The 118,523-nt window shown below is 36.0% G+C and overlaps 6 protein-coding genes and 1 long non-coding RNA gene across 11 annotated transcripts; 4 read left to right on the plus strand and 3 right to left on the minus strand.

Annotated features, from left to right (window-relative positions):
- Positions 1-2,744: 2,744 nt before the first annotated feature.
- On the minus strand, positions 2,745-4,515 carry LOC112775936 (UPF0481 protein At3g47200-like). The gene is made up of 2 exons (XM_025819849.1): positions 4,110-4,515; positions 2,745-3,847 (listed from the first exon to the last, which is right to left on the minus strand). Exons 1-2 carry the CDS (start codon positions 4,513-4,515, stop codon positions 2,745-2,747), a joined length of 1,509 nt encoding a protein of 502 aa, XP_025675634.1.
- A 9,600-nt stretch (positions 4,516-14,115) lies between these two features.
- LOC140181887 (uncharacterized) lies at positions 14,116-18,194 on the plus strand. The gene is made up of 5 exons (XM_072227536.1): positions 14,116-14,778; positions 14,822-16,357; positions 16,523-17,073; positions 17,174-17,384; positions 17,526-18,194. Exons 1-5 carry the CDS (start codon positions 14,116-14,118, stop codon positions 18,192-18,194), a joined length of 3,630 nt encoding a protein of 1,209 aa, XP_072083637.1.
- A 45-nt stretch (positions 18,195-18,239) lies between these two features.
- LOC140181888 (uncharacterized) lies at positions 18,240-19,007 on the plus strand. The gene has a single exon (XM_072227538.1). The coding sequence runs from the start codon at positions 18,240-18,242 to the stop codon at positions 19,005-19,007; it is 768 nt and encodes a 255-aa protein (XP_072083639.1).
- Positions 19,008-48,237: 29,230 nt separating this feature from the next.
- LOC112776307 (uncharacterized) lies at positions 48,238-60,668 on the minus strand. Of its 5 annotated transcripts, XM_025820412.3 has the most exons (11): positions 60,245-60,644; positions 60,077-60,159; positions 59,142-59,224; positions 55,510-55,585; positions 51,313-51,513; positions 50,967-51,211; positions 49,498-49,710; positions 49,334-49,426; positions 49,143-49,244; positions 48,730-49,053; positions 48,238-48,541 (listed from the first exon to the last, which is right to left on the minus strand). In XM_025820412.3, the coding sequence occupies exons 5-11, from the start codon at positions 51,509-51,511 to the stop codon at positions 48,494-48,496; spliced, it is 1,224 nt and encodes a 407-aa protein (XP_025676197.1). In that variant the 5' UTR covers positions 51,512-51,513; positions 55,510-55,585; positions 59,142-59,224; positions 60,077-60,159; positions 60,245-60,644; the 3' UTR covers positions 48,238-48,493. The 5 variants fall into 5 exon arrangements, with proteins under 5 accessions (XP_025676197.1, XP_072083155.1, XP_025676198.1 ...); XM_072227054.1 differs by lacking the exon at positions 60,077-60,159 and having other exon boundaries at positions 60,245-60,668; XM_025820410.3 differs by lacking the exons at positions 48,238-48,541; positions 48,730-49,053; positions 49,143-49,244; ... (1 more) ...; positions 49,498-49,710; positions 50,967-51,211 and adding exons at positions 51,710-52,367; positions 52,455-52,560; positions 52,641-52,955; positions 53,025-55,409 and having other exon boundaries at positions 51,378-51,513; positions 60,245-60,606.
- Positions 60,669-77,216: 16,548 nt separating this feature from the next.
- LOC112775945 (UPF0481 protein At3g47200) lies at positions 77,217-78,632 on the minus strand. Its single transcript, XM_025819867.1, has one exon. It carries the CDS (start codon positions 78,630-78,632, stop codon positions 77,217-77,219), a length of 1,416 nt encoding a protein of 471 aa, XP_025675652.1.
- Positions 78,633-80,315: 1,683 nt separating this feature from the next.
- LOC114926003 (uncharacterized) lies at positions 80,316-83,526 on the plus strand. Its single transcript, XR_003816078.2, has 2 exons — positions 80,316-81,403; positions 83,039-83,526. It is a non-coding gene; the product is annotated as an uncharacterized lncRNA (long non-coding RNA).
- A 959-nt stretch (positions 83,527-84,485) lies between these two features.
- On the plus strand, positions 84,486-113,829 carry LOC112776964 (putative disease resistance protein At4g19050). Its single transcript, XM_029295868.2, has 8 exons — positions 84,486-84,748; positions 84,873-85,033; positions 89,140-89,287; positions 102,746-105,660; positions 105,762-106,013; positions 106,096-106,815; positions 110,719-111,555; positions 113,426-113,829. Exons 4-8 carry the CDS (start codon positions 102,778-102,780, stop codon positions 113,510-113,512), a joined length of 4,779 nt encoding a protein of 1,592 aa, XP_029151701.1. The 5' UTR covers positions 84,486-84,748; positions 84,873-85,033; positions 89,140-89,287; positions 102,746-102,777; the 3' UTR covers positions 113,513-113,829.
- The last annotated feature ends 4,694 nt before the right edge of the window (positions 113,830-118,523 follow it).

The raw sequence follows: 118,523 nt of genomic DNA on the forward strand, positions 1-118,523 counted from the left end.
TAAATAAGTATTTCTAGAGTTAAAAATCCAAACACAAAATAACTTATTTATAAGTTACTTTTAGCAGAGTCATTTATTGTTTAAGTCATTTATTGTTAGAGATTTTTACGCATAGATAATTTAGATCATCGTAATGTTGATAATATGAATTATATATAAGTTAATTAATTTAGGTTAGTCGTGTGGTCCATTCATTCGTCCGCTTAAATAAGTGTTAGGAGTTTAAATCGCACCTTTCAAGAAACTTGATAGTTTATCATCCTGAAATAAGCAGGAAAATTATATTCCAGCAGATGCATAACACCATAAAATTCAAATACAAATTATTGTTCGCATACTCATGTTAGTGATGGTTTATTCATAATCATACGCACAAAAGTAAAAAATCAAAAATCAAAAGATCTTCCACAACATTTTTTCCCTCATGTAAGGATGAAAAGTAAGGTTATTTTAGTTATGGAAAAGTATATGGAACAAAGAGGTTATCAGCCAAAAACTAAATAAAATTATATTAATTTATATTAATAATTAATTTTAAATTTTTTAAATTCAAAATTTAAAAAATTTAAAATTAATTAAGTAAATCTAATTAAAATCTATAAAAACTTTTGTCTTTCCACCTTCAACTTCGTCACCGACGAAACCTTTAATAAAATTGTGAAAGAATAGAAAAATAAAAGAATTGTGAAAGAAAAAGATGAAGAAATTTTATTGATTGTTGATTGAATGAATTGTAAACTATGAAGGTAAAATTAAGTATATATAGAGTATTGGCCTATGAAAGATAAAAGTAGATAAAGATAAGATATAGATAAAGATAAAGATAACTATAAGATAAGATAAAGACTAAATTATCATTTAATTTGTGTATTCTGTTGGACTGAATTTGTGAACCGTGAGACGTCTTTATTGTTGTCATGGGCTAAGGTGGAAGAGTGGTTTAATACGCCCCCGCAAGCTGGTGGATGGAAGATGTCAATAATCCACAGCTTGGATAAGTTCCGATAAAATTGTTGAGAAAAGCGCGTCTGACATGGTGACGCGGAGGAAGATGCGTGCGGCGGAGCTTGAGCTGCCGACGTCAAAAATATTAAAGGAGATGCTGCACTTGAGCAACGATCTTCAAAAATGCGTGCGGCGGAACTTGAGCTGCCGACGGCAAAAATATAAAAGGAGACGCTGCACTTGAGCAGCGATATTCAAAAAATGAAAAAAAAAATAAAAAATAAAAAAATAAAAAATAAAAAAATAAGCGTGTAAAACGCAATAAGATTGATCTTTAGAGGGCGCGTATGGCGCAATAAGAGTGGTCTTCAAATGGCGCGTAGAGCGCGATAAAAAAAAAAAGGCGCGTGGAGCGCAATAAGAGTGCAGATGGAACTGCTAGAACAGATGCAGATTGAACTGCTGAAACAGAATACTGACGAAACTCCTGGAAGAAGTTGCAGATGAAATGCTAGAAGAAGGCGCAGACGGAATTACTGGTAAAGAACCGGGATAATCAAAATTGTGGTAGAATTTTCACTTGGATGCATGTAACTAAATCTATGATTGTTTATTGTGGGAGGAAGTTGAAAAAGAAGCATGGTGATTTCTCACCGAAAAGATGATAACTTATATATCCTCCTCAAGGAGGATACCATGACTCTGATACCATAATAAAATTGTGAAAGAATATAAAAATAAAAGAATTGTGAAAGAAAAAGATGAAGAAATTTTATTGATTGTTGATTGAATGAATTGTAAACTATGAAGGTAAAATTAAGTATATATAGAGTATTGGCCTATGAAAGATAAAAGTAGATAAAGATAAGATATAGATAAAGATAAAGATAACTATAAGATAAGATAAAGACTAAATTATCATTTAATTTGTGTATTCTGTTGGGCTGAATTTGTGGACCGTGAGACGTCTTTATTGTTGTCATGGGCTAAGGTGGAAGAGTGGTTTAATAACCTTTTCCTCTTCCCTCCTCAACCACGCGCCTCTGCAAGTTCCAGCGCGTCGATGACGCGCTCCACGTCATCGAATATATGGCACGTACCAACGCAGGAGGCTGCCGCCCCAGTGCAACCACCTTCTACCCCGTCCTGAACATCCTAACGCGCCAGAAAGTCATAGACCACGCGCAACGCGTGGTGGATTTCATGTCCACGCTTGGCATTAATGGCCTCGAGAAGATCGTTCTCAGGGAAGTTCGTGGCTTCTCCGCAGAGATCATCATTCATTCTCACCAATCCAATCTATTCTCACATGCATTGTGTGTGTTTTTCTTAATATAATACAATATGGATCTTGATGATGATGCAAGTATATTTGTACCGAGGTTAGGTTACATCTTGGAAGAATGAATTTGGAGAAAAATTGCTATTTGTCAATATTAATTATAAAAAAACATTCATTTAATATGAAAAAAAAAACATCCTAATACTTAACAAAAGAAATATCCAATTATATTTTAACAAAAATAATTAAATATTTATAAAATTTTAAAAAAAATATAAAATTTTTAAAGAAATAGAGACATTCACATTTGTAATACAAAAAAATTTGAAAGATATATAAAAGAACATTTAGTATGAAAAAAAAAACATTCTAATACTTAGTAGAAGAAACATCCATATATATTAACTCGTAGAGATTTTGAATTCACTCAAAGATATTTGACTGGTTTTTGGCTAATACCCTTTTTGGTTCTTGGCATTTCGTTAGTTATTGATTTATTTCCCCTTAATAAGTGATGTTATGAAGCTTTAGGATGGAGAGCAAACCATGTCTGGATAAAAGTGAGAATAAGGCCAAGTGTGGCAGCTAACAAGGCAATGATAGTCCATGGCGAACGAAAGTATGTGTTATAGGCCTCTCCGATCCAAGTGAGCATCCTGATCTTGGCTTGTTTGGACTCAAAATGCGAATGGATTTGGTCTCTGATGGAAGCAAACCATGGTGTCTCAGGCACCATAATAATGTCCATGTTATTAAAGAGATCAGCCACTTCCTTGTCATTGGCAAGTTGGTTGATAACTATGCCAGCCAATCTCAGCTCCCTCACATCCTCCGGGTGATCAATGAGAGAGCTCAAGAGCACCAAAAAGGAGCTGATTTCGAAGTCGTTTTGGAAATCAGGACACATCTCATAGGCCACTAGGTTGAGGAAGACATGAGCCGTTGAACCATCTGTAGTGAGCTTAGGAAGTTCTAGTATCCCATTGCAGAAGCACGGGTAGAAAGAATTGGAGTCGCCAGAATGCTTTTTCACATGAATCCCAGCTGCCTTGAGCTCCCGAATTGTCCCAATCCTATACTTCCTGAGGTGCAGCATTTGGTACAGTCCTTGCACCAGCTGAACGTTGTTGGAGGCTCTCTTATCCTGGTTATATTCCTTGACCTTTTCCAGAAGCCGTTCGTCTAAGAGCGCTCGCCGGAGACAGTCTAAAAGATGGATGGGGTCGTCATCATCATCATCATTGTCTTGTTGACCATCTCCCTCCCCCTGGACAATTATCTTGACAGTATGTTTTTGTTTTCTAAGCCTGAGAATCCTGTCAACACCATAAACTCGGAGGAATTTCTGGAGGCATCTCTCCAGCCTCTGCTTGTCTTCGCCATCACACAACAGCCTTAGCACTTGGAACGGAATTTGGTTGTCTAAGATAACCACATCCTGGTGCACCCTTATAAGCTTTCCCATGCTAATCTTGAGTTTCTCATCTGACAAATATGGATCTGTATTGTCCAACAAATGAAGTACTGAACATCCATCCACTACCAGCATCCATGCCAGATATGTGAGCTCTAACATTTGGAATATTTGAAAGTTGGGAGATAAGAACAATAGAACAGAAACTGCAATAAGAAAGTTAGAGAATAGAATAGCGCAACTCTTTCCTTTAGCCTTAATTCGCCCCCACCAATTTACTATGGTGTGCAGAATGAGTTACTAACAAATTTCTTATAAGATACAATGAAGAACACTTGACTTATTTCTGCAATCACACAGTCAAGCCTTATACCAAATGATAGTTTATAGAATGATATTTTCTATTCTTTCTTTTAAACAGTCACAACTCCATGAAGAGATGTAACTTTTCAAACATAACATACTCACCTCTGGCGCCCGGTATGTCTTCCTTTACAATATCTAAGAACTCAGCCAATTGGTTCAGCAGTTCCGGAATACATTCACGAATTCTCCAGTATAAAGCCTTGGCACTTTGATTAGTCTCCTTGAGATACATTGCTGCCCATGCTTCCTTATACCTCTCTCCTTGAAGCAGTTGTTGTTTTCGGAGATGATGAATTGGACCAATTGAAATGATCTCTGGCTCATAATATCTTTTAAACTCATCCCTTTCGGCCATGTACTGCGGAATTCTTTGTATTTTAGGCCTTGAAGCATTGCTTGCTTTTTCAGTTAATTGCTTCCATGATTCTTCTAGTCTCTCACATTGTTCCTCTAACCACCTACAGGATGTGCCAGCACCTTCTCTTGACAATCCACATGAAGTATGCATTTGTTCTTACTATGAGACTTGCTGAGTAAGCAAGCAAAGGAGTAACAAAGATTAGTGTAAAGTGTACTTGCTCTGTTTATGTAGAGGAAAGTAGTATGAATGATTTAGCCATATCAAAGAAGACGGCGCCGACGAAGACATCTTAAAGGAGGCTGCAGGCCTAAGAAAAGAACATGAATCATTCTTTGAGTGTGTTTTGGTATGAATTTGTTTAGTGTCTTTTGAAAAACTCTTGTGGTGATTAGAACTGATTCTACTTTCTATGATTAATTCTTCATTGAACTTTAGACAACTTGGTTTCTCCGAAATTACTTGGTTATATCAGAACTGAGATTATGGCTTAGTTTCTTGTTGAATGATAATCTCTTCTCCTAGTGTGCTGCAAGGAAAGGATTATATATGCAGACATTGTTTTCTAATGCTTTCACTGAATTGAAAAACCACTATCATATATATATCAAACAAGAATCATGCATATTATTTATTCCTTGTACTAGTATAGTTTTTTATACAATCAATAATTGGTTTGAGGATCTTAAATTGTACTCTCAGCAAGTTGTGTTAAGAGAGACATGTAGTATTGTTCTGAACTCTGAAAGAAAAAGTATAAGCTCTATTTCAGTGATTTTTTATTAGGTGAAATATATGTTAAAAATGGAAATTTAAATACACAAATCCTTTTTATCTTATAATTACGATTTACAAATGCTAATTCTATGCATTTTCACCTTCTCCATTTTTCCCCCTAGTTTAGTTAGATAGTAATGTTTGCCCAATGAGCATAATTTCTGTCACATTTGATTTTATAGGATTGATTTTCATCAAAATTAGTTTAATATGACCATGATTTATATTTGGAAACTTTTATGTCAAAAGTAAGCATAGTGAAATAAACATTGTTTAGACCATGTTAATGAGTTCGAAAGCCGATTAATGTCACGGCCCAAAATGAACCATGATCGGCGTTCAGGAAAATAATCCCAAGCAAGCCTAACCGACTCCAATATAAGTTGAATAAGAAAATTACAAATATTTTAAATAAATTTATAATGTCTAAAATGAATAATTACATATTTTTAACAAACAAAAAATAAAATAAATATGGGTGGATCCTGCCTGTGACATATGGAGCAGATGACGTCTAAGAACTCAACAACGAATAGATACCCATTGCAGATCATTACACTTGAATAGAAAGGCTCACATAATCAAATATTTATTCCTGAAAAATATTTTTAGAAAAACGGAGTGAGTTTTGCAACCCAGTAACTAGACAGTACATCTATAATTCACATGAGACCATATAAACATAATTTTAGTTAGAAGATAATAATTTATATAAATAAGTGAATCAATAAGGGAGTTCTCATACAGAAAGTAAAGCAAAAGTCCACACATGGGCAGCTCCACCTCTATGGGTAGCCCTTTCCTCTAGTGTGTCCGTACGGAATAACAGATCCAACGTGTGGTCTACACGTTAGGCTAGCAACGCCCCTGCTAGCTGAGGTCTGAGCCAGATGCATCTAGGTTAACGTCATAACCGCCGTTAACTACGGTTTTCTAATACGAGCCTCCCAAACCAATTCAAAACATATAGTTTCAAATACAATAAATCTCTAATCTTTCAAATATATAAAGTATCGAATCAAATAAAATCAAATCAGATAATATTTTCAATCATACCTTTTCAATCATAAAAAATTTCAAACATGTTTCACAATCTTTAAAGTAAGTGAATACCAATAAACACTTCAATGCTTCAAAAACATATATTTAAGTAAAAATCAAACATTTTGGAATAATGCAAAACTTCATAAAAATATATATGGTCTCATGTATAGTTCCGAAAGTATAAACTTCATAAAAATAAATTATTAAATTCAAATAAATCTATTATTCTAATCAATTTGAAATCCTTCAAGGCAAATATCGTGAGTATAATTCAAAGATCATAATAGATATATGTTAAAATAATTATAGATGCCCAATCAAACAATTATAAATGTAAAGCCTACTCACAAATTGGTCCCAAGGGACCGAAGAAACCAAACCAGAGTGCCAAGAGAAAAGGTGAGGAAGGTTGAAGTAGAATGGAATGAAAGAGCACGAAATTTGGATCGAGGTAGTAGCAACAACTTCGATTTCTCACTGCAGCAACCTCAACAACAGCCCTAGTATCAATAACATAGAACAACCACAGTAACAATGGCAGCAAATCTAATAGCCTACGGTGGTTTAAAACTAAGCAAAGACAAAAAGGGACAATAAACATGATAGGATAGAGTCAATAATAGAGATTTATGGCAAGACAAGGCAGAACAAGTTTAGTCTTACCAAAGGAAATAAGAGGATGGAGCATCAGCAGCTCCGGTGACCCCCCACCGGCAAGGACAGAACAGGCAGAAGCAAAGCTGAGCTAGGGCAAACTTGCAGAGTTTCCAACAGCGGCTTCCGACGACGTCAGCGCGATCCCGGTGACCAGAGGCGCGGTGGCGCAGCTTGCGACAACGGCGGAGGCGTACCAGCTCTCCCTCCTTGCGAGACTCTCCTATTCCTAGCCATTGTGTTTCTCTCTCCTCTGCGAGCTCCTCTCTCTCTCTTCGAAGCCCCATACCTGCAGCCACGACGGTAACAACGAATCTCCCCTTCCAGCGGCAGCGACGGTCTCCAGGGGCGATGGCGAGGACGGCGTGACAACACCTCCTCTCTCGCGCCTCTTCCTTTCTTCTTCCCCCATTCCCTGTTTCGAACTCCTTCTCCATCTCCCTACCTGATCCGCGGCAACGACGGCGACATCCAGCCTCACCGGTGTCACCTCCTTCTCCCCCTCTTCTTCCTTTCTTCTCCCTCTCTGTTTTCTCTCGCTATTTTTCTTTCTTTCATTCTCAGTAGGGGGTGTGTGTGTGTGTGTGTGTTAGGAGAAGGTTAGGGTTTAGAAAAAAGGGTAAAGGGTAGTTTAGGTATTTTGACGAAATTAGAGGGTATATGTGAAATGTTTCAAAAAAACTTGAGATGTTACATTCTACCCCCTTAAAAAAAATTTTGCCCTCGAAAATTAATACAGTATGAAAAATGTTACATGGTTTTAGCCTTTTTACCAAACATGAGAAAGAAGTATAATCGGGTGCAAAAATTACAACATAGGTGTGTGTTAAAATGATGCGGTTGACATTTACACACTCTTGTTCTCTTGATAAGTCAAACATACATGGCACTTTTCACTTTGTCCATCACTCCCAAAGTACATCCGAAAGTCAAACATCAAGACTAACTTTTCAACTTGTACCAAAATCTCCTTAACTTCCTCCTCGAAATACTCTTACTTCATAATCTTCTTGACGTCGCCATGTCCTAAAACTAACGTATTGCTCGCTGTATCTAGAGATTACATGTTAACCAATAGAATCTCGAGTTTACTCAAAAGAATACAAAACTTAGGAAGAGAAGAACAAGCATCTCCGATGATGTTCGCAAGAATTCAAAAGGATGTGTAAGATCGCAATTAAACATGGATGTTCAGAAACAACGAAGTGTGCTAAAAAGAGAGTCAAATCGCGTCTTAACAATGAAATCTGAATAAAAAAATTTCGATAGAAACAATAAAAGAAAGATAGAGTATTAGGTCGAAACAAATTCAAGTTGAATAGAAGGAGTGCATAGCTCACAAGAGATGACCACTAAAGTCGATGGCAATGTTCATAAAGGTTTAAGAGAATGATTAAGAATACAATCAGGTAGGATATCGATCTACAACAGATACAACTAAGAGAGAATCATCTCACAATCTCGAAGAAAAGATATGAGACGAACATTTCAAAAGAATTGATAAAAGCATAAATACTATCACGTCAAACAAATTCAAGTTGAAACAAAAAGACGAAAGGTTTATGAATTGAAGATTAATAGGGGTCATATGCAAACCATCAAGCAAGGATATGCATAAGCAAAAAGACAAAATCAACAACAGAGAAAGCAAAGCAAAACACAAATTAAAAATATAACAACATATTCTAGAATAGGCAACTTAACCGTCATAAAAAATCGAAAACAGTAACTATCCCAAAAATCAGTATGCTTCTTTTTCCTTCTTTTTTTAGAAACCTTCAACTAAGTACCTTTGAGATTATTATCATGACTTTGGACATTAAATAATTACGTCAATACAAATTTGATATCTCCTAACTCAAAATAGTAAATAGATTATGTAAAACATGACAAGAAATGCAATTGATCTCCTTGTTGTCCCTTAAGACAAATTTTACATATACATTTAGGTATTTAACTCATTATGGTCACTGTTGGTAAAATACAATAATGTGATTTCCTATAATTATGCAATTAGACTTCGTATGAAGTTACAAATAAATTCACATACAAAATAATGATAATAATAAAACTAAAATTTAAAGTATTGGCAATTAACACACCAAAATCAGTTACAATAACTTTTTTTTTGCTTTTGATATAACCCAAGCACATAGCAAAAGAATTTCAGAAAATTAGTATGGATCATATTTCATGTAAAGATAAAACACCAAAAAGAGAATTCGCCTTCATAAATAGTTCACTGAACTAAAGACAAACTCAAATATATATATATATATATATATATATATATATATATATATTGAATCTAAATATAAAAAAAATATATCTCCGAAATTCTTGTGGTATTTTGAAAAAATATATCATAAAAAAAAGAACCCTTTTTTTATACAGTGTCTTTGACAAATTTACAACCCGAAAGTGAGGCTAAGAAACACAAAAATAATCACTACATACAAATCAAGAAACTCAGAAGTCCAATCAATCACAAAAGAAATTGACTTACTTGTTACTTAGAAAATTCCAATGATCTCTATTAATATTAGTCATATAATCACATTTTAAGTTCAATCATAGTAGGAATTCACTCATCACTCTTCTCTTCATATACATTGTCTTGCATCCCCATATATACAAATTGTAGGCTTGTAGCTTTTTAAAGAACATTTAGCTCATGCTGAATTTTTATTATCTTGTTATCGGAATATAAGAAAAATCAGTCAAAATTGCAAAATTAACATTAAGAATACCGTAATAAAATTGAGGTAAAAGTATCACTTAGATTATGAAAATCAAGGTACAAAACCTGGCAAGACAAACTGGGAAGAATGTAATTTCAATGTATTAGAAAGTATAGCAGATTTATTGGCGACTCTCTATTTTAAGTCAAAAGTTAGTGTCTTCTCTGTGCCAAAAAAAAATCACAAGAATAGCATTTAAGTATATACACAAAATACAAAAACCAAAAAGCAACTATATCACATGAATGGCATGAGACATGATAAGTGTGGTCCGTGTCAATATTTTTGTTGTAAGAATTAATAAGAAGAAAAGAAAAAAAGTTTTTTTTTAACACTAATTAATTCATGGCGATAAAAAAAACTGTAAATAGTAGCATTATCCCATGCACCCCATTAACATAACACTTAATAGTAGAACCCCCAACATATGCAACAATTCAAGGTTCAAACCAAAACATGGTTAACTTGCACAAGGTAAAGTAACTTCAAGCAATATATTTTTTTTGGATCATAAATTTGGAACAAGGAAACAGCTGAAAATCAGTAAACGAATCAGAAACTTGTGAGTAAAGAGTCTTCAATGAAAATCCAAACAAGCAAAGCATTGTAGAAGCACAAGGGTAAAACTTGCATTGATTAAAACAAAGGTCTATAAAGGAAGGAAGCTTGAACATTCAAAGCACTTTCCCATAAAATAAATAATGTTACAGTATTCAAAAATTAAACAAATACAATGCATAAAAAGAGAGAACTAACTAACAAGTATAAGTTCAAAACTTCTGAAAGGTATTCAAAACAATGCTCAACTCAGGTGTTGAAAAACAACAAAGAATCTTAGATTTCAGAACATGATTGAAAAATAAATGAAAGAGGAAAGGAAGACCTTCTTCAAAATTCAATACAATATTCAATACACAAAAGACTAAACTAGTTTGAGTTATTTTTCACAGCAAGGTAAGAGTATTAATCCAAAGCAGCATCAACTAGTAGGAAAATGAAAAAGGAGAAGAAAAAGAAAGCACGGGTTTTGAAGAAGTGATTACTACACAGAAATTTCAATGCACAAAATTTATGTCCCATAATTTGCATACTATTTTGAGTTTTCTTACCATGAAAAATATGAAGCGTTGTCAGTACAGAGCAGAAGCAAAATGAGTTAAAGTTGAAATCCAAAATTTTAGAATTAAAGGAATTCTAAGATTGAAAAGGGAAGAACTTGAAGGTTCCCAGAAGAAATAGTGCCCTTGAAAGAAAATCCACGTTCAACAAACAAAACCATAGCAGAACAAATTATCAAACAAAAAGCTCAATCAAACTTTCAGATCGGAAAAGGTCTTCAAATCAGCTAACACATCATAAAAAAAAATTGCCACACCTAAACAGAGAAAATTATAATTCCAATCTAGCAAATAAGAATAACACTACATGCATATATTTGTCACGTAGTTCTTCTACCTGAACAATCGAATAACAGTTTTTTTAAATTTATTGATTCGAAAGAAAGAATCACGAGTGGTTCAAAATTATGTTAACTTCAAAGATCATCAACATAAGAAGAACAAACTTGTTTTATCGAAATCCAGAACAAAGCATTTCAATCAGCAGCTAAGTAAATCCACAATCCACAAATCTAAATACAATTCTATAACAAGAATAAGATAATAATTCACAGCAAAAACATATCGAATCTTCTAGATAATGGATGAAATCTTGAAATTAGAAACCATAGAAAACAACATGAATATGAAGAAGATTAAAGCAAATATTCACAAAAACGAGGAAGATTAGAACTAGCTACAAGGCAGGAATCGTGAACCAAAATCGAAACTAAAGTCATTGCAAAAGCAAGTTCAAGAAAAGCTACCAAATAATAACTCAAGGTTGGGTACAAAGAAGAGGAAAGAGGTGTCAAGAATCGACAGATGACTCATGATGACAAGAACCAAAAGACAAGAATGACAAAAAGAGAAGGATGACATTTCTATAGGCCTCTGATAGTGCCACAATTTGTACAAATAGGCGCGCTTCTATTTATACAATTGGAATTCTACCATAGGACACTTGCTCTATATTACACAGATTAAACCTAAGCTCTGATACCACTTTGTCACGGCCCAAAATGAACCATGATCGGCGCTCAGGAAAATAATCCCCAAGCAAGCCTAACCTACTCCAATATAAGTTGAATAAGAAAATTACAAATATTTTAAATAAATTTATAATGTCTAAAATGAATAATTACATATTTTTAACAAACAAAAATAAAATAAATATGGGTGGATCCTGCCTATGACATATGGAGCAGTGACGTCTAAGAACTCAACAACGAATAGATACCCATTGCAGATCATTACTCTTGAATAGAAAGGCTCACATAATCAAATATTTATTCCTGAAAAATATTTTTAGAAAAACGGAGTGAGTTTTACAACCCAGAGACTAGACAGTACATCTATAATTCACATGAGACTATATAAACATAATTTTAGTTAGAAGATAAGAATTTATATAAATAAGTGAATCAATAAGGGAGTTCTCATACAGAAAGCAAAGCAAAAGTCCACACATGGGCGGTTCCACCTCTATGGGTAGTCCTTTCCTCTAGTGTGTCCGTACGGAATAACAGATCCAACGTGTGGCCTACACGTTAGGCTAGCAACGCCCCTGCTAGCTGAGGTCTGAGCCAGATGCATCTAGGTTAATGTCATAACCGCCGTTAACTACGGTTTTCTAATACGAGCCTCCCAAACCAATTCAAAACATATAGTTTCAAATACAATAAATCTATAATCTTTCAAATATATAAAGTATCGAATCAAATCAAATCAAATAAGATAATATTTTCAATCATACCTTTTCAATCATAAGAAATTTCAAACATGTTTCACAATCTTTAAAGTAAGTGAATACCAATAAACACTTCAATGCTTCAAAAACATATATTCAAGTAAAAATCAAACATTTTGGAATAATGCAAAACTTCATAAAAATATATATGGTCTCATGTATAGTTCCGAAAGTATAAACTTCATAAAAACGAATTATTAAATTCTAATAAATCTATTATTCTAATCAATTTGAAATCCTTCAAGGCAAATATCATGAGTATAATTCAAAGATCATAATAGATATATGTTAAAATAATTATAGATGCCCAATCAAACAATTATAAATGTAAAGCCTACTCACAAATTGGTCCCAAGGGACCGAAGAAACCAAACCAGAGTGCTAAGATAAAAGGTGAGGAAGGTTGAAGTAGAATGGAATGAAAGAGCACGAAATTTGGACCAAGGTAGTAGCAACAATTTCGATTTCTCACTGCAGCAACCTCAACAACAGCCCTAGTATCAATAACATAGAACAACCACAGTAACAATGGTAGCAAATCTAATAGCCTACGGTGGTTTAAAACTAAGCAAAGACAAAATGGGAAAGCAAACATGATAGGACAGAGTCAATAATAGAGATTTATGGCAAGACAAGGCAGAACAAATTTAGTCTTACCAAAGGAAATAAGAGGATGGAGCATCAGCAGCTCCGGTGACCCCCCACTGGCAAAGACAGAACAGGCAGAAGCAAAGCTGAGCTAGGGCAAACTTGCAGAGTTTCCAACAGCGACTTCCGACGACGTCAGCGCGATCCCGGTGACCAAAAGATGCATATAGCTATCATCAAGATGCAGATAGCTATCCCGGTGAACATATTATATAACCTTTCTTAAAAACAAAAGATGAATAGAATATAAAGAATATTAATGTAATTTGTAAAAAAAATGGATTATCAAGTGAAAATAGAATAAAAAGAAGGGGATTATATAAAATTAAGTATCTTTATTTTTTGTGAATTAATGATATGAGAAATCTGTAAAGCATATATTTAGAAAGAGTAACACGCCAGAATGAGTAGCTACACGCGCTCCCATGTGAAGGGTTTAAATAAAGAGAGAGCGGCATTTGTGGAAATGCAGCATCAAGCAGCTGCTGAGGCAGTTTAGCCCAAAATTGATTATCAGGATTGACGTGTACCACAAAGCTTGGCTAAGACTGTAACCAACCATATAATTTGGATACGTCCCAAAAGCACGGAAAGCCAAATCAGATTCAGATAGACGTTACCAACGTCTCCTCTGTTATCAACAAACAGGAGAGAATCTCGGAACAAACTAAAACGTTACACACCACCCGTCTATATAAGCGGACGAACTCAACTCAGAAAACCAGGTTACAAAACACTGTCACTTTCACTTATTTATCTCATATTTGAATACCTTCTCTAACTTGAGCGTCGGAGTACTTTTTGCAGGTGCTCCCGCCGCTGTGTTCTGCAAACGCCGAGATTAATCTCGAGCTTGCTCCTGAGGCGACCTATAACTCTTCCACGAAGCAAACAGCCTCACCCGGAGACGCATACCTCGGCCTGAGCTGAACAGAACATTTGGCGCCCACTGTGGCGCCCGAAGCATTATTTTAACCCCACTATTTCTCTACATCACACTTTGTATTTCTTTTCACGCAGGGTCACCCAACCTTCGAGCATGGCCGACAACGGAATTCACCAACCCACCCAGGCCGAACTCATCGCCCAGATGGCCGAGCTTCAGGCGGAAGTCAAAAGACTTGCCGAACTGTCCGCTAAGAATAATGCCAGCAAACGTGAAGAAAACAACTCTAAAGGAAAAAGCAACACAGACCTACTAAGTGCAGACCCACCAAAGGAGAAACTGACCTTGGACAACCCGTTCTCCGAAGAGATCACTAATTATCAGATGCCAAAACATTTCACACTGCCTTCCTCACTCGAGCCATATAAGGGGATTGGTGACCCCCAAGCTCATATTAAGAAATTTCAATCTATGATGTTCTTTAATGGCCCTAATAACGAACCTGTTCTTTGCAGAGCTTTCCCCACTTATGTCGACGGTGCGGCTTTACTTTGGTTCTCAAAGTTACCTGCAGGATCAATCTCCTCTTTCGAGGAACTGGCGAAATCCTTCATAGACTACTTCGCTGCAGCACGGATATATGTGCATGGATCAGACTACCTCGGGACTATTCGCCAAGGTCCCCATGAAAGCTTGAAAGACTATCTGACCAGATTCGCAGAAGCAACAATGGAAATACCTGACCTGGATCCCGCCGTCCACTTGCACGCCCTAAAAGCCGGACTCCGACCTGGAAAATTTAGAGAAACCATCGCGGTAACCAAGCCGAAGACGCTGGAGGAATTCCGAAAAAGGGCAGCTGGACAAATGGAGATTGAAGAGCTCCGTGAAGCCGAAAAGACAGAAAAAAAAGCAACCAAGAAGAGAGGATGACAGAACCACAAGGTCGGCGAGTGTTAAAGACCCCAGAAAGCCCTTCAGGCTGACCCCAAAGTTCGACAACTACACCAAATTCAACACAAGAAGTGAGAAGATCATCAAAGAAATCCTCAACGCCAAGATCATAAAACCACCAACAAAGGCAGGAAGCTACCAAGATCAACGCTTTGTCGATAAGAGCAAACACTGCGCTTTCCATCAGAAATATGGACATACAACCGACGAGTGCGTAATAGCTAAAGATCTGCTAGAAAGATTGGCTCGACAAGGCCTCCTCGACAAGTACATTGAAAGGAGAAAGCACAAAAGAGATAACAAGGATCGAGAAGAGCGTCGTCAAGCTCCAGGGAACAAGGAAGACAACAACTGGCCAAACAACAACCCTCCCAAAAGCATTATAAAATGTATATCCGGGGGATTCGCCGGAGGAGGTGAGACAAATTCGGCGCGAAAACGAAGCTACCGTGCAATGTTAGCAATTGAAGGAACAACACCACAAAAGTCCAACGACACACCCGACCTCAGCATCACCTTCAGCCAGGGGGATATATGCTCGGCAACACCAAACTTGGACGACCCAGTGGTAATTTCCATCCAAACCGGCGAGCTACTGGTAAGAAAAGTCCTCATGGACCCAGGTAGCAGTGCCGATGTCCTTTTTTATTCTACTTTCTTAAAAATGAAATTATCTGAAAAACTCATGCAACCCTCATCTAGAGAACTGGTAGGGTTCTCTGGAGAAAGGGTCCCAATCAAAGGATACATATGGTTAAAAACAATAATGGGGGAGGGCTCACTATCACGGACCGTCGACATGCAATATTTAGTGGTTGACTGCCCAAGCCCTTATAATATTATTCTCGGAAGGCCTGCCCTGAACATGTTCAGGGCGATAGTATCCACTTATCATCTATGTGTTAAGTTTCAGGCACAGGACGGCAGAATAGCCACAATCCACTCCGACCGCCAACAAGCTCGGCAATGCTATAACGCAAGCCTGAAAAGATCGGCAGAAAGACTAGACTTTAACCAAGAAGTCAAAGCAATTCACAGCGTGAATGAAGTGTTATCCCTAGCAGAACTAGATCCCAGGGAAGACACCCAAGAAAGACCTCAGCCAGCGGATGAACTCGCGAAGGTCCAGCTAACATCAAAGCCGGGACAGGTCACATACATCGACCAGGTGCTACAGGGACAACAGAAGACCGAACTCATAAGAGTACTACAAGCGAACGCTGATCTCTTCGCCTGGACTCCAGCAGACATGCCAGGGATAGACCCTAGCATTATCTGCCACAAACTCGCCACTGATAGATCCATCCGACCAATAGCTCAGAAAAAGAGGAATCTTGGAAGAGAAAAATCAGAGGCGGCCTTAGAAGAAACCAGAAAACTCCTCAGCGCAAACTTTATTAAGGAAATCCGATTCACAACATGGTTATCTAACGTGGTAATGGTAAGAAAAAACTCAGGTAAATGGCGCATGTGCGTCGACTTTACAGATCTGAACAAAGCATGTCCCAAGGATGCATACCCTTTACCAAACATTGACAAACTTGTAAACAACGCATTAGGTTTCAAAAGTTTGAGCTTCATGGATGCATACTCTGGCTACAACCAGATCCTTATGCATCCAGATGATCAAAACAAAACAGCATTTATAACTGAGCATGGAAATTTTTGTTATAGAGTAATGCCATTTGGTCTAAAGAATGCAGGTGCAACCTACCAACGACTGATGGACAAAGTATTCCATCACCAAATAGGTCGGAATATTGAGATCTATGTGGATGATATGGTCGCCAAGACTACTCAGGAAAAGTCGCACTGCGACGACCTCAAAGAGATATTCCAACAGATCCGAGCACATAACATGAGGCTAAACCCAGAGAAATGCGCCTTTGGAGTTCAAAGAGGCAAGTTTCTCGGATTTATGCTGACATCAAGAGGAATTGAAGCAAACCCCGAGAAATGTGAGGCGGTACTTAACATGGCAAGCCCAAGAACAATAAAAGAAGTACAACAACTGGCGGAAAAAATAGCAGCATTATCTCGGTTCCTACCAGCAGTATCAAGCCGATCATACCATTTCTTCCAAACAATATCAAAGAATAAAAAATTCAACTGGATAGAAGAATGCGAGAAAGCATTCGCCGACCTCAAGACCATTCTGTCCTCACCACCAGTGCTACAAAGACCAGAAGTCGGTAAACCTTTATGTTTATATTTGTCTGTCTCTGTTCTATAAGCTCGGCCTTAGTCATTGAAACAGGGAAAACACAACAACCAGTATACTTCGTCAGCAGAGTCATGCAATCAATAGAACAAAGGTACCCGAGAATAGAACAGCTAGCCCTAGCACTAATAACAACGGCAAGAAGACTCAGGCACTACTTCCAAAGCCACACGATAATAGTACGGACCAACCAACCATTAAGGCAAATATTGACAAAACCGGAATTGGCTGGGCGTCTGACCAAATGGTCTATCGAGCTCTCAGAGTTCGACATCCAATATCAACCAAGAACAGCCCTGAAAGCACAAATCCTCGCAGATTTCATCTCAGAATTGACACCGGACGAGCTTAATAAAAATTGGAAATTACATGTTGATTAAGCGTCCAGCCGAGAAGAAGTGGAGTGGGAATAATTTTGAAAGACGGAGACAAGGTGGTAACCGAGCAATCCCTCCAGTTTAACTTCTCCGCAAGCAACAATCAGGCCGAATATGAGGCACTCATAGCAGGACTCAAACTCGCCCTAAGCTTCCAAGTACAGAGCTTAACAACATATTGTGACTCCCTCCTAGTGGTGCCGCAAATCCGAGGAGAATTCCAGGTAAAAGATCCCTTGCTCGAGCGGTATTGGCTCGTAGCAAAGGATCTCATCTCAAAATTTAGCACATTCATTATCCTACATGTACATAGAGAAAAAAACATCAGAGCAGACATATTATCCAAACTTGCATCCACTAGGGCAGATACACAAACATCAGCATTATCACAACTCACACTCACAAAACCTAGCATTGAACTATTATCTATAGCAAGTATTAACCACCTCCGAGACTGGAGAACACCTTTTCTTGAATACATCAACGCAGGTATCATACTCAAAGACGAGCCCAACCCACAACACTTCAGACGAAGGGCAAGTCTCTACACAAATGTTGCAGGAGAGCTATACAGGCGTGGACTCTCACAACCATTACTAAAATGCCTAAACAAAGATGAGGCAAAAGAGGTGATGGATGAAGTTCATGAAGGCGTATGTAGAAATCACATCGGGGGATGAGCGCTAGTAGCCAAAATTGTCCGAACAGGATATTATTGGCCAACCATGAAAGTGGATTGCATAACAAAGGTCAAGACATGTGACAAATGCCAGAAGCATGCCGCCATCACCACTAAGTCTGCTGAGGTATTACACAGCATAGAGGTAAGCTGGCCTTTTTACAGATGGGGGCTCGATATACTCGGTCCGTTTCTAATAGCGCCAGGCCAGGTAAAATTCCTCCTAGTGTCAATAGATTACTTCTTGAAATGGATAAAGGCACAGCCACTAGCAAAAATAACAGCTGAAAAGGCAATAAAGAAAAAGCTCGATGACGCGAAAGGAGAATGGGCAGAGCTAATCCCAGAAATATTATGGAGCTATAACACAACAATACAGAACACCACGGGCAAAACACCTTTTAAATTAGTATACGGATCAGAAGCCCTAATCCTTGTAGAAGTCGGAGTGCCCACCCTAAGAACCGAACTATATGACGAACAGCATAACATAAACATAAGGAACGCCGAGCTCGATCTCGTTGAGGAGGAAAGGGACATTGCAACAATTAAACAAAGAGCAAGGAAACAATTGGCAGAAAGGAAACATAACAAAAGAGTCGTCTCCCGAGCATTCACTGAGGGCGACCTAGTCCTCAGACGCACAGAGGAAGCCAGACGACCCCCCTCGCACGGCAAGCTCGCCGCAAACTGGGAGGGACCGTTCAGGGTAACAAAAGTACTCGGAATGGGAGCCTATCAACTCCAAACGCTACAAGGCAACCCGTTATCGGGAAATTGGAATGTTTCCTCATTAAAAATGTATAGACCATGACTTGTACAAACAGCGGATGAAGGTACTATTTTTTCCCCTTAGAGCTTTTTTCCCGAAAAGAGGGTTTTTGCCTAAGAAGGGTTTTAATGAGGCCGAACGCCAAACATGTTCATAAAAAAGCAATCGATTTTTTCAAATAAATCCAAAGTTTTAACAAAGACAAACAAGTAATAAGGCAAACACTGCCAACATCAATATTGTCAATTCAGCCTAACTACGGAAAATTCAAATGTTGTACGAAGAAAACAAACAAAAAAGACAGTCATATTGACCACAGCTCGGTTAAACAAAACACTAGACAAAACAAATAGGGAATAAACAACCCTATCCAAACCAAACATAAAACAAATCAAGAAGGAGCATTTTCATCATGCTCCTCGGCAGTACCATCCACGATCATCTTTTCATCAATCACGATCTTAGTCACATCCAGACGGTCACAATCGAAGTCAGGAGCCAAGCAAGAAATCTGGCTAACAGCCCGATCAAAGCCAGAGGAGAACATTTCCATTCCCAACTCTTCCAGTTCGAGAACCCTTGCAGTTAACTTCCCTTTTGAGACATCACTTTCCTTAATTTCAGCCTGCAGCAACCGAACTTGATCCCTTAAGCGAGCCACATCCTCCTCGGATTCCTTCGCTCTGGCCACAGCACTGACCACTACATCATCTTTTTCCTTTAAGGATTTCTCCAACTCAGCAATCCTCGCCTTGTAAGATTTCTCTAGCTCAGAAACCTTATGCACCGTCTCTTGCTGCTCAGCGCCGATAAGCTCGGTAGTGCGACCAACACACATCAACCGAGAAGCAACAATCTGTTAAGACAACACCATATAACTTCATAAGAAACATGAAAAGAGATCACAATAGAAAGGGAAGGATAAAACCGACCTGAACAAATTTTCCCAAGCCCTCCATACCAATGTGACGAGTCATCAACATGTCCCCTGGATATTGAGAAACCCTATCCGAAAGCTCGGCGATAGGAAATTGGTCGCTCCACAAGGAATGAGGATTTGTCCCAGGCACAAACCCATGAAGTCTCTTTTGACGGTCAAACACCGACCTGACGCTACCCGCGACATCAGAATCACCCTCAGAAATGACCTCCAGAGATTGATCCGTCTCATCCCTTTTTCTCTTAAAAGACGATGCAGGTTGAGCGGTGGACTGCGCGGCATCACCACCTCCTTCCTTCAAAAACCCAGAGCCACCAACACTCTATTCCTTTTTCTTCTTCAAAAAGGACTGAAGCCGAGACGGATCAAGAAGAGGAACACATCCACCTGTACAAAGACAAGGATCAGAAATAGAGGAAAAATCAAAAAACAAAAATAAAACGACCAAATAATACCTATATAATCCTTCAAACCCACAGTATCACCAGAATCATAGAAACCGAGCATGTCACTAATTGACAAACATTCCCCACCAGCAAAACTCTCAACAAGAAAGTCCAATAACAACTCTTCTTCCTCGCTACGTTCGTTAGCTTCAAGAATTTGAATCGGCTCCGAACACCAGTATAAAGGGAATTTCTCCACAAGCTCATCATCCAAGTAAAAGGGATACTCCGATTCCATCGAGCGAACTTTAACATACATCGGTTTAAAATTTTTAAACGAGGATTTATACAACAGAAAAAGAGAACGACTAGGAAAACTACTCAGACAAACCCACAACCCCTTCCGAACCCCCTTCGATTGAAAAAGAGAAAAGAAAACGGGAAGGGAACAAGGAACGGATAGGAAATCCATCAAACACTGAAACGCACGCAAAAAAGCCCAAGAGTTAGGGTGTAACTGAGAGGGAGCACAGTTCAATTGGGTAAGGACGTCACACTCAAAAGGGGAAAACGGAAAAGTAACACGAAGTTCGGTAAGGCAAGGAGTGTAAAAATAAAAGTACTGCCAGTCCCCCCTCCTTTCATAAACCCTATCCTCACCAGAACAGCAAAGAAACTCCACTTTCACTCCAGAACCCTCCTTAACTACCTTCAAACCCTGAAACTCACGAATCGAATCAACATCCACATACGAAGAAGAACGGGTCTTCACGTCGTCATGCACCCAATGATATGGGTTATCCTTTTTCTCCTCTACAGATTTCACTTTCTCTTTCTCTCTCGCCATTTACAGAAAGCAGGAAACGAAAAACAAAAGACAAGAGAAGAAAGCTAACCTTTGGAAGTCATACTTGGAAGAAGAATACAAAATAAAACTGAACAGCAGTTCCAAAACAAATCAGATATTATTGCAAGCCCACTAAGTATCGTGGGTAGTGTAAGTAACAGCCCCCACTAACATCGAAAACCAAAACGGCAAGAAAGGGTATTAATTGCAACACAAGTCTCCGAGGCAACAGTCTTTTCAACTTCAGACAAAATTCAAAACACAGTCAAAAGGACCCAGATCCACAAGAACAAACAAAATTATACGCGGGAAAAAAAAGCAAACAAAAGCTTGCCCGCTATCTCCGAAAGACAGCAAACAAGCTTGGGGGTTATGACGTGTACCACAAAGCTCGGCTAAGACTGTAACCAACCATATAATTCGGATACGTCCCAAAAACACGGAAAGCCAAATCAGATTCAGATAGACGTTACCAACGTCTCCTCTGTTATTAACAAACAGGAGAGAATCTCGGAACAAACTAAAACGTTACACACCACCCGTCTATATAAGCGGACGAACTCAACTCAGAAAACCAGGTTACAAAACACTCTCACTTTCACTTATTTATCTCATATTTGAATACCTTCTCTAACTTGAGCGTCGGAGTGCTTTTTGCAGGTGTTCCCGCCGCTGTGTTCTGCAAACGCCGAGGTTAATCTCGAGCTTGCTCCTGAGGCGACCTATAACTCTTCCACGAAGCAAACAGCCTCACCCGGAGACGCATACCTCGGCCTGAGCTGAACGGAACAAGGATAATGATGATGATAGCTATCTGCATCTTGTTGACCAAAACTCTTCTATATGTGCTAACAACAAAGCAATAATAATAATAGTAATAATAATCATAATTGTTTTTCAGACCATAATAAGTTTTACCAAAGTTCGTTTCAGTTCAGTTATTTTGAAGCAACTAAATCAATATTATTTCATCTTTTGATTCACATGCATGTAATTAAGTTAGGTTTACATTCCTTAAGAAAAATCTTAGATTTCACTTGTGTATATCATATATATAATTCAATAAAGTAGTATACGACTAATATATATGTATACTGTTAATTTAAATATTAATTTAATGTATGTTTTCTTAATTTTTGTGGTTAGCTACGAAACAAACACGGACACTAAAATTGGAAGTGTGCTAGGTTATCTGATCGGAATTTTTTGTAATTCGACTTATTTTAAACTTTGCTCGTTTTATCAAAAGATTAAGTCTAAATTTCTATAAAGGGACCACTTTATATAGGATTTGAAAAAAGCTTATGAAATTTAATTTGTTGGGTTGGTTTGTTAAAATATTATTTTTGTAAAAAAATTTTTTGTCTAGACTTTTAACTACTTACTTATAATAAACAAAAAAAAATTAATAATTAAGACTAATTAAGATTTTAGTTTTTTTTTTTTGTAAATATGATTATGATATGTAATTAATAATTATTACAAAAATATGAATAATAAATTCTAAAATGTATCTAATGTCAATTTATATTTTTTATACTTATTGTTTTGAATTTTAATTCACAAAACATATTTTTTCATAGGCTCGTGAGCTTGTCAAGCTTTTAAACAAGCCGAACTTGAGTCTGAAAAAAATTTATGAAAGGTAATAGATTTAGGCGTGAACTATGTATTTACAACATGAATTAGATGCTTCTAAGTCAAAATTTAGCTGAAGTTGACCTATTTTCACTCTTAACGGATGTTGATATAGACATGAGATATGACACGGTATAAAAATAGGATACATAGACACATAAAATTTCAATTTTATAAAACATAAGGATATTGTATATATATAATATAAAATATTTTTTAAATAAACTATAATAATATTTTATTAATATTAAAATATAAATTAATATTTTAATTATTTTTATATATTTTTAATTATGTAAAATATTTAAAATAATTTATTGTTTTAATAAATAGTAATATATATTATTTCTAAACTCATTTCAAATCTACAACGAAAGTTAGACACGAAAGTATATTTTTATTTTTTTATTAAAACACAGTTGAATATAAAAGACACGCGTATCGAACGAATATCATGTTTAAAATATATCCAACACGCAGATACGGATAACTCAACAACATATTCGTATTTTAGTTTAAAATTTTATATAATTATTTAATTAGATTTATGCATTTAACTAGATAACTTTTAAAATAGTAAATTTAAAAATTAATTATTTCTACTCATATATATTACCATACACATTTAACTATTTTTGTAGGTGGAATTCTTTTCAAAAATTAATTTTTTTAATAATATTTTTAAATGTTAAATTGCTAATCAACGCTGGAAGTTGCAACAGAATTTTGTTTTCCTCGTTGTGAATTAATTAATCTTAAATTAACACAAGCTTCATGCACCAAAAGTCAGCTTTATTACTACCCCTTTAAGACACATGGACATTACCATCATCCGTACAACGTTTGAAGACTATTAGAGATGAGTTGAAGTACTTGGTACCCTTTCTTGCAATAATTGTGACTTAATTATAGTTTACGTACCTATACTATTTTCTAAAGATATATGGAAGCATTTGTCTTAGCTTCTTGGAATTTCTAGGCATATCCTTGTTCAACTTAGAAAAAGAATATTTAAATAAGAAATAATTAAATATTAAAGAAAGAAGCAAAGGTCCATAATGATAAAAAAGCTAAAACACATCCTGAATTTTATTAGACAAAAAGAAACGTAAAGAAGAGCACATATATATCCGGAGAAGATTAAAGAATAAAAGAATAATAGAGTGTACCTCATGGAAGATTATTATTAAAGAATAAAAGTTTGCAAAAAGTGATAATTGCAATAATAAGCTAGGCTAAAAATTGCAAAATAAAAATGTTACTTAATTAACAAATTAAAGACGAAAGAAAACACGTTATTAGGTTCTGTTTTGGATATAGACAAGAGGGAATTTTGTTTGATTCCGTTGGAAGGGTAATCAGTTGTTCAGCCCCACCAAACCCTAATATGAAGGGCATTGAAAGCAATGTGTAAGTTAGTTGTTGTTTCAATTTGGCTGCAAAAGCATATAACCCTATACACTTTGCTTGTGCTACTATTATTGTAGCCCTACTCATTGAATTGACAATACCTTTAATTTTGGTTTGCATTCATATGTGTGTGTTTGTGTTTGTGTTTGTGTGAGTGTGTGCGTGACTTCTCACGAATCTCATGTTCAATGAATCCTTTTTAAGACGCTTTCTTTTGCCCTTATTTTTCCAAGTGCCGTACGTGCACACAACATTTCACTCCTTTTCCTTCAAGACTCATATCTTCCCTTATGGAAACCTAATTGCTTCCTCATCTATAATTTTTTTTGTAATTTTCTATACTTTTATATGACAAGCTTAATTTTTTTGCATGAATATTTGTGTAAAAGTGTTTTTACATTTATATTTAATTGATTAGGTAGGTATTTCTAGGTAGATAAAAATACAAAAATATTTCATAACTAAAAAAAATTAGTAAAAAAAAGTCAGAACTTACTTTATTTAGTATTTATTAATTCTAACAATAATTAATAAATATTAAATACGATAAATTCTGGCTAAATTTTTTTTTCTAACATTACCAATAAAAATAATTGAATCTCATATTTGACTAACATTTAAAAAAAAGTTTATTTTATTTTTTATATAGTACTATTTAATTAAATGTGTCAATGAAAATAGTTGATTTCATACTTATTTTTTATATTTTCATTAAGAATAATATATTTTGAGGCTCATAAAAAAATTTTCTATTACCCATTTATTGAATTAGCCACTACCGTAATCTCGTTGCCATTGTCATCAAAATTAATTAAAGAGAGGTTAAATATTTTATCTTTTAATTGAGAAATTGTGAATCTAAAAAAAATGGTGTATATATATATATATATATATATATATATATATATACTACCTGTTCATACCCTGGCCCAATAAATAGGGCCTAGGACCCAAGCAAAGACGCTCAACCCAAAGGGTTGACCCTCTCCCCAGTACCAGCCTTCATCCCAGAAGTCGGTACTGAACACGACCTGTTCCTGGGAAGTCGGATACGAGGGTCAGCTGGCAGATAACACTCATTTAAATGAGTAATTGCCCCTAGAAACTCTCTAACCACTTCATAGAGCCATATCTTAACTCCCCTAAGATATGGGAACGGTTATCCACCTAAAAAGGTGGCACTACTCCAGCAGTGGTTATTGGTTCACCACTATAAATACCCTGACACCCCTCAGGTATCACTAAGTTCCAATATACATTCTAACCTGCTCCCACTCTTGCTAACTTAAGCATCGGAGTGTCTTTGCAGGTACCACCCCCCATTCTTTCTCACGCACAAGTCGGACGGAGGAACACCGAGTACCAGGTCCACTCGATAGCCACCTCCCTCACACGTTTGGGCCAACCTACGCCATCCAGCCCATTAATCTCCGGTTACCCACCGTAACATTGGCGCCGTTGCCGGGGACCCGAGAGATCAACCAGTGATGGCGGATAGATCCCCTGAAGAGGGTCATGTGGAAACAGATTCCGAACAAGAGAACTTGAACACTGGAAACAACGAGGCAGATCAGACCCTCCACCAGGAAGCCAATGATCAATATAGGGAAGGCACCTCCGGAATCAAAAATCCGAAGGTGAACTCCTCGGAGGGGCGCGAATCAGAAAAAGAAGGACCCTCCCACACTAGCGAGCTTATGGGATTAATCCATAGCCGCCTCGAGCAGCTAGAACAGGAGCGGAAACGACAAAAGGAAGCCGAAAAGAACCTAAAAGAGGAGATGGAGCAACGAAAAGAGTTAGAAAGAAAACTCTTAAAATTGGAATCCTCCCTCAAAGGTCGGAGTTCCCACGGCGAGAGAGAATATTCTCCCTTAGGAGAGAAAGATCCTTTTAGCGAGGACATAATGAGGGCAAAAGTTCCAAGAAACTTTAGAAGCCCCGATATGGACCTCTACGACGGGACCACTGATCCAAAGCATCATCTGAGCAACTTTAAAAGTCGGATGTATCTGACTGACGCTTCTGACGCTACGCGATGCAAAGCTTTTCCGACAACCTTATCAAAAGCAGCGATGAAGTGGTTCGACAGCCTCCCTCCGAGGTCAATTACCAGTTTTGAAGACCTCTCAAGAAAGTTCTTGATGAGGTTCTCCATCCAGAAGGACAAAGTAAAGCATGCACCAAGTCTCCTGGGAATAAAACAGGAGGTCGGGGAGTCCTTACGGGCCTATATGGAAAGGTTCAACAAAGCATGTTTGGAGATTCAAGACCTGCCCACCGAAGCAGTCATCATGGGGCTAGTCAATGGTCTTAGAGAAGGCCCATTCTCACAGTCCATATCAAAAAGACACCCCGCCTCTTTAAATGATGTACAGGAAAGAGTCGAAAAGTACATCAATATGGAAGAAAACGCTAGGCTAAGAGACCCGAGTCTCCGACCCGGGCACCCTCCCTCAACGAAAGAGAGGGAGAGGGAAGTTAAGAAGAAGGAAGAACTCGGCCTCGATAGGCCAAGAAAATATCACTCTTATACTCCACTGAAAGTTCCTGTAGTGGATGTATACAGAGAAATTTGCAATACCGAAAGGCTGCCCCCTCCCAGGCCCATTAAAAATAAAAGAGGAGGGAGCCGCGGTGATTACTATGAGTACCATAAAATATATGGGCACTCCACAAACGACTGTTATGACCTTAAAAATGTGATAGAAAAACTGGCCAGAGAAGGTCGGCTTGACAAATATCTCATAGAAAGGTCGGACAGTCATGGAAAAAGAAAGCGAGATGATATGGATAAAAGAGACCCACCACCACAAACTCCGGAGAGACATATCCATATGATCTCAGGAGGGTTTGCGGGAGGGGGACTCACAAAATCCTCTCGTAAAAGACATCTCAAGAGAGTTTACCAGGTCGAAGAGGGGTCCTCCGACCTCCCAACCATTTCATTCACAAAGGAAGATGGGCGAGGAATAATCCCTGGGCACGACGACCCAGTAGTAATCACCATGATCCTGGCAAATGCTCATCTACACAGAACACTAGTAGACCAAGGAAGCTCGGCGGACATCCTCTTCAAGCCCGCTTTCGACAAACTAGGATTAGATGAGAAAGAGTTAAGAGCCTACCCCGACACCTTGTACGGGTTAGGCGACACGCCAATAAAGCCACTAGGATTTTTGCCCCTCCACACTACCTTTGGAAAGGGGGAGAAGACAAAGACTCTGAATATAGACTTTATAGTCATCGACGTGGGGTCGGCCTATAATGCTTTAATCGGCAGAGCTACCCTTAATCGACTCGGAGCGGTGGTATCGACACCCCACCTTTGCATGAAATTCCCGACCTCAGCAGGGATAGCAACGGTGAGGGGAGATCAGAAGCTAGCAAGGAAATGCTACAATGAAAGCCTAAACCTGAGAGGAAAAGGCAAAGAAGTTCACACAATAGAGCTCGGTGGAGCAAGGATTAAAGAAGAGCTGCGACCCCAGCCCGGGGGAAAAACCGAGGAGATTCAGGTCGGTGAAGAGGAAGGAAAAAACACTCACATAGGAGCCAACCTAAGGGAAACCCTAAGACAAGGGTTGACCAAGCTTCTAAGAGATAATTCCGATCTCTTCGCCTGGAAGGCCTCCGACATGCCTGGGATAGACCCCGAGCTCATGTCCCACAAGCTTTCGGTCTACTCGGGATCTCGACCTATACAACAACGAAGACGCAAGCTCGGCCCGGAGCGAGCTCTAATAGTAGAGGAGGAAGTACAAGCGCTCCAAGAAGCCGGTTTCATCAGAGAAGTCAAGTATCCAACATGGCTAGCCAATGTAGTGCTAGTCAAAAAACAAAATGGTAAATGGAGAATGTGCGTCGACTATACCGACTTAAATAAGGCATGTCCTAAGGACCCTTATCCACTACCAAGCATTGACGCCCTAGTAGACTCTAGCTCGGGGTATCAATACTTGTCGTTCATGGACGCCTACTCAGGATATAACCAAATCCCGATGTATGAACCAGACCAGGAAAAAACATCATTCATCACGCCCAGAGCTAACTTTTGCTATGTGGTCATGCCATTCGGATTGAAAAATGCAGGGGCCACATATCAGAGGCTGATGAATAAGGTGTTTGCCCCTCACTAAGGGAGCTTAATGGAAGCATACGTCGACGATATGCTGGTAAAGACCAAGAAGGAAGTCGACCTCTTGTCTGACCTCTCACAAGTCTTTGACACCATAAGGTTGCACGGGATGAGACTAAATCCTGCAAAGTGCGCCTTCGCAGTGGAGGCAAGAAAATTTCTAGGATTCATGCTAACACAAAGAGGGATCGAAGCCAATCCCGACAAGTGTAGAGCTATCCTAGAGATGAAAAGCCCGACTTGTTTGAGAGAGGTCCAACAGCTGAATGGCCGACTAGCAGCTCTCTCCAGATTTTTGGCAGGATCAGCACTAAGATCCCTTCCACTGTTCTCCCTATTGAGAAAGGGGCACCAGTTTGAGTGGACTCCCGAATGCGAGGAGGCATTCCAGGAGTTCAAAAAGTTTTTGAGCCAACCTCCTATTTTGACCCGACCTATAACCGGAAAAGACCTCGTCCTATACCTATCCGTGGCAGACAAGGCTGTCTCAGCAGCCTTGATAAGAGAAGACGAGGTCGGTCAACACCCAATCTATTTCATCAGTAAAGTTCTACAGGGCCCTGAGCTAAGGTATCACAAATTAGAGAAGTTTGCCTACTCCTTAGTAATAGCCTCTCGAAGGCTACGGCCTTACTTTCAAGCTCACACAATAAGAGTCCGAACGAACCAACCCATGAAGCAAATCCTCCAAAAGACGGATGTTGCAGGAAGAATGGTTCAATGGGCAATAGAGCTCTCCGAATTCGACTTGAAGTACGAAACTCGGACGGCGATTAAAGCCCAGTGCCTCGCCGACTTCATTGCGGAATATGCAGGGGATCAAGAGGATAAACCAACTACCTGGGAACTCTACATGGATGGATCCTCCAATAAAACAGGAAGCGGCGCAGGCATAATATTGGTAAACGAAAGGGGAACCCAGATAGAGGTCTCCCTCAAGTTTGAGTTCCCAGCTTCAAATAATCAGGCAGAATATGAAGCCTTGATCGCAGAATTAAAGCTGGCAGAAGAAGTCGGTGCTACCAAGGTAATGGTATACAGTGACTCTCAAGTGGTGACCTCCCAAATAAGTGGAGAATATCAGGAAAAAGACCCAAATATGAAGAAATACTTGGAAAAAACTCTGGAGCACCTCGGGCGTTTTGCAGAAACCGAGGTCACGCACATAACTCGGGACCTAAATAGCAGAGCAGACGCCCTATCCAAGTTAGCAAGTACCAAGCCAGGGGGAAATAACAGAAGCCTGATCCAAGAAACTCTTCAGGAACCTTCAGTGGTAAAAATGGAAGACAAACAAGAAGTCTTTGAAGTGGTCGGATTAAACCTCGGATGGATGAACCCCTTGGTCGAATACCTGAAATTCGACATCCTCCCCAAGGAGGAAAATGAGGCAAAGAAAATCCGAAGGGAAGCACAACACTATACCTTGGTGAAAAATATTCTCTATAGAAGAGGGATATCGACACCATTGTTAAAGTGTGTGCCGACCTCAAAAGCCACTGAGGTATTAGAGGAGGTACACAGTGGAATCTGCGGGAACCATCTCGGAGCAAGATCGTTAGCCAGAAAGGTGATCCGAGCTGGATTCTACTGGCCAACCTTGCAGAAAGATGCCACAGACTTTGTGAAAAAATGCCAACCGTGTCAAATGCATGCAAATTTCCACGTGGCCCCCCCAGAGGAGCTCATCAGTGTCACCTCCCCATGGCCCTTTGCAAAATGGGGAATGGATTTGTTAGGTCCTTTTCCCCAGGCGCCAGGACAAGTTAAATACCTAATAGTGGGAATAGATTATTTCACAAAGTGGATAGAAGCAGAACCACTGGCCACCATCACTGCACAAAGAAGTCGGAGGTTCCTCTACAAAAACATAATCACAAGGTATGGGATACCTTATTCCATTACCACAGATAACGGAACCCAGTTCACCGACTCCACCTTTAGAAGCCTAGTAGCCAGTATGAACATCAAACACCAGTTCACCTCAGTGGAACACCCACAAGCCAATGGGCAAGCCGAAGCAGCCAACAAAGTCATACTGGCAGGGCTGAAGAAAAGATTACAAGATGCGAAAGGAGCTTGGGCTGAAGAGCTCCAACAAGTACTCTGGGCTTACAGAACAACCCCCCAATCCGCCACTGGAGAAACACCCTTCCGACTAGTTTATGGCGTAGAAGCCATGATCCCAATAGAGGTCAATGAGCAAAGCCCAAGAGTGATTTTCCACGACGAGATCGGGAATATACGGGGGCACAAAGAGGAGCTCGACTTGCTCCCCGAAATCCGAGAAGAAGCCCAGATAAGAGAAGCAGCGTTGAAGCAAAGGATGACCGCGAGATACAACAAAAAAGTCATTCGAAGGAGTTTCACCCCAGATGACTTGGTCCTAATCAGAAACGATATTGGAGTCAACAAATCAGGGGAAGGAAAGCTCGCTGCTAATTGGAAAGGGCCATACAAGATCAACGAGGTCTTAGGAAAGGGCTATTATAGGGTAACCGACTTCGACGGCAACGAGTTACCAAGGTCATGGCATGCTTGTAATATGAAAAGGTACTACAGCTAAAAGTGAACCCTACTCCCTGATGTACTCTTTTCCCAATTTCATGATTTTTTCCCAAAAGCAAAGGGTTTTTTCTGAAAAGGGTTTTTAACGAGGCATCATAGTAGGGGCTAAGGGAAAATAAATAATCAAAAGCCCTTAGTAGCAATAAGGTACCTCCTCAATTAATAAAGATCTCTTTCATTTTAAATATCTCTTTTAAATTCCCTTTTTATTCTCTTTCTACGAAACGCGCCGATTTAAGCTCGACAAAACGTGAAAATCCCATGAACCGACCTAGATGGTCGTCAGGATAAAACGACGAGGTACAAGTCGGCGTAAAGAGGCTATAGAAGTCGATCATGATAAACTCGGGAGCAGTCCGACTCACAAGACGGAATGCAAAACCGAGTAAAATTAAAATGAATCGCAAAAGTAGCCTAAGTCACGAAAAACTCAATAAAACAAAATTGAGTACTAGGAATAACGAAAAGAGATAAGAAAAAACTAAGAAAAATAGTAAGGCTGCCTTGAGGATCAAGGAAATTCAGAAAAGCAGGCAAGCCCCAAAGAAAAGGTTTTTTCCAGAAAAGATCAAAGAGGCAAAAGAACCACGAACAGAAAAAGCATGCGCGCATAAGGTAACTCAAAACCCTTATCCAAAAAGGGCATTTATTTAAAACGCTAAATTAAACCCTTATTAAAAAAGGCATCATAAATTGTTTTGTTTACGGCCTTAAAAGGCCAAAAATTGTTCAAACACCAACAAATAAATATAAAGAGTTTAAAGAGGGGGGGTCCACAGGCCGGACCCCCAATAGCCAAATCACTTCTTTGCAAGAGGAGTAGGAGGATCACCACCACCAGGACTAGGGGTTGGAGAGAAAGTCGGAGGAGCAGCAGAAGAACTCGGAGCGTCCTTAGAGCGAGGAGGGGACTCTATGATCCTCTACCCCCGAGTCTTCAAATCAGACTCAGACTCCACCACGGGGACAGGAGGATCCACGATGGCACCATCAATGACAACCTTATCAGGGTCCAAAGGAGAAAGGTCCAAGTCATGAGCAATAACTTCGACCTGCTCCTTGAAAACCCTCCAGGCCTCATCAGCACCAACCGCAATAGAGTCCTCCAACTCGGTATAGGCCTTCCGAGCATTCAGCAAGTCATTCTTTACAGACACAAGATCAGCAAATAAACTGTTGTAGCTGGCTTGCGCTGCTTTCCTCAAATCCACCTCCATGTTGCATTGGGTTTGCAACTTCTGCCCCTTCTCCCGGAGGCTGTCCCTCTCCTCCTTCAGCTTGGCGACTTTCCCCTCCAACTCCCTCTCATGCTCCTGATATATGCGAAGCCTACCCTCCAGCTCCTCGACCCTCGAGGTCATCCCTAAAGAGCTGATAGGAGTCTTCTCAAATATATCCAAGAGTTTGCCACAAACCCCCGCCGTCTTGAGACTCTCCTCAACCACAGTGGTGAGGTAGTGCCGAACAGAAACATCATCCATACTCATACGAGCATGAGGATAGATGTTCTTTCGGACGAACGCAAGAGCGTCCGCCTCACCAGAAGCGCCAGACTCTAAGGTCTTGCGCTTCTTCAGCTCTGGTTCGGGAGTAGGTCGGACGGAAGGGGGTGGCAGAGAGGAAGCAGAGGAAGAAATCACAATAGGTTGGGAGGGAGTCCCAACATTCCGAGGAGGAGGAGAAGGAGAGACAACCACCCTAGCACCACCAGATTTGGCGCGAGACTTCGCCTTGGCTTCCTGAACCCTCTGGAAAGACTCTTGAGCATTTTTCTTTGCCATCTCTGCAAAAACAAATTGGTAGCTAAAAGTTAGACAAGTCGGTAAAAGAAATTGCAAGTCAGAAATAAGTGAAAAACGCAAAAAGCTACCTAGTTGTGATTGGACAAAGGCCGGCGACCCCTGGAGAAATTTTTTAGTATCCAAGTATGGGGCCCTCCCCCACACTTCTCGGAGGAACCCCACAATGGCCGCCTCCACCTCATCCAGGTCGTCCAGACCATATTTCTCGCAGGGAGAGGCCTCCAGCCAATATAAAGGAAATCGGGGAGAAGAATCATCATCCAGGAAAAAGGGGTGGTGACCCTCTACTGCTTGAACTTTGAAAAAATAGTTTTTGAAATCATGAAAGGATTCGTCAAAAAGGGTAAAAAGCCTCCGACCTTGAATGGCCCGGAAGGACACCCACTGTTGCTTATTATTTAACCCACTGAAGGGCTTGGTCATATGGAAGAGATAGAAGAAAATCCTCAGAGAAGTCGGGAACTCTAAGGCCTGGCTGATAAATTGGTAAATTTTCAAAAAACCCCAAGAGTTGGGGTGAAGCTGGGTGGGAGCAACCCGGCAATGACGCAACACAGACATTTCAAACTCTGAAAAGGGGAGAAAAACGCCCAAACGAGTGACCATACTCTCATACATAAAAAAGAAATGAGGGGCCGTCTCGTCGGCCCTCCCGAAGCAAACCCGGTCTTCTGGACCCGGGACTACCAACTCGTACTTCGGCTCATCTTCTTCAGAAGTACAAATTCTATAGTGAGTACGAAGGTGGGTGATAAATTCAGTATCAACTGAGGGCTCCTCCCCTAGGACCGTAACATCAACCCACTGGGAGAGAGCATCTACGGAAGCCATTTTCTTTTCTTAAAAAGGGTGACAAGAAACCTACAAAAGAAAAGGAAAATCAACACACGGTCTCTAAGGGAAGGGGTACGGAACTAAAGCCTACAAACCAATCTACCTACAAGATAAAGGCACGCAAATAGAAAGCATGTTACAGAAGGGGAAAAAGCTAACCTTTAAGTCTGAAATCAAGACTGGAGGAAGTAAAAACCTTCGAAACGCAAGAAATGCAACACGAACGAATGCAGGGAAATTTTGAAAGATCGCAGAAACGAAACAACGAAAGAGAGGGAAAAGTATTTATAAGAACGTTAGGGGCATAATGGTAAAATGGGGGCAATCCTTAATAAAGGTGCACCGTTACCAAGGCCATTAAATCCCTACGCACACCCAACGGACACGACGCTTGATTAGACGTAACCGTCAGAACCGAAAGGTCAAACAAAAATCACGTCGGTTCTTAAACCATCACGTCGGTCCTCTCGCAAATCGGCCAAGACCCCGAGTTGAATACTCGAACCCAACTCTTAAAAAGAAATTGGGCTCGAGTAGGGGCACTGTTCATACCCTGGCCCAATAAATAGGGCCCAGGACCCAAGCAAAGACGCCCAACCCAAAGGGTTGACCCTCTCCCCAGTACCAGCCTTCATCCCAGAAGTCGGTACTGAACACGACCTGTTCCTGGGAAGTTGGATACGAGGGTCAGCTGGCAGATAACACTCATTTAAATGAGTAACTGCCCCTAGAAACTCTCTAACCACTTCATAGAGCCATATCTTAACTCCTCTAAGATATGGGAACGGTTATCCACCTAAAAAGGTGGCACTACTCCAGCGGTGGTTATTGGTTCACCACTATAAATACCCTGACACCCCTCAGGTATCACTAAGTTCCAATATACATTCTAACCTGCTCCCACTCTTGCTAACTTAAGCATCGGAGTGTCTTTGCAGGTACCACCCCCCATTCTTTCTCACGCACAAGTCGGACGGAGGAACACCGAGTACCAGGTCCACTCGATAGCCACCTCCCTCACACGTTTGGGCCAACCTACGCCATCCGGCCCATTAATCTCCGGTTACCCACTGTAACACTACCTATTCCTTAGATCCAGATAATCCAAAAATATCTTTTGATATATTAAATTTAAATTCAAAATTATTAATAAGAGAAAAGAATATTTTTACTATTCTAACTAATGATGCATTATATTATTGTTTATGGTCATTTATAATACATCAGTAGAATTTCTTAATCTGAATCAATTAATTAGTAGAAAAATTGACTTACTATATTCATATAAAATGTACAAATGAAAGGATATTCTCCTTTTGATTCACCTGATGTGTGCACTTATTATCTCATCCTAAAAAGTATTGGCCAGGACTAAAATAAATAAAATAATATTATCTAGCTGCTTCATATATATATATATATAATACAAAGAGTGGGTGTAAAACATGGAATTGTCTATAGTGGAGAAAGTATATTGAGGAGTTTGAAAGACCAATCTAAAATATTTTATTTGTGTGGTTGTTCCTTATTCAACTATTATAATTTACTTTAATGATTTATGAAAATGACAAATTAAAATTATACTCTAATTCTAAATATTTCATTAGTGATCCTTCCTCATGTTTTGAATTTACTGTTTTTTTTCTCTATGGCCATCTCCCTCATGTGCTCACCAATAAACTTTATATTATGAAAAATAAATAAATTCAAATATACAGATATATGTGTATATTGCATTATGAGTTACATGTTACAGCACATTAGTGCTCTTCCCACTCCCGCTTTTCCCTCCCCTCTCCCTCCCTTTTCCTTTCCCTTTTCTCTCCCTTTCTTTTTAATAACTTTTAAAAACTGTTTAATGAAACTAGATTATTATTATTGAAGAGTTTCAAATAAAGAATCCATGAGATCTGAGGAGGAAATTTTAAATTTTAAATTAAAAGTTGGATATCCATTTAATTCAAAACCTTTGTATGTTGATGTTTTAATTTGTTCACTCTCCATCTAAGATAGAAGAAGGAGAAAGAAAGGGTGGCGTTGAGGAAAGAGTAACTAAAAAAAGGAAGAAAAAATTATTGTTAGCCGACTCAGGAAAAAGACAATTCGTCGGCGAATATGGAGTCGGGGTTTACGACGGCAGTAGAAAAATTGAAGTAAAAAGAATTGAAGGTGTCATTATTTGGACGGTCCAATGGAAAATTTTTTAAGGTGTTGTCATTTTTTTCATTGAAATTTGGAGAAATCAAGGAAATTGTGATGAAGAAATCTTTGCCAACAATACTACCGTAAAGGACAGCGTCGAAGCACAGTCATAAAGTACAATAGTGGCTGGATAAGTTCTTTTGATAAAAATTTATATTTATAAAAGAACCCAAAAATAATTATCTATTTCATTATGTATCTTGGTCCTTAAAAGACCAAAATATTCTTTCACCATCCTAAAAAGCTCCGTGAAACATTTGGGTAGAAAGACAGTATTCTTTTTTTGAATGTATAATTGTATATAAGAGTGTCAAAACATAAAAAGGCTCAATGAGTGTGAAAACTGAAAAGTTGAATACATCTTATCCATATTGGGAAAATTGGTTCTTATATAGTATATATATCTGCTAAGAGAAATTACTAAGCATTTATTAGGATTGAGGGGGAAGAAACATTTCATAGATATATATGGTCATGTAAACTGTTACGGATCCGACCCACGGATCCCGCATACCCGGTTATCCGGGGACAACCCGCTTCCACACAAAGGCCCAAACACCGACCCTTCAAAACCTCTAACCCAAATATCTCTCTCTTATCTTAACCAAATAAGATAAGATAAGATATTCACCTATAAATAAGAGGACCCAGGTCCCCCCAGGTATTAACTCATTCCTCACACTTTCTACCTCTTAGATCCATTCTGACTTGAGCGTCGGAGTGTCTTTGCAGGTACCACCCCCATTGCTCCAGTCAAGCGACCCGGCTCCAGCCCTGTCCGCAGGTTCCCGATCCACCCTTCAAACCGTACCGGAGACATTTCGTACATTGGCGCCGTCTGCGGGGAATCTGCGCCGGCTGGGCCCAATGGGGGACGTCCTAGAGGAAACCCCCTCAAGCCAGGATGATTCTCAACTGATTAATCCAACCCCCGAGCACCGTGAAGTCACGAACCAAGCGAGAATAGCAAGCGCTATCCAAAACGCGAACGATCGCGACATCACGGACCGACGACATCCTGAGAAAGCCAGCGACAAAGCAGCACAGATCATCCAAGATCTCTGCCTCCGAGTTCAGGAACTCGAAGGCAAGATAACCAATAAAGGAAAACACAACAACGAGCACGGAAGCCATGCAACCTCCAGATCAAGATCTCGCCGCGGTAGGTCGCCAACCCGACGACACGACAGAAGAGACGGTCGCAGCTCATCACGCGATCACAGACACGAGAAATCGCCAGAACGGCGATACAATAAGAAACATAACCGCAGCGCTTCTCAAGATCTGAGTTATCAACATCACTCGGACGAAGATCGGAGAGATCGAAACACCAAACGCACGAGAAACGACCATACAATAATGGGAGCTACACCCTTCACAGAAAGAATCCTAAGGGCAAAACTCCCCAAAGGCTTTGACAAACCTACCGACATGAAGTACGATGGAACTAAAGATCCCCAAGAACATCTAACGGCTTTTGAGGCCAGAATGAACCTAGAAGGAGCAGCCGACGCGGTCCGATGCAGAGCCTTCCCGGTAACCCTCGCCGGGCCAGCGATCAAATGGTTCAACGCCCTCCCGAACGGATCCATAGCCAGCTTCCACGATATTACACGAAAGTTCATGGCCCAGTTCACTACTAGGATCACCAAAGCCAAACACCCCATCAGCTTACTAGGGGTCACGCAAAAACAAGAAGAATCCACAAGAAAATACCTCGACCGCTTCAACGACGAATGCCTAACGGTCGACGGACTCACGGATTCCGTCGCAAGCCTTTGCCTGACCAATGGGCTAATGAACGAAGATTTTCGCAAACACCTCACCACCAGACCGGTATGGACCATGCATGAGATCCAGAACGTCGCCAAAGATTACATCAACGACGAAGAAGTCAGCCAGGTCGTTGCCGCCAACAAACGGCAGCACGGCAACGCCCAGCGCGGCAACTCGGCTTCTCACCAAAACCCAACACTCAAGGAGAATCAACGGGACCACCCCAGGCCGACCAGCCGACCACCGAGAATAGGCAAATTCTCAAACTACACGCCCCTGACGGCACCAATTACCGAGGTATACCACCAAATAGCAGATCGAGACATCATTCCGAAAGCACGGCAACTCAAAGAAAGGACAGGAGGCAACAAGACCCTTTACTGCGAATACCACCGAGGTTACGGTCACAAAACACAAGATTGTTTCGACCTTAAAGACGCCATTGAACAAGCCATACGAGACGGCAAACTCCCAGAATTCGCCAAAATCATCAGAGAACCAAGACGCGCGGAGAGAGACAGATCGCCAGAGAGGGAAGGACGTAACCCGAGAACCCAAAAGCAACCCCCGAGGGAAAACCCAGAGGAAGATCCAACCATCATAGTAAACGTCATCACAGGCAAAGACGTATCAAGCAAGTCAAAACTAACAATGAAGAAAGACCTCAAGATAATGGCGGTAAGGAACCAAGTCCCAATCTCCGCGGCCGACAATACGATAACGTTCTTACCAGAGGACTGCCAACACGGCACCTCAGCCGAGGACGCCCCTTTCGTCATCTCAGCTAGAATCGGAACAGGACTCGTACGAAGAATACTGGTAGACACCGGGGCAGACTCAAACATCCTTTTTCGGGGAGCCTTCGATAAACTCGGACTCCGCAACGACAACCTCCAAACACACCGCCACGGCGTCACGGGACTCGGAGACAACTTCCTCAAACCAGACGGCTCAATCACACTTCCCATCACCATAGGAACGAGCAGCCAAAAGAAGACAATTCTATCTGAATTCGTAGTCCTAAAAGACTCCACAGCCTATAACGTGATTCTCGGAAGGAAAACAATCAACGACTTCTCTGCAGTTATCTTTACCAAATACCTCCTTATGAAATTCAGAACCGACGACGGCTCCGTCGGCACCATCCACGGAGACCGAGAAGTCGCAGCCGAATGCGACAACACCAGCCTAGCCCTAAGGAAGAAATCACGAGATGCGGCCGGTGTATTCCTAGCCGATCTGGATGCCCGACAAGATGGCCAACCCAGGCCGGAACCAGAAGGGGATATGGAAAAATTACAAATAGGGCCAACCAAGGATGAGTACACCTTCATTAACAGGAACCTCCCATACGACCTCAAAGAGGAGCTCTCCCAACTCCTGAAACAAAATAGGGACCTGTTTGCATTCACACCGGCCGACATGCCGGGAATAAGCCCCGACCTAATGTCTCACCGTCTAGCCGTGGATCCCAAAGCTAAACCAATAGCACAAAGAAGAAGAAAAATGTCACCAGTCCGAGCCACCGAGGTCAAAAAACAAGTTAAAGCCCTACTCGAGGCCAACTTTATCCGAGAACTCCCCTACACGACTTGGCTAGCCAACGTCGTACTGGTGAAAAAATCTAATGGGAAGTGGCGAATGTGCGTCGACTACACGGACCTCAACAAAGCTTGCCCGAAAGACGCCTTCCCCCTACCAAACATCGACGGATTGGTAGACGCCACATCCGGTCACCGATACCTCAGCTTCATGGACGCATACTCCGGATACAATCAGATTCCGATGCACCGACCAGACGAAGAGAAAACAGCGTTCGTCACCCCAGACGGGACGTACTGCTACACAGTAATGCCCTTCGGCCTAAAAAACGCTGGAGCAACCTACCAAAGACTGGTTAACAAGATATTCCGAGACTTATCCGGTAACAAATTAGAAGTTTACATAGACGACATGCTCGCCAAGACCGAATCCGGCGAACAACTAACCGGCGACATCAAAGTCATAATGAACACCCTACGAAAACACCAAATGCGACTCAACCCGGCAAAATGTGCCTTCGGAATGGAGGCAGGGAAGTTCCTCGGCTTCATGATTACGCAACGCGGAGTTGAAGCAAACCCAGAAAAATGTCGCGCCATCCTCGAGATGACGAGCCCCAAAAACCTCAAAGACATCCAAAGGCTTACCGGCCGACTAACGGCGTTGTCACGCTTTCTCGGGGCTTCAGCCCAAAAAGCGACCCCCTTCTTCAAACTAATGAAAAAAGAAGCCCCCTTCAAGTGGGAGACGGAATGTGAAGAAGCATTCCAACACTTCAAGAAGGTCCTAGCGGAACCACCAATCCTCGCCAAACCCCAGACGGGGGAAACACTTTACCTATACCTCTCCATAACGGAAGAGGCACTCGCAGCAGCACTCGTCCGTGAAAACGAAAAAAAGGAACAAAAACCCATATACTTCATAAGCAAAGTCCTACAGGACGCGGAAGCCCGCTACTCACGCTTAGAAAAGCTAGCTTTCACACTCCTTACAGCCTCCCGACGCCTACGACAATACTTCCAAGCTCACCCCGTAACGGTTCGAACCGACCAAGCGGTCAAACAGGTGTTGCAGAAACCCGACCTAGCCGGAAGAATGCTAGCGTGGTCCATCGAACTATCTCAATTCCAGATCAAATTCGAACCCCGGAATGCAATCAAAGCACAAGCTATGGCCGACTTCATCGCCGAGATGACCCCGGGAAAGCTCACCCCCGATTCATGGAAACTACATGTCGACGGCTCATCAAACTCCACCTACGGAGGCGCCGGAGTCATACTCAAAAATCAAAACGGAATCACGATCGAACAATCGGTACGATACGAATTCCCGGTATCAAACAACCAAGCAGAATACGAGGCCCTCTTGGCAGGCCTTTCATTAGCCCATGAAGTCGGAGCAAAGGTCCTAGAAGTGAATACCGATTCACAAGTAGTCAGCTCCCAAATTAACGGAGACTACCAGACACGAGACCCCCTACTCCAACAATACCTCGCCAAGGTAAACGAACTAAGAGAAGGGTTCGAACACGTCACCATACGGCACGTCCCTAGGGAACGAAATGCCAGAGCAGATCTACTCTCCAAGCTGGCCAGTACCAAACCCGGACACGGTAACAAATCGTTAATCCAGGAAGTCGTTAAGACACCTTCCGTGACAACAACAAACAACGCTCACCTGACAATCTCGAACCAGGAATCTTGGACCTACCCGATCCTGCAATACCTCCTCGATGGAACACTACCACCAGATCCCAAGGAGGAAAAGCGAATAAAGAGGGAAGCCGCCAACTATACCATTGTCGCAGGACAGCTATACAAACGCGGATTCTCGCAACCACTGCTCAAATGCATCGAACCCGAGAACACGGAGTACATACTCCGTGAAATCCACGAAGGTTGCTGCGGTCACCACGTCGGAGGCAAGACTTTAGCCCAAAAAATCATCAGAGCAGGCTACTTCTGGCCCACGGTCATCCGAGATTCCATGCAAATAGTCAAAAACTGCGACAAATGCCAAAGACACGCCAATATCCACCAAGCCGCACCGCACCAGCTCAGCACCATATCGGCAGAGCGGCCATTCGGCACTTGGGGCATCGACCTCGTCGGACCTTTCCCTATGGCACCTGGCCAACTCAGATACCTCATCGTCGCCATAGACTACTATACTAAATGGATCGAAGCTGAACCCCTGTCCACCATAACGGCAACCCAATGCCGAAAATTCCTCTGGCGTCAGATCATCACCCGATTCGGGATCCCCGAGATCGTCATCTCGGACAACGGAACCCAATTCACTGACAAAAAATTCAGAGAATTTTTAGAGGGGCTGCGTGTATCCCACCGTTTCAGCTCGGTAGAACACCCCCAGACAAACGGACAGGTGGAATCCGCAAACAAAATAATCGTCAAAGGACTTAAAAAGCGGCTCGACGAAGCTAAAGGGCTATAGGCCGACGAACTCGGGTCGGTCCTATGGTCATACCGAACCACACCCCAAACGACAACAGGAGAAACACCTTTCCGACTAACATACGGTGTCGAGGCGGTCATCCCGGTAGAGATCGGAGACCCAAGCCCCAGGAAAACGGTAGGAGGTAACGACGAGGAAGCAGAACGAGACCTCATTGACGAAACAAGAAGTATAACCCATCTCAGAGAGCTAGCCCTTAAGCAAAGAATCAGCCTGAGATACAATCACGGAGTCATCCGGCGAGAATTCGCGGCCAACGACCTCGTTTTACGACGAAACGACATCGGTCCCCCGACACCAGGAGAAGGGAAGCTCACCCCCAACTGGGAAGGACCATACAGAATCAAGGCCGTAATCGGAAAAGGAGCGTACAAACTCGAACGGCTCAGTGGCGACGAAGTCCCGAGAACATGGAACGCCGCCAACTTGCGACGATACTACGCCTAGACCAACCCACAAGGTCGCACCCTTGCCCTCATTTCTGTTTTTGTACTCCTCCTACCAGTTCACAAATTCTAAGTTTTATTTCATCTAAGTTTTAAACTCGGGTACTCTTTCCCGCCACCAACGGAGGGTTTTAACGAGGCCCAACCATCAATAAAAATTCCATTAAAACAGCTATTTATATTTTCCTAAATGTCCCAAAAACGGAACGAAAACACGGCCACAATTGGGAGACTGATCACCCCCCAGGCCCAAAACACGCGGATATCCATGAAAAAACCCGACCAAACGACGGTCCGAGGGAACAAAATAGCCCAAAACGGAATATAAAGAAGGCCCGGACGGCCCAAAAACAATATAACAACGGAACATACAAAAGGCCCGAACGGCCGATAAAGTACCATTAAAACAAAAATAAAGTGTTCCAAAATCAAAATACACGGCCCCCGGCCATCCGAAAATATCCAAAGCACAGTTCAAAAATCCAAAGAGATAAAAGTAAAAGCTACTCAAGGTCAACGATCTGGCCATCGCGAACAGTCTTGAAGGCCCCCGTCACGGACATATCCACACCAGGAGCCAGCACTGAAGCTTGAGCCCTCATCGTTTCCTCGGTAGCCGCAATTGCGTCCTTCGCATCAGCTAGTAACTCCGTCTTCTCCCTTCTCAAGGCAGCAACCTCGGCCTTTAGAGCCTCCGATTCGGCGAGAAGCATGGCAGCCTGAGACCCTACATCAGAAGCCCGCTGCCGTTCCTCTGCCAGCTGAGAAAGAAGCGAAGTTTCAACCTCGGCAAGTCGAAGAATCTCTGACCCGGCCTCCTCAGAAGACTTCACAGCCTTCTCCCTCGCAGCTTCGGCAGCCTCAAGTTCCCCCTTCAACTTGGCTACCTCAGCATGAGAATGACGAAGCTTCTTGTCCAGCAAACCGACCTGAGCCATCACAGGCTCAGCCTTCCGAACAACAACGGCAGACCGGAGGAGGGCACGATACACCGACTTGGCCTGGAACGAAACATCGCAGCCGTCAAAAAACGGCTCCGTTCCAGGCATCAAGTGCTGGTCAATAAACCCCGGAGCATCGAAGCGTCGATCCATCACGCTGGGCACAAGACCTTCATCCTCAAAAGTCTCACTGCTCGGGTCCTCAGGCCTCTTTCTCTTCCGAGAAGCCTCAGCAGCCGTCACCACGACGACTTCAGGAGAGTTCGCAGGGCCAGGGGAAACCTGAGTATCGGCCCGCGCACCCGAGGAAATCACCTCCTGAGAAACTGGCTGCGACTCCACGGCAGGATTAGAAACGGGAGTAGCCGGGGACGACGACCCCTCCTCCTGGGCCATCGCCGCCTTCAGACGCGCCAAGGATGTCAAGCCACCAGCCATCTCAACTGCAAACAATACAAAAAATTCCCAAGTTACAAAAACGGGAAACAAAACATAAAAAACCAAAGAAAAAACAGACACACACCAACATATGACCGACAAGCAATCGGATCACCCATCACATCCCGGGGATTAAGAGGACGCTCTCCAAACAACTGCCACAGAACGAGAGCAATATCCCGCTCCTCCGAGGACAGGAACTCTTTCGAAACCCGAGTAAAAACCGACGGTCCCGCCTTAAAATTCCAGTAAGTGGGGAACCGACGATCACCCTCCAACGTCAACCAAAAGGGATGATGTCCCTCCGAGGGACGAACCTTAAAATAACCACTCTTAAAACCGTGGAAGGAGTCTTCATACAAACCAAAAATCCGACGATGGGGCTGAGCTCGGAAAGACACATACCCCTTTTTATGCTTCCCCTCCTTAGTCGGAAGAGTGCACAAGAAAAGGAAAAGAAAAACGTTTACTGAGGCAGGTAACTCTAAATAATCACAGACGAGCTCAAAAGACCGTATTGCCGCCCAGCTGTTCGGATGTAGCTGGGACGGCGCCACGAAGCACCGATTCAACAACTGCTGAACAAAAGGAGAAAAGGGAAGCCGAACACCAAGTCGGGTGAACATCGCCTCATACACCCACATCCAATCCGGCACGGTCGGGGAGTCGAGATTAGTATAGCAAACCCTCTCGTCAACCCCAGAGAGGGCAAGCTCGTAGTGGCGTTCGGCATCGCCACCCCCACAAACAGCCCCTTCATCACGGAGCCGTTGGAGGTCCGCCTCCGTCATCCGCGACGGTGTCCCCCAAACATCACTGGTGACCCAAGAAAAAAGGTCAGGGACACCCCCGCCGGGGCCACCGGAGCCCTCACACCCTCCATCCGTCGGCGAGCCATACCTAAAATATCGACGAGCACCACCGTCAGCCAAACCTCACGGCAGAAAACGACGGCGGGTAAAAAACCAAAAAGTACCGCCACCGCACACCACCAATTATACGGTGGCACTCGCCCTAACCCTTTCCTAGAAAACCAACAGAACTATCTAAACCACCATACAAACACCACAAAACTACTCTAAAACAGCCTACACTTAGCAAAAACAAAAACAAAATGCTGCAGAAAATAAAGCAGAAGAAAGCAAAAAGTAACAAAAAAGATGCTAACCTGATAAATCGAAGGAAGACAACCCCAAGGAAAGACGCCGCAAAAGAAATCCAACCGAAACCACAGAAAGCGAAAATGGAGAAAGGGAAATGCTGTAACCAGAAAGAGAAGCAATAGAGAAGTAAAAGCGAAACGAGGGAACTAAAGGAGGAAAACCAAAACGGTTTTTGAAAGAAGTACAAAGACGAAAATACCCTTAGGAAAGCAAAACAAAACGCAAGGGCAAAAAAGAAAAAGCACAACCTGCAATAAATACCCCTCGAAAAAAGGTAACGCCTCGAAGAACGCAACAGACGCGACCGATACGGAAGAGTCACGTCAGACCTAAACGGTCAGACGAATCTTCCACAAACACGGAGACCGAGGCACCAACCTCATCTCAAAGAAACCAGACGGGCACCCGAGAAAAATCGAGCCCATGACAAACGTCTCAGCGACAGACCGACCTCGCTCGCTCTCCCGCTGCGGGGGCAACTGTTACGGATCCGACCCACGGATCCCGCATACCCGGTTACCCGGGGACAACCCGCTTCCACACAAAGGCCCAAACACCGGCCCTTCAAAACCTCTAACCCAAATATCTCTCTCTTATCTTAACCAAATAAGATAAGATAAGATATTCACCTATAAATAAGAGGACCCAGGTCCCCCCAGGTATTAACTCATTCCTCACACTTTCTACCTCTTAGATCCATTCTGACTTGAGCGTCGAAGTGTCTTTGCAGGTACCACCCCCATTGCTCCAGTCAAGCGACCCGGCTCCAGCCCTGTCCGCAGGTTCCCGATCCACCCTTCAAACCGTACCGGAGACATTTCGTACATAAACATAATTGGTTTGATTTGCAAATGAGATTCAAAAATTAAACTTGGATTGTATACTAATATGTTTATAATTACTATATAATACCATGTCAAACAATGAGCATAGCATATTCATGAGATATTTTTGAAGGATTAGGCTTAAGTGGTCCCAACATCTCATAAACTCATAATCATGTCCGATTTAGGAATATGCAAATTAAAAATTAGAATTTCGGGTAAGATTTTTGCCGCTACTCCTCTTTATTTTCCTGTCTTTTTTCTTTTTTATTTTTAAATCAAGAGAGAGTGAGAGACAGATAAAGAGAAGAACCAATAGTATAGTAACCGACATTTTAAATGGAATATTTTTTTTAAAAAATTCAATGGGTCATGAGGAGATCGAGGGCAAGTAGGTATGAAAATTATTCAATTATTTTTTGATTAATTGAAATGCTAGTTAGTTAATAAATAATAAAATATAACATGATGAAAGCAATTAATAATAATAATAATAATAATAATAATAATAATAATAATAATAATAATCAATTTTATATATAGAATAAACTACTAAAATAATACTTAAACGTTCATATCGCTAACAAAAATAATCTTACAAATACAAATGACAAATAATTAAATTTTTAAAATTTTTAAAACATGATAAAAATAATAAAAAGAATAATTTATTTTATAACTTTAGATGATTTATGCATTTGATACAATTTTTTATAGAAATATTTGAATAATTATTTAAAAAGTATAGGTAAAAATTGGAACAAAATTTAATTTGATATGTGGACCCTCTTTTTTCAACTCTTTTTTTTAACATTATTATTTAAAAAAAATATCCCAAAAAAATTCGTTTAATGTGAGAAATGTAGAGAAGCACCTCAGAAACAGCTCAGAAGCTAATATCAGAAATTGTAATGTTAACTTGTATTCTAATGCAGTAATTAGACTATTCGTTAATTAGTTTCGCACTATTATATTGTATTAGTTATGCGCTATATAAAAATCTACTTTAATCATTAAAATTCTTATCTATCTGTGTTTCTTGACTTGTTCCTACAAGATTCAATTTTCCATGATGTTACATCCATTGTCACATTCAAGCATGCATTAAAATTTATTGATAGATGAGAAGATCATTGTCATAAAAACTTTGCACTTGTCACTTTGGTTTTTAGTTAGAGTCAATAAGTTTGACATAGATGTTCCAAGATGATCCAATTCAAGGCAATAAACTAAAAAGTAAAATAATTCATTTTAATAATGGTTTATACTTTTATTCATACAATAATGCAAGTACACAAGTAAACTTATAAATATGTGAGAATGAATACGGTTCTATATATATCAAAGTACATCATCTGAATCTACCCTTGCAACAACAAATTTTCATGAGAACTGTGTCACTTTTAATATAAAAAAATAAATAAAAAAAAAAGGTTTGATTTGTGGCTCGTGTGAGGCATTGTTTGATGTACATTTTTGTACTATTTGTGACTCGAATTTGATCGAATCATTGAATCCAGTGGGAGAAACATGGCCTCAACAACACCACAAGGGGTGCTTCTTTTGCCATTTTAAGATCATATTCATCAATTTATATATATAAACTTATGTGGCATTTAATTTATACATTTAACTTATTAAATTATACAAATGACATACAGAATAAGTAAAGATAATGAATTAAAATAATGTTAATATTATTTTTAAAATTAGAGTTATTGTTAATTATTTTGAGTTCGTTAAAAGTTTATATTAATTAATAGCTGAATTAATGTGAAAGCAAATAGGAATTAATAGGTTAAGTATTTCAGTTAACTGTAATAAGAAAATACAAGTTTTTTATTATTTAGAATAATAAATTTCATTGTTATTATTAGTCTCATATTGCCTAATTTATTTAGGTTTTTTTTTTCCCTACTAGTATAATAATTATGTACCCATTTGTTTATGCAGTAAAGTTGACTTAAATATGAATTAAATTTTCTGCTTAATTTTTCTCATATTGCAGTTAGTATGTACATCATTTATTTACTACTCATTTAAAATTATATGTAAAAAAAATTAATAATTAATTAAATTTTATTTTTGATAATATCATTTTTTACATGATTTTTTTTATTATATTTTGTATGAATTTATAAAAACAACGAATACCATTTGTTACTGTGGGTAACCGAAGATTAATGGGTTGGACTCGTTAAGCTGGCCCAGTCAGGGGTGTCTGCGGATCGGATCGGATTGGATATGGCCAAAATTTCGATCCGATCCGCATTAAAATCATCGGATCGGATCGGATCCAATATCCGCAGTTTTTAAGGTTGGATCCGATCCGCACATTTGCGGATCGGATCGGAACGGATATCGGATATATCCGCAAAACACAAAAATATTTTTAAAAGCTTATTTTTATTAAAAAAATATCAATAAAATTTATTTTTTCTATTCTTTTAAATATGTTTACTCTTAAAATAATATTAAACATACTTTTCTTGAATAATAAATTAAAATAATTTAACATATATGATAATTATTAGTTAAAATAAAACATAAAAAGAATATTTTACTTATTTATTTCTTTATTTTTGCGGATACGCGGATATGCGGATCGGATGCGGATACCAACACAATTTAAAACCGCCATTATGCACGTGAACCAGGCAAAGTAGGTGTATAGCGGCGGTTTAGCAACCGCCGCACAATTTGAAATTATAGTTACCGTTAGACATTTACGGCGGTTTGGAACCGCCGCTAAAATGTCGGCATTAATCTTTACCATGAATTTCGCGGCGGTTTAAACCGCCGCAAAAACGCCATAATTTTTTTTTAAAATTAACCAACTTTATATATAAACTCCTATTATATATACAACTATTATAATCTACAACTCAGTAAAATACAAAAATTGACCAAAATATGATTACCATTGCATTTCAAAATATAATATGTATTTAATAAGTCTTACATAATCATAAATCTATAACAATGAGTGTTTAACACCTATATTTACATATCAAAGTAAATTCAAATAACGCAATCCTAATATTAAATTAGAAAAGAATTCTGCTACTAATATTTAACTAAGCTAAAAGCCTAAAATAAAGAGCTACTTTGATAATAAAAGTCTTGAGTCACTTCAATCATAAAATTCTAGAGCTACTTCATGGAATAGTAGAAGATGGCCTTGTCTCTATTGGAGAGTCTGCAACCTATGATTGAAAATAAATAAAATTATGTTAGAATAAAAAGAAAGACCATTGAATAATTTAAGTCTAACATGAAAAGGCATAAGCCATTTGCACAAATTAAGAAAATGAACAAGAATAACTAAATCATTATTTTACTAAATCATGCACAATGAAAGATTCAGGAAAAAAAATCCATATATAATATTTACCCCATTATTCGTAGCTGTAGGAAAGTCATGTGGCACTTTTCCACCCATACAATGATTAATGAAATATGTCACCTGAGCTTGTAATAAAGAAATTGTTGCTTTATTCTCTTGTAATTCTACTTCCATACAACGAACTTTAGCCATATCAAAGTCATGATTGCATGAAGAAGATACCCCTCCGAAACTATTAGAAGATTTCATGACTTGGGATGGACAAACACCAAATCCTACACCTCTAACACGACCCGGGTGTTCTTTTCCAAATAACTTGACATATGCATCATCAGTAGAACTCTCATTAGCTTGAAGCAAAGTTAATTGTTCCTATGATAAGAATTTGAGAAATGCATCATCATTAGAATAATCTCCATTCTCATTAACAAACAAAGTCAAAATAAAGTGAAAATACTTACACTTTTCTCTCTAGCCTCATCATTAACAAAAGATCCATCCTTCTTCTTATGACTAATTGGATACATTTCAGCTCTAGTAAAAACTCTCTTGTTAGCAGTTTCCTATCAATTCGATAAATGGAAATTCAATTTCAACGCATGTAAAAATTAAATAACATATCATTATCCTGATAAGGACTCAAATCACAAACCAACTCGTGTTTCTTCCTAGCAATCGTCTTGGATCCGAGTGTATGAGGAATTGTTTGTTTTTCTCGATTACTTGCATTTTTCTCACACATATCCTAAACATGCAAATTCAATTAGTAACTTGTCAATATAAGATGAAATATAGAATGTGTGCTCATACAATTACCTGAGTTTTGGACCTTAATCTATAATCAATAAAAGTTGCCCATTGCTCCAAGCTGACTCCAAATCCTTTTGGTAACGCTGCTATATTTTGCTCTCTAGTAAGATTCCACTTATAATTGTCATTAAACAATTTGCATCTATCATCTTTCCACTTCCTGCCGAGATTTTGTAGTATGTACTTTTTTTGCTGTCCATCATCAACTTTAAAGAATCTCTACATAGTATAATCATAAAAATAATTAACCTGAATAATTGTAACATAGACTTACATGTAAAATTATTAATAACTAAAACTGGAACATAATTCACAAAAATGTTCTCATCCTTATGCTATGCACAACATGTAATTTACAACTAAAATAATAGTATAAAATGGCCATAAGAGGCATGCAGCATAAGAAAATAATTATGGCACCAAGGAATGCTGAGAAGTATAGACCAAAAATCAATCACCCATGTACAATACATATTTATAAGTGTGAGCTAGGTAATATTAGACAACTCAAAAAAAAATTAGCGCTTCTTTGATTTGCAATTTTATTTTCAGTTTTTACTTTTAGTTCTTCTTTTTCCAAAATTTTATAAATGAAAAATTAAAATTTAATTAGAAATGACAAATTAAAATTTAATTAGATAACAAATTACAAATGGACCTGCTTAATGCTAAACTAATATGGATAAACCTCATGTTCAAATATTTCCAATAAAGTCATTATCCAGAGTTTTTAATTAGAATCTTGGTAATCATAAAACTTGATACTAATCCCTGAAATGTTTAACAGCAACATAAATGACAAAAAAAAATTATTATAGGAAAAAAATGTCAATACGATAGGTTAGGTCATGTGATATTATATCCAGCCTTAATTAATTTTAACTCATTTACAGCTTCGTAGAGCATTTTACTTAATTACCTGATCTGAAATCCCACAAAAGACCAAAAAACTTCTAAAAATCTAAACAGGAATATTTTTTCCTATGAAGTCTAAACAAACTTTTAAATGTTAGTCAAAATAAAAGATACCGATTTAAATATAAATATTAGAACACCTCATTGGAGACACTAAAGTCTAACATTATGCATAAACAGTATAACTCTTTTTACTTTTATCTTTTACATAATTTTACATTTTTCCATATCTTATTTGCTCCTATTAGAGTGCACCAATGTCAATCAAACTTAAGAGGTTCTTTTTAGTTGTACACAGAATAATTAAACTTGTTTGAATATGTATATATTAAAATACTATTTTACTAATTAGAAAAAAAAAAGAAGAAAAAATACAGGATAAAGACATTGGTACAAACCTAACTAGTTTTAGATTAGGAGACATTTAGTGACTTGGCCAGCTATATTATTTTCATTAATAAATAACAGCTAAAATTGTCCTTGGATGACACAATACCAGAACATAGGAGTGCATGTATTGAAGATAATTAAATTATTATTACTTAATTAAAAAAAAGAACCTGAATAATATCTCTATAAGCTCCATTTTTGTATGGCTCTGTTGGAACCAAAGGCCATTTCTCATAACTTATAGGAAAGTTCTTGAAATTCCCAGCAACAGCTCCCAAAAACAAGCCTAAAAGTCCACCAGATTCACCAATCGGTTGGCCATGCTCATTCCAATGCACTATAATTCTAGTCTCACGAGACAGCACCCACACATCTTTCAACCTTAAGTGACCTTCCTTAATCACTCCGTTTGCATCTATCAAATTATTCAAGTCGTATACCATAGATTATTATACTTTCTTCCTTGTAGAAATTTAAATATACAGTGCTATAATTGAACTAAATTTAATAACATACCTTCCAAATCAACTGTCCAGTACTTATTGGACTTTCTTCCTTGTACATCTAACTGAACATTTGAAACTTCTGAACCAGTAGATAAAGTAGGTTCAGGCTCTATAGATTCAGATGACTCATTTTGATCAACGGGTGGTGAATCATTAAACTCATGAGTAGATGTATTCTCACGTGAAGAAACAGTCTTTCTCTTAGTCATTTCTACAATGTATCAAGAGATATTAAGATTAATATATCAATAACATAATGAAACTGAAATAATAGTACTTGATTTAATCAACTAACAACCAAAGAAACAAAAAACTACTACATCAAACTATCCTGTATATGTAATAAAACATAAAATTATGAAAGAAAACAATACATAACACTCTATGACTTGCAACTAAATACTTACATTATTCTAAACTTTCTTCGTCTATAATTGATCTTGCTAATGGTATATGTGAAATGTTATCTGGAAAAAATTGTCCCAAATCTTGTGATGGATAACCCACATTGTCATAAATTATGTCTTCATCCTCATTGCCCATATCATATAAGTCTCTTGGCTTTACTTGAATTGGTATGCTCCAACCTTTTTCTTTCTCATCCTCCACGTAATAAACCATTTGAGCTTCGTTAGCCTTAATATATGGCTCATCATCCTCATGCTCACCGGTATGTATTAATCTACTAAAGTTGATAGAAGTAAAACCTAACTTATCTACTTTCATGGCCCTTGGGTTTGTGGTATTAGCCCATTCACATTTAAACAAGGTTACAAAGAATATACCATCATAATTAAGTTCAATGATGTCGACTAACTTTCCATAATAAGGAACTGCTCCAAACCTCATGTTGGGATCACTATTGCGGGAGTAACTTCTTGTTCCAAATGTCCCAAAAATACCACTGTTTTGAGTTTTTAAACCTTTTTCACGTTCTACAGTCCTAAACTTGTATCCATTGACATTATATGCAGAAAATCTTCTTGCTTGGTCAATCGGCCCTTTGGCAAGACTAAAAAATACCGTTCTCTTAGATTCTTCAATTTTATCAAGATCTCGAACAATCTAAGAAAGCATGACGAATTTTTTATCAACTTCATATGATGGAAATTGAGTTAAAAAATAACTTCAAAGAGGAAGAATTTGACTCACACGGGTAGAGAACCAACTTGCAAACTCTCTATGAACTTTCTTGTCTATCTCTGATGTATTCCTTGTACGACTTCTTAATTGCTTTCGTACAATATTTCTAAACTCCCTATAGATGTCTTAATATTAGGATTAAAGGTCATTAAAAAAATCTGACTTATTTGAATTAGAACATGATGAAATACTCACTGGAGATATTTGTCAACTATGGAGCAATTAGTTAACACATGTCTATGAGCTTGTAACTTCTCGATGGCTGTTAAAGTGAAATATGAGGAAACACCAATTGGTTTACCTACTTCAGGAAACAAAGTATCTAACCAAGGATTTGATTCTTCATGGGTTGGTTCATCATCAACTCTGCGAGGTCGATTCCATCTAGTCTCAATGTTCTCTAAATATCTGGAGCAAAAGGTAAGAATTTCTTCCATTAAGTATCCTTGCGCTATGGATCCTTCTGGTTGTGCTTTGTTACGTACATATGACTTCAAGTGTCCTAAATACCTATCCAGGAATGAAGATTAAATACTATCCAACAAAGTCATAAATAATGATCTAAGCTAATAATTTTACCTCTCAATAGGGTACATCCATCTATAATGGGTAGGGCCTCCAAGTTTAGCTTCTTCTACAAGGTGCACCATCAAGTGAACCATAACTGTGAAGAATGAAGGAGGGAATAATATTTCCATGTGGCATAATGTGAGGATAATTTGATCTTGCAACTTTTCCAAATAGGGGGCACTTAACGCTTTACCACATAATTGTCTAAAGAATGAACACATCTCAATAAGCACTGCAGAGACCTCATCAGGCAGACCTGTTCGCATGGCTAACGGTAATAATTGCTCCATAAGTATATGACAATCATGACTTTTTAGCATCCCACTCAACTTAAGAGACTCTAGGTCAATGCACCTTGATATGTTGCTTGCATAACCATCAGGAACAGTGACGTTTTTCAAAGTTGTCAAGAATCTCTTCTTACCCAATTTGTTCAGAGTATAAATAGCCGGAGGAAACTTTCCATTTTCCCTTGGCCACAGATCAGGCTTGATACCCATTTCTTGAAGGTCTCTTCGAGCATTTATGTGATCTTTTGACTTCAAACTATCATTTAACAAAGTATATAGTACGTTGTCACATACATTTTTCTCAATATGCATCATATCGAGATTGTGACGCAGCAAATTAGACTTCCAATATGGCAACTCAAAAAAAATGCTCTTCTTTTTCCATTGTTGAGTACCACCTCCTTCAACAGTTCCACCAGTGCGTAATCTTTTACCACTTCTTCCTATTTCTTCTCTTCGGCCAAAGGTGACATTAATATTCTCAACTTGTGAAAGTATTTCACTGCCAGATAATTTTCTTGGTGGAAGCCTTGTTTCTTGTCTTCCATTAAATTGAACGGTATTTAATCTAAACTTGTGTCTCTGATCCAGAAAGCGACGATGACCCATAAAACAATACTTTTTGCTGTGATTGAGACGATGCGGGATGTTATCGAAGTTGCAAGAAGGGCAAGCAAGTCCTGTGTATGTATTCCACCCAGAAAGAGTTCCTAACCCAGGAAAGTCACTAATTGTCCACAATAAAGCTGCGTGCAACTTAAAGACTTCTTGTGTTAAAGCATCATATGCATCGCAACCCTCAACCCATAACTCCTTTAACTCTTTTATTAGAGGTTGCAAATAAACATCTATGTTGTTTCCTGGCATTTTCTTGCCAGGAATGATCATTGAAATTATGAATGATGTCGATTTCATACACGTCCATGGAGGAGTATTATACGGAATGAGAATGACAGGCCAAATACTATGATTCGCACTCAACGTTCCATGTGGATTGAAGCCATCGGTAGCTAATGCAAGACGCACATTTCGTGGATCGGATGCAAAGTTGGAGTGCTCCAAATCAAACCTTTTCCAGGCCTCAGAGTCTCTTGGATGTCTCATTGCGTTATCCTTATTCTCAGTTGTAGCATGCCATCGCATATCAGCAGCAGTCTTTGACGAGTAGAACAATCTTTTCAATCGAGATTTTAAAGGAAAGTAACGAAGAACTTTTGCCGGATGCTTCTTCTTTTTGTTACCAATAACACTCGATGGCTCAGCTGGACCTTTTTTCTTATATGTCTTCCATCTAGACCTATTACAGACCTTACATGTCTCCCTGTTCTCATCTTCGCCCCAATACAACATACAATTGTTTGGGCAAGCATGTATCTTCGTGCAATCCAAACTGAGTTTAGAAATGATCTTTTTTGCCTCATAAAAAGAACTTGGAATTCTCGCGTATTGGAATGCGTCACTCAAAAGTTCTAAAATCATCTTCATAGACTTGTCGGTCATTCCACAGAGGGACTTGATATGGAACAACTTCAATAGAAAAGATAACTTTGAGTATCTTGTACACCCTTCATATAACGGCTCTTCTCCATCCTTAATTAGCTCGCTAAACCCTTTCGCTTCAAGAGTTTCATGAGATTCACTAGGCATCGATCCTTGAGCAACACCATCAATGACTTCATCTGCTATTACGGGTGAACCATTTCTGATGTTCCCACCAACTCCTAGACCTTCACTAATCAAGTTTCGAATTGAATCAACCTCGACCATAGGATGCTGCTCGTCGGCCATAGAATTTTGTTGTACATCTGAAAAAATACTACTTGAAACGTTGCTAGTTTCTCCTATCGAGCGCTCTCCATGATAAAACCAAAATGTATATCCTATTGGAAATTGTGTACAAATCAAATGATCATACACCTCGTCCCTTGTTAGCCACTTCTTAAAAGCACATGCATTACATGGACATATGATTGTTCCATCGGCAGAATGATGTGCAAAAGCAAACTCAATAAATCTTGAGACACCTTGTGCATACTCAAGAGAATTTCGTGGTCTCTTAATCCACGATTTATCCAGAACTTCCATAGCTTTAAAGTAAATTGTTCTGGTTTAAAGCCATGTGCACTATTTAGTAACAACTATGTAAATATATATTTTTCTAAAAATACTAATCTACCAACCATAGGAAAAGAGATGTTACTTACTTGTTTTTCAAAAAAAATCAGCAGATAAGTAAGATGGAATAGGTAGGTATGTTACTTCCAAAGAAAACAGCCTTCACTGCGAAAGAAAAATAAAAAAAAATAAGAATTAGAATTAGACTCAGAAAAATGAATTAACATGGATGAAAGATAGTAGCTATGTAGATTGGCAAAACCCACAAGAGGTTGGATTGTTATCCTCCCAAACGCACATAGAAAATACAATTCCAAAAACCAGCTCAAATCATATGAGAAACATGAGAAAATGAGACACATGCAGTGGAGGAGACAGTGAAGAAGGAAACTAAAGAAGCAGCGAAAATCAATGAAGAAGAGACGGCAAAAGAAGATGCGATACCTTTAAATAAAACAAAAGAAAGTAACAAAAGCAGTGAAGCAGTGAAAGTAGGAGAAGAACAATTTGAAGAAGAAGTTGGTGTTGCTGTGGCTGAAGAGAAGGTAATTGAGATTGATGCAACCGTAACAGATTATCATCATCATCACGCAACAGATGTTGCTACCACTCACATTCATTAGAACAGCAAGTCATCACGTAAGTTTCAATTATTATTTGTTTTTCTTATCAAGTGTGTTGTGTACTCTGCGTTCGTTGTTGATTTATATTTGTGGACTGACCTTGTCAGATCAAACTAAAATCACAATGTAAATTGTAACCGGGAAGCCATCGTTCATGTCAATGCAAAACTATATGCAAATTTAAATAATACTAATATGCAAACAGTGTAAGCAAATTGATTTTACATTAAAGATTGGTGTAAATTAAATACAGGTTATTCTTCTTTTTATAAATACTTTATACAAACATGTAATGATAGATGAGATTCCTTATTATACCATGTGTCAGCTGAATACCCTATTCACGTTCACGTTATATCTTTGTTTCTCAATTAAGTACCACTCGTCTTCAATTTAATAATAATAAAATAATAAGTGAATGAATCTTAAAAATAAAAAATACTATTTCTCTTTTATTTCTAGTATTCTCTAGCTAAATCTTTAATTTTTTCCTAACAAATATAATAATAAATAAAAAAAAATTTAACTAATATATACTTTAAAAACACTTGATAAAATTACTAATTAAAATAGTTTATAAAAACAAAAAACAACAGAGTAATCCCCGTCACCAACCAATTTTGATGAGTATGTCTCCATTAAACTTAGTAGTTAGCATAATACTAATTGTTTTAGTCATATTTGAGATGTAAAGTTGAATGGTCTATGCTTCAATAGACTAATGCTTATTGTTCTCTGCATGGAGTCTCTGCATCATATGATCTATTGAAGCATATAGTAAAATGTCAATAAAAAAAGTGCAGAACAGAAAGATGGAATAGAAGTAGTGGATAGGAAATCAGCTGTTTTAAGTTTATGTAAAGAACTAATTTCATCCATCTTATTTGTAATCCAAGAAGAGCATGTAAAGTAATAATAAAAAAATCAGGTTAACTTATTCTTTAGCCTGCACTAATGTCCAATTCCTTCTCTTGGGTTGTTTTAGTTGTCAATTAGTTTAAATCCTGAAATCTTTCCTAAGACTTTTTTTGGTTTCAACTGAAGACAGCAGCAGATGCATGTGACATCAACAAAAAATAGAATAGTAATGTAACAATATAGTAATGTAACAATAACACTATATGTTAGAATAAAAACAAAGACCATTAAATAATTTAAGTATAACATTAATAGGCAAATCAAAGAACTGAGTTCAAATTGAGTGTTCCAAACACTAGCTTTTTAAGAAAAATAAGTTTTAATTAATTTTATATACTCATCTAACTTTTCATTTACTCAATTGTTGTACCATTTCAAGAGATTTATATTCATCAAATTTAGCTACTTGAGACTTGAAAATATAAAATGAATATTTTCATCAACTAATCTAAACTAGTTACTAGTTCCTCACATCTTACAGGTTTCCCATTGCCATCAGTAGCAGTAAATGGTTCCGAATCCAAACAACTAACACCAACAGCCACCTTATGACTCAAATAGCTTTTACTACTAAACTAACAAATAACTGTATAATGAAGCAAACATATTGCACATCTAAATGTGTGTGCATGTGTTCTGTCTCTAATTAAAAAAAAGCATCTAAAGTAATAGAAAAAATACAAAACTAAGAACCAAATCACAAGAACCACTTCTTTAAATCTTGCATCCTTTTATTCACAAAGTGATGCTTAATTCAATTGTCACTTGTCACCAATTTTCCGTCCAAACTAGTATTAGACTAATTAATGGTTACTGTGGGTCAGGCAAATTAAACAAGTATTACAAAAATTAAAGCAGGGACAACCAAAATTAATCACTTTAAAGTATGGGCCTTCAATTAAATCAAATTACTAATTGATGAGTCATGTGGACTCTCTTTAAAGACTATCACTGTACAAAGTCACACAATGATTTCATTACAAAATTAATTTTATTTGAAGCTACAGCCATGAAGACATGTTCATCTCTTAATACCTTGATCAACACTATTGCTTTGGCTTGCACGTGACTAATGGGCAATTCCATGCTTTTAATTTTTATAGTGTGGACAGAAGCAATAAAAAATAGTATGTTCCACACTCTCATAATTAAATGACTAGAAAGTAGAAACAATTCCAATACTCTTCAACTTTATATCTCACATACCACCATACTTCAAATATAAATAGCAAATATATAGCTTCACCAATCACCATAAACCTAAGCTATAATGCATACCAAGAACAATGTCACACTTAGCAGAAGTAATCTTAGTCCTATTTTTATCATCATCGGTTTCAAGAACATGTGCAGATTCAATTCAACAAAGCTTTGCACGCTGCAAACACGTGAATTCGGACAAATCATTCCCATTTGATGCATCAATATACACCCAAAACAAGATCAATTAGTTCCTTGGCAATTGAAAATAAATCTCCCGTCCCATAAGCCTGTTTTATTATTATTTTTTAACAAGATCAATTGGTTCATTGGCAATTGAAAATACTTGCTATTGGTTTATTATTTGTTATGAAATGAATAGACTAAAATAATAAATTCTTATGGTCCTGTAACATTGCTCAAAAAATATTTTAGGATGCATATGGATATAGTCTTTGATACAGAGGAAGTGGCAAAAGATATACAAACTCGTTTGATTTGGTTATGGAGATAGGGAAAGAGACACAGCTTTTCTGTCCTAGAGGTAGGAAGACCAGTAGGGTGTGTTTACTTTAGTGAATTTCTTAGCTACTTAGTTCACACTAGGGATTTTAGTTATGTTAATGGCAAGTTCTTAATACAATTTTTGGGTTAGAAATTGAATTGAAGTTTGTTAATTGGTAATCATCTTATAGAGCAGATATATAAGATTTTGTTCATCAGTTACATACATAATAAATAAACTTATGAGAAACAAAACTGGAAGCCAGAGAACTCTTATTCATTTTCAGCGTTGAAGCAATAAGCACAAGTTATAAGCAGAAAGCAAGATGTGTCCAGCTATCTATGCAGGGGAATACTTTTCATTGCTTCTACGTACTCTATAATGTGTGCTAGCTTTCTCTATAATGTGTGCTAACTTTTACTCACAATATTCATCAACAAAATTGGACAAATCTTAAAATACTAATAATTATTACCTGTGCCAAAGTTGGTCTTGACTTAATCTGGCTCCCTTTGCTAAGAATATAGACCAGAAAGGATAACCATTTCAGCTAAAAATCTGCCAAACCCAGTTAATCAAAGAAATCAAATACTTCACTATATTTTCATGGGAATGAAATCTTAATAATATATTCACCAAATCTTTCACAGACATCATTGCATTATAATTAGCTTTTGATGTAAATTAGTAATAGACAATAACAACTACTATCAAGACTTTCAGACAACAATCACAAGTTCACAACATGAGGCATAAAAAAAAGACATATACATGGACAAAATCCTTCTGAACCTGTTGAAAAGGAGATGAAAAGAAAAAAAAACAGTATAAAAAAGTCTTATAATATCTATAAGACCTTCAAATTTGGCTTCTTTTTCTTGTTGATTTGTCAAGCTAAGTATAGTTCCAGTTCCAACATAATGGCATGCAACAAGATCAGATTTAATCTTCAAAGATTTTATGAAACTTCTACACTTACCAACAAAAACTGATGTTGAAATTTTTAAAGTTTTGTATTTTCATGTACTTTACTCATTATATTCTAGGAATTCTTGAAAATGTTTTCTGCAGAATTCTTATCTTGACGTAAAGGTACATCCAAATTGGCCAATACCAGAACTCAATGAGGACCAAGTGCTCATCAAAGTTGTGGCTGCATCCCTTAATCCAGTTGAAAATAAAAGAATTACCGACTTCTATAAAGACATTAACAACCTTCCTGATCCTTTTTTTCTCTGTACATACTACTCTATATTCTCTTGTTGATTAAAACTATATTCACCTCCATCGAAATTAGATGATATTATACATAACACTTTCTAAAATTATACATTAAATTATCTATCGAAAACTGTTTATAAGAAAAATAGAGAGGGAAGAAAATCCTAATAGAGAGAGAGACAGAGTGACCTTAAATTGAAGAAATTTGCGCTTCCAGAAGAGAAATTTGTGCGCTCAGAGTAACGAACAAGAAGGAGAAATAACTAGAGAATCTGATAATGGGTTATTAGTGATTATTAAGTAGAAGAAGCATAAAATTGAATCAGAAAAGAACAAAGAAAAGCACAATTAGCTTACCAGGGACTGGAACAAATGCGTATAGTTTTGCTAAGCCATGATTCATTGCAGATTTTTGCTCTGCACGAAGAGTTTTTGTTCACTGCAATTGGGGTTCTGGGCGTAGAGCTAGGTTTTGGAAGAATGAAAAATTTAGTAATGGCGGATAGTAGTGGGTAGTGGAGCTAGCGAAAAGTGCGAATGAAAGAGGAATTAGGCGGTTTAAGCAAATAATGGCGCGAATTCCATAAACCGCCGTGGAGAGAACATGATGGCCGCCGCCGGGCGTTTGCTTCAGAGGCGGTTGCGTGATACTGCTGCTATGTGAAATTGGGGATTGCAGCGACGGCGGTTCTATTGGACCGCTTCCCCAAAATAGCCGCTGGAATTAGGTTTTGTTGTAGTGAATTAAAATAATGTTAATATTATTTTTAAAATTAGAGTTATTGTTAATTATTTTGAGTTCGTTAAAAGTTTATATTAATTAATAGCTGAATTAATGTGAAAGCAAATAGGAATTAATAGGTTAAGTATTTCAGTTAACTGTAATAAGAAAATACAAGTTTTTTATTATTTAGAATAATAAATTTCATTGTTATTATTAGTCTCATATTGCCTAATTTATTTAGGTTTTTTTTTTCCCTACTAGTATAATAATTATGTACCCATTTGTTTATGCAGTAAAGTTGACTTAAATATGAATTAAATTTTCTGCTTAATTTTTCTCATATTGCAGTTAGTATGTACATCATTTATTTACTACTCATTTAAAATTATATGTAAAAAAATTAATAATTAATTAAATTTTATTTTTGATAATATCATTTTTTACATGATTTTTTTTATTATATTTTGTATGAATTTATAAAAACAACGAATACCATTTGTTACTGTGGGTAACCGAAGATTAATGGGTTGGACTCGTTAAGCTGGCCCAGTCAGGGGTGTCTGCGGATCGGATCGGATTGGATATGGCCAAAATTTCGATCCGATCCGCATTAAAATCATCGGATCGGATCGGATCCAATATCCGCAGTTTTTAAGGTTGGATCCGATCCGCACATTTGCGGATCGGATCGGAACGGATATCGGATATATCCGCAAAACACAAAAATATTTTTAAAAGCTTATTTTTATTAAAAAAATATCAATAAAATTTATTTTTTCTATTCTTTTAAATATGTTTACTCTTAAAATAATATTAAACATACTTTTCTTGAATAATAAATTAAAATAATTTAACATATATGATAATTATTAGTTAAAATAAAACATAAAAAGAATATTTTACTTATTTATTTCTTTATTTTTGCGGATACGCGGATATGCGGATCGGATGCGGATACCAACACAAAATCCGCAATCCGATCCGATTAGTGTGTAGATCCGATCCGATCCGATCCGAAAGCCTTGCGGATCGGATCCATATCCGTAATTTTCGGATCGGATTCGGATAAACACCGCGGATATGCGGATCGGATCCGATCCATGGACACCCCTAAGTCGTCTGATGGGGGAAGCCTTCGAAGGGATTTGCGCCTTTGGGGCCTCCGTCCGACCTGTGAGTGTGAGTGAATGGGGGGTGGTACTGGTACTTGCAAAGACACTCCGATACCTAAATCAGCAAGGGGGTAAGCAGGTCTAGAGAGTATTAGGACTTAGTGATACCTGAGGGGTGTCAGTGTATTTATAGTGGTGAACCAATAACCACCGTTGAAGTAGTGCCACCTTTTTAGGGTGATAACCGTCCCTTTATCTTAGAGAGGTTGAGATATAGCTCTTGGAAGTGGTTAGAGAGATTCTAGGGGCAGTTACTCATTTAAACGAGTGTTTATCTGCCAGCTAACCCTCTTCCCCGACTTCTTTAGGGTAAGTCGTAGTAAGAACCGACTTCGTAGGGAAAAGGTCGGTGTAGGGCGAGGCTCAATCCTTTGGATTGGACATTTCTTTTGGACTTGGACCTTATCATTGAGTCAGAGTATGAATACCATTATTAAAATAGGAATGATGTTATTATTTTTTGTAAATAAACTTTTTTTAAATAATAAAAACATGTCAATACAAAGATAAAAAAATACGATCTATATGTAAACCACTACCACTTGTCACAATTTATGTTTTTATTTTTCTTTTTCATAAATCGCTACGATCTATGGTGATTTATGATTTACATGATATTATACGTAAATCACAATGACCTAAGATAAATTACATACAAAAAGTTAAAATCCTACAATTGGTAGTGATTTATATAGAAAAAAATTAGACACGTATATAAACAAATTCCAAATGTTGTAATTGTATAATTTTAAGTCTCATCGGATTTAATAATATAATTTGTCCATGTTACTGTTATTATAATTGAATTATATATATTATAATAAAAATAATATTTATATATTAAAATTAATTAGATATATTATTTAATTTATTTTTAATATATATTTTATACTAATAACTAATTTTAATAGCTAAATTTAGTATCTTGATGTTAGGAAAGCTACTATGAAGTCTAAGGCGTCAGACAGGATCCACCAATGATGTAATTGAAGGGTCTGGTTAGTTAGGAAATGCACTATTACGACGAATAATTAATTAGCCATCCTCGTATCCGTATTTTGTACACAATCTAAGCATACTATTCAAACTGGATTGGGGATAAAATATCACCAACTTAATTTTCTTCAAAATTCTTATGATTAAAAGAGAGGGATCAGTTTATACATAGTGTAAACCTTGTTGAGTTACACCATTAAATAACTATTTATACGCCACCGATTTAGCCCATTTATCTCAAATAGCTTACTATTTTATTTATTTTTGTTAGTCATTTTGAGTCTTTTAATTTCTATTTGTTCTATATTTTACCACATCATTAGCCTTAAACAGAAAAATAATTAATTTACCTCAATTGAATTTTTGGTTAACTTAAGATAAAGATTGTGTATCAATTAAGTGTGGAAAACTGTGGGAACCTGGGTTAATGGGAATGTGTTATATTTCTACTTTATGTAAATATTGGGAATTTGGGTATCTACTCATGTGAAACCAAAAAAATCAAATACCTATGTGCATTGATATGTTATATTTGCTTTCAAAAAAAATATAAATAAATAAATAAATAAAGGGACAAAATTACCCCAATACTAAGTTTAATAAAAGATCAATGCATAGGTGGTGAAATTGAAGATAAATTTGGTACATGAGTATGTGATACAAAAGTGGGAATTATGGGTAGCTAGGCATGAATTTAGAGTTACATAGAGAGTGTGTGTGTGTGTGTTAGGTAAGAGTTTAGGTTAGTCAAAGATTTATATTTTAGCTCACTTGGCCATACATATATCCTCATCCTTACCTTAGCCTCATTACAACTTTGAAAAGACCTCATGATGTTTGCATTGGTATACTAAATTTTTGTTGATTGGTTAGATGAAGAACAAAGTTTTAGAAAGCATGACTAAAGAAGAATAGAGTGATTAACCTTAGACACTTGAGAGATTAGAGTGTATATACACTACCAGTGAGGGTTCAATACTTGATTCTATGTTCCCTGCTTTCATGAGTTATTTTCTTACAAGTTTACTTGTCTTTACTGTATGATTTGAATTTGTGAAATCGGATTTATGTTTGTCTTGGAGAACTTGTTTACTTTTAATCATAGAAATATCTTAGCATATAGTTGCATTCATATATAGGATATTAGGTTGCATCTCGTGAGTCTTACTTTCCCTCATTCATTCCTTTTATCTCCTTGAGTTTAGCATGAGGACATGCTAATGTTTAAGTGTAGGGAGATTGATAAACCACTATTTTATGGTTTATCTTGCACTCAATTGAGTGGTTTTTATCAAGTTTTCGCACACTTATTCATACTAATTGCATGGTTTTACATTTTCCTTCCTAATTTTGTGCTATGATTGAAAACATGCTTCTTTGGCCTTAACTTTGCTAACTTTAATCATCTCTTATTACCATTCGATATCTTGATATGTGTGTTAAGTGTTTTCAGGGTTTATAGGGCAGGAATGGCTTAGAGGATGGAAATGAATCATGCAAAAGTGGAAAGAATACAAGAAACTAAAGGAATTGCTAAGCTGTCCAGTCTGACCTCTTCGTACTAATTCGACCATAACTTGAGCTATAGAGATCCAAATAAGACGGTTTCAGTTGCGTTGGAAAGCTAACATCTGGAGCTTCGAAATGATATATAATTTTCCATAGTTTCCCTAAAGATAGTGACGCGCACGCGTGCATCACGCGCACGCGTGCATTTATTTGCAAAAATTCAGCATATATATCAGAATTCGCCCCCAGCGATTTCTGGGCTGTTTTTAACCCAGTTCTCGGCCCAGAAAACACATATTAGAGGTTGCAGAGTGGAGGAATGAAGGGACACTTCTCATTATTCATAATTTGAGGTTTTAGATGTAGTTTCTAGAGAGAGAGGTTCTCTCCTCTCTCCTTTCTCTAGGTTTAGGATTTTAGGATTAGCTTTGTTTAATTCTGGATTTCTACTTAGTTTAATTTAGTTTCTCTTCTACTCTTATTAGTTCTAGAACTTTAGTTTATCTATTTCTCTTGTTGATTTGTTTATTTCCCCAATTTGATTTATGAACTCCATGTTAGATTCAATTTCTTATTAATGCAATTTGAGGTATTTCAGATTTATGATTACTTTCTTCAATTTATGTTATTGATGCTTTTAATTGATTGTTTAGATTTATTTTTCTTGCTAGTTTTCTATGCTTTTATTTTGTGCCTACCAAGTGTTTGATAAAATGTTTGGAAGGATGTTAGAGTAGATTTTATGCTCTTGGCTTGGGAAGGTAACTTAGGAACTCTTGAGTTACTAATGTCCAAGTAATTGATGATTGGAGCCATTAACTCTAGTTCTCACTAATTGAATTGGTAGAGAGCTAGGGTTTATGGATTTGGATTGATATGACTCATTTAACTTTCCTTTACTATTAGTTAGAGGATGATTTAATGGGATTGATCCTTGCCAATTCTCATGTTGTGGTTAGTGATAAGGATAGAGATCCTTGACCACCAAACCTTGCAAGACTTTTTCTTAATTATTGGTTTATTTTATTATCATTTACATTCCTTGTTCAACCTTTTAAAAACCCCAAAAATATACTTTTCCATAACCAATCATAAGCACATCTCTCTGCAATTCCTTGAGAGATGACTCGAGGTTTAAATATTTCAGTTTATTTTTATTGAGTTTGCTTTAGTGACAACCCAAATTTTTATATGAAATGATTTTTTATTGGTTTAGAAATTATACTAACAATAAGAATTTATTATAAATTTTTTACTAGCAAGAATCCGTTCATTAGTATGACATACAAATTTTTCTTTTCTTAAAATATCGTTCAATTATATATATACTATTATTACACAGAATTAATAATAAGATGGATTAAATGATGGGCTCACATAACATTGAAGTAATATTATAACATTTTAATAAGATGCCATTAAGTAAGATGAACAATAGTAGATAGCATCTTTTATTTTAAATTTTACTTTATTAGACCAATTTTAAAGTTTATTATTCACATTGTTCACAAAAATATGGTCTATCTCACAAAGTCCAATAAATTTATATAGGTGCTTATGAGAAATGATTTTTAAATTTTTACCCAACTTTATTAAACATTCTACATAATATTACAAATAAAAAGTCAAACTTACGAGTATATCCCTTGTGATTTCACACAACTCTTCTAGTGTAGAGAAGCAAACAAGGAGTAATTAAGTTTCTTGTTTTCCATGTGTAGATTGGTTTCAGAGAAAGCCTATATTTTCAAGACATGTGGCGTAGCTCAATGCCAGTTCCTGAAGCATATTTCCGTAATTTGGAGTCACACATCAATGTGAATTTTTATTCGAAGTAATACCTCTTCATTTATTTCTTTTTTTAAATAACATGCGAAAATTGGAAGTTCAAAAATGTAGTTCTGTCAAAATTATATTTGATGTGAAATGCATAACAAAAGACAAGACACTCCTACCAATTAAATTTTCACTGAAGGAGTTGGTATTAGAAAAGCTGCCGAATTTGGATAGCATTTGGAATGAAGATCCTGATGGAGTACTCCACTTTCAACTTGTACAACAAGTGCGTGTTGATACATGTAAAAGCCTTACAAGCTTGTTCCTAAAATCAGTAGCCAAGGATCTTGTCAATCTTAAAAATCTAGAGTTGAAACATTGTGAGAGCTTGGTGGAAATCATCTCAGGGATGGAAACAACATCAGAAGGAGCAATTACAGACTCTATTATGTTCCCTTCTTTGACTTCATTGACATTGTTGGATTTGCCAGGGTTAAATTGTTTTTACTGTTCATTTCATTGTTTTCGGTTGAAAACACTTAATGGCCATGATCCACAAACTGAGGACCAAGTCTGTTTCACAGAGGTAAACTTATTAATCTAGTTTTGACTAATTTTTATGATATACGTGTTATTTATTTATTTATTTATTATAACTATGCGATTGTTTTATTTCCTAAATACATGAGATCAGACTACTAATGGCCTAATAAGTTGCATTAAAAGTTTTGTAATATAACTTGGTGAGTTTTGTTATATGACAATTTTGGCTTATATATTCTCTATTATTTTATAATTTATATGTAAAAGAAAGTTATTTTATATTTTCTTTTATCAGTCTTTAAAATATGTTGGTGATATGTTTGATCGACCAGCATTATGAATTTATATATTCATTCTCACTCCGAAAATGAATACTACTAATAATTTATTAAAGTTGTGTAATTTGTATATTTAAAAATCAAAAACAAATAAATTCTCAATCAATTTAAGATAAAAAATAAAATGATGTCACGGTTGATGATCAAAGAACAAAATGTGTGAAGACAAAATTATAAAATACATGAAGTATTTGTTGTACTATATGTATATTTTTCTCCTGTAAAGTGTTTATTCTTACAGCTTTAATTATTTAAGATTAAGTCCTTTTTTTTTTTTTTTTTTTGGGATCCTGTCTTATTTTAGTTTGGTTTAGTTATTTCTCTAATAATTTGAAACAACTGGTTTCATTATTGATGACCTCGTGCATTTCTTCTTCCCAGATTACTCCTAAGTTGATTAACTTGTCGTTTGGTGAAAAAGAAGCGAAGATGATTGAACATGAGGAATGTGAGGGAAGCCACTTCTGCAGCATAAATGTTCTTAATACACAAAGCTTTAATGTTAAGCTTGTGTCTGATGAACTTCCATATATATTTCTCAAAAAATTGTTCTGTATAGGGAGTCTCGAAGTGAGTAATAGTTCCATTAATGAGATATTCTGCTCTGAAAAGCCTAATTTGAATGGTGCCCAATTCCTTTCATATCTAAAAAGATTGAAGTTGGCTTCTCTTTCTAAACTAACTTCCCTGGGGTTTGAACACTCATGGATACGAGAATCATGCATTCTCAAAACTCTAGAAACTTTAGAGGTAGAAAGCTGCTCTGCTTTGACAGAATTAGTTTCTTCTCCTATATGTTTCTCCAATCTGATGCATTGGGATGGTTATCTTATTTTTTTTGGGTATCTTTTTATTAAGACAATGAGATATTGGTCAATGATGTTGAAAAATAACATCTAATTTTATAGGTATCATGTAATGAATATTATGTTTATTTATGTGATTTGTGGCTCTTTTTTTTCAATTTACAGTGTTTGATGAAGTAAATTTAGAAAACAAATCTAAAGTATTCATTTTACAATGGAAAAATTAAAAAAAAAATTCAATTTTATCTTACTGACGGATTTACAGACGGATTTTCTGTCTGTAATCAGAACATGAGATGATTTTCCAAAGTTCAAATTACAGACGGAAAATCTGTCAGAAAATCCGTCTGTAATTACAGACAGAAAATCCGTCTAAAAATCCATCTGTAATTATAGACGAAAAATCCGTCGAAAAATCCGTCGGAAAGTTCGTCGCCTTTGGGAAATGGATAGAAAATTTACAGAAAAAAAATCTGTCGGTAACTGCTAAAAATCCGTCTGTAATTTTCCGACGAAAAAAATCTGTCGGTAAATAATTTTCGACGGGCTTTTATAGAGGGACAAAATCTGTCGGTAATTTCGTCGGTAATCAAAAATCCATCTGTAATAAAGACTAAATCTATCTGTAAATCTGTCTGTATTAATCAATTTTCTAGTTGTGTGTGACGGAGGTCCGCAATGCATCGCTGTGGAATGGTTGTTCAGCGATAGAATGGAGATGAAAGGAATATGCACAGCGGTGGAAAAATAAAGTAAGGAAAAGTGTAATTCTAAATTAGGATAAATTTGAATATCTGGAGTGTATTTATTTTATCTGATGAACTTTGAATTCAACCCAACAAAACTTGGTAAGAGTTGCCAGAATTTTTTTGATTACCTAACGAAATTATTCTTGTATTCAATAAAAGTTGAGAAGCCTTCAAATAACCACAAAAATATAAAGTATATATAAGATAATCATAAAAGAATAAAGATTTAATTTCTAAACAAATCATTTGAAAAAGGGTCATATTAACGATAAAATTACTAGTTTTATTTTCTTGGATAAACTTATCATATAAATTAATATTTTTGAATATACCGCCAAATTTTTTTTATTAATTTGGTCAAAAATATAATATTTTAATAAACACTATTAAACATAGGAACTTTTTTTCTTATTTAAGTTCATTAATTTTGTTACAAAGATGTTTATTTAAAAAGCGATGTTAGTATTTTGGTGTTATATGCACAAAACAATTAAAATAAAAATATCTTGATAATATTAAAAAATTATGTGAATAAATTATTATATTTTGTACTGAAACGTCTATATTTCTTTTGATGAGGATTTCGTTTTAACATTTTTTTAACAGGTTTCGATATCTTTTTCAACGAGACAGTTCGAAATTTTTGAGTGTGTATAAGATAGTACTTACAAAAGACAATTCCAATACTTAAATTAACAAAAATTTTATGTAAATTTTATAAATTAGTTAAAAAATATTACATAAAATATTTATACGATTGAAATGATGCCCTGGTTATTTCTCTATAACTCTTTTACGGTGGGTGATTATTTTTCTTTATTTTAGACCTGACTTTTAATTATGGATCAAGGTCAATCATATATTTATTTTTTTAAAATTATTATTATTAGAAAATATCATCACATTTGCTACTCAATTCTTATGACTATTTTTTGGATTAAGGTTTTGTAAATCGAAAAGATTGGTAAAATAAAAAATAAATATCTAATTCCTCTTAAATTAGCATAATAATTTTATATATAATAAAAGTTATACATTTAATGATAATTTATTATTTATTATCTTATTAATTTTTTTTACTTTAAATTAACATTTTTTTTCTATTTGTCGATAAGAAAGAATATATGTTACGACAGTTGACACAACGAAAAAAAAAAATAAAGAGAATACTACGGTACAGATGCTTAGATACAGATATTTTTCTTAATGCTTTTATTTAAAGACACGTGCCTCTGCTCTTTCCTATAGCGATTAGAGCTTGTGATCATGATCATGGCTTATGAAAAAGTTGGCTTGGCTGAAAGCCTAAAACATACACTGTAACGTGATTTTCATTTTCTTTTTGGATAGTATATGTTGGGATGTCCAATTATTTTGTTTGGGATATACATTATAACGTGATTTACATTTGCTTTTAATTTTTTTTAGATGACAAGGGGGGGGGACACCCCAAAAAGAAAACTAACTAAAACCCCTTAAAATTGGAGAACCAGACAAGTCACGCATAATCATCATAGCTGTATCTGGGGGAGCAACGTCAAAGAGATGAAGGCCAAAGGGAAGATTATGGCCCTTCTTGGCAAGATTGTCGGCAGCAAAATTTGCTTCTCGAAGACAGTGAGACCAAGAGATATGTGGCACACGGCTGGCAAGGACAACAATGTCGTCAAGAAGCGGGGCACACGGGTGGGATGAATTATGTCCTTTCTTAATGAAGTTAACAGCAACAATAGAATCAGACTCAACAACTAAGGAACTAATATTGTTGGCCACAGCAATTTGTAGACCGCGAACAATGCCCCAAAGCTCAGCGTGCATACTAGAACAGCTTCCTAGATTACAGGTAAAACCTTTAATAAAGTGACCAAGATGATTCCTGAAAATACCTCCACAAGTCGCACTGCTACTCTGAGAAAGACAAGATCCATCCACGTTGAGTTTGGTAACATTTTCCAACGGAGGTTGCCAAGTAATGAGACGTTCTTCAGTGATCCGAGGTGCACAGTTAAGAAGGTCAGACCTCGAGACTTTGATAATCTCATCAAACCGAGCTTTAACTTGATCCCTTCTTACATGGGGAGATGTCATGTCGCCCTCGAAGATGAATTTGTTTCTGAAGAACCAAATGGAGGAGATGGTAACACCAAAGAGGCAGCACCACTCATCATTCGACGTAAGGTTCTGGAGAAGCCAATCATGCAGATCAAGAAGAAAGAAGTTGTTTATGCCTGCTGCACGGATGAACGGGAGTCAGATGCCACAGCAAATAGGCAGTCTCGGAGGACGTGTAGAGTAGTCTCATCGGAACATGAGCATCTTGGACAAGTTGCCTGAAGGGTGAGATGTCTTTTCCTTCTTTCCACGTTGGTGAGGATAGCATTGTGAGACACTAGCCAAAGAAAGATCTGAGTGCGTTCTGGTCCTTTCCAGTGCCAGATCACGCTGTGTAATTTGCTAGCGATGCCTTCTTCTCCATTCAGCTTTTGGTATGTTGATTTAAGATCGAAAGAGCCGTTAGACGAAGGGTTCCAGGCAATTTGGTCTTCTTGCTTCCAAGGGGAGGGCGGGGAAATAGGAACAATCTTCTGGATAATCTCATCAGGCAGCCAAGTAGCGAGCCTATCATAATCCCAGCTACCTGAAATAGTTAAAAAATCCATAAGTTTGTCTTCCAAATTAATAGGCATACAAACCTGATTTGCATATGGCGCAAGAGAGCCAATATTTGGCACCCAATTATCGTTCCAAAAATTAATTTTGGAACCATCCCCAATACGCCAAATGTAATTTTGCTGGACATTATCCCAAGACTTGCGTATGCCCTTCCAAAGATTTGATTCATTCCTCTTCCTTTCCACCTTAGGAATAATATCGGTACCACAACCATATTTAGAGCGAATGGTTCTGGCCCACAGAGAGTCTCTTTTTTCAATAAGACCCCATCCAGCTTTAGTCATGAAGGCACAATTCATTTTATCCGAGTGGCGAATCCCGAGTCCTCCCAGTTTTTTGGGGGAGCAGACTTTGTCCCAGTTAATAAGATGGATTTTCCTGGAGTTTTCTGAGTCCCCCCAAAGAAAGTTCCTGCATTTACGATCAATCAAATTACAAGTAGATGAAGGAAGTAAAGCAGATTGCATAGTATAATAAGGAATAGAAGATAGAACAGATTTCACCAGGGTACATCTCCCTGCCAGGGAGAGAGAGGAAGCTTTCCAGCAATTTAGTCTGGAGTTGATCTTGTTGATAATATCACCATATGTATTATTAGAGACTTTTGAGTGAAGGAGAGGGACACCCAAATACTTTCCAAGGTTATCAGTTCTGGAAAAATGAAGAAAGTTACTGATTTCAGATCTGACATTGTGACCCACATTTCTAGAGAAGAAAATTCTAGTTTTCTCTTGGCTGATTTTTTGACCGGAGCTAACACAAAAAGCTTCCAAGCACCTATTGATAATATCAGCTTGCTCCAAATTCACTTCTGCAAATAGAATGAGGTCATCAGCGAAGAAGAGATGAGAAATATTAGGAGCATCCCTTTTAAGATAGATGGGTTTCCAAACCCATGCTGAACAGCTGCGCCGATGAGCTGAGACAAGCGCTCAATGCATAAAACAAAGATATACGGAGAAATGGGATCGCCTTGCCGAATTCCTCTAGTGGGCGTGAATTCGTCTAGCTCTTCTCCATTCCATAAAACTCTCATCTTAGCAGAGGAAATACAACAGTAAATCAAATGAATAATATGCTGAGGCAACCCAATGTCGGAGAGAGTATCGTAGATAAAACTCCACTTGAGTCTGTCGTAGGCTTTTTCAAGGTCAATTTTGATAGCCATCCACCCTTTCGACCCCTTTTTGCTTCTCATAGAATGAATAATCTCCTGAGTAATAAAGATATTATCCGTACTGTGCCTCCCGGGTACAAAACTGCACTGAGTGGGAGCAACTAATTTTTCCATGACTTTTCTTAGCCGATTAGCAAGAATTTTGGTAACAACTTTGTAGGATACGTTGCAAAGGCTAATAGGGCGCATTTGCTTGAGGCTCGTCACCTGCTCCATTTTTGGAATAAGAGTAATAAGGGTCTCATTTAATTCCTCAATTTTTTCGGGATTAGCAAAAATTTGGTTCACTAAAGAGCACAGGTCAGGACCAACACGATCCCACTGGCTTTGGTAGAAGATAGCCTGGAGACCATCCCTACCCGGAGCCTTAAAGCTCCCAATATGAAAAATAGCTTCCTTAATATCCAACTCAGAAATGTTCCTGCCAACACTATACAAATCCTCTGCATTAAGCTGAGGAAAAGCATTATTAAGGACAAAGGGGTGATCGGGATAAGAATCATTATATAGATCAGCATAAAAAGAAAAATTCTAGAGCGTTATTATCAGTTATAAGGCTACCATTAGAGTCAAGGAGAGATGTCACCTTGTTTTTTCGACGTTTAATCATAGTTGACCCATGAAAGAACTTTGTGTTGCGATCGCCGAATTCAATCCATTTACACCTGGATTTCTGGTACCAGAGAAGTTCCTCCTGATTGAGCACATTTTCATATTCCTTCCATAGATCAATTTGGAGCTTCTCAAGAAATTGATTACTGCCCTGAGAAAGGCTTGAAGTTATACCATTCAGTCGTTTGAGAAGAGTTCTTTTTCTTTTAAAAATATCCCCAAAAACATCATAATTCCAATTTTTTAGAGAATTTTTGAAGCTTATTACACCATCAGACCAAGAATCCTGCACATTCCAAGAATTCTCAACCATTCTGTGAAAATCAGGGTGAGAAATCCAAGCAGCAACAAAACGGAAAGGTCTTCTGTGTCTATTGTAAGAGGCTTCAGTAGAGAGTTGGAGGTAGATGGCCGTGTGATCAGACTTGAAATTCGGTAAATGCTTAAGGCTAGCTTCGGGGAAGGCCAGCTGCCAGTCAAGGTTACACAGACCACGATCCAATCTCTCGACTAAATCACCCCTTCTCCAAGTGAAAGGCCAGCCAATATAACCTAAATTCGCCAATCCACAATCAGAAACGCAACTTTGAAAGTCTGAGCAAGCTCCAGAATTAGCACTACGAGTACCCCCTTGTCTTTCATAATCATGAAGAAGAGCATTAAAATCTCCTAAGATGCACCAAGGAAGATTGATATTGGTTGCCAGGGAACGGAGGGAAGTCCAAAGGGATCTTCTATTCGGGCGTTGTGGGCTGCCATAAACAGCAGAGAGGAGCCAGGTAGCAGCATTATTACTGGTAAGCCTAAGATGAACAATTTGCTGATTATATTCTAAAATATCAACTTTCCAAGAACCCGAGTCCCATAGGCACCAAATTCCACCCGGATGACCATTAGCTTCCACAATAAAGGAACTATCAAATCCAATTTTGTCACGAACAGAAGCCCCACGCGAACCACTTATATGAGTTTCAAGAAGAATAATGAAATTTGCATTATACCTCTTCTAATATCTCTAATAAGAGTAGGAAAAGTTTTCCCTCCAGTACCTCTACAATTCCAACTTATAATATTCATCACAAAACAAACAGAGAAGGGAGCATCACCAAGGACGAAAATCACGCTGAGGCTTGAGCCTTGGTTCTCGATTCGGACTTATCCGAGGAGTCAACCCCATTATTGGAGTTCTTCCATACAATGAGAGACTTCACATCATCTGGAGGTCTCCCAACGTTTGCCCCTGACTCGTACCCTAACTCCATTGGCTTTGAAGAGGAACCAGTAGAAGGGGAAGCAATCATAGGGTTAGAACGAATTGCATAGTCTTCAAATTGAATCTTTACCTTTTTTGCAGCAACATTAGCTTCGTATTGCTCCCGTCCTAACCGGCGCATGTAATTCATAACGACACCCTCCATAGCTTCAACTTCAGGATCCTTAGATTTGGGAGCAGGGGAGGGAACATTCTTAGGAGTTGCCACCGAAGAGGAGGATGGCTTGGTAGTGACTTTGGGGATGGACTTCACTAATTTTTCATTCTGGGCTAGCCCAACTATATTAAATAAAAGTTTCTTGCCCATTTGGAGATTTTTGCCAGCACCTTGCTTTAGAACTTTTTTTTGAATGGGCTGGGAGTTTGCTTTCTCTTTTTGGGCCTTATTAGGAGAAGCCCAATTATTGGTAATACTTGGAGATTTGCCTTCTGCATGTGGTTCACCCTCCAACGTGATTAGTGCACTTTCTTCATGTAATGCATTGAATCTTGACCCATGTTCCTTTCCCTGATTATCTTCCTCATTAATAGACCTATGATTATAGAAAGAATCATGTCGTTGATTGCTTCCAGGAATATTCGGATTATTATTGCCATTTTTCCTTCTAAGTGGTCGTTTGACCATCATCCACGGCCCGAAACAAGGAGGATCTTGGTTATTGCTTGAAACGCTTTGATTGTGGGAATCATGAGACTTTCCATTTTGGTCCGCAGAATCAACGTGATTCTGATTATCAGAATTGATATTCTTCTCTTCTCCATCAGCATTGACTTGGCTCGCCGGCTCTTCCACCGGAGTTTCATTACAATGATCTAGCCGGTGGCCATATTTTCCACAGGAGAAGCAGATTTGATGCAAACCTTCATATTCAATATTTAGGACCTCGCCAAAGACAGGGATTATGGGAACTAACTGCTTTCTCAGATCAATCTCGACACATATACGTGCAAAATGACCTCTAGAATGAATTGATGTAGTGCGATCGATCTTAAGCATGTGGCCAATAGTTGAACCCACTCTCCAAAGAAATCTATGGTTATAGAGTTCGATCGGAAGGTTGGGAATACGAATCCAAACAGCAACTTTTCTGACTTCTTTCTCAGAAGATAAAAAGAAGGGTCTCCAACGTTGGACAATAAGATAGTGACCGGCAATCATCCAGGGACCTTCCATAAGGGCATGATAGTCACCTTCATCTGCAAAATGAACCAAGAAATAGTCACGATCCATGTCGATAACATTAATCTTACCTTTTTTAGCCCAATTACGTTGGAGGCGTTGCTCCATGAATCCTAAGCCTACTCGTTTGCCCAGAACTTTGACCATGAGAGCAGCACGCCAAGGTTTGCACCATTCATCGAATTCATCTTTGGATATTGGAATATTGGGACATGGATCAAAGGGCTTCTCCACTTGATCATCATACTCAGTAGTCTTGTACCACTTGTCTTCCGGGTTTGGTTCATCTTCATCGATGGGATCAGCAGCAAGGTCGTCACCCTTGACATTGGGTCCAACAAGTTTGAGTAGGGACTCCTTGTAAGACACTTTGGTTATCATAGGAGTATCTCCATTCTGATGGTTAAAAAAAAAAATTCAAAGTGATTTGATTTTACTATTTTAAAATTTTCCAGTGCTTTGGTAAAAAAAAAAAAGTAAAATTACTTACTACTCTACATGAGTTTTTAAAAGAAAAAAATAAAAAAATTATTATTTTATTATTTTTATTAAACAAAATTCATTTTTTATGAATACAACATTAGTTTTATATTTTTATAGATAATTTTATTAGTGTTTTACTTATTTGTGGTTCAAAATAATAGTTTTTTTTATTTATTTTTTTCTTTTAAATCAATAAGAATAAAGAAAGCTGACTGCTGTTTGACCTAACAAATAATCTAGCCAACTGCAAATTTATTATGTAATGTACTAATGTTTGGTCTAGGAGTAGGAGGAGGGAATTATTAGCTTCAACTACTTGAGAAGAAAAATCAGACCATGCACAAGTTTTACTAGATTTGGATCCGGAGAAAGTTGTTTGTATTTTAGGCCCTGAAGCTTGCTTAACTTGTCTGGTTAATTGTTTTTCGGCTTCTTCTAGTCCCTTGCAGTTCTTGTTCTAACCAAGAGGGTACCACATACTCTTATGAAAGGAGAAGAAAAGAACATGAATCATTTTTTGAGTATGTCTTTTGGATTGATTAGAGTTAATTCTATTTTTTAGAATTAATTCTTCATTGTACTTACACATAAATATCAAACAAGAAATCATGCATATTGTTTTATTCGTTGCACGAGACGAGGCAATTTCTTGTATAGCTTTTATAGAATGAATAATTGGTTTGAGGATCTTCAAAATTACTCTTACCAAGTTTGTCAAGTGAGACATGCAATGTTGTTCTCAACTCTTACAATTACAAACGCCAATTTTACGTTTTCCTTCTCAATTATTGATGATGGTAGTAATGTTTGCTCGGTGAACATAAATTCTGTCATTAATAATTCAACTGAAGCATTTAAGGTTACGTAGAGGTTATTTGGTATCCATGTGATTTTGATCAAAATTGGTTTAGTATCAATATCACCATGATTGATATTAAAAAATAGTATATATATACTAATAGCTTATTAATATTGAATAACATTTATGTCACAAGTAAGCATTGTTAGACGATGATAATCAAAATCAAGTTGGAAAGCTAATTTAAAAAATAAAACATAATTAATCCTTGATATCTTCGCACATAGATATAATATAAGTGGAATCATTCAAGTTCTATGAAGCTAGCTAATCCAAATAAACAATTGAAATCTTTTTAGATAATCAAACAAATGATTAAGATGGATAACAGGATAATATTCAAATACAAATTACTGTCCACATACTCATCATGCAATGTGAGTGATGGTTTATTCATAATTAAACACACAAAAGTAAAAAAAATAAAAAAATAAAAAATGTTCCATAACATTCTTTTATTTAGGAAGCTTTCGGATGGATGGCAAACCATGTCTGGATGAATGTGAGAACAAGGCCAAGTGTGGCAGCCAACAAAGCAATGATGGTCCATGGCGAGCGAAAAAACGTGTTAGAGGCCTCTCCCATCCAAGACAGCATTCTGATCCTGCCTCGTTTGGACTCAAAATGTGAATGGATTTGGTCTCTGATATTAGCAAACCACGGTGTCTCAGGCACCAAAATAATGTCCATCTTATTGAACAGATCAGACACTTCTTTGTCACTTGCAAGTTCATTGATAAGTATGCCAGCCATTCTCAGCTCCTTCACATCCTCCGGCTGGTCAACGAGAGAGCTCAGAAAGACTAAATATGAACTGATCTCAAAGTCGTTGTCAGAATGACTCATCTCATAGGCTACTAGGTTGAGGAATATATGAGGCGTTGTGCCATCCACAACTAGCTCTGGAAGATGTAATATCCCAGCTTCAAAGCTGGGATAGATTGAGTTTCCATCCGAATGTCTTCTCAAACTAATCCCAGCTGCCTTCAGTTCTCGTATGCTTCCAATCCTGTACTTTGTAAGGTGCAAGGATCTCCTCTTGTTCTTCATCTCGGCCGCCGGAATCTCTTTATGGATTGTGTCGAGGTCTCTCATCAAGAGGGCCCTCCGTAGATAATCTAGAAGATGGACAGGATCCTCATCATCTCCCTGGACAACTAGTTTGAGTTCTTGTGCTGCTTCTTGTGTGTTCTTCTTTCCCTTTCCGAGCTCGGGTGCCGTCTTAATACCATGAACTTGAAGGAAGTTGCGGAGGCATTTCTCAAGCCTGGCTTCATCTTTGCAGAAGAGCCTCAGCACTTTAAAAGGAATTTGGTTGTCCATTATAAGAAGATCCTGGTACATCCGTACAAGCTTGTCGACGCTAATGTTTAGATCTCGCTGGGGATCAACTGAGTCTCCTGATTTTTCCAACAAATGAAGAATAGAACATCCATCCACTACTAATAACCATCTGATGAACTCGTACGTGTCTGTCCCATAGCCGCTGTAGTAATAAGACATGCGTTGCCACATATCTTCTCCATGCAGCTGCCTTATTTCTTTGAGCAGTTCTGATTCACGGAATATTGTGTTATATAGATCATTGACAGATTGATTAGTATCCGTAAGATACATGGTTGTCCAAGCTTCCTTGAATGGCTCTCCTTGGAGATGGTTTATTCGTCTGTCTAGATGAACCGGACCAATTGCAATGAGCTGTGGAAAATAATATCTTCTAAACTCGGCCCTTTCAGCCAAGTATTCGGGAGTTCTTCGTATTCTAGAATTTGAAACATTGCTAGCATCTCCCGCTAATTTCGCCCTCGATTCTTCTGCTTTCTGCAATCGCTCTATTATCCAAGACGGTGCATATCCTTCCTCCTCGGACTCCATTGGGCAAGTTGCCAAGACTTAAGAGAAAAAATGAGGTACTTGCTCGGAGTGTGAATGATTTACTATGAATGGTTTCTTTCTACTCATTTTGCTTCCTAAGTCAAGCACCCTCAAAGTCTTTGATTTTTTTTTTCTTTTTAAAGCATGTTACTTGCTTTGAGAAATATGAGCCACTCAGAGGTTTAAGACCTCTTTTTTTTTAAATGTATTTTTTAATAATTAAAATTTAACATATATAATTCATTAAATCGTATTATTTTTTTAAAAATTAAATTGATTTAGCAAAAAAATTAATAAACCAAATCTTAAACTAATCTAAATTAATATTTTTTAATAAAAAAAGATTATAATATTCTTATTATAAAAAATAACTAAAATACTCTTATTTTATACATATATTAATATTAATTTTGAGAATTCTAAATTATAATCCTTCTCTTCTCTCAGTGTTATTATGAGATTAAAATCTAAGATTCTCAAAATTAATATATAAATATATAATGGGTATTTTAGTCATTTTTTATAATAAGAGTATTATAATTATTTTTTATAAAAAAATTATTAATTTAGACCAGTTTCAAATTTGGTTCATCGATTGCTGCATGCATAAGGCGGGATTCAAACTCCGACACTTATTTAAGCAGACAAGTGAGCTGACCACTCGACCAACCCAACTTGGTTCGTTTTAGATATCTTTATTTAAGTGTTTCCCTTAAAAAATTACTAAAATTTATATAAAAATATAAAAGTTGATATTTAAAATCTTTTATATTGTATTTAAACTATATTTTTTTTAATGATATCATGTTAGTGATTTTACTTATTTGGTAAAATTTAAAAATTAATCAATCATTTTGTAGTAAAAAATTTTAAAAAAAATTAAAATTTTTTATCTATTATTATTCAATTAAAACATAAAATACTAACTAAATACAATAAATATACATTAAAAATATCATAATAATAATTATAAAATTTTCAGTTACAAATATTAAAATTCTACAATTTATACATATTAATACTCTTACTACTACATTATTTAATCTACCTATACATGTTACATATATAAGACTGTACTACTTATTTCTTAATTTTTTATACCAATGAGTAAAAACTCCTTCGAGTAAGTTTAAATTTACTATATTTTTTTACTAAATACATTTAAATATATCATTGTTATAAAATTAATTCATAATTTTATATTTATATTTTTTATATTTTTTTATTCTCATTTATTTTTCTAAACTCAAGTATGTTTAAATTTGACACATCTCCTTACTAACTATATTCAAATATATCATTATTATACTAATTTACATTTTTGGTATTTCTCATTCTCATTCATTTTTTTAATCTTTTCTTTAATTATTTACAACCCAAAAAACACCATATGAAAAGATAAAGTATCACAACTAAAACAAATATAACAATAAAAACAATAAATAAAGATATAATTTTATACAACTCATATAAAAAGTCTATACTTTTTTAAAAATAAATAAATTTAAATTTTTAAAATAATAAACTATATTTTAATTTATATTATATTTTAGCTAAATAGTTATATAAAAATATATATAAATTATCAAATAAATATTCTGCAAAATATTTTTAATATAAAGCAATTCAAAATGCCTTCTCAAACTAATCCCAACTGCCATGAGTTCTCGTATAGTTTTTGATATGGACATTATAGATCGGCCATTAATCCTATAATCTCGGCCATAAGCATAACAAACTCGGAGTTAGAAGAGTTAAAACGAGAATATCGCAGCAGCAATCAACAAACATTTAAAGTAGTATATTTTTTCGGAAAAAAAACGAAAAAAATATTAATCGAAGATTACTTCCTCCTCTATAAAAACAAATCGACGAGAGCATAACAGGGGCATCAAGAAAAAAGCAAGAAACGATCACTTTTTCTCTATTAATTTTCGTATATTCCTAAATACTGACTTGAACGTCAGAGTGCTTTTTGCAGGTACTCTACCCATTAGTGTTCATTTTGGCCGACGTATAGATCAACCATCATCCAACGAAGACAGAAAGAAGACACTATAGCTTGGCCACTCTACTCGGACAAGAACATTTGGCGCCCACCGTGGGCCGGAGATAGACCTAACCTTTTCACTATTATTTTTTCTTCTGCTTTCCCTTTGTAGGTACGACTAACATGACTGAGAATGGCATACCCCGCATGTCACCAGACGAGTTAGCAGCAAGAAATGAGGAACTAGCGGCTGAAATCCGGAAGATGTCTGAGCTTCTAGCTCAGCATCAAAACGGAAAGCACAAAGGAAAAAGCAGCAAGAACACGGGCGACACGAACTCAGAAGGTCACGCGACTCCACCAAAAACAAAGATGACGATATCCAATCCCTTCTCAGAAGAGATAATAAAGTTTCAAATGCCGAAGCGGTTCACTCTTCCAACAATGCTAGCACTATATGAGGGAATTGGTGACCCGAACATTCATGTTACTAAATTTCAATCTATGATTTTTTAAATGACAATTCTGACCCTATACTCTGTAGATTATTTCCAACTTTTTTAGATGGAGCCACTCTTTTGTGATTTTTCGCTTTGCCTGCAGGGTCAATTTCAAGTTTCGAGGAGTTTGCCCAAGCCTTCACTAATCACTTTGTCGCTTCCAAGATTTATGTGCACATCTTCGGTTACCTTAATATCATTAAACAAGGACATCATGAAAGTCTTAAGGATTACATCACCAGGTTCGCCAAGGCAACCATCTTCGGTTACCTTGAATGAATGTAAGTTCATCCTCTTCCAAGTAATTTTGTAGCATTATGTATTTCTTCTTCTTCTTTATTTGATTTTTTTTTGTTTTTATTCTTATTAAGAGAGTAAAACAAGAAGAAATTCTAGAAGATAAAAACAATAAAGGAAAGATGAATAAAAAAAAGAAGAAGAAAAAGCAGCAGAAGATGAGGAGAGGAGGAGGAAGATAAAGAGTTTTAAATTATGCAGAATCTATCAGTATAAATCCACCGAAAATTTTTAAATAATACACATAAATGTGTTAGTTTTACACCAAAATTTGTTGCAAATACATAAAAATATTTTCTTTTATGCAGAATTCCTATATTACATTCAATTCAAACCATCAACGATGAACAACAATTTTCACAAACAAAAGCTATATTATTCACCTACCGAATCATAAACTACTAACAAAAATATTAGCTAAAATCGAACCACATCTCAGCCACTTGATTGGATTCAAAACAATAATCCACTTTGCTCTGGTTCAATTGACAATCTGAACTTAAATCATTCATTATCTTCAACAACGAGATAATTGTTCAAAACTGGTTTCAGAGTCTGATTTCAAAAATGTAAAGAACGAAGAAAATTGTGAAAAATAAAAAAAGAAAATGCAGAAAACAAACAAAAAGAAACACAAATATAGAAGAGAACGTAGATCGAAAACGTTGAGGAAATTCGAAAAAAAGAAACGAAATACTTTCGAAGAAGACAGTTATATATTCGCGCATTTATTGAAAAGTTGGTTAGATATAGTGGCGCGTGAAGTGAATTAAGTTAAAGAGACTTATATGGACTTGTATATGTAAATGACTTACATGTGGAGAATATTTGTAAATATTTTCTACCTTCAATAATAATTAATACTAAAGTAACAATTCAATTATTTAAAACTAAAATCAAAATTCATCATTCTAAAATAAAGTCAAATTATTCCAAAAAAAATTATTATCTTTATAATAAATATTTAACTAGTAATTCAGTGCCAGATAAATGAAATTATGTATTCGATACCACTTAAAATTTTAATTTTTGTGTTTTCATATGTAGATATATATTATAATTTTAACTTTTTTTACTATTATATTATTGGCAAAAATCTTCTTTTATTGTAAATTTTATTTTTATTACAATAACATAAATTTAGTATTATAACAAAAAAAATGTGTCATGCATATTTCATTGAAAAATATTATAATTAAATTTTTTAATTTTAAAAATAAAAATTAATATTTTTCTATGATCTTTCAAGTAAAACATTTTTAAAAAAATTCTTAGAATTAACTACATAATATACAATATCAAAGTAATTTGATTTTAGTACAAGAAGTTCAATTTAATGTTTTTTATGGAATCACAACAGTATTTTTTATTCTTTGGTTATATTCAAATTTTACCATTAGGAAATTTTTCCACCATTCCTACTAGGGAAAAAAAAAACTGACTTTCATTGTACACATTTATCAAGGAACGTCCAAGCTCAGCTCATTATTCATATTGGCTCTTGAGCAAGTTTTTTTGAACCACTTTTAGAATTCATTCTCAAGCTCTTTCTCAACTACACTTCATGCCACGTGCCAGTATTTTTATGATAAAAATAAAATTTCTCTATATCCGTACAGATTTTTCTGGGTGAGTTGAATCAGGCGCGCATCCAACTGCCCAAAATATGACAATGTTAATACATGTCCCACTTTCTGCAATTTCTCAGAAATGCAGCAATCAGTTGGGTCAAATGACAACCAAATACGGCAGCTATATAATAGCATCCATAGACTCCGGCAAAACGATAAGGTTAAGGTACAATTTATTGCTGACTCGGGCATTGTATTTAACGTGAAGGTACAATTATTGGTGACTCGGGCATTATTGCAGTGAGGTTAAGGTCAATTTATTGGTGACTCTAGCATTGTATTTAAGGTGAAGGTACAATTGTTGGTGACTGGGGCATGCATTACCCTAAATGGTTCAAAACACAAATATCATCTTTTGAATTTTAAGCAATTTAAATTTTGTGACTTAGGCTTGTATAATATTTTATATTTGCCTCTTATATTATAGAGCTCCATTTCTAGCAACAACTAGGGTGGTTGTTTAAAACTTAAAAGAATTTTCAACTGTGTGCAAGTGGGGAGTTTTTCTATTTAAATAAAAAAATTTCATTATTCAAGAATCCTATTTTAATTTTAAAAAATAATATTTATACTATATATATAATAATTTTTTTTCTTTTTTATTAATTATTTTAATATTTAAAATAAAAATATGTAAAAATTTTAATATAAAAGTAATATATATCAATTTTAGAATTTAGGAATTTAGAACCATTTGATTTCGAAGAAAAGTTCAATCTGAATATGCCATGTGATTAGTGATTACAATATATATTGTACGATCTTTCATATGAAAACAAATAATTTAGAGATATTCTTGATTTTAGATTTAAGATGTCAATACCAAAATTTAAAATGGAAAATTTTGATTCAAATAACTTCAACTTAAAAAACTTCAACTTATAGAAATGTGCGTGGGTAGTTTGTCTAGTGTGTTTCGTTGTGTAATTGGCCAAAGAGAAAAAAGTCATTTTAATTTTTTTTTATGCGCTTAATTTTGATATATTCATAATATAAAATATTTTATATAATTATTTAATTATATTTATTTTTTTAAAATAATTATTCACGATTAATATAAAAAATAATTATTTTTATTGATAGAATGTTATGTAATTAAATACACGTCTAAAATCTTTTTAAACTGACAGTGTATCAACACTAAATTTATTTTTTTATTATATATATGTTTTTTGTTTAATAAGAACCTTTATCTTTTATTTTAGTTTCTAAAAGTTTTTATTTAGATATAATAAGATTTAAAAAATATCTATTTTATTTAATTTATTCCCTAAAAAAATACTCTATGTAGTCAAAATAAATAAATAAATATCTGATTAGGAGTAAACATTTTTTATATAAGTTTAATTTTGAATAAAGCCATATATATTTTTAATCATCAAATAAAAATTACTATTTTTTCCTTTAAATATAACTTATTCGCACATCTGCTACTACAGAAAAGAACATGCCAAGGTGCTTTCGTGTCTGGAAATTATTACATCTTTTAATCCCACGCTTTCTTTTCCCATCCATCATATATGGTTTATTTTTAAGAACATCTTGTAGCTTTGCATATTTGACTTAAAAAAAAAAAAAAAAAACTTTCGTCTTTGTTATCTCACTCGATTAGCATAACTTCTTGTTCTCTCTCGAGTTTTTCGCTTGGAAGATAGTGATGAAGAAATAAAGGCAAATCATCCCAATCGATATACAAAGGTTAGTTTTTTTGTAGCTTATTATGGAGAGAGCTTAATTGAAATGTTTATATATATGGAGAGAGCTTAATTAAGCAAAAATTGTAGCCTTAAATGTTAACAATTTTGGTAAACGCATTTTGCAGGGCTGAAGCTTCAAAATACTTTTGAGTATTTAAAAAGGCGAAGAAAATGTGAGGAAGAGATGCAACTGGAAGAAGGGGGAAAATGTAGAAACAACAATGGAGTTAGCTGCTGAACAATAAGAATTGCCTCATTACTGTTAGCAATTTGTTTTGGTCTCAAGGTATGACCCTAAAGTGCTATCTGTGTTGTTTTTTGGTGGATTAAATGTCTACAAAAGGGAAATTAAATTAATTATTACCTCTAAGGACAATCAATAAGAATTAGTTAGTAAGAAAGATAATTTATATTTAACTTATTACAAAAGGTGTACTTAAATAATGTTTAGAGAGAAGAATATTCACATTTTTATTTAGATAAATAATATTTAAAGATCATTTTTCAATATTTTCTTCTTCTGGAATTTTTTGCTTTTCAAAATAGCATTTGTTTATTCTGTTTTGTTTTTTTCATGTTTCTGATGTGTAATTATTTTAGAAATAGGAATATATTTTGCACTATATTTTGTGTAGATTTTATTTTGTATTTTTTTACTTTGAGTATTAAAAATAATTAATAAAAGTAATTTTTTTCCTTTTATACTACATATATAAAAATGTAGAAAAATAATGTACATAAAAAGTTATATTAAAATTTATGTATAAGCTTTTATAAAAAAAAAAATAACATCTATAATATATGGAATAAGGGAAAAATATGACGTCTATTGAAATTGATATATGTATAATCTCGCTTAGTCAAAGTCCATACGCAAAATACATTGATTATACCTGTGAAAGACATCTATTTTATTTTAGTTCATACGATTTTTTATATTTTATTTTTTGAATCTTTAAAATCTGAAGCTGTATAATTAATTAATTATAATTGCAACAGTTAATTTATTTTATTAAGCAGTGATGTGATAAACTAAATTTTCAGACGAGACGTTTATAACTTTCAACAACAATAATTATCAATGACCAGCAATAAAAATTAAATGGTAACTTATTTTACTGAAGCTCATCGCTACTCATAACAACTAGAAAATCGTAGTGTATCGACGGTGTTATAGATGATTTAGGCGTCGATAATTTTTCTTTTAGTAATTATCTAAATCAATCTAAAAAATTTTTTTAGATATTTTAATTTTTTAAAAAAATTAATACATAACAATATTTTTAAAATTTTATTTCAACAAATATATCAGTTTTTAGTTTATTTTTCGACGGAATATTATCTAAATCAGTCCCTAAAAATTTTAAAAGTAAATATTTTAGTGTCTAAAAAAAATTAATACACAGATCAATCTCCAACATTTTTTTTCATTAGGTATAACACTCTTCCGTTTATTTTCCGATATCACTCGTTAAATTCTTCAAATATTTATTAGAAAAAGAATATTAATGAATATTATAATTAAATTAACTTTTAAAGTTAAATTAAACATATTTGATTTGTAAAATTTATCGTGATATTCTCTCCTACCTATTGCACAGAGGTCCTTGTTGCATTTTGTTTATGATAACACTTTAGGTATTCTTAAAATACTATAGATTTTCACAAGTTTTTCAGCTAAGAAACCCTTAATCTGACGCCTAGACTAGTCTAGTCTTATAATCTGATCTCTTGAAAAATAAAAGTGAGAGTCTAAAACAAAAAAAATGCTAAACCGGAGCTGCCCAAAAGAAGTGCTGATGTCGCTGCTTAATCGTTGTCAGAAGTCAAGTCCACGATCTCTATATCCATCTCAAGATCCTCATCATCCTCAGAAGTCAAATCCACAATCTCTATCTCCTCGGTGTCCTCGTCATCAGAAATAACGATGACCTCGGGTGTACACTAGGGGCTACCATCCTTACTACATCCTGCTGAAACTGTACCACTAGGAGATATCTACTCAACATTTCAAGGTTGACCAGCCGCAGCGACTGAAATTTCGATAGGTTCTATAGTAAAAGAGTCAGAGGATTGAGTAGACAGAGACTCCATCGACATATCCGAACCTACTGGAGGAAACTCAGGGATGGGATCATCGATGATAGAGTCAGGCTCAGGCTCAGGCTCAGGCACTGCCTGACCATCCTGCTGTGCTAGAACAAGACCTCCATGCATGAAATCAAAAGGATGGTGAACAGAATCGGGATATAACCACGATAGCGGAAAGGCATACGGTGCATCAGGATCAAAGAGAGGTGAAGCTAACGAGTGCTGGAAGGGATGATCTCTAACTACATACATACGAACTCGAGACTCTGCGGCCACCACATAGAAGCTATAAAGGGCAGGATCTTTTGTACACATAAGGCTGCTCGAGCTCATAGAAAATGACACCCGTCTCCATCTGAAGGGAAGAGGAAGATATTGGGTAAGAACTGGGGAGTTGTTAGAAGGGTCGGGGTAAAACAAGTTAAGTTATTTTTTATAAATCGGGCACGTGTCCCAGATCAATCAGACCATAACAAAGGAACATATGGGCAAACAACAATCAAGAGCAAACAACACATAACATACAACCATAAGAACGAATTCAAAACACACACAAGAGATAAACAAGTATGATGCATGTTTAGCCCTAGTGCAGCCGTGCAGATAATAAACTCATCCGTAGGTTTTTGACCTGCGCCCGACATTACATCTTTACAGACGTTTTCTTTCGTTGCCATCGCTTCGTGGTATAGTGTCTGGTACACTCTTGCGTTATGGCGCCCGCATGCTCTTGGGCTATAGCCCCCATACCGTTCCCACGATTAAAAATATGCTTAAACTTAGAAAAATAACATATTTTGCAAGTTACTTTAATTAAATTGACGTATTTTAAAATTACTCTAAATAACTCTAAACTTTTATAAAATCAACTCAGTCTTCACTGGTTACTTTATAAATTATTCAAAATATTTAATAAACTTTCAAGCACCCAAAACTTCATTAAAAATAAGTGAATAGGACACGGTTCTTTCATTTTCAAAATAAAATATTTTTCGTTCAATTAAAATCATATTTTTCCTAAAACCATCTTCTGCTTTAAATTTTTTATTGTAACCCATTATTTTTTTTCTTCAAAATTCAAACTCAATTAATTTCAATAAAATTTATATATTTATAAATAAATAAATTTGTTCACTAAATCTTTTTCAAAACTAAGACTCTACACCTTTTTATTCGAAAACTCCATTCAAAATACTCATTTAGTTATAATTAATTCCAAATCAAAATTCGACCGCCAGAACTCTATTACATACTATCACATAATTCAGATTTTAGCCAATTATTTAACAATAACATCTCAGTGTCTTATTTCTCAACATGGCCGAAACACAACAACAAATTCAGTAGCAATTCAGCTAAAATTTTAACAGTCAACAATCACAGATTTGAGCAACAGACATCAATAGAGAATAATCCAACCACATATATCAATTATTTCATAATTTTAACTGATTAAGAGTCAAACCCTACCTCTTTAAAGCACAAAACACACACAAGATACCGGAGGAGGTTTCTGATCGGTCAAACGGAGCGAAAATATCAAAAATTCGGTGGTTCCTGCCCTCCTTTGATTCAACCGAACTGGTTCCTGGCAGGGGCAGCTCCACTTCGCGATTCTACAGAATAGAACACATATCACCATGTATAGGAGGAAGATACGATCACTTCTATTGGATCAAAATTTTTATGGGGGTCACAGATCTCAAGAAATCGAGTTTGAAAAGTTGGAAAATCAACAAAAATCCTCCATGCATGTCACGGTTATTCTCAAGGGAGGGAGAGAGAATTTGTGCCTTTTATATGGTGTAATTAGTGACTAATGTCACTTAATTAAATAGGGAAGGCATGCATTGCGACACGAGATGCATTAAGCGCTGCGTGTTGCATTTTTAAGCTGCTGAGTCAGCAAGGTTAAATTTTTAAATATCTTGGAAGGTAATTAAAGTAATTGGACATGATAACAATTCAAATAATATCTCAAGTGGTGGTATTTAATTAGAATAAAGATTGGGTAAATTACTAATGTAAATGACATTAGTAAAGTCGAACTTTTTTAATCCTTTGGGTCCAATATCAAGTGACCGTCCTTCGTCAAATAAATGAATAATAACATAATATTAATATTATATTATTATTCATTTTATTTAAAGACCGCAGAAAAAAAACTTATCATAAACGTTATGCGAATAAAACGTAAAACTCACATACGCGACTCTAACGCGGAAACCAAAATGTAATATGTTACATTTTACCCTCCTTAAAAAAAATTTTGCCTTCAAAATTTTTTTTACATGCAAACAGGTGAGGATAGTTCACTCGCATCTTGTCTTCTAGCTCCCAGGTATGCCCAGCTTCAGCGTTGCGTCCCCACGCTACCTTGACCAATGGAGTTAGCTGCTGAACAATAAGAATTGCCTCATTACTGTTAGCAATTTGTTTTGGTCTCAAGGTATGACCCTAAAGTGCTATCTGTGTTGTTTTTTGGTGGATTAAATGTCTACAAAAGGGAAATTAAATTAATTACCTCTAAGGACAATTAATAAGAATTTATTAATAAGAAAGATAATTTTTAACTTATTACAAAAGGTATACTTAAATAATATTTAGAGAGAAGAGTATTCAGATTTTTATTTTAGATAAACAATATTTAAAGGTCATTTTTCAAGATTTTCTCCTTTTGGGATTTTTCACTTTTCAAAATAGCACTTGTTTATTCTGTTTTTTTCATGTTTCTGCTGTGTAAATATTTTGCACTATTTTGTGTAGATTTTATTTTGTATTTTTTTACTTTGAGTATTAAAAATAATTAACAAAAGTAATTTTTTTTTCTTTTATACTACGTATATCAAAAAGTGTAGAAAAATAATGTACATAAAAAGTTATATTAAAATTTATGTATAAGCTTTTATGAAAAAAAAAATAACATCTATAATATAAGGAATAAGGGAAAAATATGGCGTCTGTTGAAATTGACATATGTATAATCTCGCTTAGTCAAAGTCTATACGCAAAATACATGGAGAACTTTTAGATCATACCTGTAAAAGACACCTATTTTGTTTTAGTTCATACGATTTTTTATATTTTATTTTTTGAATCTTTAAAATCTGAAGCTGTATAATTAATTAATTAATTATAATTGCAACAGTTAATTTATTTTATTAAGCAGTGATTTGATAAACTAAATTTTTAGACGAGACGTTTATAACTTTCAACAACAATAATTACCAATGACCAACAATAAAATTTAAATGGTAACTTATTTTACCGAAGCTCATCGCAACTCAAACAACTAGAAAATCGTAGAGTATCGACGGTGTTATAGATGATTTAGGTGCCGATAAATTTTTTTTCAGTAATTATCCAAATCAATCTTAAAAAATTTTAAAAGTAGATATTTTAATTTTTTTTTTAAAATAATACACAAAAATATCTCAAAAAAATTATTTCAAAAAACAAATAAATTTTTAGTTTATTTTCTGACAGAGTATTACCTAAATTAGTTCTCAAAAATTTTAAAAGTGGACATTTTGGTCTCTAAAAAAATTAATACACAGATCAATCTCCAACATTTTTCTCCACTAGACATAACACTCTTCCATTTATTTTTCGACATGACTTACTAAATTTTTCAAGTATATATTAGAAAAAGAAATTAGTAGATATTATAATCAAATTAACTTTTAAGATTAAATTAAACATATTTGATTTCTAAAATTTATCGTGATATTCTCTCCTACCTATTGCACAAAAGTCCTTGTTGCATTTTGTTTATTATAACACTCTAGGTATTCTTAAAATACTATAGATTTTTGCGAGTTTTCCAGCTAAGAAGCCTCTAATCTGACGTCTAGATTAGTCTAGTCTTATAATCTAATCTCTCGAAAAACAAAAGTAAGAGTCTAAGACAAAAGAAACGCTAAACCAGAGAGCTGTCCAAAAGAAAGTGTTGATGTCGCTGCCTAATCGCTGTCGGAAGTCAAGTCCACGATCTCTATATCTATCTCAGGATCCTTATCGTCTTTAGAAGTCAGATCACAATCTCTATTTCCTCGGTGTCCTCGTTGTCAGAAATAACGATGACTTCGGGTGTACACTGGGGGCTACCATCACTGCTACCTCCTACTAAAGTTGTACCACTAGGAGAAATCTACTCAAGAGTTGAAGGCTGACCAGCCACAGTGACTGAAATCCCGATAGGCTCTATGGTAAAAGGGTCAGAGGATTGAGTAGACAAAGACTCCTTCGACATATCCGAACCTACTAGAAGAAACTCAGGGATGGGGTCATCGATGACAGGGTCAGGCTCAGGCACCACCTGACCATCCTACTGTGCTAGAACATGACCTCCATACATGAAATCAAAAGGATGGTGGACAGAATCGGAATATAACCACGATAGCGAAAAGGCATACGGTGCATCAGGATCAAAGAGGGGTGAAGCTAACGAGTGTTGGAAGGGATGATCTCTAACTACGTACATACAAACTTGAGACTCCGCGGCCACCACATAGAAGCTATGAAGGGCAGGATCTTCGTACACATAAGATTGCTCGAGCTCATAGAAAATGACACCTGTCTCCATATAAAGGGAAGAGGAAAATATGGGGTAAGAATTGGAGAGTTGTTAATAGGGTCAGGGTGAAACAAGTTAAGTTGTTTTTTATAAATCGGCTACGTGTCCCAGATCAATCAGACCACAACAAAGAAACATAGGGGCAAACAATAATCAAGAGCAAACAACACATAACATACAACCATAAGAACGAATTCAAAACACACACAAGAGATATGCGCAAATAAGTATGATGCATGTCTAGCCCTAGTGCAGGTAATGAGCTCATCCGTCGGTTTTTGACCCACGCCCGACATTACATCCTTACGCACGTTATCTCTCGTTGCCATCGCTTCGGGGTATAGTGTCCGGTATACTCTTAAGTTATGGCACCCGCACGCTCTTGGGCTATAGCCCCCATACCGCTCCCACAATTAAAAATATGCCTAAATATGGCCACGGAAATAAAATACATAAATATGCTTAAACTTCAAAAAATGACATATTATGCAAGTTACTTTAATTAAATTGACATATTTTAAAATTACTCTAAATAACTCTGAACTTTTATAAAATTGACCCAGTCTTCATTCGTTACTTTATAAATTATTCAAAATATTTTATAATCTTTCAAACACCCAAAACTTCATTAAAAATAAGTAAATAAGGCTCGGTTCTTTCATTTTCAAAATAAAATGTTTTTCGTTCAATTAAAATCTTATTTCTTCCAAAATCGTCTTCCGCTTTAAACTCTTTATTGGAACCCATTATTTTTTTTCAAAAATCAAACTCAATTAATTTTAATAAAAATTCATATATTTATAAATAAATAATTTTGTTCATTAAATCTTTCTCAAAAACTAAGACTCTGCTCCTTTTTACTCAAAAACTCTGTTCAAGATACTCATTTAGTTATAATTAATTTCAAATCAAAATCCGACCGTCAGAACTCAGTTACATACTATCATATAACTCAGATTTTAGCCAATTATTCAACAACAACATCTCAGTGCCTTATTTCTCAACATGGCCAGAACACAACAACAAATCCATCAGCAATTCAACTAAAATTTCAATAGTCAACAATTACATATTTGAGCAACAAACATCAACGGACAACAATTTAACCACATATATCAATTATTTTATAATTTTAACCGATTAAAGAGTCAAAGCCTACCTCTTTAAAGTGCAGAACACATATAAGATATCTGAGGAGGTTTCTGATCGGTCAAACAAAGCGAAAATGTCAAAAACTTGGTGGTTTCTTCCCTCCTTTGTTTCGGCCGAACTGGTTCCTGATAGGGGCAGCTCCACTTTGCAATTCTGCCGAACAAAACACACGTCACCATGTAGAGGAGGAAGATATAGTCACTTCTATCGGATCCGAATTTTTGTGGGAGTCACGGATCTCAAGAAATCGAGCTCGAAAAGTTGGAAAATCAACAATATTCTCCATGCATGTCACGGCTGTTCCTGAGGGAGGGAGAGAAAATTTGTGCCTTTTATATGGTGTAATTAGTGACTAATGTCACTTAATTAAATGGGGAAGGCATGCGTCGTGACACAGGCACATTAAGCGTTGCTTGTCTCGTTTTTGAGCTGCTGAGTCAGCAAGGTTAAATTTTTACTATCTTGGAAGGTAATTAAAGTAATTGGACATGGTAAAAACTCAAATAATTATCTCAAGTGGTGGCATTTAGTTAGAATAAAGATTGGATAAATTATTAATGTAAATGACATTAGTAAAGCCGAAATTTTTTAATCTTCCGAGTCCAATATCAAGTGACCGTCTTTCGTCAAATCAAATTAAATAATAAAATAATATTAATATTATATTATTATTCATTTTGTTTAAAGATCGCAAAAAGAAAAATTTATCATAGACGTTATGCGAATAAAACGTAAAACTCGCATACGCGACTCTAACGCAGAAACCAGGATGTTACACGATGTATCACAAAAAGTGGATCTCATCCCTTAAAAAGTAACATTTTTTTTATTTTTTTCACATATATGTTATTCTCTTGTAAGATATTGAATACAATTCGTAAGTGTTGTACATGTTCCTTCAAGATATTGCTATAGATAATAATGTCATCCACGTAGACCACTACAAACTGATTAAGGTAAAATCGTAAGATCTCGTTCATCAAGATACAGAAGGTTGGAGGAGCATTAGCTAAGACAAAAGACATCACTAACTACTCATACGATCCATACCTTGTGACATACGTGGTTTTAGACTTTATCAATATTATCAATTCTCACTTGGTGGTTCGGCGCCTTCTCCCCCTCTCCTCTCTTCTTTCATTCCCTCTATGTGTGTATGTGTGTCGTTGGTGAAGAGGGTGGCGGCAACTAAGTTGTGTAAGGGCAACGGAGCGTGTGTTAACAAAATTAGGGTTAGAGTTTATTTTGGATAAATGGGATAATGGTAAAATTGAGAATTTTAATAAAATTACAGGGTAGAATAGTAATTTGAAACCAAATATTTTATAAAATTAAAATATAAAATTTCAAATCTCAATTATTTAAATTAAATTAATAATTTTTTATTATTTTTTAATTACTAAGACTTTAAATTTTAATTAAAAAAATACCCAAATTATTAGTTTTTGTTAAGCAAAAATATCTAATTATTAAATCCTAATAAATTTTAAACTCACAATCTTATAACTTTGATTTCATTATTTTTTGTAAGTAATATTCTAAAAATAAAACAATAAATAAATCCGAGGTCTTACACGCTAAATCCTATCAAGATCTACCACTGAGGTTTTGGAGTCCGACTTCGTCGTTTCCACTAGACGGTTGGGATTGCTGGGTCGCGACTTTCAACCTTTGAGTGTAATCCTCCTATGTCACACACGTCGTGATTTGGATAACAGTTAAATAATTTCCTTTAAACGAAATATATAAATTTGAAACTTAGGGTTAATTCAAACTCACATAATGGGCCGTTGACTGCTCGTCAGCAAACCTCTCTTTATTGGCCTTCAAAGTATAGGTATATTTGAAGGTCTCCGCCAATTTCGTCTCACGGTCCAATGACTTAGACTACAAATTAATATATCAACCAATATAATAAATGAATAAATGAAACAATGACTTCAAATAACTACTAAAATATTAAACAATGACAAAATTCTTACCAGTCTGCTCTTCGACTTCATGAAGGTCGCTGACCCATCCGTATACTTTGATGACCTGGGAGAAGCCCTGTTAGCGACATTTTTTAGACAGTGACGCTAAAATCCCTCATCATGAGTAAAATAGGCCTCCAGGTCCTTCTTGATGGCTGGACGGATCTACAACGTTAGGTGGTCATACCCCTTACGAACGTCGGTCATCATTTGCTGAAAGCGTTTAGCTACCCTATGGTCGTAGATCTTCTTAATCATCAGATTATATTTCGCATCCCATATGAATCTCAACTGCACAAAGTGATTTACCAACATTAGTTAGTTAGAATAAAATACAGTTCAAATATAGTTAATTAATTCAACATTATTGGATTCTTACCACCCATTTCTGAAACCATCGATCTCTGGTCTCAGTCGGGATCTGTGTGTAGGTCGGCCACGGGTGGTCGTACATCGACTTAATGACGTCGGAGAATTTCTGTGTGCAAGCATTGGGGTTTGGTGCAAACCTAACAGAGAAAAACTATCATTAACCAACACATAGAAATGCATTAACTTAAGATTAACAAACGTAAGATTAAAAAATCGTATGTATTCACACATGTATGCCATCGAGTCAAATCCTAAGCTGGATGATCGACGGTGGTGGAGGGACATCTTGCTGGGGACACTGGAGGAATCACCCACCACAGGCTTTGTCGTTGTTGGATCTGCACGGTACGTAGCAGAAGGAGGCACGTAGTTTAGGTTTGGGACGATGATGAATTGCTGGTCCACTGGACCCACCTGTGACATCACAGGGGTCGACGTGGTAATCGGGATAGAAGACGATGATTGAACAGTCGCAGGAAATTTGGTGGAAACCTGCCCTCTCCCAAAACTCTGAGACCCACTCAGTCTACCTCTGCTACCTCTCGTCACGTCTGCAAAGAAAATTTATTATTAACACTAATCAACATATATTATTATTAACACAAATCTAACCAATCTCAATCCACAACATCAGCCAACACATAATTAAATTTATCCACTCTAACATTATTAATATAGATACAAAAGACAACAACAATTTTGTTGCAAAAGTAAAATTTTAAAGTGTAGCAATTAAACAATTGATTCAAATTCACTAAAACTCGTTAACATAATTCTAACTTTTCAAAAAAAAAATATAATTCTAATTTTTCAATTTCACTTAAAATCTTATAAAAATTTTGACTGTCTCCCCTAAAATTTGGATTTCTCCACCCTACAAGAGTTCCATTGCAACCAAATATCTATCAACCCTTCTCAACTTATTAATTTTTTCAATCATTATTAAGGTAACATACAAGGCCAGAAGTTTCAAAACTTAATTAATAATTGCAGATATGAAGATACTCCTTTTAAAAATGTAATTTGAATTCACAAGGATAGGTATCACATAAAGAATGTGAAGAGGGACTTAATGAACTAAATGAATTTCGAATTAACATATCAATCAACAACACTTTTAAAATTTTCTCACATCGCCTAGTGAACAAAAAGTGGAGAAACATGGATGCTATGTTACTTAGTAAAAAAGATATAGAAGTTGAATTCCATCACATAGCAAGTATGGTTCAAAAGACTCAAAAAATTCAAAAAGATGTCACTAGGTGAGTGTACAATCCAATTTTACTATTGCAAAAATTTAATACATAAACTTAAAAATTAAGGTAATAAACCATAAAAACAAGCATCACCCAGTAACCAAATGCATCATTTATAAGTAATTGCCGAGATATAGATAATGAATTCAAATCACATGGTAGCCAAATATGAAATTCAAAAGATCCAAGAACATTCTTAAGGCAATATCACAAACATTAAAGATGCAAAATTGATGCACTCAATTCGCAATTGACAATCAACAATTCAAAATAAGGATTAGTCAAGTTATGGCCAGTCACAACAAGTAATAACAAAGTATAATATAGACAAGTCCAACAACAAATTTTCAGCAAAAACGACCTTAACGCAATGAATGAACGCAATCAAAATTATCCAAATAATTCTAGTACCAAAATTCATCAAAATCAGCAGTAAAACAGCGACTCATCAATACAATCAAGTATTTTTCAAATAATTTTAGCAGCAGAAATCAGCAAACAACTCAATAATTGAACACTTTCTTGCAATCTTAGAGCATAATCTAACATATTCTAACCTATCATAACTACCTAAATCCACTAAAATAGAAAAATAAACTAACTAAACTCTACTAACTAATTAATTAACTTGAAGTAATAGAATTTGAAAGAAGCAAAGTTCAAACAAAAAATCTTAAATGCAAAACAAGAGGAACGGAGAAACGGGATGGAGGTGCAGTGGCGGCAGAAGCGGAAGCCGTAGAGAGGTTTGCAACAATGACGGCAGGAGCATTTGCAACAGTAGTGGCAGGGGCGTTTGCAACTACAGTGGTGGAGAAGGTTGACGGAGAAGAGAGATGAGAAGGTTTGTGTGAGAGAGAGAGAGAGAGAGAGAGAGAGAGAGAGAGAGAGAGAGAGAGAGGAAGGTTGTAAGGTCCCACATCGGTTGGGGAGGGAAATGAAGCATGCCTTATAAGGGTGTGGATACCTCTCTCTAGCATGACGCGTTTTGACGAGTGAGTGTGGGGGGCTTCGGCTATCATCCCTATTGTCAAAGGCAAAACCGTGAGGCCTTGTGTGCCAAAGTGGATAATATTGTGCTAGCGGGTGGTCTGGATTGTTACAGATGGTATCAGATCCGGAACCCAGATCAATGTGCCAGCGAGGGCACTGGGCTCCCTTAGAGGGGTGGATTGTAAGGTCCCACATCGGTTGGAGAGGGGAACGAAACATGCCTTATAAGGGTGTGGATACCTCTCCCTAGCATGACGCGTTTTGACGAGTGAGTGTGGGGGTTTCGGCTATCATCCCTATCGTCAAAGGCAAAATCGTGAGGCCTTGTGTGCCAAAGCGAACAATATCGTGGTAGCGGGTGGTCTGGGCTGTTACAAAGGTGAGATGTTAGAGAGAGAAAGCAAATTCGAAATGAAGGGGGGAAAGGATTCGTGGTTCGAATTTAGGGCACAATTACTGTTAGATTTATCGACGGATATCTTCGACGGTAGCGTTGTGTGGATCACCAAAATCCAGCGTTCTATTAAAAGTGTCTACCATCGGATTTTTCTGACGTAATTCCGATGCTAAATTTGGCGCCTATTTGACTTGTTTTTCCATCAAAGGTTACTAGCGACTTTACTGTCGAAAGAGGCTATCCGCCTATAATTATTTGGCATGACGAATCCGACAGTAAAACCGTCGCTAAATCCGTGGATAAAGCCGACGCTAACGTGCAACACTAAATCTAACGATATTCAGCATTTTTTTATCGTGTAAATATAATACATTCATTGAATTCATGACAATATATTTAAAGTCATTGGATTTATGGTTATTATTTTCAATTTTTATTAAAATATATCTAATAAAGATATTAAAATAATTAATTTTATATAATCATAAAAAAAATAAAAAAATGTACACAAATAATACTTTTTTAATAATGACATAAATGTCGTTTTGCAGACATGGCCGTTACCATATTCTACATAGGAGTGACAATCGATAGAGTATGGTAGAATTTGGAGCCAACCCTAATTCTATCCGCGAGTTGAGAATATCCCAACCCTAACCCTACCCGTTTTTAGCCTGCGGGTACCCTATCGATGTAATCAAAGCGGAGAGATGATTGACGAGTTTGACATGCGGCTAGATGCAGTGGTTATAGTTGGTTGCAATGGTAGTTTTTGAAGAAGATCAAGAAAAAAAAAGTTTTGAAGAAGAAGGAGGTCTTGTGTTTCAAAAAAGGTGAAGAAGGAGGGTCAAAGGACTTGTATGTCCTTTTATTTTTTGGGGGATTTTTTTGCCTTTAAACTTTTTTGGACATATCCACCCGGAATATCATGTATGCAAAATGATATCCATGTTAGATATTTCTACTTTTTTGTTTTTATTTTTGATATTGGAACGGTAACGGTGTTTTTTTGAAATTTGAATTGTTAGAGTATTATTCTCAAATGTGGAACCGTTTAGTTAGAAAAGTAGAAATTGAACCGTCCGATTTGTTAGAAGTATAAAAATCAAACCGTCCAATTATATAGGTACAGAAATCGAACTGTCTGATTTGTGTTAAAAAAAATTAAAAAATTTGAGGTATAAAAATCGGACGGTCCGATTTGTATACCCCAAATTTTTTTAATTTTTTAAACACAAATCGGACGATCCGATTTATGTACCTTCCACAATTTTAAAAAATACCAAAAATTACCAGGTTAAAATATATCACTCATATCACTTTTATATCTAAATTTTTTAGCTTAGATATTTCAGTTAGGTTTCGCAAGTTCAAATGGATGGAAGAATCTAAGTGTTCTGGAATTTGAATATATTTTTTAAGGGAGTCACTCAGATAAAGATGTCTAAAACGTATTTTTTTTTTAAAGCTGTTTTTTAATAATTAAAATTTAACACATGTAATCGAGTAAATCGTGTTATTTTTGTTAAAATTAGGCTAGACAAATTGATTTGAGTGAAAAAATGGTGAATCAAATCTTGAACTGGTCTAAATTAATATTATTTTTTTTATAGAAAATAACCATAATACCCTTATTATAGAATATAATTAAAATACTCCTATATATATTATATCAATTCTGAAAATTCTAAATCCAAACCCTAAGATAACAGAAAAAATAAAGGACTAGAATTTAAGATTCTCAAAATGAATATATATATATATATATATATATATATATATATATATATATATATATATATATATAATAGAAGTATTTTAGTCATTTTTTATAAAAAATAATATTAATTTAGACCAGTTCAAGATTTGATTCATTATTTTTTCAGTCAAATCAATTTGTGTAGCCTAATTTTGACAAAAATAATACAATTTAATCAATTATATATATTAAATTTTAATTACTAAAAAATATTTTTAAAAAAAGACATTTTAAGCATTTTTATTTGAGTGGCTCTCATTTTTTAATCTTTATAAATCTAAAGGTCTGCATGACAAAATATTAAAATATTATTTGGTCTAAAATTTTTGTTCTTTAGTCTTGAGTGCTCTATGTATGTGTAGACATTAGACACCAACATACGATTGTGTTATCTTTTTTCTTTGTTTCATCTATACTTCTATAGTTGTTTATAGTTGTTAATACTTAAAACCGGAGTTTGACCGGAAAATTGATAAATTGGATTTTATATTGGTTCGGTATAAGAAAAAAACTACTTAAAACAAAAAATTAATAATTTATTGATTAAATTAATAAATTAATGAATCAATAAATTGATCGGTTCATTACGATTCAATTTTTACTTTTTATTTTTTGATTAAAAAAATGTTGAAAACTTCGACGAAAATGGTTGAAAATTAAAACAAAATTGTTTGAAAACTGTTTGTTGACTTCTTGTCAAATTGGACATCATTTCATAATCATAAAAATATTTGATTATTTGATAGTATGTATATTGCACAATTGAGAGTTTTTATTCATACAAATATTAGAACTTTTAAAATAATTTTACTATAAATTCGTATTATAAATAATAATAGGGATAAGTACTTTTTTCGTCCCCAAAGTTTAGAGTCAAAATCAATTTCGTCTTGAATTTTTTTTGTTATTAAAATCATACCTAACGTTACAAAACGCTATAAAATTGTCCTTTTCTACATCAATTTTATTTTTTTTACCAAATTACCCTTAATAATTAATATAAATGATAAAAATAATATTAAAAAATAAAAACAAAACCCTTCCCCCACCCCCACCCCACACCTGCACCCCCACTCTGTGTCTCTTCCCTTTTTTCTCTCCCCACCCCACCCCACCCCACCCCACTCCCGTATCTCTTTCCTTTCTTCCCATTCTCTATGCATGCCACCAATGGACTTACCATACTGCCTCAACCATAACTCACAACTAATTCCTTACCTTCACCTCCCTGACCCAACCCATATTCCTCATGCCCACCACCGTTACAAGACACTCCTCCGTGACGACGCCGTTTCTGAGCCGTTAACCGAAACGCTCTTCCCGAGGAACATCCGGCCTTCCCTCCCGCGGCGAGTTCTCTCTCTACCAGGCAGTTGATGCCTTCGACAACGACGGTTAGTGGTCCGGCGAGATCACTGGCAGGCTTGGGCCTCACCATTACTATGTTTATTTCCGTACAACCAATGAAGAGATCGCTTATCCTTCTAATAAGATTAGGGTTCATCATGAGTGGGTTAACAGCGACTGGATTCTCTCCCAAAGAGAGCAACCACAGCCAGCCACTACAGAATTAGCAACAACAGCTAGGTCACCAAGATTGAAACTTTGAGCCCTGACCCTCTGCCTTCTAGAGGCTGTGCGCTCCCACATCTTTGCCACCGCGAGGTCTACGGGATCTTCACATGCAACTGCATCCTCTTCAACCACGCGCAAAATCACACGGGCCGTTGGCTGGATCAAGTTCGGGTCTGCAGAGAAAGCTCTTCTTGTCAGCATCGAGCTCCATTACCCACAGCTGCGACAGCGCCAGCAGCAGTAGGAGGAATTTTTTTATTTTTGTCACTTCCTTCCTCTTTTCGTGCTTCCTTTTGTTATTTTTTTTATTTTTGAAGAACATAAAAAATTTCTATTATTGTTGATTTTGATCTGAAGTTGCAACTGATGATGATTGTTGAATTGTTAAATCTAAAGTTTCTGTTGATTTATTTTATGGTTGTTGTTGTTGAATTGGCTGAAAATGCTGAATTTGTTGTTGCTAAATCTAAAGTACTTAACCCTTGAAATTTATTTTGTGGTTGTTGTTGCTGAATTGGCTGAAGGGGAAAGGTTTTTTGTTTAAGTTGAGAAGAAGAATTGGGGTTTGGAGAAGGGGAAATTCGAAGAGAGTAGGAGAAACGGGATGGAGAGGGAACAGGAAAGAGATATCGGGGTTGTTTTGCAGGTGTTTGACTTAACGTGAAAGCAGGAACAAACCCCCTTACAATTCTGTTTTAAATTATGGGATTTTTGTTTCTCTGTTTGGGTATTGCGTTGAGCATTCAATTGATGTTGGTGTGGGGGTGTTGATTTTGTTCAACCGATTGGGTGATATTGTTCAACCATTTAGATATTGATGTTAATGGATGAAGAGTTAGCAGGATTGGTGTTAGAGTTAAGGGTAGTGGGTGATATGGTGGTGATGAAGAGAGAGAGAGAGAGAGAGAGAGAGAGAGAGAGAGAGAGAGAGAGAGAGAGAGAGAGAGAGAGAGAGAGAGAGAGAGAGAGAGAGAGAGAGAGAGAGAGGGTAGCGGTGGTGGAGTGGCGGAAAGGGAGAGAAGAGAAAGACCGAAAGAGAGTGAGAGATACGCTAGGGATGGAGAGGGTTTCTTTTGTTTTTTTATTAGTTTTAATATTTTTTTATTTTTGTAAAAGGGCAAAATTGTCCAAAAAATATTATTTATAGACAAAATGATGATTTTATAACGTTTTGTAACATTAATGATGATTTTAATAAAAAAAAAGGTCGGGGACAAAATTAATTTTGACCCAGACGTTGGAGACGAAAAAAGCACTTATCCCATGATAATAGTATTCAATTATAATTAAAAAAAACTAGAGAATAAGTTAAAATATTTTTAAACATGTTTATAAGATAAGAGTCGCATGCAATTTGTTTTATTCATGTCAAATTGATAATTAAAAGTATTTAGATAATAATTTAGTCAAATATGTTAAATTATTTAACAGTTTCCAACTAATAATTTTATATGAAAATAACTGCATGTAAGTTTTTGCCTTATAAAATATAAGATCGATGTTGATAATCTTAACATAGAACATATATTTTTTTTCAATTTTTAAAATATTGGTTTCAAAATATATGGGTTAATTTTTGTCTCCAGCTTTACCGTACCGTAAATAGTGATTTAATTTTAAGAAAAAATAGTATCGTATTTGTTTTTCATGAAAATAGTTTTATCTATTCACATAATTTTTTTTTACTATTACCTAGAAATTTTTTTCTTTTTACACCCACAAACAGTAAAGAATTAAATTAGTGACGCGCCATGTGTTAAATCGTGATGATTATCTTTTTGGTTCTTTTGTGTGCCTATAAATCTTGGGAAGAAATTCGTTGGTCTTCACTTATTGGTATAATTTGTTTTACAGGATGAAGATATATTTCTAGAGAATCGAAAAGAATGGGGAACGTTGTGGAAGCGAGTTTTCGACAAATTGATTACATTATCAATTACGAAGCCCATGTTCAGGAACTAAACCAGCTGGTTGAGAATTTTGAAAACAATGAGCAAACGGTGAAGCGCCTCGTTCGTGTTGCAAAAAATAATGCAGAAGATATTTTACCTGCTGTTGAGCACCGGCTTGACAGGGTGAAAGCAAAGATACAAGAAAATGAAGTGTTTCGTGATTCTAAAACCTTCTTCTCCAAGACAAGGTGGGAGGGTCTTCTCCCTTTCTTCTGGTACCGGCGTCAACTAGGCAGGGGAGCAAAGATATTGGCACTAGAAATCCAGTCACTGATTTCAGAGTATGGCACATCTACAAACATTTCTATTGGAAGAGCTCCAAGCTTTAGCGAAAGCAATCTATCTCACGTCGGCTATATCCAATTCAAATCAAGAAATGATATAGTCCGGGAGATCATAAAGCAATTAAAAGATCCCACGGTGAGAATGGTTGGTCTGCACGGGCCTAGCGGTGTGGGCAAGACTTCTCTCGTCAAACAAATTGGCCAGCAAGCTGAGTTCGAAAGGGTGGCGATGGCAATCGTTAAAAAAGATCCGGACTATCAGAAGGTTCAGCAAGACATAGCCCATTGTTTAGGCTTGACTTTTGAAAATAATGAAGGTGAGAATGGACGAACAACTCGTTTGAGAAAGGTGTTGAAGAAGGAGAATGCCCTCGTGATCCTGGATGACCTCTGGGATGAACTGGATTTGAATAAGATAGGGATTCCACTTGATGATGACGATGTTGCAAGCCACGTGAATGTCAAAGATAACAGTCGCAAACAGGGGGAAAATGAAGATTCTCCTGGTGGCACCATCAAGGGATGCAAAGTTTTGGTTACTTCAAGACACCAAGAAGTGTTGCGCCATAAAATGAATGTTAAAGAAAAATTAACCTTCCGTGTCCAGGAGTTAGACGTTGCAGAAACTCTAAAATTGTTCAAGAAGGTGGTTGGAATGTCTATTGAGAATCCCAAGTTCAAGCCAGAAACTCTTAAGAAGTATTGTGCAGGGTTACCCATGGCAGTAATTATAGTCGGAAAGTCCTTAATGTGTAAAAACAAGTCAGAGTGGGAAGGCGAACTAGAAAGACTCAAAAAGAATGAAGTGCAGAAGTTCATGGAGAATCATGTGAAGATGCGTTACGATAGTATCGAAAGTGAGGAGCTCAAGTCAACTTTCCTAATGTGTGCTCAGATGGGTCATCAATCAATAATTACTGACTTGGTGAAGTACTGCTATGGTTTGGGCATACTTAAAGATGTCTATACACTGAAGGATGCCCGCACGAGCATAACCGAGTCAATCCAGAAGCTGAGAGATTTTGGCTTGTTGGATGGTCATTCCAACGACAATTTTAGTATGCATGATATAATTCGAGATACTGCCCTATCAATAGCGTGCAAGAACGAAAATGTATTTATCCTGAGAAATAAAATACTGGACATCTGGCCTCACAAGGAACAACTTGAGAGGTGCACTGCAATTTATCTACACAAGTGCCATATTGTGGATGGGCTCCCAGAAGTTGTTAATTGTCCTCGGCTTACATTTATCCATATTGACAGTGATGATTCAACCTTGAAAATACCCGACAGATTTTTTGAAGGAATGGAAGAACTCAGAGTTTTAGTATTGTCCGGAATTCATTTGCAGAGTCTGCCGTCTTCAGTCAAATGCTTACCAAACCTCAGAATGCTTTGCTTGGAGAAATGCACTCTTGGTGACTTGTCAATTTTAAATCATTTGAGAAAGTTAAGAATTCTTAGCCTTTCAGGATCTAGAATTGAAGATTGGCCGACAATGTTGGAGGGCATAAGCAAGTTGCAGTTGCTAGACATTAGTGATTGCATAATGAGCAACTTGACTCATCCTCTATCTTTATCAAGCTTCACTAGTTTGGAGGAATTGTATATAAGAAGCAGCTTGCCTAAAATGGAGGTGGAAGGACAGACAAATCAGTGTCAAATTTCAATTCTTTCTGAGCTGAAACATTTGCATCAATTGAATACTATAGATGTTTGTATCCCTAGTGCTGAATTTTTGCCACCAGACTTGTTCTTTCACGAGTTAAATGATTACAAGATTGTGATTGGAGACTTTAAGACAATTTCAATCGGGGATTTCAAGATGCCCAATAAATATGAAGCTTCAAGGTCTTTGGCACTGCAGCTAGAATCTGGCCTGGATATTCACTCCCTTAAAGGAGTCAAATTGCTATTCAAAGGAGTGGAGAATTTGCTATTGGGAGAGCTGCATGGAGTTGAAAATGTATTTTATGAGCTGAATCTAAATGGATTTCCAGTTCTGAAACATTTTTCAATCGTAAATAACAAAGACATTGAATTTATTGTGAAAAACTCAATAGAGCTGCTGTCACTACCTCAGGATGCTTTTTCCAATTTAGAGTTTCTCGGCCTCTTTAACCTAAAGAACATCAAGGAGATCATATGTTGCAGTCCTACTACGAATTCTTCATTCTCTAGACTAAAGACAGTCAAAGTGAATATGTGCCCTCAATTGAAAAACATATTCTTCTTTACCATTGTTAAATTTCTTACTAGTCTAGAAACAATTGATATCTCTGAATGTGATTCTTTACAAGCAGTTATTGGTGAGGAAGATGAAAAATCCAACAAGGTTGTACTTCATAAGTTATGTTCCTTGACACTACAAAATTTACCATCATTTGTGAGCTTTTACAACAAAGCCAACATGCCCTTGGTATCTCAATTTATGGAAAAGCAAGCAAGAATTGATGACCCAGGAATTGTCCTGGCAGAGGATGAGAATGAGCAAAGTGCCACAACTTCCTTTTCTCTCTTTCATGAAAACGTATGGTTTTCCTTAAGCTTAAAATAATTCGTAATTATTATTTTTTTTTTACCAGCGATTCAAAATAAAACAATGGGGTTTGTTTGTGTGTTTTTCTGTAGGTTGAAATTCCAAACTTTGGGAGCTTGAAGTTGTTCTCAATCAAGATTCACAGGATATGGAGTGATCAACTTTCAAATGATTGGTTTCAGAACTTGATAAAATTAACTCTGGCAGACTGTTGTAACTTGACATATTTATGCTCATTGTCTGTGGCTCGCAATCTCAATGAACTGAAAAGCATCTCCATAAGTAAGTGTTCACTAATGGAGAAGTTATTCATCATCGAAGGAAATAACAATGAGCATTCAAAGGTGCGTAGGATTGTAAAGTTTGTCATAGGTTTTTTTTATGTTTTATGCATGTTATATAACTCTACTTCTTACATTAAAATAGGTTGGTATCTTTCCTAAGTTGGAGGAAATCCAGCTGAGCCAAATGGAGATGTTAAAGGACATATGGCCACGTCAAGACGAAGTCAATGCGGATTCATTTCCTAGACTCATTTCTGTCGGTATTTCTGAATGCAATAAGCTTGACAAGATTTTCCCTGATCACACGAAGTGCTGGTACTTGCATTTGGAAATTTTAAAGGTTCATCGGTGTGAGTCGGTGGAATTCATTTTCGAAAGTAGAAGTCCTCCGCAACAAAATGACACAAAATCTGCATCTGCATTATTGGAGATTATTGATTTGCATCATCTCCAATATCTGAAGGAAGTGTGGAATATAGATCTAGAAGGAGCTATTAACTTCCCAAATTTGCAGACTATACGGATTTCTTCATGTCACCAATTGAGAAATGTGTTGCCAGCTTCTATAACAAAGGATCTTGGAAAACTAGAAAACTTTTCCATAAGCTTGTGTCGTAATTTGGAGGAAATCATTGCATGGGATGCAGGATCAGAAACAAGCAATGAACCACCATTGAAGTTTCCTGAAGTAATCTCCTTGTCATTAAGTGACTTAGCAAGCATCCAATGTTTCTATAAAGGGAGACATATTGTAGAGTGTCCAAAATTGAGGCAACTGAGAATGGAAGAATGTCCAAAGCTGAAAATATTCACAACAGAAAGTGCCAACGAAGAAGGAAGAGTATTGTTATCCACTGAAAAGGTAAAAGTGCTTATTTAGCAAAACCTTTCCCTTATTGTCTGCTCCAATTCATATCTACCACATTATTCTCATGACGTCATCGACATCAATCATAAATTGAAGGGAAATTATTATTAAGCACGCTGCTTAAAATCTACTATCTATCTATCTATCTATCTATTATATGTATATATTATAATATATAAAAAGAAAAACTAAAGGAGTGTTTAACAATCTAATAACACCTAAATTTTTATAAATTTGCCATGTCAAAAATAAACTTAGTTTGTAACAAAATATTAAGGATCTAAATTTTTAATATTATGTCTTATTTGTTGAGTAAATTTTCTTTTGTAAAATTATATAAAAATATCAAAGTAATATTAAAGTAAGCTAATTATAGTCACCAAAAAAAAAAAAAGTAAGCTAATTATGACACTTCAGTTTTATGTAACTAACCTATCATCAAGTTTATAATTTTTCACATTAAATTCTTCAACAATATAAAAGAAATTACATTATATAAGATTTTAGTTCATATCAAAGTTCTAAATTTTAATATTACCTCTCTTATTTGCTGAATAAAATTTATTTTATAAAATTATGAAATATTAAAGAAAAGATCAAAGTATATGAAAGTATAAGTCACCAAAAAAAAAAAAAAAAAAAAGTATATGAAAGTATGCTAATGATACATCTTTTAAGTAGAAAATCTTGGGAGCAAGTACGTTTGAGATTTTGGTCAGTATTTAATTAGTATAAATATCAAATTATTTTTAATAAATAAATTTTATTTGATAAATATGAGTATAAGTTGTATTAATTTATGTGCGTAAATTCTGATAAATATACGTACAAATTATTTATTTTTTGTATGTAAATCCCATAACTGTAAATACAAATTATTATTGATTAAATATTGACCAAAAATAATAATATTTGTTGGTTATGTAGTATTATTTATTTTTAAATTTTATATAAAATTGTCATATTAATACTCAATTCAATTTTTATCAACATAAAAGAATATCTTATACTTCAGAAGCTTTTATTAATGATAATAAAATTTTTTAGAATATATATTTAATATATATTTTTTTAATTTTTCAATAACTTATTCTTCATTAGCATCTTTTAGAATTATTTTTATTAGTGATATAAATTTTTAAGTACCATTTTAATAATTTATTCTTTATAAATAATAGCTAAATAGAATCTACATAAAATAAGATAAAACAAAACTAATCAGAAAGTGAAAAAATTTGTCCCTAATCGCCTCATAGTTGTCATACTTATTGGCCTACTTCCTTTGTTTCACTAAGAGTAAACTATTAATTTTATCTTTGAATTATCAAAAGTAGGGGTGCACATGGGCCGGGTGAATCCGGATTTGATGTGACTCAGACCCGGTCCGAAATATACACCGGGTCTATTTATTAAACCCGAACCCGGCCCTAGACCCAATGAAACCAATACACTTTCGGGCCACAATTATACCGGGTAAAAACCGGATGAAAACCGGGTGAAAACCGAGCCGTTAACATTACATTATGTTGATACCTTCTTGTAAGCTAGCATGTAAAAATATCCAAATTTCTAAGACTCCAACCATTATTTAACATGGTAAAATTCACTTAGAAAAATATAACAAGAACCAACCATTCTTCAAAATTAAAGTATAACCACAATCAATACTAATATTGTCTAATAATACCAAATATTTAAATCAATACAAATAACACAATATTATGCATTAGTCTAAAGTCTTATGCATTCTAAACATAAAATATTAACTTATAGTTTTATAATGACTAATAACACAAAATATTAAGATTTACAATACTTAAATTTCACATAAGAATAGTCATGATCCATCACTAATAACACAAAATATTAATTGTGTATGATGACCGGGTCACCGGGCCGACTTCGGGTGACCCGAGCTATGGGTCCGGACCAGACCCGAAATAATGACCGGGTCTATTTTTGAGACCCTTACCCGGCCCTAAACCCGATGAAATCACACCAAATTAGCCCCAAAAGTGTTCGGAACCGGGTCGGGCCTTCGAGCCGGACCGGGTCTGTGCACCCCTAATCAAAAGACAAATATGTATTTCACTTTTCTTAAAGACAAAAGTGCTCTTTAAATATTTAAAAACTCTATAAAAATATTCAATCATAAAGAAAACTCTTGTTCTATTAACGAAATAGATGGATGTGGCAAACAAAAATGTCAATGTGTCATCCGTTATATCCTTAATCCCATTAGGTTTTCAATATCTCCAAATTTAAAACCATAATTTCGCTAATTTAAAACACACACTCTTTCTTTCTCTCTCTCTCAAACGACAGAACCATTTCTTCTCTATGAATTGTTTCTTCACAAATTGCTCTAACAAAAGCTTCTTCTGCAAGCATATACGAAGGTTACAGAAGGTTTAGAAAAGGGAAATTAAATCTATGACATTTTTTTGCTTTAATATATTAAGCCTTTAATATCAAACTTTTAAATAAAATCTGTTTATACTGTGCAGCGAAAATTTTATGAGACAATTTCAATGTGCAGCGAAAATTTTATGAGACAATTTCATTTTGTCTCATAAATATAAAAAAACAGAATTTAGGAAAAGAGAAAAAAGATGACATAAGCATGTATCATAATTTAGTTGCTTTGTGCAATGTAATCTACATCTAACTTTCATCATAACAATAGTGGCATTTTCACTATAGTTAAAATATTACATACACCAATTTCTTAGGATTCACTCAATCCTTTTTCACTCAAGTTCTTATCTAACTTGACTTAGTTATGCTAATACCTAACTCCTCACTCTAAGTGCTAACCCAACTTAAAAAGGGACACTTCACAGGTACAAAATACAAGACATATGAAATAACTTAAAGAAATCTGAAATAATTATTCTAGACTCTAAGCTTTTCTCTCAAGTGTTTCACTCAACCTTTTGTCACTCATAGGTTTTTTCTTGATTTTTCTCTTTCATATACATTGAAAATGAATTACAAAGTACAAACTATAAAACATGAAGGAGATTGATGCGTTAATAACCTTTGTTGCTATAAGTTAAACTGGATTCAGTTAAATCTGATTAAATTCATCATCTTGGTGGAATGCTTCTTTAACTTAGAAAATATATCCGTCATTTTAAAATAAAATGCATACTTATTTTTCTTATATATAGAAATAAATTTTTTTTTACTAAATTAGAATATAGATAGTCACAAAAAAAAATACAAATATTTATAGGCTTTTGAAAAAATCAGCTTTTTATATCTTAATAGCCTCAATTATGCAATCGATTTAAGCTATTTACCAGTTAGTAACTTTTTTTTCCTTGTTCTAGTTTTAGATCATAAGCTATCATTCAATTATATATTATGCGTATTTTATTAAAGAGGTATCATTGTTTTAAACTGTTAATAGCCTTCCATAGCTGCAGTCGGTGTTTGATAATCACTTACTAGATTGAAAAGTGGGAAAATATAGGAAATATAAGAAGATTTAAGTGTCTGAATTATTGTTTATTTTAAAAATTATGTTTACAAAAATATTATATATCCGATAATTTGTTGTAATAACTAATAAGAAACTTGTTTTTATAATAATGACGGCCAGTGGAGATGGAGCACAAACCCTGAAACCCTTGTTATAATGTATATGGTTTGCTTTAACATAAAAACATACACAAAACAAAAAACAAAATTTTATGTATGCACACAAATTTCCCCTTTCAAAGATTAGAATACACATACATATACCCTTCCGAAAAGAAATTCCAAATCAGCATTTTAGATGGCAGCACTCCTAATTGCAATGGATCTAAACAAGCCACTTGCAAAGTGTATTAATCGATAGGTGTAATTGGAGTTTATTTGATAATGAGTTTTATAAATTGATGAATATAGGTAACGTCCAAGTTGGAGCATCTGAGTATTGACTCTAAAGGAGTAGAGTGGTTAATGAGCAACACAGGCAAGTACCGCTTTACCTCTTTGAAACAACTTTACTTGACGGATTGGCAGAGTGATAATGACGAGACTCTATACTGCTTCCTCCACACCATTCCTAATCTACAAATCTTTGAATTGGGTGATGATTCTAACATTAGAGAGTTCGTGCCAAGTGGAAACACCGCACCGAAGCAAAGATTGGGAACCGTATTGCTACTTAAGGAATTAACTTTGTGGGCACCAGTGATGGAGGATATTGGATTTGAAAGAGATCCTGCTCTTCAGAGATCACTGCACCGCTTGGTCTTAAATTTCTGCAATAAATTGAGGAGATTGGCACATTCTTCGGTGTCCTTCACTCACTTGACATACTTGCAAGTATCTTATTGTGCTGAATTGAAAACTCTAATGACATGCTCAACAGCAAAGAGCTTGGTTCAACTCACCACCTTGAAGGTATACAGTTGTAATAAATTAAATGAAATAGTTACCAAGGATGAGCAAGAAAATGAGGAGGGGATTAAAATTGTCTTTGCCAAGTTGATAACTATACAACTTGAAGGACTAAGCAACCTCACAAGTTTCTGTAGCAACTCGAATTGTGAGTTTTCGGTGCCATTGTTGGAAAAATTGACTCTCACAGAATGTCCCAAGATGAAAACGTTCACCGCAAAGCACACAACAGCGCCCAAGCTACAAAGTGTACTTGCCCGTGAAACATATGATGAGGAAGAAAAAGGGTATTGGAAAGGAAACCTGAATGCCACCATTCAAATGCTGTTTGCAGATAAGGTATTCCGTGCTCCCTATACTTCCTCATACAATTAATGCTCATTTTCCATATCTTTGTTCTTAATCCCTTTTTACTTGGATTTGGTACGTTCTTAAATATTGAACTAAATTATAAGTTTGTATTATTTTTTGATTTGTCTCCTCTGAAGTTGTTCATTTACTTTAGAGAAAAAACAACGCAATCTAAGCCATTGATAATATAAATGGTTATGATTATTTTAAATAAATAAATAATAAGTAAATACATTAAAAGAATTTTGAAAATCGTGCCAACAGCAGCTTCCTAGCTTCCAAAAAGTAATTTTTTCTTTTTATTTCATCTTTTTTCTATTTTATTTAGTTTTTTTCTTTCTTTTTCTTCAACAAAAAAAATTATTTTCGGTTCTATTTTTTCACAATATTTAATTCTCTTTTTATGTTTTATTATCATATTCTTTCATGATATTATTGTTATTTTGGTTTTTTTTTTTGTCTTCTATAACTTACATTTAAAGTTTTGTCATGAAAGAGATTAATAGTGATCACGAGTAATTTTTTTTTAATCCTGAATAATTTTTTGAAAAATAGGATAAAAAAATAAAATTAATTAATTTAAATTGGGTCAAAAATGTTTTTTTTTATTTTAATATAAAAAAATACTCATGTAAATGTACTAAATCTTTTTTAGACAAATATACTCAAATTTTTTTGTTTATGCTTAAAATAAGAATCTAATTGAGAAGAAACTAAAGAGTGTTTAAAATATTACACCAATTTAATGTAAATAAATCAATTTATTAGAGATCTATTAAATCAACATCATATCATTAGTTATTCTAAACACTCTTTAGTTTGTTCTCAATTAGATTCTTATTTTAAGCATAAACAAACAAAAATTGAGTATATTTGTCTAAAAAAAATTTAGTACATTTACATGAGTATTTTTTTTATATTAAAATAAAAAAAAATATTTTTTGACTCAATTTAAATTAATTAATTTTATTTTTTTTATCCTATTTTTCAAAAAATTATTCAGGATTAAAAAAAAAAGAAAGATACTAGTGATCACTATTAATTTCTTTCGTGACAAAACTTTAAATGTAAGTTATAGAAGACAAAAAAAAGATAACCAACATAACAATAATATCATGAAAGAATATGATAATAAAACATAAAAAGAGAATTAAATATTGTGAAAAAATAGAACCGAAAATAATTTTTTTTTGTTGAAGAAAAAGAAAGAAAAAACTAAATAAAATAGAAAGAAGATGAAATAAAAAGAAAAAATTACATGGTCTTGGAAGCTAAGAAGCTGCTGTTCGCACGATTTTTAAAGTTCTTTTAATGCATTTACTTATTATTTATTTATTTAAGATGATCAGAACCATTTATATTATCAATGGCTTAGATTGCGTTACTTTTCTCTCTAAAGTAAATGAACAACTTCAGAGGAGTCAAATCCTTATTTTTTATACTAGTCATATTTCGACATGCACTATATTCAATTCAAAAGTTTTATTCATATTCTCAATGTTTTTAATTTCATTTATTGAATTGTATAATTTTTTAATTATATACATATTGTAATTTATATTAATACACCTATCTTTATTAATTTTGATTTTAGTTAAGTTATTTTAAATTTTCTGTGAAAAAACTTCATATATTCTAATTCTTTGCTAAAATATTGGATTCTTATGTCCAAGTTTTCATGAGCAAAAGCATTTTTTCTTAAATTTGTTGTTTGAAAAACTTCAATTTAAATTTGTGATGATCAAACATTATTAATACAATTTTTTTTTTGGTGACTACATTATTAATATAATTAATTACAAAATTATTAATTTGATCTTTATGATTATATTTATTAATTAATAATTTTGTTATACAGGTTTTGCTATTGGGCCGCAAAGAAAAGAAAAAAATTGCAAGTCCATTTGTGTTAAAGAAAAACACATTCAGCCTTGGGTCAAGTTGAATTAATTATTGTGGCTGAAGCAAGGTTTTGTTAATTGGGCCAATATATTATTGAAACTAGCCCATTTTAAATCTTTGCTTCCAAGACCAAAGCTTGGTCCGAAACCAAGTATGAGAGAAAGCAAATGTTTTGCTTCATGCTTCCAACGGATCTCCTTTTTATCATGTGATAGAATTCAAATTTTATCAAGTAAAGTTAATGCAGACCTTGGAACAATGAGAGAGAAATTTTAATTGATTAGATTGATGGCCTTAATGAGGCACGCTACTCAGCAAAAGGGAAGCAAAATTAATTCAGCTTTAATTAATTTGTTCAAATCTATTTGATTGCTTTTCTTTCTACTCTCTCTTCTCTCTCTACTTGCTTCTCACTTTCGGTCACTTCCATCACAGCAACCATGGAAGTTTTTACAAGCTATCAAGAAGAAGCTAGAAGCAAGCTAAAAACCATTGTAATGATGGCAAGAAAAAGAAAATAAAAAGTATGTTGTGGCTGAGATTTTCATCACAAATGGTAAGATTTGGTGAAGAGATCTCAAGCTCTCCATACCAAAAATAGAAGAAGAAGATTTCGGTCAGAGGAAGAAGATCTTGAGGGATGGCTCATCTCTGCTTTTGGGTTCACTCATCACAGAAGGTAGCTAGGGAGGCTACGTGAAGGAGGAAGCAAAAGTGGAGCAGGAGGAGCTGTCATGCATCAGAGAACTCATCAAGGGCTAGGGATCCTTCTTGGTGTGCAAGACAAGATGGAGGGCTCGGATTGGTGGAGTTTGGTGCAAAAGGAAGACACAGAGGTAATTGCATGTTGGTTTAAGCATTCGGTTATCTCTCCTCTCTCTCTCTGGCCGAACCGGTTTTGCATGAAGAAGAAGAAGTTTAGCTTGGTTCATTTGGTTTCAACCGTGGAGGCTTCCCCCTATATATAAGGGAGAACAGCCAGGGCTTGAAGCAAGGAGTGAGAGTACAAGGCACAGAGTTCTCATAGCTGCCTAAGCTAACAAAAGTTCTTCTCCTTCAATGTTCTTTATTTTGTAATTTTTCTGTTTAATTTTGTCTGTCTTGAGTCTCATGGAAAAAAGTAAACAGTGAGGTTTGTAAGAAAAAGCCATAGAACAGAAAAAGGCAGAGAGTGCAAAATTAAAAGAAAAATCCGTAGATGTCCTTAGAGGTCCTTTGTACATCTGTCTTGTGTTTCATGATTCTGTAGGAATCTCCTTGCAAGTTGGGTTAGCACTTAGCAGTTGAAAGCTTGGCTGTGACCAAGTCAAGTTCAGGATTGGGGTTTAGATTCTGGACTTCTCCCGGATAGGAAGGGTAGTTCCTAGGGAGAATTGGTGTTTGTAATAAAAAATGATTATAGTGAAATTCCATCATTGTTGTGATGGAGACTGGATGTAGGCTGCCTTGCACTTAGCAGCTGAACCAGGATATATCTTGGTGTAATTCTCTCTCTCTTCTACTCCATTTCTGTTTCTGCTGCCCAGGAGATAAAACTGAAAAATATCTCGTGCCGGGTAACGAGATAAAAAGGAAAAGTCTCGTGGCTGGGTACGAGACAAAAATAAAAAAGTCTCCAAAAGTTATTTCAAAGACCATCAAGTGTTATTAAGTGAAAAAAGGGCTAAGATTCAACCCCCCTTCTCTTAACCACTGAAAACCATCAATTGGTATCAGAGCTTGGTCTCAAAGAGATCAAGCTTTGCAGCTTGGAGAAAAGATCCAAATGGCAGAGAACAGTGGCTCAAACTTTGTGTCCTACAATCTGACAGAAGGACAGTCAAGCAACAGACCTCCTCTTTTCAATGGGAAGAACTACACCTATTGGAAGGAGAGAATGAAGATTTTTGTGCAAGCAGTAGATTACAGACTATGGAAGATCATCCTGGAGGGTCCTCAATATCCAACCACCACAAGTGCTGAAGGAGTAGTCTCGCTTAAACCCGAAGCCAGTTGGACCGAAGAAGACAGAAAGAAGGTGGAGCTCAATGCCAAGGCTATCAACTTGCTCAACTGTGCAATCAATTTCGAGGAGTACCGACGGGTATCACGATGCACAACGACAAAGAAAATCTGGGACAAACTTCAAGTTACTCATGAAGGAACCATCATTGTGAAGAAGACCAGGATAGATATGCTAAACAAAGAGTATGAAATGCTTGCAATGAAGGAAGGAGAATCTATTGATGAACTGTTCAAAAGATTCAACATCATCATTGTTGGCTTGGATGCTATGGGGATCAAGTATCCTGAATCTGTGCTTGTGAGAAGAGTGTTGAGATGTCTCACAAAAGAGTGGGAAACAAAAGCATTAATCATATCTGAGAGTAGTGGTCTAGATTCCATGACATATGATGACTTAAGAGGAAACTTACTTGCTTTTGAAAATACTTATTTAAAAAAAGATTCAAAAAAGAAAGGAATTGCTTTTACATCTGTTACTAACCCCCTGGATGATGAATCCAGTGATAATTCCTCTGAAAATGAATCTGTGTTGTTTGCCAAAAAATTCAGAAAAATGGTGAAGTTCAAGAAGAGAAGCAAGGGAAGCAGTTCTAGGAAACAAAGAAGAGATCTCAGCAAGGTGATATGTTACAACTGCAAAAAAACTGGGCATTTCAAATCAGATTGCCCTAAGTTGAAGAAAGAAGAAAAGCCAAAGAAGGGAAAGAAGAAAGGTCTAATGCCCTCTTGGAAAGACTTAGAAAACGATTCTGAAGATGATGAAGAATCTGAAACCAAGTCTCAACCATGTCTTATGGCAGACCAAGTTGAATAGGTAGTTATTCCTAACCCTGACACTGAAGCTCTTTATCTTATGATAGACCACCTTTCTGAAAAAATAAGATGTTTCTTGCTGGATAATCAAGATCTCGAACAACAAATCACCATTCTTAAAGCAGAAAATAGTTTTCTCAAAGAAAAACTAAGGGAGGCCGAAACTGCTGTTGATCTTGTTGAGGAAAACAAGCAGTTAAAAGCCCAACTAAGGAGCTGTGAAAGTGACCATTCTATTGTTGCATATGTAAACTGTTTTAAAGAAAATGAAGAGTTGCTTAAAGAGGTCAAAAGGCTTAAAGAAGACTTAGCCAAGTTCACTCAAAGTTATGAAAATCTAAATCAAATCTTGGCTAGTCAAAAACCTCTTTATGATAAAGCTGGCTTGGGCTTCTTTAAATCTGTTGAGAAACCTTATTTTGAAAACATTGCCTCATCTTCTAATGATACAAGGTTTCAAAACCCACCAAGCTTTAACAAAACAGCAACTCCAAGGTTTTGTAGACTATGTAACTGAAATGGACACTTTCCCATTCAATGCTTCTTTAGTGAAAGGATGATTGGTGATAAAGTTTACAAAGTTATTTTTTATTATAATGAATTATGACATAAGAGATGGTTTAACGTGAAAGGATCCAAGAAGATTTGGATACCTAAGGTCACTTGAGCTTGTTTTGTAGGTATGCCTAGCATCCAAACGGAAGGACAATATGTGGTATATGGACAACGGATGCTCTAGGCATATGACCGGAAAGATAACCTTCTTTATAAAGCTTGATGAGTATGATGGAGGATTTGTCACTTTCGGTGATGATGGTAAAGGAAAGATAGTGGCCATTGAAAAAGTTGGTAAAAGCTTTTCATCTTGTATAAATGATGTTCTTCTTGTAAATGGTTTGAAACATAATTTACTTAGTGTAAGCCAATTGTGTGATTTAGGATATGAAGTTATTTTTAGAAAGTTTATGTGCTTAGTTGTTTGTGAAAAAACTAGGGATATTTTGTTTGAGGCTAAAAGGTGCAATAATGTGTATGGATTGACTCTTGAGGACTTGAAAGAACAAAAAGTGACATGTTTTACTTCTCTTGAATCTGAAAAATAGCTATTGCATAGAAAGTTGGGTCATGCTAGCATGTACCAAATTTCTAAGCTAGTCAAGAAAAATTTGGTTAGAGGAATTCCAAATATCAAATTTGATAAGGATCTCACTTGTGATGCTTGCCAATTAGGTAAACAAGTAAAATTCTCTTTTAAACCAAAAGATGAAATTTCAACTAAAAGGCCATTAGAGATGTTACACATTGATCTTTTTGGTCCAACAAGAACTCAAAGTTTATGAGGTAAACACTATGGTCGAGTGGTGGTGGATGATTACTCTAGATTTGGTTGGGTACTTTTTCTTGCTCATAAAAATGATGCTTTCCATGCATTCTCAACCCTTTGCAAAAAAATTCAGAATGAAAAAGATTTAAAAATTACCCGTTTGAGAAGTGATCACGGAAGAGAATTTGAAAACCAAGACTTTGAAAAATTCTGTGATGACTTTGGAATTGCTCATAACTTTTCATGCCCTAGAATCCTTCAACAAAATGGGGTGGTTGAGAGAAGGAATAGAAGCCTTCAAGAGATGACTAGGGCCATGCTTTGTGAGAATGAGATTCCAAAATTTCTATGGGCTGAAGCTGTAAATACAGCTTGTTACATTTTGAATAGGACCATTATTAGAAAAGGGTTGAAGAAAACTCCTTATGAGCTATGGAAAGGAACCCCTCCAAATCTTAAGTATTTCCATGTTTTTGGATGCAAATGCTTTGTCCTTAACAATAAAGAAAACCTTGATAAATTTGATCCAAAACCCTATGAAGGGATGTTTGTTGGATACTCCACCACTAGAAAGGCCTATAGAATTTATCTCAAAGAACATAGGACCATAGAGGAATCCATACATGTCTCTTTTTGTGATTCTAATTCAATTCTCAGTACTGTGATAGAAGATGATACAGATTGTGAAGATGTTGTCAACAAGGAAACCAGTGAAGAGAATCCCAAGTCTGCTCAAAATGAAGAATCTGTCAGTCCAGTTTTGTCTCGTCAGAATGAAGGAGACATTTCCATTTTATCTCCTAAGCCAGCAAGAGAATCTGAAACAGTAAGACCCACAGAAGCTCATCAAAGCTCAACATCACTCCGGAAGCCAAGAGAATGGAAGTCCATGAGGGGTTATCCTCGTGACTTT

The sequence above is a fragment of the Arachis hypogaea genome, chromosome 19 (genome assembly GCF_003086295.3).
Source record: "Arachis hypogaea cultivar Tifrunner chromosome 19, arahy.Tifrunner.gnm2.J5K5, whole genome shotgun sequence".
Classification (NCBI taxonomy): domain Eukaryota; kingdom Viridiplantae; phylum Streptophyta; class Magnoliopsida; order Fabales; family Fabaceae; genus Arachis; species Arachis hypogaea.

What these genes read in the sequence shown, in the direction of transcription:
- LOC112776964 (XM_029295868.2), top strand. Translation starts at nt 102,778, where the DNA reads ATGGGGAACGTTGTGGAAGCGAGTTTTCGACAAATTGATTACATTATC. An exon ending in TTTCTCTCTTTCATGAAAAC is followed by an intron (nt 105,661 to 105,761) that starts GTATGGTTTTCC and finishes GTTTTTCTGTAG; the next exon opens with GTTGAAATTCCAAACTTTGG. An exon ending in AAATGCTGTTTGCAGATAAG is followed by an intron (nt 111,556 to 113,425) that starts GTATTCCGTGCT and finishes TTTGTTATACAG; the next exon opens with GTTTTGCTATTGGGCCGCAA.
- LOC112776307 (XM_025820411.3), bottom strand. Translation starts at nt 55,390, where the DNA reads ATGGAAGTTCTGGATAAATCGTGGATTAAGAGACCACGAAATTCTCTT. An exon ending in TGGATGTACCCTATTGAGAG is followed by an intron (nt 52,956 to 53,024) that starts GTAAAATTATTA and finishes ATTCCTGGATAG; the next exon opens with GTATTTAGGACACTTGAAGT. An exon ending in ATAGTTGACAAATATCTCCA is followed by an intron (nt 52,561 to 52,640) that starts GTGAGTATTTCA and finishes AGACATCTATAG; the next exon opens with GGAGTTTAGAAATATTGTAC.
- LOC112775945 (XM_025819867.1), bottom strand. Translation starts at nt 78,632, where the DNA reads ATGGAGTCCGAGGAGGAAGGATATGCACCGTCTTGGATAATAGAGCGA.
- LOC112775936 (XM_025819849.1), bottom strand. Translation starts at nt 4,515, where the DNA reads ATGCATACTTCATGTGGATTGTCAAGAGAAGGTGCTGGCACATCCTGT. An exon ending in AGACATACCGGGCGCCAGAG is followed by an intron (nt 3,848 to 4,109) that starts GTGAGTATGTTA and finishes TTCTTATTGCAG; the next exon opens with TTTCTGTTCTATTGTTCTTA.
- LOC140181888 (XM_072227538.1), top strand. Translation starts at nt 18,240, where the DNA reads ATGAAAGTGGATTGCATAACAAAGGTCAAGACATGTGACAAATGCCAG.
- LOC140181887 (XM_072227536.1), top strand. Translation starts at nt 14,116, where the DNA reads ATGGCCGACAACGGAATTCACCAACCCACCCAGGCCGAACTCATCGCC. An exon ending in GCCGACCTCAAGACCATTCT is followed by an intron (nt 17,074 to 17,173) that starts GTCCTCACCACC and finishes TCATTGAAACAG; the next exon opens with GGAAAACACAACAACCAGTA. An exon ending in GCTGGGCGTCTGACCAAATG is followed by an intron (nt 17,385 to 17,525) that starts GTCTATCGAGCT and finishes TTAAGCGTCCAG; the next exon opens with CCGAGAAGAAGTGGAGTGGG.